The sequence below is a fragment of the Pelodiscus sinensis genome, chromosome 1 (assembly GCF_052426305.1).
Source record: "Pelodiscus sinensis isolate ZL-2025 chromosome 1, ASM5242630v1, whole genome shotgun sequence".
In the NCBI taxonomy this organism is placed as follows: Eukaryota; Metazoa; Chordata; order Testudines; family Trionychidae; genus Pelodiscus; species Pelodiscus sinensis.
In genome coordinates, this window is record NC_143052.1 from 74,658,736 (window position 1) to 74,802,914 (window position 144,179).

The window sequence follows — 144,179 nt, forward strand, 5'->3', positions numbered from 1 at the left end:
TGGACAACTGTAAACATAGATAAGAGGGTGGCCAAGCCGATCGCTGACCAAGAGGCTGCAAAGAAACTGCCCTTGACTGGCACCTATGTTGATACGATTACACAACTGTCCCGGGAGAGGAATCTCTCGCTGAGCAAAGAATGTCCAGTACTCCCAATTTAGTTCTCTCTCTCTCTCTTACAAGTGTAAATTACGTTGAAACTCCCTTGTAAGAACTGGTGTCACAAAGTCAAACCAGCACAATTTGACGCCTTAGAAAGAATACGTGACCCCATGGGTATACAGATGGGCCCAGCAGCACACTCACTCTGAGTGTCAATCTACCATCTACCTGTTGATCGGGTCAGATGATTGCCTCCCGAGGTCCACACAGGGATGCCCAGCCTTGTATTCGTCTTTCCGAGGAATTGAGGGACCGATCCTGGCCTGACACGCTGGAATCAACAGAAGACCATTATATTGACTCACCATTATGGAGCATGTTCCCAATGGAGGCCATGTTCAAAGGATCCCACCCGCAGATTGTGTGTAGAGCCCTACGTAAACCCAAACTGTACCACAGGCCGCAAAAAAACATGCCATGGGCCTAATGCGGCCCACAGGCTGCATGTTGAGTAGCCCTGTCCTAATGACTTAAAAAAACAAACAATGGGTACTTAAGAACAATTTGCACCTTCTCTGTCAGCTTCATGTAGCATGAACACTCTAATTGACTGTTTTCCCCCCTTTCCCCTTCCTTCTCCCCCCCCCCCCATCACCTATTTATTTTGGAACTGGACCTTTACTAATTCCATTCACCTGAAGAAGTGGATTGTGCCCATGAAAGCTCATCATGCAAGTTGCTGCTAGACTATTCGGTTTTTTTAAGTTACACCAATAGTAGTTTGTTCAATAAAAGAAATTCTCTTGTGTATCTTGTCCCTAGATTAGCTTAACATTTTTACAGATGATAACCCAGAAAAGTACTTATGCCACAACTAGCATGAAAATGCCTTTCTTTTCTCATTGTGAGCATTTAATTAATAGTTTCTTAAGATTAATGAAAGGTATATGTTGACTTAAAAGATAGCAGTCATGATGTTCTGAGGTGCAAGCTCCAAAAAAGGCTGAGCCCAAAGAGAGTTGTGGCTAGCAACAATATACCCAGCACTAATTCATCATCTGGGAGTGTGAAGACAGTCACTGTAAGTGACTGATGTAAATGACAGCAGCTGTCAGACTGGTTTAAATCACACATGCAGTGCTAGTGCACGTGGAACTTCATGAAGTAACATTTCAGAGTGCCAGGATGACTGTGTCTTATTCATTTCTACACTCATTGCGCAAAAGAAACTAGATCAGTGTTTAAAAATGTAAAAATAAATTAAAAATCTTAGCTCTCAATTTAGGATATTATCTTGCAAAAGATATATTTATCCCATTTTACTGCATATTTTAACTCATTTTTAATTTGCAGAGGAAGGAAACTAATCATAAATATTAGCAATGACTGAAGATAAGATGTGAAGGTTTTCACTATAATCTAGCCCTATTCTATCTATATACAGGATTACCATCTTGGTCTCTTTAAGTAGGTCTACACCCGTGGTCACCAACCAGTAGATCGTGATCTACCGGTAGATCTCAGGGGCTCTAAGAGTAGCTCTTGAGCCCTTTCTAAACTGCACGCCTGCACAGTACATTTACATTAGATTTCCTCATTTGAGGAGCAGCTACTCACCGAGCAACAACACAGGTGAGTAGCTGCGAGGAATGGTGGGAGCTGCGAGGTTGGGAGGGCTGAAACACCCGAGCAAGCTGACTGTGGTTTTCAGCTGAAAGAGGCTGCCCCGTGCTCCAGCTGATCGGCGGCTTCTCCTCTGCGCCTGTCCACGTGGAGCTTGGTGCACCCTGGCTGAGCGCCATGGCCAGCTGGCCGGGCAGCCACTTCTCTTCCCTCCAGCCCGGCTGCCCTGTGCTCAGCCCAGGGAGGCTGCGTCTAGCTCCAGCTGTGCTGGAGCAAGCTTCCCAGGCTGAACGCAGGATCACAGATGCCCATCTGATAGACTGTATATGACTAGCAATCTCAGACTACAACCCAGACTTCAAGACACTGGCAGATACTGTTCAGTCACGGGTGTCACACAGACTTTGTTATTGGAAGAAAAATATATATATATCAATACTTGATTTTAGATTTACAAAATAGCAGAGAACAAAATGTATAAATGTAAATGCTTCTTTTGACATTTACATAGCATGAATTAAAAACAGACCATTTATTTCATAACTATAAACATGTGATTTTAATTTTATATATTACATAATTTAAAAATAAACTGTTTAACAGAGTGTATAAGGGCTGGGGATAGCAAGTGATGGACAGGAGAATAGAGAGGGCGGGGCTTCAAGGAAGGAGCAGGGCTTCAAGGAAGGGGCGGGGCAGTAGATCTTCACCTGTTCTGAGACTTAAAAAGTGATCTTGGGTGTAAAAAGGTTGGAGACCACTGGTCTACACCATATTTGAACATGATACAGGCTGGGTATTTATGGTCCTTAAATCTAAAACACACTGTAAATTACAGTATAATTTGTAATCCCCCCATTGCCAAAGAGATGGAGACTGAACCTTTGCTTCATATTGGAGCTCCTTCTACTTTTAGATGAACACAATATATGTGTGTCAGTGATTTCAATGCAAACTATCTTTGTGAGACAAACTGCTTTAATAAAAAGGCTTTAATTAAATTATACAATAAAACCAGCATGGCCAAATTAGCATTCTGTACATCTTAGACATTCTATATACTAATTCTAATGTTACAATATTGTTATCTGATGAAGTATCTAAACCTAAAAAAACGATTAGTAGAAATACCAGGTTTAAAATAATAAAACTATTTCTCTTGTCTTTAAAAACAAATAGGACTGCAAAATGGGCTCCTGAAATTCAGGTCCTGTGTTGAGACTCATAGGACTTCTCATCTTGGCTGAAATGGATTTGTTAACTTACTAATGCAAATTTTGGGGATAATCCTGTTTTTGGCAAACATGCAGGAAGATGAGTGCAAATGAGAAAATGGTAACCCAAACTGCTATTGACAATTAGCTATTGATACCTGTCTATTGATGGTTAGAAAAGTGACAGTAATGTTGATGATGATGTTGTGAAAGTGAGATGTAAATGTACAACTTGAAGGTTCATAAATGCTAGAAATATACCTTGGTGCATTCATACAAGAACTATTAGCAGATCCCTCTGCTTGGAAGATGCTGCGTTTAATAACAATTTTTATGTAATAGTTTTAATTTAATTAATTTATAAGAGGCAGACAATCCTCAGGTCTCCTTTTTGTTGAGGAGGCTTTTTAAAATAGATAAGTAAATAATGATTATTTATTTTTCTCTTGGCATTTGGGTAAAGGGACAGGGAAGCCTGCAAGGAAGAAGGAAATCTCTCTGGGTATGTCTACACTACAGCGCTAATTCGAACTAACTTAGCTCGAATTAGTTAATTCGAACTAAGCTAATTCGAACTAACGCATCCAGACTAAAAAACTAGTTTGAATTAGCATTTTGCTAATTCGAACTAGCATGTCCACATTAAGTGGACCCTGAACCAGGCTTAAGGATGGCCGGAAGCAGTGCCGGCAGGGCATCAGATGAGGACTTAGAGTGTGGAGCTGCTGCCTCAGGCTAGCCAAGGGCTGTGCTTAAAGGGACCCGACCCCCACCCCGGACAGACAGTTCTCAGGGGTGCCCCGCTTGCAAAGCAGTCCTGGCTTGGAGTGCCCTGATTGCCCACACTGGGCACATCACAGCACTCGGCCATCAGACCGGCTGCACTTGCTGCAGGCTGCCATCTGGGGAGAGGGGGCAATTGGGGGGCTGCAGGAGAGCTTCCACCCCCAGAAGCCCGCAGAGCCAGCCCAGTCCTCCCCATCGGGGGCTCGTACCCCATTCCTCCCTCTCCTCCTTCCACTTACCCCTCCATAACCCTCCTTCCTGATGTACAAAATAAAGAAAACGTGTGGTCAAAAATAGAATCTCTCTTTATTGAACAAAACTCGGGGAGACTGGGAAAAGTAGGTGGGAGAGGGGAAGAGAGAGGGTGGGAGAGGGGAGGGCAACTAAAATGATCAGAGGTTTGGAACAAGTCCCATATGAAGAGAGGCTAAAGAGACTGGGACTTTTCAGTTTAAAAAAGAGGAGACTGAGGGGGGATAGGATAAAGGTCTATAAAAGCATGAGTGGGGTGGAGAGGGTGCATCAAGAAAAGTTCTTCATTAGTTCCCATAATAGAAGGACTAGAGGACACCAAAGGAAAGGAATGGGTAGCAGGCTTCAAACTAGTAACAGAAAGTTCTTCTTCACAAAGCAAAGAGTCAACCTGTGGAACTCCTTGCTGCAGGAGGCTGTGAAGGCTAGAACTAGAACAGAGTTTAAAGAGAAGTGAGATCAAGTCATGGAGGTTGGGTCCATGGAGTGGTATTAGCCAGGGGGTAGGAGTGGTGTCCCTGCCCAATGTTCGTGGGAGGCTGGAGAAGGATGGCATGAGACAAATGGCTTGGTCACTGTCTTCAGTCCATCCCCTCCAGGGTCCCTAGGGTTGGCCGCTGTCGGCAGACAGGCTACTGGGCTAGATGGACCTTTGGTCTGATCCAGTACGGCCATTGTAAGCTCAGGGCTCAGGGTTGGGGGTCTCAGTGGACCACCTTGATTTTCTTGCACACCTGCTCCTGGGTGGCCAGGCTGGCAGCTCTCCTGCCCTAGACGGCCACTTTCCTGTGCCTAGTGCGGAGGTCGTGGACGAGGTCCACGATGTCTGCACTAGACCAGGTGGGTGCCCGCCTCTTGCGGTCCCGGGAAGCTCCCGGGAGCCGCCAGCCTGGTCCCGGGAAGAGGGGGAGGGTTGGGGGGCATCGGGTGGCTTACTCGAGCCGTGCCAGGTGCAGGGTCTGCTAGCTGGGTGCTGGCAGGCTTGCAACTGGCACGGGCACCGTAGCCAGCCCGTGTCCCTTTAAAGGGTCTGGGGCCGGGAGGGGGGCAATAGAGTTTCCCTGGTGTTGGCCAGAGTGGCCACCAGAGAAAGCTGGGGAGGGCTAGCCTCCCACTAGTTCGAATTAAGGGGCTACACACCCCTTAATTCGAACTAGTAAGTTCAAACTAGGCTTAGTCCTCGTACAATGAGGTTTACCTAGTTCGAACTAAGCGCTCCGCTAGTTCAAATTAAGTTCCATCTAGTGGAGCGCTAGTGTACGCCTATCAAAGTTAATTCGAACTAACGTCTGTTAGTTCGAATTAACTTTGTAGTGTAGACACACCCTCAGAATAGCCATTTGACTATGCCCCTAAAAATATTTCTCTTGATTATTAAATCCTAATCTTTAGAGGGAAAAAGCTATTAAAGCAATCACTTGAAAGGGGGGAAAGGCATTTTCTTTGAGGATAGAGGATTTATTGAAAGTGCTAAGAGAATGTAATAGCTACATATATAGAATGAGAGATATAGAATGAGAGTAACTTTTTCTTTCTATTGCAAAACAGAAAATAAGATGCCAGCTCTGTATATTGGTAGCAACTGAGAGAGGGAGTTAGCTCTACTTGGAGAGGCTAAGAATATTCTACGTTCCCACCTCCTCCCAGAGTCCACATAAAAGTCTTCCTTTACGTTAAACACATCTTTCTTATATTTTCTCAAACTTATATTTAGCTTCTGGTCCACTAAGACTCCTTGATCCCTTACTGCAGTACTCCTTCCTGAGCAGTCATTTACCATTTTATGTGTGTGCAACTGATTGTTCATTCCTGAGTGGAGTACTTTTCATTTGTCATTACTGAATTTCATCCAGTTTACCTCAGAACATTTTTCCAGTTTGTCTAGATCATTTTGAACTATAATTCTGTCCTCCAAAGCATTTGAAACCCTTCCCAGTTTGTTGTTGTCCTCAAACCTTACAAGTGTATTCCCTATGCCATTATCTAAACCACCGATGAAGATATTGAACAGAACCTGTCCCCAAATTGATCCTCTTGGAACCCCTCTCATTATGCCCTTCCAACGTAACTGTGAACCATTGAAACTACTCTCTGGGAATGGTTATCCAACCATATATGCACATATCTAATAGCAGCTACATCCAGGTTGTATGTCCCTAGTTTCTTAATGAGGTCATGGAAGATTGTATCAAATACCTTACTAATGTCTAGATATGCCATGTCTACTGCTTCCCCTTTATCCTCAAAGTTTGTTACCCTGTCAAAGAAAACTATCAGGTTGGTCTGACAGGGTTTTTCCTTGACAAATCCATGCTGTTACCTACCACCTTATTATCTTCTAGATGTTTGCAAATGAATTCCTTAATTATTTACTCCATTATCTTTCCTGGTACAGAAGTTAAGCCGACAGGTCTGTAATTCCTTATTTCCCTTTTTATAGCCAGGCACTATATTTGCCCCTTTTCAGTTTTCTGGAATTTCTCCTATAGTCCAAGGTTATGTCTAGACCACGATCCTCTTCTGCAAGAGGAAATGCAAATGGAGCGCTCATTTTTGGAGGATGGATGGCTCTTGTGCAAAAGGGTTTTTTGCACAAAAAGAAGCCGTCTACGCAACACTTTTTAGCACAAAAACCTCTTGAGCAAAAGGGATCCGAGGAGGAAATGCAAATGAGAGAGTAACATATGAAAATGAGCGCTCCATTTGCATTTCCTCTTGCAGAAGAGGATTGTAGTCTAGATGTAGCCCAAGATAATATCTAATGGCTCAAATATCTCCTCAGTCAGCCCCTTGAGTACTCTAGTATGCATTTCATCAGGTGACTTGAAACAGCTTACTTGTCTAGGTAATTTTTAATTATTTTCTTATTCTATTTTAGCTTCTGAATATACCCCATTTTCACTGGCATTCACTTTGTTAGGCATTCAATCACCAACAAACTTCTTGATGAAAACTAAAACAAAGTAGTCAAAGAAGTCCATAAAATATGGAAATGGCAGAGGTGCTTATTGTTTTTCCCTCTTCATTTAGTAATGGGCCTACTCTGCCCTTTGTCTGCCTCTTGCTTCCAATATTTTTGTAGAATGTTTTCTTGTTGCCCTTTATATCGCTACAGGTTGTACCTCCAAAACTAGCACACTCTGGTCTAGCAACATCTGTCATCTGGTAGGACCATGGATGCTCCTGGACCAGAGAGCTGGGAGCCTAAGGACAGGAGGGCCAGCCAGGCCGTGGCAACAGGATTGGCAGGCAAGCTGGGGGCAGCTCAAGACCGGGATCAGAGCCCCCTGGCAGCCTCCAACAGCCCACAGCAGCATGGGGCCAAAGTCCCCCGTCAGCATGGTTGGCACTGGGCTGAAGCCCTGTGGCAGCCCCTGTGAGCTTGGGGCTGAGGTTGAAGCCCTGCAGCAGCACAGGACCAGAGTCCTCTAGCAGTTTCTTGGAGTATGGGGGTAGAGCCCCATAGCAGCCCCCTGTAGCACAGGACTAGGGCTGGAGCCCCATGGCTGCCCCAGATGCGTGGGGCTCGAGCCGCATGGCAGGAGTGGGAGCCTCTGCAGCCCAGGGAGCTGACAGCAGTTGGGCAAGCAGCCCAGCCAAGTGTGAGAGAGAGAGAGTGTGTGTGTGAGCGTGTGCGTGCATGCGTGCATGCATGCAAGTGAGACAGGCAGCCTGTAATGGGCTTGGGAGCCAGTGACAGATCTTTCCTGGTCTCACAAATTCTCTCGTTTGGGTCTGGTCAGGTCCCAACTGTGCTGGACAAGGAGGTCCAGTCTAGATCTAGTTGAGCTTATTTTACACTGTATCCTCCTTTCTAATTTTGCCCCTACATACTTGTGTTTGTTTATATTTATCCTTTGTACTTCAACCTAGTTTCCTAGTTCTTAGTTCTAGATGCGTTAGTTCAAATTAGCTTAGTTCGAATTAACTAATTCGAACTAAGTTAGTTCGAATTAGCGCTGTAGTGTAGACATACCCTGAGAAAGTCCAAGTCCCCTCACTGCTAATTATGTATATGGATGTGCAAAAGGGTACCTCCTAGAGTCTAGAGCTTAATTATTTCTGCAGCCTTTCATTTGACAACTGATCAAATGCAAACACTCATCCAAATTTCTGGGACAGTCCTCTTGCTTTTGTGTTTGAATAGTATTTATCAGATATAGACATTCCTTCAACACTATTTCTTGGCTGCCAAATCAAGGGGAGAGAGAAGTTTGACAGGATTGAATTTGTACGTGAAAATCTAAGGAGTGTAGTTACCTTTCATTAATACTCTTATAAAGATCTCCATCCCTCAAAAAAAATAAAAATAAAACTGACTTGCAAAGCAATAGTACAAGATCAAAGAAATAACTTCACATCTTTTTAAGCCTATGAATTAAACCACAAAATACATTTCAAATGAAACTATAAGATCAAATGTTATCAAACTTCATATGAATTAATTCTTCACAATGATCAAAGGCAGGGATGGGCAATAATTTTTGATGGTGGGGGCATGCAAATATTTTGGTTTAGGGCTGCACTGCTGCACTTTTTTATGGAGGGGCTGTGCAGAAGGACACTCGGGATAGGGAACTGGGGTGTAGGAGAGGGTGTGGGGTCTGAGAGGGAATTTGGGTGAAGGAGGAGGTTCTGATCTAGGTTAGGGGATTGGAGTATAGGATCCAGGAGGGAGTATGGGTGCAGGAGAGGATTCTGGCCTGGGGGAGCGGTATAACAGGGGTTGCAGGGTATGGATGTAAGTTACTAGACAAGCAGTCAACTACCTAATAAACTTAGGCTTAGTCAAGTCACTACTTGACTACTTCCCCCAACCTTTCTGCCTCTGTATCAGGAGCTGGTGCTGGGGGAAACAATATTAAAAGCTGGTTCCCCCCAGCCCTATCTCCATGGTACACAGGGAGGAGGGGCAAAGGCACAGCGGTCTGGGACCTGGTGCAAGCCGGGACTACTTGGTCCCAGCTCGCACCAGGTCTCAGACCTACCCCCGCTGTGGCTCTGCATTTTAAACAGAGTAAGAGCCTGAATGCCTGCACATCTGGCTCCTATTACATTTAAACTGCAGAGCCGCTGTGGGGCCGCGTATCTAACTGTGACTAAATGTGTAGTTGATACTAATTGTGTCGGCTAAATGATTAGTCATTTACCTGCTTCTTAATATCCTTATTGCAGGCAGTTGTGACGGGGGCTGGCAGAGGGTTTGGGTGATGACCTGGGGCAGCAGGGGGTGGTGACCTGGGGCAGGGAATTGAGGGGAAAAGAGGGGCTTGGGTGTCAGAGGCATGCTATGGCTGGGAGGCACTTACCTAGACAGCTCCCAGCCAGCAGCCCTGCAGGACTCAGAGGCCATCTGGCCAATGGGAGCTAAGAGGTTTCAATGGAGGGAAGGGAAGCGTGCTAAGCATCCATTTCCCCTGATGCTTGGAGCAGAGAGCCATAGGGAACAGCCAGCCACTTAAAGCGGCATGAGGCTGCTCTGAAATGGCTGGCTGCTCTTTTCCTGAGAGTCCCAATGGGGCAGCTTAGGTGGCCTGTGGGCTAGATCAAGAGGCTTGGCAGGCCGTATCTGCCCTGCTCCTGCTCAAATGCATCCCAAATGCACGTTTTTATTCACACTTCAAAACATGGCATTTTAATATATGGAGGAGTCAGTTAAAAGTTTTATAAATACTTATCACTTATGGACTAAACCTTTGTGAAGTGAGGTTCTTCATTTCGACACTGCACCACTTTATATTAATCATACTATGCTTGTGGCCATTTAAAATTACAACCTTAATAATGATTTTCTGAACATTTCAGATAATGGAGACATGGGAACATAATGTTCCGAAAAAAATCTTCAAATGCTTCTATGGATGCATTGAACCGAAGTGAGGAATAAAGCAAGGAGTGAATTAAAATATATATTGTGAAGGTTCAATATCCCATAATATGCTTAAGTTCACAATTTTCAGACCTATACAAATATTTACAGAACTAATGACTTTCTCCAGCACAATGCTGGACCAGTGATCACAACAAACAAAAACTGTTGCTATATACACTCAAAAAATATATAATTTACAATAAAAAGAACCAGTCACAACATATTTTTAGCAGACTGATTTAATTAATTGAAAAAAGAAGATAAGCTGGTCTATGTTTTTTGTTGTATTTTCTGAAGGAGAAATTCTATTTGTAAATTTAGATTTGGCTGTCCTTTTTTGGTCCTTTTACTTAATATTTTAAATGCTTCCATTTTCTTTTGCTTGTAGAGCCTTTGAGCTTCTTCTCTTTCTTGTTTCCTTTTCTCTGCTGCCTGAAATAAAATCCACAAAAACGTAACTGATAAGAGTAAATCAAAATCAGTACAAACCCAAGATGTGATTTTTAAATAACATAAGCATCCTTGTGAACATTTGGGAAGCTAGGTACCCTACTGCTATTATGGCCACCACCACAATTTAAAAGAAATCTGAGAAGAAAAAAGGTTAGATATTATTGTAACTGAAATAAGTATTACAGTCACCTAAAGCAGTGGTTTTCAAACAAGAAAATGATAGATGCCTGCAACTCAATGGAGCTGAGGATGAAGGATTTAGGTATGGGCAGGGGCACCACAAGGTTGGGGCAGAGAGTTGGACTGCAGGGGTGAGAGCTGTGGGCAGTGTTCCCTGTAAGCTGAGCACTTGTGCAGCTGCTCAGGAAAGATTCAAATGCCACCCAGCTGATTAACAGTGTGCCCACAGGTAGGTTTTCTTCTATGGATACCTCTGTGCACATAAAAAATGCATTCCACATATGGATGGAAAAGATTAGAGGGAACATTGACGGTGAAGTGGGCTAGGAATGAGGGGTTCAGAGTGTAGGAGGGGGCTCGGGTGCGGGACAGGAGAGGGTAAGGTCTCTGGAATGGGGGTGCAGGCTCTGGGGTGGGGACAGGGATGAAAGGTTTGTGGTGTAGGAAGGGACTCTAGGTTTGGGGAGCAGTCCAGGCTGCAGCAAAGGACTGGGATGCAGGCTTATCTCTGGCAGCTCCATCGGGGCTTCCTTCTTGCCTTGGCACCACGAACTGTGCTGTTCCCTCTCACCTGCAGTCTGGTGCTCATGGCAGGGGCAGTGCACAGAACACTGTGAACCCCTCCCCCCCCCCCAGCTTAGGAGCTGGATCTGCTGCTGACCACTTCCAGGGTGTCCTATGGTGTTAGAATGCATAAAGACTAGCCTGGTGGTTTTCAAAGTGCTGGTAGTGACTCAACCTTAGCCACGCAGCACAAACGACCCAGTCAGTGGTACTGACCAGAACTGCAAACGTCCCTGGGTTCCAAGCAAGGCAATCTAGTGCTTTACATTCCTGGGCCATGACCTGGACTTTCAAAAACAGTGGCCTAAGGCATTGTAATGAAGACTGCAGTTGGCAACTTCACATCATGGCACAATGCAACTCACTACAAAGTTATTTTGTCTTCCACAGATCTTTCTAAAGGACTGGTTGAAATTGTACAATGAAATCCCATAGGAACTAAGGACTATCACAAACCTCACTATCTTCTGTTCCAAGAGAAAGGCACTTTTTTTAAAATCTGCTTTTGGTAACAAATACATAGCAACACACAAGTCAAAAAACAAAAAAACCCCTCACCACTGAAACAAGGCATTCCAAGGCACACACTTTTCCCTCTGACGAGGGGAGGAGAAAAAAACGGAACATGTAACAGATATTGTCCAGGTCAAGCAATGCACTACTGGAAGACATTCATCATTGCAGTGACAGGGACAGTATAAAACTATTTATATAATTGTATTCAGCATTAAGGCCAGGATAGGTGCAATCATCAATATTTTGCTTTACTTTGAATAAATTACTGAAGCAAATTATATTTTTAATGAGCATGCTAACTAGTTTGACTCAGTGAAATCATGTCCCATTAAAACGTGAAGCTGTCACTAATCAGACTAAAGGCTTGCTTCAATTTATTTGGATAGCTGCTCTGCTGGGATTTTGTTCTTTGAAATGCAGTACTGTACTGTAAAGGCCTCAAAGACAGAGGTCTTAGCAGCAGTATGCATGTGAAGAGATGTTAGTTTATCAAATGCATATTATATTATTTTCATTGTATAATAAACAACACATGAAAAACAATTTTATGAAACTCAAATATTGCATAGTTTAACAGAGATAGTGCTTTATGCTGAATGAAAATATAAAGTGAGTTAAATAACCCAAGCAAGCACAACAAGACTTCGTCATCCACAGTTTCACTGTTCACGGTGCGCTGCAATGCACCAGCACATGCATATGATGCAGCTTGCTGATGCTATCTCACTAGGTTTTAGTAAAAAAAATTATGATTGCTAAAACAACACCTAACTTTAATTTTGGCACTAAAAATAAAAGCAAGCGATGCAGACAGTGGGCAAGAGACTAAGAAGGAAAAAGGTGATGACTTTAAGTCACAAAGTTAAATTATTAGACAAGCTTGAAAGTGGTCACAGTGCAGGCTTAGTAGCTTTGCTTCTAATGGCACATGCTGCAAATGAGGGATGTTAACAATAGGAATGTCAACGTGTAGACGACTATACCAGGGGTGGCCAACGCGCGGCTCGTGAGCCGCATGTGGCTCTTCAAAGGAAAAATTGCGGCTCCCGCAGCCGTGGCTCTTCTCACAGTCCCCTGCTCTGACCTTTTTACCTTGCTTGGGCAGGAAGCCTGTTGGCAAGATCTGACGCTGCAGCCAACAACAAGTTTTTTCCCTTGGCTCTTTGCACTGTATCCACAACTATTTTGGCTCTTAGTCTGTAATGGGTTGGTCACCAATGGACTATACTATTAACCGATGAACCTGGACTTACTGGTTAAACCTGTCGACTACACACACTCCCCCCACTGCTGCCTCTGTAGTGCACCCTCCAGTCCCTGCGCTGCTTCCTCTGATAGAGGTGTAGCAGTGGTGAAGTGAGAGGGGCAGGCAGGAGCCAATATGTGAGGGGAGCTAGCTTTCAAGCAGACCTCTCCCCTTGCTGCCTCCTACAGATTCGGGGAGCATGCAGAAGCCAGTGTGTGTGTGGGGAGAGTCAGCTTAAAAGCCAGTTCCCCCAGCACTTTTTCTGTAGTACTGCCTGCCCCATCCCGGTGCTGCTGCCTCTGTAAGGAGCAGCAGCCTGGGGGGACAGCAGAGGCAGGGGAGGCTGCCGTGAAGCAGCCTCTGACTTCATGAAGCATTCTGGGTTCGCCGTGAACAGATGCTGTTCCATGGCAGCAGCCCTTGCCCACGGGGGGTCCGAGTTCCCTGCAGACAGGGTCTGCTGCCGGGAAGCAGCCTCTGTCTGGAGGGAGGTTGGACCCCTCACGGACAAGGGCTGCTGCTACCCCATGCTGCTGCCACTGATAGAGAGGCAGTGATGTGGAGTGGCAGGGGGCTCCCTGGGAGTGGGGCTGAGAAAGCACTGGCTGCCGCCCCCCATCTCATGTGGTTACACAACTATTCAATTACACGCTAACATCCCTAGTTAAGAAATGTGATTTTTTTTGTGAACATATAACTGCTTAATTTTTTAAGCAATTACATGTTTACCCGTAGGGGTACAAAAGGGTGCTCCCCACAAGCACTGGCTCACACCTCCCTACTCCTCCCTTCCCCCCACTGTGAATACTGGCTCCCGCAGAGCCTGTTTTTTAAACCTTTCATCATAGGTCAGGTATTCTAATTCACTATCATTTTTATTGCTTTTCTCTGGACTTGTTCCCATTCATCCACATCTTTCCTGAAGCAGTGCAGAAAACAGTGGGACAATTAACTTGCATTTTAACATCCCTAATGGAAAACATGGGTGTAATTTGATAACCGTGTAAACACAGAAAATTTATATGGAGTGGTAGCTGTAGCCAGGGTGCCACTGGCTCCCCACACATACCAGCTCATGCCCACCTATCAGAGGCAGCAGCACAGGGTGGTATATGGCTCCCCAGGATCATCACGTAGCTGTTTGTGTAACTGATAATCAGTTTAAACATTTAAACAGCTACACTCTTACTTCCAGAAGACACTCATGTTAGTACCATCCAGAATGAGATTACCTTTTTTTGGAGCAGGGATGGTGGGGGGGACGGGATGTGTGTGTTTGCAACTGCATTCAACTGTTATTTCATTATGAAGTTTTGAATGACATTGCAGCATCATGAATGGATGGCATGTTAGAGATGTCACAACTTTCACTGAAGGGAAACCAGATCTAAGAGCGAAGGGGCATCAAGTTCTGTGACGCTTGAGCTTAGCCAGATCAGCACATAGTATATTAAAACCCCAAACAGAGGGAACAATACCCAGTGCAATGAAAAACAGCAGGACATGAACTATCGTATTTTAACACTTGTATATCTGCGAGTGGGGTTCAATCAGATTTCAGAGACTGAAAAAATATCATTACCATCCCCCCCTCCAATTTAACATCTGGACACAATTGCTGGCCCAAAAAATCTCAATTTAATATTTATTCACCTCTTTCTTCTTGGCGCGTTCAGCCTTTACTTTCTCATATTCTTCTTTTGCTTTTTGATTTGAAGTTTTCTTTTTAAACTCCCTTTGAGTCCTATCTGACCTGTAATGGACAAGAGTACCTCATATTAGGATTAGCACAATCATAACTGTAGCACAAAGCAAGATTGAGATAGCATAGGAATTAAGTGGCTCTTAGAAGAAACCGTGAATCTTTATTTACTTTGAAAAACAAAAAACCCTCTTTTTCTCCCACGAAGAGAAAAATGCCTTTTTTTGTTAAGTCTGCTTAGTCCTGATATGAGTGCAGGGGACTGGACTAGATCAGTGTTTCTCAAACACTTGAGAGAAGTCTGGGAGGGGGGGGAAGATATGTCAACACAACTGAAATTTGGAGAAAACTGAATTTTGGTTTTAAGTTTTACAGAGCTTTACTATTTTTGTACGTTTTACACCCAAAAATGTCATTGCCCACCCAGCTTTAAATTGTGTAAACAAATGTGTTGCAATGGTAGAAAAAAAATTGTGTGTCTGAAAACTGTAGGTATTGCAGGTACTTTTTTTTTTTTTTAAAGGGGTACTTTATAAAAAAAGGTTGAGGAACACTGGTCTAGATGACCTCTTGAAGTCCCTTCCAGTCCTACGATTCTATAATGCTTATCTGAACCAAACTCTATGTGGCTTATCTATCACAATCATGATGGGAATCAAGGATGATAATACAACAAATCCAAGTTTCTTAATAAATTCTTAATGTTCCATGGGCTGAACTACGTGGGGCTCTGTACACAAAGAGGTAGGCCAGGGAGTTGTTGGAAGTAGTATAGTGCCTCTTGCGCCCAGCACATATGGCTCACATTAGGAATAATTTTGCTTCCCACACCACCATCCTCTTCAGATTTCAGAGAATTTCTTGTAGTAATCTGGCAGAATACAATGCAGCTTAGAGTGGGTAGAAGTGGGTAGAAGTTTCCTACCACCACACTTCTTCAGGAGGGGTTTTTTCTATGCAATAGAATCTAGCTACCCAGTTCTGTTTGAATTCCCAATTACTACATTATTGAAATAGTGGTTTGAGCCCTTTCTTAACTATCATGCTAACAAAAAATAAAAATAAAAAAATAAAAAAACAAGCCAAACACAACCCAAATGATCAGATACTATGTCTTAGAATTCATGCTGACATTTAAAAATATCACATTTATTTTCTGCAGTGGTCTTTAGTTTATTTTCAGCTCCATCATGTGGCAAGACTATGTACTAACTCCTAAAATTGGCAGTATACTATTTTAAAATAGTAATGCAATATACAAAGACAAATGCTAAAAATAAATAGAATTGACATATCATAGACAAGATCCTTTTTGATATATTCTACCTTTTTAGCTAGCTCCCTGTGAACACTAGCTCCCACCTGACTGCTCTGATATAGAGGCAGCAGTATGGGGGGCACACTGCTGTAAGGGAGCTGGCTTCCCACATGTATTGGCTCCCACCTCCCCCCCGGACTGCTGCCTGTGATAGAGGGAGGTGGTCCAGTTGGTGCATGAGGAGCTGGCTCAAAAGCTGGCTCCCTGATGGTATCGTCTTCTGTCTCCTCCCTCCTCTGTGCTTCTGCCTCTACATCAGAGGCAGCAGTGGGGAGGGAGGGGGAAGGTTGGGGGAGAGGCAGCTGCAGGGGAGCTGGTACACCTAGGTGAGCAGCTCAAAAGGTGCTTCCCCACGTGCACCGACTCCCACTTAAGAAGCAGTATGGTGAGTGTGGGTGTGTGTGATTTAACTAATAAGACCAACATTCCTAATCTCCACAAGCACATTATTCCCCCCATCATACTAGTGCCTGGACTGAGAACATTACCACCTAATTACCTGTAACATAAAAAAGGGGGTTTTGTGAAAAAACATTTCCTCCCTATTAGATTAAAAATATGACTAGTTCCCCAAAAGAAAAAAAAAGATTTTAAAATAATTTTAACATTAACACACATCAATTGTTTTTCATTTTTCCAATAGAAGTTCAAAGCTATTTATTCCATTAAGACTATCATATTACTGTTAACACAAAAGGAGGAAAATAGGGACGTAAAAGGTTAACCAGTTACCTGGTAAGCCAGGGTTACTCAACGTGTGGCCCGTTTGTTTGCAGCCCACAGAGTGATTTGAGTTTACACGGGGCTCAACACATGGCCTGTGAGTAGGAGCCAAAACAAAAATGTAGTATATATAATGGTCTTCTATTGATATTCATTTTAGTACGGGCAGTCCCCGAGTTACGCGGATCCGACTTATGTCAGATCTGCAGTTACGAATGGGGATTTTCTCGCCCCGGAGGATGGGAGCGGCGGGATGCCCGGTTCCGCCGACCCCGTCCTCCAGGGCGAGAAAAGCTGCTCTGCGTCTCCCTGGTCTGCTGGGGGGGGAAGGAGAGGAGCCAGATCAGCGCCGCGGTCCCCCCGGGTCCTCCTCTGCTTTGCTCAGCGTCTCCCTGGTCTGCTGGGGGGGGGACGCAGCTAGTGCGCCTCCCCCCCCCAGCAGACCAGGGAGACGTGGAGCAAAGCCCCGGGCCTGTGGTAGAGCAGGTGGGGCGCTGCCGGTTGGTCCCGCAGCACCGCTCCTTGGCGCTACTGGACCAACCCAGCACCCCAGCTGCTCTGCCCCAGGAGCCCTGATTCAGCCGCTGCTGATCAGTTTCAGCAGCGGCTGAATCAGGACACCTGGGGCAGAGCAGCTGGGGTGCTGCTGGGTTGGTCCAGTAGCGCCGAGGAGCGGCGGTGCTACTGGACCAACCCAGCAGCACCCCAGCTGCTCTGCCCCAGGTGTCCCCACGTCAGCCGCTGCTGAAACTGACCAGGGGCTGACTACAGGAAGCCCCTGCCCCGGGCTTCCTGGAATCAGCCGCTGATCAGTTTCAGCAGCAGGAGACTTGGGGATGCCTGGGGTTCTTAAGTTGAATCTGTATGTAAGTCGGAACTGGCGTCCAGATTCAGCCGCTGCTGAAACTGATCAGTTTCAACAGCGGCTGAATCTGGACGCGAGTTCCGACTTACATACAGATTCAACTTAAGAACAAACCTACAGTCCCTATCTTGTACGTAACCCGGGGACTGCCTGTAGTTAAATTCCTAGACTGTCATTGCTCATTAAAAGTGCTGTCATATAGGTGGAAATTGGGTAAATATTTCCAGGGCTCAACAAATAATGCAATCTACTCGCCTGTGGCAAGTAGATTGCAACCCGGAAGAGCCGGGTTTGGGCGATCCGCGCAGATCGCAGGACAGCGCAGCTGGCGAGCGGGGCTCGCTGCATTTCGGCGAGCCCTGAATATTTCATTTTATTAATATCAGCAGAACTGACTTAAATGAGGCCTTTGTGTTGTGTGGTCTTGCTTTAATCTTTGTGTTCATGCCTGTCAGTGTGAAAGAAGCTATTTGCCTATATATTTGCATGTATAACTTAAGTTGTGGCCCTCAGCATGCGCAGTATCAACATGGCCTCCAGGGCTTCCAAAGTTGAGTAGCCCTGCAGTAAGCCCTAGGATTACCTGGTGCTTACTGGGTAACCGGTTAACCAGAAGGCCCAGCCAGTGAGAGCAGCCTGTCTACCCTCAGTGGCCTGGCTGGCAGGATACCTACCCAACCACATAGCAGCCCCTGCCACCCTCTGCTGGCCCCAGCTGCCAACATCCTCCCCAGCACTAGCTGCTGCCAATCAGTTAAACAAATTGTTTAACCAGTTAACTACTTTAGGCAGTTTTTTCATCCCTAAGGGAAATTAGGACAGAAAAATGTCTTCTGCACTCACAATCAGTATAAAATATAAACGGAAATTTAACTAATATTCTCTTAAGACCAATCAGTGTCGTTTTAATTTAAATTCCTTTATCATTACAAGATCTGTGCAGACATCTTGCTTAGCAAGATTTGAAGATGAAACTAGAAATTATTCTGAAATAATGAAATAATTTGGCCCAGCATCAATATTTCCGCCCTGGGACAAATCCTTCTATTGTAGTCCCATGGAAAAATTCTCATTATTTCAGAACTCAAGCTTTAATTATTGTCAGTTTTGTGCTTTGGTTCTTATAAAATAAATCAAAGCTGTTGTCTTAAGATTTTTAAATTTTTATTCTTTTTCTTAAGGATAACAAACTAACCACAGGACTTAAACTGTGGCATCAGATGACTTAAGAATGATGGGAAGAAAATCAGTTTAAAATGTTTAGAATTATACTTACTTTACTGTTGTTTTGTATTTTTGTCCCAACAAAAGTAGAGCTCTTTTATTTTTTGACTGTTTCTCAAGTAGTTCCTCTTCAGCCAAATAGAGATGCTTCAAGTGGTCTGGGTAAGTATCTGTGTATTTAACTTCCCGTTCAGTATGTGCCTTTCTTTCCTTTTTTAGTAATTTCTTGTATTCCTGTTGGATCTTTTGCTTTCTCCAAAATGCAAATCCTTGTCCTGAAAGAGTGAGTTATATATAAACTACCCAAGAAAGAAACAATAAGAAGCTTTTTCTGTTTCACTGCATTTTTCACTCATTGTCCATAACATGAACTAGGACTTTAACTGATACTATAGACAGGGCTTCGCTGTTTTGAGTTGCAACAAGAAAACAGAGAAAAGCTCCATAATACTTACACTGCTAGCTCTGTTGCACAGCTGCATCACTGCCTAAAAGTAGGTGCAAAACATGGCAGTGGTGGGTGGGTGCAGCCTTGTTGATCACTTAAAATACTTGGATGAATACACCAGATGTTTTAAGGTCTAGAAATCTATTTTTAAACAAGTTTTACTTTTCGCAATTCCTTGGTTTCAGTGCTATGTATGAGATCAAAGGGAATTCATAAAAACAGTCTCAAAAAAGGACTACTAAAAATATTTCTTGGGCATCCAACTTTATGTTACTACACCTGAAACAAAAGTACCTCGGATACAGAAATATAATGATTTAAATCATTTGAAAAGAAAATATTGTCTTGTCTTTTTTCAGTTACCTATTTTTTATAACAATCTAGGGAAGAGCTCTCTCTCAAGCCTGCAAGTATATGGCACACTCAACACATATGTGATTATTATTTGCATTCACTGAGATCACTCAAGGAAAAAATAAATAGTAGCTCCACTTCGTTTAGCTGTTTATCACTTAGATCAGGCCTGGGAAAAATACGACCCGCGGGCTGCATCCAGCCCACCAAGCCACCAGATCTAGCCCACGGAGGCAGCAGGGAGCCCCGAGCAGGCTCCCTGTCATACCCACAGCTTTGCTGCCAGGCTCCCTTTCATTCAAAACTGGAGGAGAGGGGGAGAAACTTCAGGAGCCGCTGCACCTCCAGCACAATTCCACTGGCCAATTTCTGCCCAGAAATCAGCCAATGGGAAAAGCTTGTGTAAATAACAGGCAGCCAAGAAGAACTACGCTCCCTTTCCTTGGCTCAGCAATTCACTGAAGCACATGGCCAACCAAGCATGCAGACTGAGAAACATTTTAAGCTCTGCAAGACTTAGCTATGCTAGCAAGCAGGCTGATTTGGCTGCTGGCTGGTAAGTCTCGTGGGCACAGCCTGCCTCTGGCACCCCAGTCCCTCTCTGACCCCACTTAATATACCCAAACCCTTTGTACACCTCTTGCACCCATAACCCCTCCCAGATCTGGCACCCTATTCCCTTGCCTCAGATCACAATCCTCTTCTACTCTAGGTCACATCCCAAACCATTGCACTAGGTCATAACCGCCTCCTTCACCCAAACTCCCTCCCAGACTCCACTCTCCCTCATGCACCCCAATCCCATACCCCAAGCTACCTTCTGCACCCAATCTACATCCCAGACCCCACATATCCTCCATTAATGCCATGGAAGAGTGCGGCCCTTGACCGTGTTCCAAAATCTTGGAATGACACCCCCCCCCATGACTTAGGTGTATAAATGGGAGTCTTCTTTTCCATCCAGAAAGAATAAACCCATTCTAGCAGCTGGATGACAGCACATGTTTCCATAGAAGCTTTTAGTCCAATAATTCCTTCTCCCCGGCCAAAATTTGAGAGTTGCTTGGCTCACCCTCCAGTATTTTCTCTAAAGCACTTTATCACCAACAAATAGGCATACCTGATGGCTCCTACCAAGAGAGAAGGAATAAGCAATAAGAGGGTGACCAGAGAAAGTGTGGAGCTTTTAGTGGATGAGGGAAGTAATCTAGTGACCGATAATGTGGGAAAAGCTGAAGTACTCAATGCTTTTTTTGCCTGTCTTCAGACAAGGTCAGGTCCCAGACTACTGCACTAGGCAACACAGTATGGGAAGGAGGTGGGAAGCTGTCGGTGGAGAAAGAACAGGTTAAGAACTATTTAGAAAAGTTAGACATACACAAATCCATGGGTCCAGATTTAATGCGTCCAAAGGTACTGATGGAGTTGGCAAATGTCATTGAAGAGCCTTTGGCCATTATCTTTGAAAACTCATGGAGATCAGGAGAGATCCCGGATGATTGGAAAGAGGCAAATGTAGTGCCCATCTTTAAAAAAGGGAAGGACAATTCAGGGAACTACAGACCAATCAGCCTTACCTCAGTCCCCGGAAAAATCATGGAGGGGATCCTCAAGGAATCCATTTTGACGCACTGGGAAAAGGGGAGTGATCAGGAATAGCCAACATGGATTCACAAAGGGCAAGCCATGCCTGACCAATCTGATTCGCTTCTACGATGAGGTAATTGGCTCTGGGGATATGGGAAAGTCGGTGGATGTGATATACCTTGACTTTAGCAAAACTTTTTATATGGTCTCCCACAATATTCTTGTCAGTAAGTTAAGGAAGTATGGATTGGATAAATGGACTAAGACGGGTAGAAAGCAGGCTAGACTGTCAGACCCAACAGGTAGTGATTAATGGCTCAATGTCAGGTTGGAGGTCGGTTTCTAGCAGAGTGCCCCAAGGATTGGTTCACCATCTTTATTAATGACCTGGAGGAGGGGATGGATTGCACCCTCAGCAAGTTTGCAGATGACACTAAGGTAGGGGGATAGGTAGATACGTTGGAGGGCAGAGGTAAGGTCCAGAGTGACCAAGACAAGATTAGAGGATTGGACCAAAAGAAATCTGATGAGGTTCAACAAGGACAAGTGTAGAGTCCTGAACTTGGGACAGAGGAATCCCAAGCATTGTTCCAGGCTAGGGACCGAATGGCTAACTAGCAGTAAAGGACTTGGGGATCACAGTGGATGAAAAGATGGATATGAGTCAACAGTGTGTCATTATAGCCAAGAAAGCTAATGGCATATTAGGTTGCATTAAGAGTGCATTGCCAGCAGATCTAGAGAAGTGATTATTCCCCTTTATTCAGCTCTGGTGAGGCCACATCTGGAGTACTGTGTCCAGTTCTGGGCCCCCAACTACAGGCAGGATGTGAACGCATTGGAGACGGTCCAGCGGAGGGCAATCAAATTGATTAGGGGGCTGGAGCATATGATCTATGAGGAGAGGCTGAGAGATTTGGGTTTGTTTAGTCTGCAGAAAAGAAGAGTGAGGGGGAATTTGATAGCAGTCTTTAACTTCTTGAAGGGAGGTTCCAAAGAGGCTGGAGAAAGGCTGTTCTCAGTAGTGATGGATGGCAGAACAAGAAGCAATGGTCTCAAGTTACAGTGGGAGAGGTCTAGGTTGTATATTAGGAAAAACGATTTCACTAGGAGGGTGGTGAAGCACCGGAATGGGTTACCTAGGGAGGTGGTAGAATCTCCATCCCTAGAGGTTGGACAAAGCCTTAGCTGGGATGATTTATTTGGGGTTGGCCCTCTTTCGGGCAGGAGGCTGAACTTGATGACCTCCGGAGGTCCCTTCCAGCTCTATGATTCTATGAACTAAGATGTATTTGTAACACGTATTTTCTTTACATCAAACTAACCACAGAGCTGCCCTTCTGGACTGTGGGACCTCCAGAACCGACTAGTTACTACCCCAGCACCTCTCCGTTGCAAGGTGAATCACGCGAGATCATGACCAGCCACATGTATTTACAGTTCTCGAGATGGTTAAACCCTGCTCCCCCACGCATGCTAGGGAGGGGGGATAAGTCCCAAATGAGCCAGAGACCCCTCCCACGGGGGAATTTTGTTTCCAGAAAGCGGCCAGGGATGGGGCACAGGAAGCACGTGCCGAGAGCCTCCGCCCCGCCATTGCAATGGCCAGAGAGGCGAGCTCGGCACAAAGGGCCGAAGGGGGAGGGCGCTGCGTGAGCAGAGGCGGCCGTTGGGGGAAGCGCGAGATCCCCTAACGCCGCGCGCTGCCCACAAACGCCGGAGCCCGCGAGACCAGACGGCCGTTATGCGGCAGCGCCCTCCGCCCGCACTCACCCTCCCGGACGTTTCCCAGCAAGTTCTGCCGCGGGTCCGGCCGCCATGGCCGCTTCCGGCGGGGATCCCGGGCCGTCGCGGTGTTTTTCTTCGGGGCTGGCCCGCGCCTCGCAGCCACCGGTGCCATCAGCCTTGCTGCCTCCCCCGTCGCGCTCCGGGTACGTCACCCAACAGCGCCCGCTTCCTAGCGGATGGTTGGCGAAGTCTGCTCGGTGTTCGATTCGCTATCCTGACTGACTGAGTGCAGAGAGGGGCCCCGGCCGCCAGGCATCACAAATCGAGCGCCGAGCCAATTCTCCCCACCGTTGCTGCCATGTCGGGTTCCTTCGGCTCCCTCCCGCCCGAGCCGGCAGCGGAGACGGTGGCCTCCCGCCTGCGGGCCGTGGCGCAGTTTCTCAGGCGGGCGCTGCCGCTGTGCCGGGCCCACACGGTGGAGTTTTACACGCGGGGGCTGTGGGAGCAGCTGGTGGCTCTGTCCCCCGACGCGGTGCTGGAGGCGCTGAGCGAGGCCGGGCTCCTGCGGCGGGAGCAGCGGCAGCGCCCCCTGGAGGAGGCCGCCGACAGCGCCACGGCCGGGCTGTGGGGTAAGTGTCGGAGCCCCTCGGCCCTGGTGGTCTGCGTGACTCCGCCCCTCGTGGCCGTGTGACGGCTGCGTGGCAGCCAGGATGGTGCCGCCCCCTCGCGCCTCTCCTGGGCCTCCCACTGGGTGTTTTCCGGCTCCTGGAGTCATGTGATTGCATCTGGAGCTTAACAATGCAACCTGCCAGCACTAAAGGCTTGGACGCTGGGCAGCAAAGTTAGAGCAACCTCACCAATATTTTTTAAAGGCTCAAGATGTTTAAGCTAGGCTCATGATTTCTGTGGTTGGGTGTGCTCCCTCCACACCATCCTAGGCAGTAGTGCTCAGGGTAAGGCTGCAGAATGGGTGTTGCCAGGCATCCCTGCCCTGTCTCCTGCAGTAAGGAGACAATTTCAATGTGCTGTAATACTTCTGGATAGTTTTTTGATGCCATGTTTAAGGATGTTAAATTGAAGTTACCGAGTTACTTGTATAGTCGATACAGTTTGTATCAACTATACAGGTAGTTGATAGGACCACTCTGCAGAGCTGCAGCGTGAGTAGCTCCAGGAGCCAGCTCAAGCCGGAACTGAGTAGTCCCATTTTGGGCCGGCTCTGGGAGCCACTTGCGCTGCAGCTCTGCATTTTAAATGTAGTAAGAGCTGCCAGGCTCTTGCTATATTTAAAAAGATGAAGCCCTACAGTAGTAACTGGTGTGAGCTCAGACATGATTTCCAAACCCCCAAACAAGGAAAACAATAAACCCTGATGGGCTATCTAAACATTTCCCTACTTCCACATTTTAAGAAGTCCATTCTTGGAGAGAGACGCGTGACCCATCTCCCTCAATTCCTGGGAGAAACTGCTCTGATCTCAAACAAAGAAGAGTGGGGGGGAAACCCCTCATTTTCAGTTTGAAATTCCTCTACTGTATTTGCTATATTCTTGCATGATATTCATATCAATAAACTAGGCAAATACAACTTAGATGGGCTACTATAAGAGAGGTGCATAACTGGCTGGAAAGCATTCTAAGAGAGTAGTTATTAACTGTTCACAATCCTGCTCAAAAGGCATAACAAGTGGGGTTCTGCAGGGGTCTGTTTTGGGACCGGTTCAGTTCAATATCCTAAACAACGATTTAGATATTGGCATAAAGAATACGCTTATTAAGTTTGCAGATCATACCAATCTGGGAGGGGGTTGCAACTGCTTTGGAGGATAGGGGTCTAATTCAAAATGATCTGGACAAACTGGAGAAATGGCCTGAGGTAAACAGGATGAAGTTTGATATGGACAAATGTAAATTACTCCACTTAGGAAGGAACAATCAGTTTCACACATACAGAATAGGAAGCAACTGTCTAGAAAGTAGCACTGCAGAAACAGATCTAGAGGTCGTAGTGAACCACAAGCTAAATATGAGCCAACAGTGTGATGCTGTTGCAAAAAAAGCCATGATTCTGGGATGCATTAACAGGAATACTGTGAGCAAGACACGAGAAGTCATTCTTCTGCTCTACTCTGCACTGATTAGGCCTCAATTGGAGTATTGTGTCCAGTTCTGGGCACCACATTTCAAGAAAGATGTGGAGAAATTGGAGAACGTCCAGAGAAGAGCAACAAAAATGATTAAAGGTCTAGAGAACAGGAGCTATGAGGGAAGACTGGAAGAACTGGGTTTGTTTAATTTGGAAAAGAGAAGACCGAGAGGGGACATGATAGTAGTCTTCAGGTATCTAAAAGTTTGATAGATGGAGAGAGAAAATTGTTCTCCTTGGCCTCTGAGGATAGGACAAGAAGCAATGGGCTTAAACTGCAGCAAGGGAATGTCTTACTTCAGAGGGTGGGCCAGCCAGACTCTGCTCTCAGATATGGAGGGTAACCAAGAAGACACAAATCGCTTAATGCGAATAAATGCAAGGTTTATTAGGTATTACAGGTGGTATAAAAAGAAGAGGCAAAAGAAGGCTTACAGCATTCCTTTGGCTTGCTGACTCAGCAAATGATGGACTTCTGGGCAAGGTCCGAAAGTCACCTTTGTACAGTTCCAGGTCCCTTGGGAAGTCCAAAGGATGTTGGCAACAGTAAACGATATATAGCCTGTACACAGAATTCTAGAAGCGGCAACTAACTACGTGTAAAGGAAGAAAAAAACAAAAATAACCACCTGCCTGTGAGAAGATTCCCACAGACAGGCTTGTTTACCCCAAAGCTTATTTAAACTATGTGGTAAACTCAGTCATGCTAGGCATGTCCTATCTGTTTAACGAGCTAGCTAGTTGGGAATTTTCCTTGCTAACAGCAGGCCAAAGCCTGTTTTCTAGTTTGCAGACATGAGAACTGGGAACATTCACTAACTCCTTGAAATACAATGGTCTTCTGGTTTTCCAACCGCAACAGAGAGGTTTAGGTTGGATATTAGGAAAAACTTCCTAACTGTCAGGGTGGTTAAACACTGGAGTAAGTTGCCTGAAGAGGTTGTGGAGTCTCCATCTCTGGAGATATTTAAGAGCAGGTTGGATAGACATCTATCAGGGATGTTGGGTCCTGCTTTGAGAGCAGGGGACTGGACTAGATGATCTCTCGAGGTTCCTTCCAGTGCTAGTGCTCTATGATTCTAGGATTACTTATCAATCCCCAAACCCATTCAACTCCCCGTTACACGTCAGCCATTAACACAGCAGAGAAACACATCACCCGAACCCTGAGAGCCTGAAGTTTACTGCTTGGCTTCTCCATGTTTCCAGAATTATGAACTTATCTGCTCCCAGAGAGTGAAGCAGACCTTCCTCAGCAGTCGCCGCCCTTCCACAAGGTACACCTATCAAAACAAATGGAAGAAGTTTCAGGAATGGTATAGCCAACACAATCTACAAGTACACACCTCCCCAATACATACCATTTTGGAATACTTGATGGACTTCAGTGATGCTGGACACTTCATTAGCTCCATAAGAATCTGTCAGCCATCACTGTTTTCCACGACCCGGTGAACGATGCCTCGATGTTTGCCCATCCTATCACTTAATGGTTCTTAGCAGGTTTCTCAAAGGCATGACCACATATACATCCATCTGTCCACCTTGTGTTAGACTCCTTAAGAAGACCTCCCTTTGAACCCTTAGCGACGGCTTCAATACAGTACATGTTATGAAAGTATCTTTCCTCATCGTGATCACATAGACATGAATAAGTGAAATCTTTGCCCTGATGGCGGACCCACCATATATGCTCTTCACTAGAGATAAGATCATTCTCACACCCCATCCAAAATTTTTACCAAAGGTTAACTCTGATTTTTACATGAATGAACCCATGTATCTTTCCACCTACTGCCGTAAACTGCATGCTTTCCCGAGGAAGGCGGCATTACATTCCCTCGATGCAAGAATAGCTATCACATTCTATATTAACAGAAGAAAACTCTTTAGAAAATCTAACAGACTTTTTATATCCATGTCTGGTCCCACCCCGGGAACAGCTGTCTCAACACAGCACATATTCAGGTGGATAGCAGCTTGCATAAATAACTTTTATAGACTCAGAAACAAGGAACCACCACAGGCAGTCTCAGCACACTCCACCCGAGTGATGGCTGCATCTACCGCCTTTCTATATAATGTCCCGCAAAGTGACATTTGCAGGGTGGCTACATGGTCTTCCACACATACTTTTGTGCAACATTACACATTACTGCAAGGCTCAGTACCTACCACTGCCATGGGCGACTCAGTCCTTGCCTCTGTCAGTAGATGACTCCAAAATCCCACCTCCACAACAGTGGTTACTGCTTTTTACTCATTTGAGTGGAGTACCCACAAGACATACATCTTGAAGACCCATCATTACTGCAGAGGGTGAGTAACTTCTCACTTCCTCAGATTAAATCCAAATATTTCATCTAATCTTCATCAACAGCTGGTTGGCTGTTAGCAGAAAAAACAAAAATATTTCACTAATGCTTGGTTTAAGATGATAATACAGATGTGTATTAGCCTGTGTAATCTTTCCCATCATACTGTTAAATAAATGCATGCATCAGTAGTTATCAAGGATTTCTTGTTCTCATAGATTCGTTATAATGAAGTATTTTCCAAAACTTTGCTATTATTTGTGTTTTGGGGGGGAGAGAGGAAAGAGTAAAAGTATCATTGTGATGCTGAAGAACATATCTTCCTCAAGCTTTAATGTTATTTATTGATGTTAGAAACCAGTATATTTAAAAGATAAGACTCTCTCAGGAAAATATCTAACTAGCCAGATGTTGAGGAAGGAATCACTCAGAAACCAAAATACGTTTTCAGCATGTGTATGTGAAATATGTGTGTGTATTAAGGATGTTAAGAGGAGGGTAATTGGTTAATCGTGTAGTCGATACAATTTGTACTGAGTATACAATTAGTTGATAACAGAAGGCACTCAGTCCCCCAGGCAACCTGGCTCCTACTATATCTAAAATGCAGGGCTGCAGCGGCCCCGGACCAGGCGCAAGCCAGAACTGCTCAGTCCCAGCTCACACCGAGTCCAGGAGCTACCTGCATTGCACCTCTGCATTTTAAATGTAGTGGACTACTTGACTACTTGCATTTTCCACCCTTGCTGCTTTTGTATCAGAGGCAAAAGCACAGAGTGGGAGGCAGGCGGACACTATGTTGCGGGGAACTGGCTTTTAAGTCCGCCCTCCCCAGCACTGGTAGCAGAGCAGGGGGGAAATGTGCAGATGACTCGACTAGTCCCTTACATTCATTCTCTCTCGGGGGGGGGGGGGGGGGGGGGGGCAGAGAGAGAGAGTGTGTGCGTGTGTGTGTGTGTGTGTTGAACTTTCATAAAAATGACAGTTCCAGAGATTAAAGTTCATTCAAATCTGCTTCTTATTCATTTTACATATACTAACAAGTGTTTTAAAACCAAGCCTGATGACTTGAAAGTCTATATGTTAAAATGTGCTTAGCTAATTTTGCATTATTATATACAAATGAATGGAGAATCACATTGTATTGGAAGAGGGTTTCTTTCATTGCCGTGAGACCAATAAGCTTTTTTTAAAACATAGTAATGGCTTAAAATACTATATTCTTGGAATTCTTGTCTTTATAACTCATGATTGTATATGCCAGGTTTATAAAAATGCTGAAAGGAAATTTACTGGGTCTTGGTTAGTCTGCAAAAAATCTAACTGTGAGATATATATATTAATATTATATTAAATTGGAATTTTCACAAGTTTTACAATAAAAAGGAATAAGAACAATGCTGTGCCACTTAAAACCTCACAATGCCTGTAAAATAAAGTTGGAACACCTCCTCCCCAACAGGAAAATCAGAGTTGTTTCTTTTCTTCATTCTAGCAACACTGATGAACAGCTGGAAAATAGAGAAATCCCTCTGCAGTCTGAGGCTTAATAATCAGGCTGTGTCTAAACTACATCCCTTTTCTCAAAAAAGGGATGTAAATTAGATACTTCAAAATTCCAAATGAAGCTGGGATTTAAATTTCCCGTGCTTCATTTGCATCATGGTGGCCACGTTTTTTTCCCCGACGCGGGGCTTTTCGAAAGAAAAACTGCTGTTTATATGGGGTTTGATCGAAAATAAAACCCTTTTTTGAAAAGGAATGTAGTTTGGACACAGCCCCTGTCTCTGCCATACTCCGAACAATTGCTGGCTTGTAGCCTTCATTGTTGACTTCCCTCCACCTTTAGTCTGTGTCTCTTGCTTAATAGTGAGTTGTCTGTACTGTATCAAACTTAAGGATTTCTATGCAATTTGTATTGCTTTTGTTTATACTTATTTTATAGATTTGTGTGAATTTCATTGAATTCTGCTTGCAGTCCCAGAGAATTAACAATAAGTTAAATGAATAAACAGGTCATTTTAAAAATCAATATTTTTTATTTTTAGTTGGTAGAAAACTTAAATAATAATGTACCTTACTCTGTGCTCAAACACCGTGAGCTGTGAATCAAGGGCAACCTACAGTTGTGCTGCCCCTGGTGTTTACTGGAAGGTAGACTGAAAGTTATACTGTCTTTATCGTAGGGGTCTCCAACCTTTTTACACCCAAGACCACTTTGTAAATGTCAGGGCAAGCCAGGATCTACCCCATCCCTTCCCCAAGACCTCACCCCTTTGTCGAGGTCCTGCCCTCTCCAAATCTTTTTGTGGACTACCCGTTGCTAATGGAAACTCACCGTTAATTACATAATTATACCTGATCCATTTTGCTAGTTCTGGGGAGAATGGTTTAATTTAAATTATTAAACAGATTAAGCGTTTTAACTTTCTCATTTTAGTTGATCAAATTTCACTTTAAATAAAGTAAAACATTACGTCCAACACAAAAGGTTTCAATGTTTTCTTTATTTATGGCAGAGGTAGGGAACCTTTTTTGAGTCAGGGGCCACTGCCCCAGGGAAAAATCAGTTGAGGATCACACAAGTGAGAAGCAAAAAAACTCCTTCCCAAGCCCCTAGTTCTCACTGATGTGGCCTCCAACTGAGACACCTTACTCTCCTGCCACTCCAACCCCCACAGAGTGAGGGGAAGGGGTAGGGAGGACTGAGGTTCAGGGCATCCCAGAGGCCAGATTTACTTTTCTGGTATTCCAGAGTTAGTGGATTTTGTGGACCTTCTTAGACTGGAGTGGGAACAAAAATGAGGGACTCAAAGTGCAGGATAGGGCTGCCAGTGAGTAGGATAGGGATTCAGGATCTGGGTGGGTTGTGGGGTGTAGGATCTGGAAGGGAGTTTAGCGGCTGGAGAAAGTGTGTGGGATGGGAGTACAAGAGGGAGTTTGGGGGAGGAAGGGGATTGGGGTAGTAACGCAGAAAAGGTGAAAGGGTGCGAATGCAGCCAAATACCTAGTTGGGGAAGGAGACAAAGAATTGGGGAGAAAAGGAATGTGCAGTTTCTGCAAAGTAAAATTGTATCTCTCCTCACATCTTCCCTCTGGTCAAGCCTCGCTCTCCTCACCCCATGATTATCCCTGCATTTCCCTATCACCTGCATCACCCCCATGCCTCTCAGTGCAACTCCTGCCCCATCCCATCCTGCCTCTGCAGCCTGATCTCCTGTGTCACCCCATACCCTTCCGTGCAACCTCTGCCCCTCAACTTCCACCCACCCACCCCCTCACATCGCTGTACCCCCAGTGCACTCACCGTCAGGACAGCAGTGCTAGGACTTGCAGCCTTGGGGGAGCAATACTGGGGTGAGGAGGGGAAGGGGGCAGAGTCTCTTCCTTGACCAACCGAGCCCTTTGCCTGCAGGCAGCAGCGCTGGGGCTGGGGCTGGGGCTGGGGCTGGGGTTGGGGCTGGGGCTGGAGCAGGCAGAAACCAGGGCCACCCAGAACTGGTTTCAGCCAGGCCAGGTGCAGCAGGGTGCTGGGGGAGGTGGCTCTCCAACCTACACAAAGCCCGCGGGGAACTGTGCCGCATAGCGCTGTCTCCAGCACACCACGTGTGCCAGCTGTCCAGTCCCCTCCCAAAGCAGAAGGCAAGAGCGGAGATGCGCGTGTGCTTTCCCATCCCAGCTGGCAAGTTAACAAAGAGTGGCAGCCACCTGGGCAGATACCCCTCTTTGATGCAGCCTAGCTGGAGCGCAGCACAGCTTTGTGGGCTGCCACTTTCTGCCTGCCAAGTCTGCACCGCACTCCAGTGAGACTGGATAAAAGAAGAGCAGCTGGCTGTGCAATCAACCCCTAAGGGTGCCGCAATTGACCGGTCAGTGACCACTGCTTTATGACTTCCTCTCCCCTAGGTCTCAGGTAATGCTGGGAGGCAGGTATAGCCCGTAACCTGCTCCACTCGTCTGTACAAGGGAAAGATGTAGCATTTCTACAGAAACCATTCTCTTTATTGAACTGCTACTCACAATCTGTAAGCCCCCTTACTTCCTTGTATGACTACACAAGTAATGCTACAGTTTGATCCACTGAAGGAATTCCATTGATTTCAAGAGTTTTACTCGTGGAGCAAAGTACTCCCAAGACATGAGTACAAGTAGCAATATGTGGTCCTTATAAAAATAAAAATTTTGTCAGGCTATAACCAGATTCTGCATATTTAAATAGTTTCAGTAATTCTTAAAATTTGCATTTTTTATTTTTCTATTTCAAAATTAAAGAGTTCCCCTTGCATGATATAAATTATTTTGCTTGTTTTGCATTACTGAGGTAAATCAGTATTTCAGTAATTTGTAAATAACAAAACTTTATACAAGGTGCTGATATAGTCTGAAACAGGAACACAACTGCAGAAAAATACTGAAACAGAGTAAGGAAGAATGCCAAAGGTTCATTTAAAAAAAAAAGCCAGTGCAAGTTTTTTACAGTAAGAGAAGGGGAAATTAGATTTGTGCATTCTGAAATCACAGAAGGAAAATAATGACTCCTGATAACACCTTCAAATTAAACAACACAGGACAGTCTAACATCATAGGGATGAAATAATCAAACACTTGTTTGTAATGTAATGGATGACTTCTTTGCTTCAAAGGTTGGGGAATTGTAAAGGAATTGGATACCTAAGCTCAGATATTTTTTCTGTTGGGAAGGATCTGCTGAGAGTTCTGCCAAAGAGAAAGTCACAGCTTGAGCTGTTGCAGAACTAATACGTTTATGCATGTAAAATCTGCAACTATTGTGTAATTAACTTTTCCTCCCAGCATGAAAGTACTTTTGCATGGTAACTAGATCAGTTTTGTATTACCTAACAATCCTTTGATTTGGTTCCCTTTTGTTCTATAAATGTCAGTAAATTCTTACTTTAGTTTAATTTTAACTAAATTGGCTTTATTGTTAAAACTGGAGTACAGGCAGTCCCCGGGTTACGTACAAGATAGGGACTGTAGGTTTGTTCTTAAGTTGAATTTGTATGTAAGTCGGAACTGGTACATAATGTAGGGGAAACTCTAGCCAAACATTTCTCCAGAGCTCAGTTTTATTCTCCCACACCTCACTTCCCTCAGTCCTTTATTCTCAAGCTGAGGTGTCTGCTGAGAAAAGCCGCTCTGCGTCTCCTTGGTCTGCTGCGGGGGGGCACTAGCTTCGCATCTCCCTGGTCTGCTGGGGGGAAGCAGCTAGTGCGGGGTTGCCTCACCCCGTTTGTAAGTAGGGATCCGATGTAAGTCGGATCCATGTAACCCGGGGACTGCCTGTAGTTACATTAGCTGCTGGAATAAAATAACAATCTGTACTCAACGGATTCACAGAAAGATGAAAAAGAGATGAGCAAGGACAGAAAGGCTTGGATTTTCCTTCCTAAGCCACGCCACAGAAGGGTTAATGATAACAAAAGTTGGCTCAAGCAGTTCATATGACCAGGAATCATCAAACACTACACTCACAGATAGCCTTAAAAGATCATTGTGATCATTCCTCTGTGATAAGAATGAATATACTCAAATAAAGAGTTTAGCAGTAGGGAGGTAAAGGTTTAACTAGTTAACTGGTAAGCTTCACCCGCAGGATGACTGACAGTCTGAGTCCTATAGCCCCAGTGGTAGTGATAAGAGGGTGTCCTCCTGTGTCAGGAGGGAGGAGTGGTGCAGTGTTGGGGGTGGGGAGGCACAACAGCAGCATGGTGGTAAGGAGGGGGCACAATCCCATCTATAACTGCTAACAGATTAGGGATGTAATAGAGTACTTGATTAGTCAAAAAGCAAAAGTTAATGCTACAGAGTACATTCTCCCCCCCCCCCCCCCCGGTAATTTTTTTAGCAGGCTGGCCAGCAGCCCAGATCAGTCCTGTCTTGCGATGCTACCCCTGCTGTGACTCTGCATTTAAAGTGTATTAGGAGGTAGGAAGGCAGGCAGCCCAGTTCAGTTTTGGCTCACGCTGGATCTGGGAGCTCAGACTATTCCCCCCCCCCCCCAAGAGAGGGGCTTCTGGACACCCTGTGCTGCTGCCTCTGATACAGCACAGGGCGACAAGCAGCTGGTCCGTAAGGGGAACCGATTTTTAAATTGACTCCCTTCACAGACCAGCTCCTGCCTGGCACCCCGCGCTGCTGCCTCTGATACAGAGGCAGCCGTGTGGAATGGCAGAGGGCTCCTTGGAAGTGGGGCTGGTGCACACCGACTGTCAGCCCTGCCCCCAGGTACTATAGAATAGTCGCGTAATCGATAAGAATTCATGAGGTTCCTCAACTATTCAATTAACCGATATTTAACATCCCTATGACAGCTGAAGTCAAAGTCATAGAAGTCCAATAAAGTCACAGAATCTGTGACTTCTGTGATCTCCTTAAGTAAATTGTATCCTTTTATGGTATAGTTCTTAATTTCATGATTTTTTTCCCTCAGAAACTCTACATCATTTAGTGCAGATTGTATGGTACCCACTGAATGAGCAGATGTCAGTTTGTTTGTTTGTTTGTTTCTTCGTATTGTTTGGTATGGCAACATCCCTTGTTTTCTACACACCATTCAGACTTTACTTTGCAGACAGAATTATTAATTTCCTCCTAGGATTTTCTTTGATGCTCATCACTGTGTAGTCTGTAGTGTGTGAGTTCTTCACAAATAGTTTTTCTTCACAACAACTCTGGGAGAGGCCTTTAAAAAGGAAGTTCTTCTGAGCACCCAAAACCCTGGAATGAAGCATGCTGTTGCTCTATATGGAGATCACACATTCAGAGTCCGATCAGAATTAAGAGCTATCAGAGGCGGGAACATGCACAGCGTAAATGGAATTTTAGGAGATTGTATCAGTTAAGCTGCAGGAAATCACTACTGAGCATTGCACATTGCAGTTTTTGTCATAGGTTTGTAACTCAACCACATTTTTGTTGGCACCGGTAAAGACACATATCTGACACAAAGGCTGTCTAAAATGTGTAGTCCATAATTCAAAGAATGAGTATTTACACCATTTAAAAAAAAAAAGTTTCCAGAATTTTTTAACATGGGCATATCTATGCATTTTCCCAACCTCTGGTCTTGGATTGCTGAACTTTTTCCAGCAGAAATGAAACTATATCCACCTGAGGTAGATACTTGACACAGAAAATTTCAGTTGAAAAGGTTAAAGTTTGTCAGAAGTTGTAAGGAACAGAAAATAGGGTCTTAAAATGAGAAGTCTCATGTAATCTTAATAACATAGTTCTTGTCTATACTAGGGAGTTATTTTGTAATAACCCCCTGTGACGGGGTGAGACAGAATTCATGAGGTTACTCAACTATTTAATTAACTGATATTTAACATCCCTATGACAGTACATCTGTCTCCGCGCTTAGCAGCACGAATGCCGGGGGCAGAGCGGGAGACGCAGCCCAAGCGGCGCCGGCGTACAGGGCAGGCGGGAAGGCGGTGACGCATCTCAACGCACCCGCCAGCGTCGCTGACGTCAGCGACGCGACCATGGCAAGGGGGGCGGAGCACCCGGAAGTGAGGGGAGGAGAAATGGACGTGGGGAAGGATAAGAGGGGCAATGGACGGGGCAAGGGGGAAGAAGAGCGCCAGTCAGGAGGGGGAGGCAAGAAGGAGGAAGGGGGAACGGAGGACGTGAACGGGAGGGGAGAGGTAACCCGCACTTACCCCCCCCCCCCCCAGCTGACATACAGGGGCAGGGCAGGCGATTAGCCTCAGTGGCGGTGTTGGAATCGGCCCAGGGAGGGCCGTGTAACCCGTGAGCAGGCGAGTTTAGGGGTAACCCCCCACCTGCTACCACCAGGAGCCCCAGCTCCTGGTGTTAGGGCCCTGGGTCAGGGTCCGGAGGGAGGGAGGGCCCGGACCCCCAACCCCGCCACTGACGAAGAAATTCGAGTGCTAGACTGTGTTGGGTACGACAAATCAAGGGGCCCACAGCGGGCTGGCGTGACACCCCCCTTATTTCAAAATAACAAGTGGAGTGTCCACACTGTCAGGCTTGTTATTTTGAAATAAGGGACTAGTTATTTTGAAATGTGTAATCCTGCTTTCCTTGGGGAATAACCCCTATTTCAAAATTGCTATTTCAAAATAGCGTTAGTGTGGATGATCGGATGCTGCTAATTCAAAATAAGTGGTCTACAGAGGTCTCTCACAGCTGCATTTGTGACTGTTCTGGCCACACCTGCTAGCTCCTCTGCTCCCCTTCTCCTGCAGATCTTAAAGTAGCAGGCTTCAGGAAAAGGGCTTGTGGCATGGGGAGAGCTTTGCCAGCTCCATGCCATACAGCCTCAGCAGATGGAGCCATGGCGGACCCTAGTGCTCCCTCTGAGTCCCCCACAGCTGCCAGCACTCTTGCAGCACCCTCAGCAGTGACTGGCCAGGGATGTAGGAGAGCAGTGGCCTGGACTGGTGTGGAGATTCTGGGCAAGGAGACCAACCTCCAGCATCTTCATACCAGAAAGCACAGTGCTGATGTGTATGGTCAGACGGATGCCTACCTGGCCAACAAAGGCCATACCCAGACCCTTGACCAGGTCTGGATGAAAATCAAGGACCTCCGGCAAGCCTACAACAAGGCCAGGGAGAAGAGTGGACTCTCCGGGACAGCACCTCACACTATGCCACTACTATGAGCAGCTTGATGCCATCGTGGGAAGGGGGCCGATCACCTCCTATCCCCCCGTCGTCCTCGAGTTTGGCCAGGACTTGCCCTTGCGTAAGCCTCCAGGAGTGTGGGGTTGTAGAGGAGGAGGCCAGTCAGGTGACCATGCCTACAAACAAGACCTGCTTCTCACCCTGGAGCCAATCCCCCTTCTCCCCCCCAGGATGTCTCCCAGGTACTGTACGAACATGGGGAAGGCACTTTGTGTGAGTTCTATCACTTTCCCTATATGCATGCGGGGATAGATGATAGGTTGCGAGGGGCTGCGCGCTCCACACTTGGCCTTCTCGGCTTGGTTTCCACACAATAGTCTGTGTACATGTGTGCACATGGAGCACCAGTTTGGGCACTCAGCTTCATGAGACACTCACACAGGAACCCCTCGGTCCTTGTCACAATGTTCTTGTACCAGACTCTGCAGTGGGACACCTTCCCACAACAAGCCACTGGTACGAAGGCTGGAGTCATGGAACCACACGGCAGTGCCACACATGGCACAGTGTCATGCTCACACTCAGTCAGTATCCGCTCCTGGCCAAGCACAGCAATGTAGAGGAGACTGATCCCCTACATGGGAACCTGCTGGGGGGAGGAAGAGAAGGGGACCCCAGTAGCACTTTCTCCAACAAGTGGCCTCTGCCTCTCACACACGCCTGCTCCTATAGCCCCCCAGCCCCCTCCAATGGGCAGGGATAGAAGTTCTCTATCTGCGGGACACCGTGAGTGCAAAACCCAGTGTATGCCCAACATAGAAGGAAGCCGAACCACCCCATTCCCCCCTCCTACCTGCAGGCTCCTGGCCTGGCTGGCACCTTCCCATGCCTGCTTATCCCTGGGTCATGGGTATAGCGATGCTCCCCTGGCACATCCATGCCCGGCAGGAAAGTGCCCACTGTCAAGGCAACATATGGCCTTGCTCGAAACACAGCACCATCATCTGAACTGAGACCTTTGGTGTCGGCTCAGAGATTAGTGCTCAGCTTCATACACAGTGTCTCCTGGCATGACTGCCCCTGTAACTTCTCTTCAGATGTGGGCCAGCTGTGAGTGTGGTGTGTCCACCACCTCCCATGCCATCTTCTCAGCTCCATGGAATCTTCTGGAGGAAATGCACCCAGAAAGACTTCATGTATGAATAGATGGCCTGCCTCCAGTCCCTCATCCAGAGATTCAGTGAGAAGTACTAGGAGCAGGTCGTTGACCAGGAGGAGCACCGGGCTGAATTGGAGCAGAGGAAGACCACTTGGGACCACCTGGCATGCCAGCACGAGACCGTATATGGGTGATAGAGCAAATGGCCTCGTGTATGGAGTGGACCACCAGTCACCTCCTTGCCCTCCCACAACCCATGGTTTCCCCTTTTAGTCCCCTCCAGGAGCTGCTGGGGCCCCAAAACACAGGGCAGTGAGACCTCTCAGGCAGCCAAATCTCATGATCTGATTGAGGGAGACACCAGTCCCAGCCCCATGTCTGAGCCTCCCTTCTTCCAGGTTCTTTCCCCAGTCTCTCCCCTGTTGTATATCCCCCGAATAAACAGACTTGGTTTTTCAAACCAAAAAGGCTTTTTATTTGCTCTGCAAGAGATAGAATCATAGAATCATAGAATAATAGGACTGGAAGGGACCTCAAGAGGTCATCGAGTCCAGCCCCCCGCCCTCAAGGCAGGACCAAGCTCCGTCTACACCATCCCTGACAGATGTCTATCTAACCTGTTCTTAAATATCTCCAGAGAGGGAGATTCCACCACCTCCCTTGGCAATTTATTCCAATATTTGACCACCCTGACAGTTAGGAATTTTTTCCTAATGTCCAATCTAAACCTCCCCTGCTGCACTTTAAGCCCATTACTCCTTGTCCTGTCCTCAGAAACCAAGAGGAACAAATTTTCTCCTTCCTCCTTGTGACACCCTTTTAGATATTTGAAAACCGCTATCATGTCCCCCCTTAATCTTCTTTTTGGGGAAGGGAGAGGTGGGGAAGGAAAGGAACACAGGGAGAATGCAGAGGCCCCTTGTGGGGAGATTTGAGGGAGAGTCTCACAACTGGCCTTGGCTGAAACTCTCCCCTAAGGCCTCCCTGATGAGCACAGCCCCTACATGTGATCATCAAATGGCACTAGTGTCTGGCTGTTCCTAAGCCCTGGCCAGCGTTCAGCCTCTGTCTCACACTCTGGCAGGAAAGTCTCCCCCTTGCTCTCTCAGAAGTTGTGGAGCACACAGCAGGCCGCCACCACAAAGGGGATGTTGCATTCGCTGAGGTCCAGGTGAGTGAGAAGACCCCTGAATCTCCCATTTAAGTGTCCCAATGCACATTCAACGACCATGCAGCACCTCCTCAGCCTGGCATTGAAATGCTCCTTGCTGCCCATGTAGGACTTCATAAGCCAGGGGATCAAAGGGTAGGCTGCATCGCCTAGGATTACAATGGACATGTCCATCACCCCGACTCAGATGGTGCGGGGGGGACGGAAAGTGCCAGCATGCATCTTTTGGAAGAAGCAGGAGTGCCGGAAGATGCAGGCATCATGCGCCTTCGCCAACCAGCCGATGTTGATTCTAATTTTCTAATTCAGTGTCAGTTATTATTTCCAGGTTGTGTTTTAAAATCATTTGAAAATTTGCCACCTTTTTAGTCCTCATCTTAATGAGTTAGATATTGCCAGCAAACAGAACACTTTGTTCAGGATCATTGACAATTGGGGAACTAAGTTACAGTCAGACCTAGATTTTGGGGTGAATGCATTTCTTACTGGAAATTCAGCTATCTAGAGTAACTGAGAGAGATTATAAATGTACTATCTGTAAGTTAGTAGAGTCTGTATATTTAATGATTGTATTTTTTTACTGATACTAAAATATGTTGTCTCTAGGAATCACCTTGGGAAGAAAAATTTTAATTAAGGGTTAAGAGTCCAGTAATACATAGTGCTGAGAGAGAGAGAGGGCATTCACAGCAGGCAAGAAGTTAAACGAGAAGGGATGGAACTTTAGCCAAAATCTGCTGCTGTTTAAGTAGCTCTGTTGACGTGAATGGAGTGAATGGATTTACCTCAGATTTATATTAGTGTAACTGAGTGCAGAATTTGTCCTAAATTCTATAAAGAAAAATAAAATATGAAGAAATATAATGACTTGTCCAGTTCTAAAGGGCAAAATATTAATAATCTATTGTATTTCTTATTTGTTGTATATTCTCCAGTTCAGAGTAGAATAGCAATATAATTGTTAATTATTGTTAACATAACTTTTCCCTTCACTTTCCACACAGATAACTGCAAGTTTTCCAATGTGTTTTGTGAAAATTCTCAGAAGCTGGTCAATGTGCAGTTCTTTGCACTCGCTGCTAAATACCATTCCTTGCCAAGCCTTGATGTGTGTACTCCATTAGAACAGATGCTTGGAGCACTGAGTGGAAAGCAACAAGAGAGATATGGTATATTGGAATTTATTTATCTTACAAAAATCTCAGCAAGTACTATGGTGGCTAAGGTTAGATGAGTCTCTCACTTTTACTGCTCAATTTACTTTTATTATTAGCTACTTAGTCCAGTACACAGATTTATAGGATTTTCCCCCCCTGAAATGTGAGTAAAAGGAATCATTGCACTCCTATGGCTGTAGATGTTTCTAAGACTCAGCCTTAGATGGGGCTAGCTAGGAAGGCAGACTGAGAGACTTTGACATGGTTCAATACTTAGGAAAACATCTAGCTCTATTCCCGTTATTGTTAGTACCCTGCATAGATACAAATGTCTACCCATAGATATCGATATCTGCGGATAGAAATCCATGCAGCTGTACTGCCTCCAGCCCCAACACCAATGGGGTTGTATGACCCTCAGATAAGAGACATCTTCATGGCTGGGAGGAGCTGCTGTCACGGGGCACTGGCTCCTGGGAGTGGCAGCACCATGCAGCTTTCCTTTAGCTGCAGCATCTCCTGGGAGTAGAGCCCTGGGATCAGCGGATACTGATTTCTATCAGCTGATTTTCAGCGATCCATGGCCCACAAGAGCCAGGATCGCCTGATACCTGCAGAAGCACAGGTAAACATAGCAACAGCAGCCTGCCAGGGATTAGCGGGCTGCCCACCCCTGCTCTAGTTATTGTTTCTCCATGAGCAGAGTGAGTTTTGATTGGTATTTTTGGTTGTGTTAAAAGCTTCATTAAGATGTCTTGCAGCAGGCTCACCTCAAGCTGTTATCTCCTATCTGAAGCATCAGATAAGGGCCTTGAATTTTCCTGAAATCAATGGGATTCCGCATGGGTACAGGGATTCACTTCAGCAGATGCTGATAGGTCACAGTTAGATAAGAGACCTCCACAGAAAACCCAGAAGGTGGAGACAATGATGCATATGATTGTTGTGGGTATTTTTGTGGCTGGAACTGGGTCGTCTTATGTGTTTATGTGAATAAAAACAAGAAACATGAGTGATTTAAGATTGCTTTTCAGCATGCCCAGTAGGCATCTGCTAAGACTTCAGCACTTCTCAATATAATGTAGGAAGGGGGGGCATGCTGGATAAATGGCTGCAGAGGCATCATTTTACCCTCCACAAATTAAGGCTGCCAAGTCAGTATACATTTACCTATTTTTGTGCTCCATTCTTTGAACTTCACAAAACTCTTCCTTAGAAGAGGATCTGGTTCATAGAATCATAGAATACTAGAACTGGAAGGGACCACGAGAGGTCATCGAGTCCAGTCCCCTGCCCCCATGGCAGGACCAAATACTGTCTAGACCATCCCTGATAGATGTCTATCCAGCCAGCACAGCTGGAATTCCCCCATCAATTTGGCTCCTGCAAAAGCTATACTGACCAAGAGAAGATGGTAGGCTCTTGGCCTCTGTGTAGATGCCTGGAGAAGCCCCATCCACCAAGGACAAGGCTGGAAAAAACCTCTACCCATGGTGGGCTGGCTGGCAGTGTCCTGGCCACGGGACCCCGCTGTTTGGAGCAGTCCCAGCTGAGGGACCCTAGCTATTCAGCACCAGCTCTCCATGCTTAATTAGTTAAATGATTAACATTAAAATTATATAATTTAACCCGTTAACTTTTTAATGGGTATCCACATCCATAGGAAGATCTTGAGGAGCAGCACAATACACTGCAAAAGTGTTTAACAAAATAAAAGCCTCTTTTTAAAACTGGAAAATTCCCTGCCAATTTTCTCAAACTGCACTTTTCCCCTATAGCATTTCACTGGCTTAAAGCTGTATGGTTTTTCATTATACTGCAGTATATCATTTATTATCACAGCACGTCTGAAAAGTGGAAAAAGTCTTTTAGACACTAAAAGTCCCTACACAAACAATAATATTTAATCTAATAATTTTACATCCTTCCTCTTTCCCTCCCCCATTCTGAGTCCTATTTTGATGAATGAGCACAGGACCAGACTGGGAAAAGCTGGGAAGAATGAACATAAAGACATTTATGTACCATTAGTAATATAACGATAAACACTTTTTATATGCAGGTAAATGTGTAGGTAGAAAGAGACACTAATTTTGTATTGGAACCTCAGCTGGTGTAAATCAGCCTAACTGCAGGATTTGTCTTTTTGCTTCTACTCAGTTTAAGCATTGGGATCTCAGACTTTGCTCACTTAATATTTTAAACATCCTCTTCTGGGCGTTGACCTTCACATTGAAACTCAAGGGAAAGTATATAGCATATATTTTATAACAATATTGCTGATTTGGGACCAAGATTTGCCCAGTAGTTCCCTTGAGCAAAATTTACATTTTTTTCAACAAAAGTTTTATCTGAACAGAAAAACAGAATATTTATTATTTGGGAAATATTATCTTTGAAATGAAAAAAGTTGTAAAAAACACGGAAATGAAGATCCTTATATTTTGGTATCTGTGATACTCTGTGCCTCTTCTTCCCTGCCCCCTCCTGATTTAGATCTAACCATTGGTCAGCAGCCTTTTCAAACCAAAGAGCCAAACTACATCAAAATTTAGAACAAGTGGTAAACAAAAAGCCATATAAGAATGCCTATTTGCATGACTGAAAACATACAACTTAATATTATTGATAATTGACACAATGATTAATAATAGCATAAATGAAATATACTAATAGACTACTTGATGGGACTTCTGTTGCTGCATCTTTTTGCACATTGCTTTTAAGTTTACATCATAACTGGTCAAATTCAGCTTCATGCACTTATTTAGGCTATCTTCTTTCATCTTATAGCAGGAGGCTGGGGATGTGAGGGTGCATGAGTTTTGGGATGTGAATGTATGAGGGGCTCAGGGCAGGGGTGGGGAACCTTTTTTGAGTCAGGGACCACACAAGTGAGAAGCAAAAAAAAAACCCTCCAGAAACCTCAACCCTCATTGATGTGGCCCCCAACTGAAACACCTCATTTCCTGGTGCTCAAGCCTCATGTGGGGAAGCAGGAAGGACTGAGGTTCAAGACCTCAGGCCAGATTAACTCTTCTGCAGTTCCAGGGTTTATGGATTTTGTGGGCCCTCCCTAGGCTCTGGAGTGGGGCCAAAAATGAGAGGTCCAGTGTGCAGGACAGAGTGGCTGCTGAGTGGTTTAGGGATGGGGGTGCAGGATCTGGGTGGGAAGTAGGGTGCAGGAGCAGGCTGGGAGTAGGGTGTCTGTCCATGGGGAGGGGACAGCAGTGGTCTGTGGGTAGGTGTCTGGCCGGGGGGAGGAGACAGGAGTGGGCTGAGGGGTTCAGGGTCTTGGCACAGCTGGGGGTACAGGCTCTGGGTGGCATTTACTTTTTTCCCCAGTGTCTGCAATATTGTAACAATCATTCCCATATTGCAGCCAGACGCTGCTCCACATGGGTCACAGAATAAGTTAGGGGCCCAAGGACCGAGTCTGGAATGGAGGTGGGAGTTTGGCCGGCAGGTCCAGGCACAGATGGGAACTGGCCCACTCAGTTGCACTTTTGGTACCTCTTCAGGTTGGCCAGGATTGGCCATGGGGCTCTCTGGCGGGTGCAAGTTCACAGCGTACGTGGACTACATGAAGTGGGGGAGGAGCAGTGCATGGAGCAGTAGGCCCTTTGGGGACACGATGGCAGCTGGGTTTGCTTTTGTCCCAGGTCTGGCTTCCTGCTACTCCATTGGCTGGATTGTGGCCAATGGAGCAGCGGGAAAAGCCTGCAGGCAAAGCACCTGTGTTCTATGTTGTTCCTCCAGCCAGGGGACAGGGAAAGGGAGTGCATGCATGCACAGAATTGTTTTATGTCTCTGGCTTTTTCCCTGATTGTGCAGCGAGGCTCAGGGCTTCCTCCAGCACCCCACCCCTGCAGGAAGCTGGCACTGGCTCCAATTTTGTAAGGGGTGTGAGGCTGCAGCACTAGTATGGGTTCCCTTTTGTGTGGGGGTGGGAGCAAGGGGAGGACTGAGCTCAAGCTGTGACCCATATTTGACTCCTAAGTGAGCCATATATGACTTACGAGCCATAGGTTGCCAATCCCATCCTAACCTATCTGAAGATCTAGAAAAGCTGTCAGATCTCATCTCTTGGAATAAGATTGCATCAGCACCATATTCTTGTGTGGGAGGAACCCTAAACTTCTCAACTGGAATGGTTACAATTTTGTTTTTTTAAGAGAATCTTGGGGGTCTTTAAGGATTTTTACATTTAATGAGAACCTTCAGAAGTCCTCAATAAATAGTAAAAATTAAATTACAGACATTGGTTTCTCCCATATGCTTTCATTTGTTAGTTTTAAAGTTTATTATTTTCTTTTTGTTTGTTCATAACTTATATATTAGATTCAAAATATTGGCATAATAGTTTGTTATACAGTACCAGATGTTTAAAAAGTGCAGAGATCCTATAGATCTTGGAGAAAAGTAGGGAAACTCTGTGATTCTCATGAACTCAGTTCAACCTTCTACTCTCTTTTAAATAAATAATGCTCTGGGCATTCTTCCCAGAATGATCTGATTAAGGAGTGAATGCGGTTATTGTCTGATTATCAGTTTCTGGATAAATTAAGATAGTAATACAAGAAAGAGGAAAGTGAATTAATTGAGTGGTTATGCAGAAGCGTGTCTTTAATTGTTCTGTTTTCTGTTCCATAACTGAGCTTTTGGGGTTCAGTTTTACACATCTTACTTCACAAGTATTTTTTGTCTCTGTCTGTGTGACCCCACACATACAAGTATAATTTCCTTCCCTCTATACACACAGCTATCTCCTGCGAAATCTCTTAGGCTTTGTCTACAGCAGTGATTCCCAAACTTTTTGGCATCACGCCCCCCTTTTTGATTTTTAAGAAACTCTCACCCCCCCGCCCAAAAAATAGTAGCAAAACTTTGGGTGGGATTGACGGGGGAGAGGGGTGGCTGGGTCACCTCGCGCCGCCCCTGGAATTTCTTCACACACCCCTACGGGGGCATGCCCCACAGTTTGGGAACCCATGGTCTACAGCAGTGGTCTCCAACCTTTTTACACCCAAGATCACTTTTTAAATCTCAGAACAGGCGAAGATCTACCGCCCCGCCCCTTCCTTGAAGCCCTGCCCCCTCCTTGAAGTCCCGCCCTCTCTATTCTTCTGTCCATCACTTGCTATCCCCAGCCCTTACTTACACACTCTGATAAACAGTTTATTTTTAAATTATGCGATATATAAAATTAAAATCATGTGTTTATAGTTATGAAATAAATGGTCTGTTTTTTATTCATATTTAAATCTAAAATGAAGCATTTATAATTATACATTTTGTGGGGACAGAGTTCTGCGGCTGGGAGCAGGGGAGAGGGAACAGAGTGTCAGGAGGTCAGAGGACAGGGTTCTGCAGCAGGGGACAGGGTGCCGGGGGGACAGGTTTCTGCAGCTGGGGACAGGGTGCTAGTGGGGACAGAGTTCGGGGAGTGGGGATGGGAATGGGAACAGAGTTCTGTAGCTGGGAACAGGGAAGTGGGGACAGCGTTCTGTGGCTGGGGATAGGGGAATCCCCTATCCCCCTCCTCATCCTCCTTGATTGGATCCACCTCGTCATCTCCAGCCTGATTCTGGCCTGCATATTTATATCTGCCTCTGGAAATTTCCACTACATGCATCTGACGAAGTGGGTCTTTGCCCACGAAAGCTTATGCTCCTACACTTCAGTTAGTCTATAAGGTGCCACAGGACTCATCGCCGCTTTTGCAGATTCAGACTAACACGGCAACCCCTCTGATAATTGTGTGTTTGGTTAGTATTGCTCCCAGTATTACTGGTTTTGCTCCTGTGTTGTTCAGTTTCACTAATTCATCTTTGATTCAGAAATGTAATCAGAAGAGCATTCTTACAACTTCTTAGAAAACAAAACTGCAACAGTCCAAAACCACTGATATATATTAAGATGTAAACTTTAAAATATATATGTTTATAGATAGATGCTGATTTCATTTGAAGACTATGAAGGCCAGACAATCCAATTGTATTAATATTTCTGTTTTTCTGATCTTTCAGAAATCAAAACAGATGAGTTTATGAATAATAAGAAATCTCATGAAGTGCAGGTGATGTCAGAATTGATAGACAGCATTGCAAATTTTTGTGGTGTAAAGCAGGTAAGAATGTACTTGTTTCAGTGTGTATTAATATATAATTTACAAAGCTGTACTGCATGTTGTCACAAATTTTGTGTTCATTGTACCATAGTGATAATACTAGAACAGTAACTGATAAGGAAGCAGAACTTTATTCTCCACATTCCATTAGATTCACAAATAACAAATACAACAGGATACAGCATCTAACAAGTTTTAAATGTCAATTTTTTATTTTTGCACTAAATAATTGGAATTTCACTCCTCTTTAGATACATCCACTTTTGGCAGATACATACAAAACACACATTAAGTGAGTGAGCCTTGTTGGTTCAACCACTACTGACTCCAGATTCATAAGCAAGAGGTTACAGTAAGTTTAACCACTCCACTACTCCTTAGTGGCAGTCTGGTTGTGGATACTTTGATCTCTACAATTTCATATAGATGTTAAATAGTATGCAACATGTGTGTCTGTACGACTCAGTAGATGAGGCAAAGGAGAAGTTGCCCATCACAGTTTTCTGAATACATTCTGTGGGTATCCAAAGGTTAGCTGTGTTAGTCTGTAACTAATTATTTATTTACATATTTGTTAGTCTCTACGGTGCTACAGGACCAGTTGTGTGTGTGTGTGTGTGTGTGTGTGTGTGTGTGTGTGTGTGTGTGTGTGTGTGTGTGATATTTGTTAGCCTCTATGGTGCTAGAGGACCAGGTGTGTGTGTGTGTGTGTGTAAAAATAATGAGTTCATGGGCACATTCTATGGGTTTGTCTACACTTTGAACTGGAGGTATAAATTCCAGCTTGAAGATACATACTCATGCTACCTCAATGGGAGCTAGCATGCTAAAAATAAAGCTGTGAGGGATGGGCTTGCCACCTGAAGTACCTATCCTTATGAAACGCTAGAAATGTACTTGGGCAGCTAATGCTTCCCATAGTTTGCATTCCCATTTACTACATTCTAATTTTAGTATGCTGTGTCAACCAGAGCTAGAGCAGGTATGTTTCATTGAGCTTGAAATGTACACATATCCTGAGAAAAAAGATTGGAGTCACCTTAATATGCTTACTCTGATTCCTGCTACAGTTGGTGCAACTACCAACTCTGTCTTTATTTATTTGACAATTGACAATGCATATTTTTGAAACAGCGAGCATGTATATTTGTTGGTTCTTCATCGAGTGGTCGCCGTGGGTGCTCCACTCTAGGTGTTGGGCTTGTCCCGGCGCCGCTGATCGGTGGCTTTTCGTAGCTGTAGTTGGCGAGACCGCGTATGCGCAGCAGCCGCCACGCCCCGTTTGAGCCGTTTCTCCCGTTGAAAAGCCTCCAATCAGAGGTGCCAGGACGAGCCCGATACCTAGAGTGGAGCACCCACAGGGACACATCTCGAAGAACGATCGTTACTACACAAGGTGAGTAACTTCCCCTTTCAAGCATCTTTGGCCAAATAATTGATTCTTTGGTAGTTGTTTTGTAAATAAAACTTATGGCCATTGATTTTAATGAAAAATACTGCTGTTCAGTGTCTCACTAAATATGAAATGCAGATGACTTTATGTTAACTTTATTCTATCATTCAGTCACATACTGTAACAGAATTTATTTGTTCAGTTACAAATCCTTAATATATAAAAAGAGCTTTTCTGTTTGTAACATTTTTAAAGAATCGCCCTTTTAGTTATTACAAAGCAGCCTCTTTTGTTTTAGTTACCTTTAAAAAACAATATGAATTGTAAAGTTTTAGGAGAATTTTTTCCTTATTGATTTCTTTCAATCCTGCTTACAGAACAAAATATATATAACGTTTAATTAAATAATATAGAGCAATGAAAACCCAACACATGTTTTTCAGCAGCACAGATGTCCCCTCAGGGTGTTTCTTTCAGAAATTACAGATCACTGAAAGACTGAAAAATGCCCTTAACTTCACCTCCATACCTATGAAGTAGAATGGGTGGTAGAGGATATTGTTCTCGTATGGTGTTTTATTATGCATTATAACAAATAATAAAATAGGTATAAGGGCAGAAATGTTATGCTTATTGTAATCACTTTAAACATAACTTAGTTAAAACATTTTTTAAAATATTAAAATTTTAAAATAAGTTTTCTACTCCATTTTAGATTGTTCCTAATACCCACTGTTACTGAAACAATAGCATACAAATTGAACTTTATATTAATGATCTTTGTTTCATTCTGAATATGAGCTAGTCTAATTCTTGGGTTTTTTTCTCCTTTTCTCTTAAGTTTTATTTGGAAGGTGCAGTATGCACAACAAATTCAGTCAATGTATGAAACAAATAAGGTTTAATTCCTTATTCATTATATTTAATTCTTGTCTTGGTGCTGGGAAGTGCTCACAGTCTTCCGGAAAATTATGTCCATGCTTGTATTGGGCCAGGAACTATGTTTAAACATAGTATCCAGCCCAATATGAACAGGGCTGTTGTAGTTTTATTATGCCATCGAATTTCATTATAAAAGTTCATACTTGGTGTGTATATCATAGTATATTGAATATCTTTCCTTATATGGAGTTACAGCAGCTGGGATTAATTTAATCTAGTATGTTTGTTTCAGCATATAATTACTGTCTATTTTTAAATCTTTTCATTTTACAAAGACTGCAAATGTTAAAAGTGTATGGTGTTTATTTGTATTGTTTTTTCACTATATAACAGAAGAAAATATCTTGCCAAAACAGTTGTACAGCTTTACATCCACTAGAGGTCATGATAATAGGTTTTAGAACAGTTCACAATCTGAATGTATGTCCACTTAGTTCCTTTCACAGGAACAATAATCCAAATGCTATGTGGAGGTAGGGGTGTTAGTTTAAGCATGACACATTCTACATTACAATAATATCTATCTTAGAATTCCATCCTGTCATAATTTCTTTACTAACTGGCAAAAAACGTTCCACATGTCCTTTTCTTGTCTTCTTTTAGATCTTGGTGGGAGGCATCTGGTGTCATGGTGATGAGGGTGGCAAGTAAATTATTTTTACAAAAGTTACAGCCAAAATCTGTCTCATTCCTCTTCCACCAAAGGTGTGTGTATATACATGTCACCCAAAGAATTTAAGGATTCTAGTGTAACTAGATGAATAACATAGAGAAAACTGACAAAAAGAAAGCAACAGTTAAAAAAACTCTTGTTTTTAATCCTGGTATAATATCTCTGGATCATAAATTCAGTGCATAATTAGTTTTTACCCCAAATAATAAATACTCTCTGATCTGTGTAGTCCCTTTTTTTACTTTTGATCCAAAAATATCTTGGTTACTAATTCACTGTCAGATTTCTTGACTTGCACAGAAATTATAGCATCCTCAAGACTTACAAAAATAAATTGATCCTTTTTTGTTCCAGCCTTGCTGAATTCAAAGGTACTGCTTGGTTACTCAGTATGTGCAGTTCATCCTAAGTCTGGGTCAAATCTTTTATATCTGTCCACATGGTTTGGCATAAAATCAGAGCAGATGTTCAAATGAGATATGTTAGAATCTAAGAATCCTTGGATCAGGCTATTCAGGAGCATATACCTAACAAACAAGGTCCTTATAATTCTTAGCAGACACTGGCTCAGAGGAAATTTTTGTGACAGTCTCCATTGTGTTGAGAAGTGGCTCTCTGTGACCTACTCAAAAATCTTACAAAGCATTGGGCTGAGTACTCATGTAAAATCAAAATTCACATACTGCAAGATGGGATTGTGCAATGTCCTAATGTAGACATGCCCTCCGATATCTGCAATATACCTCTGCAAAATCACCCTTACATTGAAGTGATCTTCCTTGGGTTGGTTACACAGAATTGGCTTCCCAATTCTACCAACAGTAGCTCAAAGTGGCTACATTTGGGTGTCTACACTACAGCACTAATTAGAATTAGTGCATCTAGACTTAAAAACTAGTTCGAATTAGCGTTTTGCTAATTCGAACTAGCATGTCCACACTGAATGGACCCTGAACTGAGGTTAAGGATGGCTGGAAGCAGTGCCGGCAGGGCATCAGAGTAGGACTTAGAGCGTGGAGCTGCTGCCTCAGGCTAGCCGAGGGCTGTGCTTAAAGGGACCCGACCCCCACCCCGGACAGACAGTTCTCAGGGGTGCCCCGCTTGTAAAGCAGTCCTGGGTTGGATTGCCCGGAGTACCCACACTGGGCACATCACAGCACTCGGCCGTCAGCCCGGCTGCACTTGCCTCAGGCTGCCATCCGGAGGGGGGGGTAAATCAAGGGGCTTCAGGAGAGTTTCCACCCCGAGGAGCCCGCAGAGCCAGCCCAGTCCTCCCCATCGGGGGCTCGTACCCCATTCCTCCCTCACCTCCTTCCACTTACCCCTCCCTAGCCCCCCTTCCTGATGTTCAAAATAAAGGACACGTGTGTTCAAAAATAGAAACTCTCTTTATTGAACAAAACTGGGGGAGACTGGGAAAAGAAGGTGGGAGAGGGGAAGAGAGAAGGTGGGAGAGGGGAGGGCAACTAAAATGATCAGGGGTTTGTAACAGGTCCCATATGAAGAGAGGCTAAAGAGACTGGGACTTCTCAGCTTAGAAAAGAGGAGACTGAGGGGGGATATGATAGAAGTCTATAAAAGCACGAGTGGTGTGGAGAGGGTGCATAAAGAAAAGTTCTTCATTAGTTCCCATAATAGAAGGACTAGAGGACACCAAATGAAATGAATGGGTAGCAGGCTTCAAACTAACAACAGAAAGTTCTTCTTCACAAAGCAAATAGTCAACCTGTGGAACTCCTTGCTGCAGGAGGCTGTGAAGGCTAGAACTAGAACAGAGATTAAAGAGAAGTGAGATAAAGTCATGGAGGTTGGGTCCATGGAGTGCTATTAGCCAAGGGGTAGGAATGGTATGATATTCTTATTGAATATCGCATGATATTCTTATTGATAAACTAGGCAAATATAACTTAGATAGGGCCACGATAAGGTGGGTGCATAATTGGCTGGATAACCGTAGTCAGAGAGTTATTGTTAACGGTGCTAAATCCTGCTGGAAGGGGATAACAAGTGGAGTTCCGCAAGGGTCTGTTTTGGACCCGTACTGTTCAATATCTTCATCAATGATGTAGATATTGAGATAGAGAGTATGCTTATTAAGTTTGCAGATGATACCAAACTGGGTGGGGTTGCAACTTCTTTGGAGGATAGGGACATAATTCAAAATGACCTTAGCAAGTTAGAGAAATGGTCAGAGGTAAATAGGATGAGGTTTAATAAAGAGAAATGCAAAGTGCTCCACTTAGGAAGGAACAATCAGTTCCATACATACAAGATGGGAAGCGACTGTCTAGGAAGCAGCATGGCGGAAAGGGATCTAGGGGTCATAGTGGACCACAAGTTGAATATGAGTCAACAGTGTGATGCTGTTGCAAAAAAAGCAAATATGGTTCTAGGTTGTATCAACAGGTGTGTTGTAAGCAAAACTCGTGAAGTCATTCTGCCGCTCTACTCTGCACTAGTTAGGCCTCAGCTGGAGTACTGTGTCCAGTTCTGGGCGCCACATTTCAAGAAAGATGTGGAGAAATTGGAAAGGGTACAGAGAAGAGCGACAAGAATGATTAAAGGTTTAGAGAACATGACCTATGAAGCCAGGCTTCATGAACTGGGCTTGTTTAGTTTGGAAAAAAGAAGATTAAGGGGGGACATGATAGCGGTTTTCAAATATCTAAAAGGGTGTCACAAGGAGGAAGGAGAAAATTTGTTCCTCTTGGTTTCTGAGGACAGGACAAGGAGTAATGGGCTTAAAGTGCAGCAGGGGAGGTTTAGATTGGACATTAGGAAAAAATTCCTAACTGTCAGGGTGGTCAAATATTGGAATAAATTGCCAAGGGAGGTGGTGGAATCTCCCTCTCTGGAGATATTTAAGAACAGGTTAGATAGACATCTGTCAGGGATGGTGTAGACGGAGCTTGGTCCTGCCTTGAGGGCGGGGGGCTGGACTCGATGACCTCTCGAGGTCCCTTCCAGTCCTATTATTCTATGATTCTATAATGGTGTCCCTGGCCTCTGTTTGTGGAAGGCTGGAGATGGATGGCAGGAGACAAATGGCTTGGTCATTGTCTTCGGTCCATCCCCTCCAGGGTATCTAGTGTTGGCCGCTGTTGGCAGACAGGCTACTGGGCTAGATGGACCTTTGGTCTGTCCCAGTACGGCCATTCTAAGCTCAGGGCTCAGGATCGGGGGTCTCAGTGGACCACCTTGATTTTCATGCACACCTGCTCCTGGGTGGCCAGGATGGCAGCTCTCCTGCCCTAGACGGCCACTTTCCTGTGCCTAGTGCGGAGGTCATAGATGAGGTCCACGATGTCTGCACTAGACCAGGCAGGTGCCCGCCTCTTGCGGACCTGGGCATGCTCCCAGGAGCCTCCAGCCTGGTCCCGGGAAGAGACCGAGGGCTGGGTGGCAGCGGGTGACCAGCTCAAGCCGTGCCAGTTGCAGGGTCTGCTGGCTGGGTGCTGGCAGACTTGCACCTGGCACAGGCACCGTAGCCAGCCCGTGCCCCTTTAAGGGCTCCAGGGCCAGGAGGGGGGCAGAAGAGTTTCCCTGGTGGTGCCCAGAGTGGCCACCAGGGCAGCCTGGGGAGGGCTAGCCTCCCACTAGTTCGAATTAAGTGGCTACACAGCCCTTAATTCAAACTAGTTAATTCGAACTAGGCGTTAGTCCTCGTAGAATGAGGTTTACCTAGTTCGAATTAAGCGCACCGCTAGTTCGAATTAAGTTCGAACTAGCGGTTTGCATGTGTAGCACCTATCAAAGTTAATTCGAACTAACGTCTGTTAGTTCTAATTAACTTTGTAGTGTAGACATACCCTTTGAGACTATGGTCTGTTCATTTTTATTCTACTTTTTTTTTTAACTAAAGGAAATTGCACGCACAAAAGTACATTAAAAGACTTAGAAAAGTCAGGACACTGAAAGTCATAATTAGTTCATTGACTGAATTTCTGTGGTAGAACTAAACCAGTTTTAACATATTTGGTATTTTAAAAACAGAAGCTGAGTAGAATAAGAATTAAGTAAATATAGAACCTGTGCTTCTTATTTGTAGGAGACTGTTTGTTTATTATCAGCATGTGTTTGATACATGTCTTCTTTTTTTGTTAATTAATGTGGTACATGCTATTTTTTTATTTATTCTATTATCCTTACTCTAGGTGATTGACCTGGGCTCTGGAAAAGGCTACCTAAGCTCATTTCTATCCATGCAATATAAACTAAAGGTTTATGGAATTGATTCCTCAAATACCAACACTCATGGAGCTAATGAAAGGAACAGGAAATTGAAGAAACACTGGAGAGCTTATCAAAGTCGGGCAAGAGCAAATGTAAGAGGCCAAGTGTTGGAAGAGTCAATGGAAAGGGCAGTGCAAGGTGAAATGAAATGTAGAGCAAATAGCAACGAAAAGCTTTTAAGTACTAACAGTCTTTTAAGTCAAGACCAGGTGAATACTTCTGATTCAGTTCCTTTGGAAATTTCTGGTGCTTTCACAGACTCGGCTATGTTGAAAACCAATAAACAAACTGAACCTCATTTGTTGACTCAGCCACAGTCTGATGGGAACAAAACATGTGAGAATGCTTTTTCTCTTCTAAATATTCTACCTGCTGATGCTGTAGAAGCTGTTTCTTCATCCAAATATAATATGGAGCTCTGTGAAGAGGAAAAAGAGCAAAGAAAAATGTCTTCCATAAAGGCCAAAGCAAGCAAGTCAAGTGACTCAAGCATTTATTTGCCATTGACCTCATACATCACTGCAGAAACAGAACTCCATGATATCATTACAGATCTGGAGGTTATTTAATTTATTAACATTATTTTTGAAATACAAGTGTCTGATTTTCAGTTGCTTTTGCCCCTTGTGTACACATTTTCACCTGTGCAAAGTAGATTGCTGTCAACAATGTGAGTGGAGTATTCTGAGTGTAAAGCTTCATAGCCACTTTGTATACGCATTTTTCACTGGTGCATTTTTTTCTTATTTCAGTACATATGCTGAACTACTTTTGGCTAAATGAATTCAGCACTACTTAGGGTTGGGGGGACTTTTGGGATGTTGGGGACTGCTGACTCACAGAAAAATCAGTCAGGAGCCACACACAAGTGAGAAGCAAAAAAAGAAGAACCCTCACTGACGTGGCCCCTGACTGAGAAGCCGAAAAACACTCCCTCACATATCCTGTGGGATGGAAGGAAATTCTGCTGCTGCTCGCCAGGTCCTGGAAGTGCCCGGGCTGCTCTTCCCCCCTCCCCAAACATCCAGTGCAGTACATAAAACACCGATCTGTTGCATGCTGGGGACTTTCTTCCCCTGCTGGTTTCCCGTGCACGGGGGAGGGAGTGAGGCGGAAGTGGGATTCCGGGGCTGTGCCAGCTCCAACTGCTCAGGCAGCGCATGCTGCCGTGGGGAGCAGAGGAGCAAGGCGCGTGCTGCCCGAGCAGTTGGATCTGGCGTGGTCCGGGATTCCCACTCCCTTCCTTTCCCCCGTGTAGGAAGGCAGCAAGGGAAGAAAGTCCTCGGAGTGTGACAGACCAGTGTTTCAGGTACCGTGCCACTGTTTGGGGGACGGGGAAGCAGCCCGAGCACTTCCTGGGCATTGGCACGCAGCTGCAGGATCCCCGGGTACTGGTCCCTGTCCCCTCCCACCACCCAGACCCAGACAAATACCCTGTCCCTTGCCCTGGCACCCTGCCCCAGAATCCCTGTCCCTTGCCCCAGCACCCTGTCCCGTACCTCGGCACCCACTGGCATCCTGTCCCCTGCCACTACACCCTGTCCCCTGCCCCCACCAGCACAGTTGGGGTCATGTTAGTGAGGCTTGTATGTGTTTTTGTATGTCACTTGTGTGGCCCCGACTGACTTTTCTGTGGGTCAGTGACCCCTGATTCAAAACAGGTTTCCTGCCCCTCTCATAAATAAAGACAGCGCTGAAATATTGTGTTTAACATAATATTTTATTTAAAAATAAAGCCTGGCCAACAAGCCCCCAATTGGGGCCAAGCTCTCATCGGGCCACAGCATCATAACACTCCTGTACCCCCCACCCCAACTCAAAATCTGAGCCTATCGTACAGTGGAACCCCCTGTCCTGAGCCTCTCACATCACCAAACTCCTGCACCCCCACATCCTCAGTCTTCTGCCACAACACTCCTGAACCATCCACACACTGCAAATCTGACCTGAGCCCATCACGTTCCCAACCACCCTGCTCTGAGCCCCTCACACACCCCAACCCAAACTCCTGCACCCTCACATCCACAAGTCTGTGGCTTGCTCAACACCCCAACCCTCCACCTGAGCCCAACACTCCCCAGCCTGGAGCCCCCTCCCTGAGCCAGCATCCCCTTCTCCACATCCTCCTGCATTCAGATTCCCTCCCAGAGCTTTCACCTCTTACCCTTTCCCACACCAAGATCTCTCACCCTAGAGCTTTCACCTCCTGTCTCAACCCAGTGAGGGTACAGCTAGGCTGCAGGAGTTTTTCTGGCAAACACGCTCTTTTGGCAACCCCTGTATTCCTCGTTCAACGAGGAGTAAGGGGGCTTCCAAAAGAAGGGGTGTTTCCAACATTTGGCCCAATATAGACAGGCCAAATGTCGGAAAAATCTCTTGCAACAGAAGGATCGAAAAAAAATGGGGAGGGGTAGCCGTACCCTGAGAGTGTGTAAGGGTCGGATATAGCAAGTGATGGAGAGAAGGAGAACAGAGAGGGTGGGGCCTCAAGGAACGGGTGGGATCTTGGGGAAGCGATGGAGTAGATCTTGGCTTATCCTGACATTTAAAAAGTGATCTTGGGTGTGAAAAGGTTGGAGACCACTGGCCTAGGGGGACCCAGGCCAACAGATTTTGTGTGCTTCAGCCCCAGGGTAGGGCAGCAGGGGGGCTGGAGCACTGGCACTGGCTCCCCAGTAGTAGAGGGGAGCCCTGAGCCTCAGGAGCCAGATACAGGCAAGCCAGGGACAGCATCCGGCCCCTGGGCCTTAGATTCCCCACTCCTGACTTAGAGCTTTATGAAGTGGCTGAAATTACCACTTAAAACAAAGTTAACAGTGACTTTACAATAGCATTCATCAACTACCCTGTAACTTTATTATTCTAGTTACATATAAACCCATTAAATTATAAGGAGAGTAATTTATATTTACAAGTTATTCTGAAGAATATATTTTGCATTAATACAACTTTTATGAAATTATTGCTCTTTGGTCATTAAAATGTATGTAACCTGAAATTGATCTTTAGACCTGAAATACTTTATATGGTATAGCATAATAACCCCTCTGAAGGAATTAGAAAATAATTTTAATCAATAAGCATCATTAAAGTTTGGATTTTCAGACTTAAAAATAATGACAGTTTAATAATCAACTAAACAACTGGGGCCTGATCTCAGTTTCCCTTTACCTTATGAAATAATTTGCATGGTTACAAAGTGAGCACAAAGTAAATTCTACCAAGAAAGAATGGTTATGTTTTACATCCACTAAGTGCTTTCTTTGCACTGATGTAAATGAATGCACAAGGTGGAGGTGAACAGAGATCAGGCCTTTACACTCATTTTTAGAAGGAATGTCACACTATTGTTGCTACAAATAATAAACGGTATGGTCTGGCAAGATATGTGATAAATTGTACCAGAAAAAGGCCTTTTAAAGCTTTATGACAAATGGTTAACATTTTGTTTTAAAACAATCAACTGATTTTGTAGTATTCCTGAACACTGAGAAAGTTTGGAGAAAAACTGCAGTGTAGATCGATTCATTTAGCAAAATTTCAAAATTATTTTGACTCGCTAAAACAGTATCAGGGTTTGAAGATATGCTTGTGTGAAGCCCAGAGCTAATGCTGAATTAGTTAATTGTGTTGGATATATCCATTGTATAATTCAAGGCATCAGAATGTGCTTTCGGTGATACAAATACAATCCCACTGAAGTCAATGGGGTTTACAAAAGTGGAATAGTAGGTAGATCACAACAGTGTAGCTCAGAACAAAATCTGTCCTTTGGACTGTTTTAACAGAATCTTATCTGATGACCATCTTTCACCACCTTTCTTTTGGGAGAATTTGTTCAACTTCCCTTACCAGGTTTAATGCTGTTCTTTCATGAGTGTGAATTTCCATCTCATACTAGGCCCTATTTCCTTTCTAAGACTCTTTCACATTACCATTAGGAGAGAAAGTAATGCAGACTGCTGACCTCACTATAGGGTTAGTTAGAAGAAAAGGATTGCATAGGTGACAATTCCTACAGACTGAAAATTCCAGACAAAACTGTAATGGAGTAAAAGGATAACAGGGAGAAAAGTGAAGGTAAAAGAGAGGAGAAAAAGAGTAATGGACAGTATATTGGTGGAAGGAAGCAGAGAAGATTCATAGTAGGAAGTGAAACAAAGGATAACAGGAATGGAGAAATAAAAGGGACAAAAAGAGAAAGCGCGAGAAAAAAAAGAACACAGGATATGGAAAGCTAGAAGAGTATGCTATTCATAACTAAAACTCTGATCATGCTTCTGTTGAAATAATTGACAAAACTCTTGTTTACTTCAAGGACTCTTGGAGGACAGATACTGAGACATAGCAAACAAAACAGATGCAGAAAATTCATCGTCTCGAACAACATTTACTTTCAGTATTGCCAATGTCTGTTGAGGCATTGAGAAATAGCAGAAGGGTCAGGGATACATTTGGTTATATAGTTTAAGGTAGGAAATTTTAAAGGAAAAAACAAAAAAAGTAAAGAAAGAAAAAGCTCAAAAGAGAATGGCTGGTCATATGGTGGTAGGTCTTTGTATTGCCCTGCAGGTGGTTCAGCTTCAGTTATTGGTTGGGGCCTTCTGCTTTCTCTTTGCCAAAGAAAGCAATGAATAATAAGGAAAATTGAGAATAGCCTACAGTTTCAACAAGACACAGAGAGCTCCTCCCCCACCCCCCCGCCATATTTGTTTATAGGTAAGGGGCTCCTAATTTGTTGGTATTGAAATGCTTTCGGTGTTCTTCAATACATTTCCAGAACAGGAACCAGAAATCTCCAGGAGCTTGCGTATTCAAATCTCACAACAAATTAACCATTTATAGCTTGTCTGCATTTATTGTTCTTGTCTTTTCTTTAGTTGAAAAGAAATGTGTTTGTTGCTGTTTATTTTTAGGACTGTATAATGGTGGGACTACATACATGTGGGGATCTTGCTCCGAATACACTGCGAATCTTTACTGCTAAGCCTGAAATCAAGGCAGTTTGCAGTGTGGGCTGCTGTTATCACCTGTTGACAGAAGAGTTTGAAAACCAAAAAGGTACAGAAATTTTGCTAAACTCGAATTAGATATGCCGGCCTGAAAGATGAGACTATAGTTGCCTTTCAACTAATAGTGACCGTTTCTCTGATCTTTTTTCAGTGGCTTATTAAGAACTGGTTTTAATTACATTCTGTAGGACATTCAATCCCGGATGCCTTGTAGCTTTCCTGTTTTGCCAGCATTTCCAATATTCTTACTCAAATTAGGTACATTAATGCAGAAGGTTTTTATGTGGTTAAATATACAGCTGTTTTTAATCCACAACTTCAGTCATAAAATGTGGATTCTTTTGGTCAATATGTTTTTATGTTTTAAAATATTTTATGCCAGATTTTGCCATGGGCTGTGTGCACCCAACTTCCATTTACTTTGGGTTGTGCATGTGTAACTAAGAGCAGAATTTGGCCCTTTTACTTATATAATTTTAAAAGTGTCCATCAGAGTGTAGCACTGGGTTGTTGCCAGCATAATTTGTAAAACAGTATATATATAACAGGTTTTCCTGAGATACAAAACTGCAAGTTGTCTGAAGATATCTTCACACTGAATTAAAAACTTTTCTTCGTGGGTTAGTTTTTTTCATTTCTGAGAAAAGGTTGATATTTTAAGTTGTAAAGTATCACCTTCAGAGAAGAAAAAGCTGAAGATTGTAATTGCACATTTTATCAGTGTATACTATAGTATGTGAAACTGATGAACTGTTGTGTTATCACAAAAAACTGATTAGATTTAATGGCTGCCATTTAACTCTTGAAATGGTAGACTCATTTTTCACAGTTAAAAATACAGTGATGAATTACAGACTGAAGTGAATTTAAAAATTCAGCAAAGCACAGCAAATAACATGGTGCTGGATAATATTAACAAATAAATAGGTAGGCCTCTAAAACTGTCATTGGTAACAATTTAGCCAAAGTGTTAGAACTTTTGTCACAAATACAGATTGCATGCCTCAGTAAGCAAATAACTGTAAGATTTTGCATTTCAATGAGACAGCTGGAACGCATCAGAGTGCAACTCTGTTACATAGCATACATGCTTTTTGTGAAATTCAGAAAGGAGAGGAATCTCTCTTTTCCCATGCCAGTAATCTGTGACAAGAACTATAGTAATTGCCTGCTGTACTTCACCCTAGTGTCTTCTATTACATTTAGAAATGACAAATGCTAATTGGATATGCTGTGACGTAGTTAATGCTAATACTTAAATTGTCATCCAGCTTGAATGTTAATACTACGTTAAATGAAATGAAGGGGGTAGTTTATATCTCTCTGTGTCAATGTTTCAGGCTCTCTGCAGACTTAGGCATATATCCGTTCCTCTATTTACAACTACTATTTACTTTAATAATGACATGAGTGATTACTCAGCAATTTTAAAGAGTCTGTGATAAATCAGTGTAAATGTCTTCATGCTTGTATTATATATGAGGTCCTTTCTACAGGAAATAAAAGAACAAAAAGTAAAGTAAAACCAGGAGGGGAAAGAAAATATTAGAAAATCTATCCATATTTTTAGATGTAAAAAAATGATGGACAGCAATTTTGCTCTAGTAATTAAGCATGGCCCTCAGGCTAGTAGTCATCAAATGAATTTGATGAGCCCTAATATCAAGTTTTCTTTTCCACGTATTAGTTAATTTTTGTTATTGCAAAGAGAGCAAAACATCCTGACCTTTCTATAGGTGTGCTTCTTTTTCCAGAACAGCTCTTGAAGCCTTAAGAAACTAATACTACACTGCCACTATAAGAACAAGTGTGATATTTATTGTAAGTTGAAACATAAAATTATGCAGGTGCACAGTGACAGGGGGTGTTGCTCTTTTATAGCTTTCTTTAACTATAGAAATGAAGCTAGATTAAATCTCAGAATTTCTAGTTTAATTTCTTGCAGCTTGAAGGATGTAAATTACTCTAATGAAGAGCTTCTTCTGAAAAGAAAAGAAAAAAGGGGGGGCACTATTTTTCTTTTCCTGAAAGACAACACTGAAGCTATTTCAGGCATGCTAAAAAAAATAACATATTCAAATTTTTACTGCAGATATACTTATTGTAGCATCTAAAACTATGGTTATCCACACACACAAAAAACAACAAAAAAACCAAAGTTGTCCCTTTCTCTGTCATAGAGGAGAAGCAAGAGCACAAGGACCAGCATTAGGACCTGATGCAGTCCTTACTTTCAAGGGAATGTAGGGAAATCCTGCTCATACAGTCCTAGGAAAACAAATTACCTCAAAGGGAGTGGAAAGGAAATGAGACCCTGCTATAGACTAATCTCTGGAACTGGCCAGATGTGTCAGACACTGCATCTTCAAGGTACAGGTGTGCCAGGTACACTGCACTTTCAAGAGACTGTGACCTTTCTACACCAGGGTTAAAGCATAAACCCTGCCACAGCTCTCCCTTAGCTAGAGCCATTTGGCTTTGCCTTTCAAATTGATCAAATTATAATTTGTCTAAAAGCTTTTTTCTAAAGAGGAGTAATATTCCATTTAAAAAGTTTAAAGGGGGTTAGATAAGATCCAGGGGTACTTTATAGTGCCTTACTAGGTCATGGCTGAGAATACCAGGTTCTGGAGAAACTGCTGGCAAATGGGGCAGACTCACCCCAAATTGGCATATATTCTATAATTAGACATACCAAGCCAATAATAAAAGTAAGATTCTGTTTCAACACACTAGGTAAAAAAGAAGCAAAAAAAAATCAGTCGTCTTAGACATTCCAACCCTTATTTCACCATTTATGATGAGTGGTTACTGAAAGCCATTTTAATCAAACAAAGTGTTCTCATCTCAAGAGCTCAGCCACCTAGCCAGGTCAATATTTAGCTCAGATCTTACCTAGTAATCACACTGCTGCCAGTCCATTAAATGAAATCTAAAGGTTTATTTATAAGAGAAAAGAAGAAACGTGTTAAAATGGTTAAGATCATATACATAATAATCATTGCAATGTTCTTATATCAAGTTTGTAGCAGTGATGGAATAAACTGCTGGCTTGTAAAATCTCTGGTATATTCCAAAAGATTGGAAGGTCCTCAGTCCATAATTCAAAGATGGTCTTCTTAGTTGTAAGTCTAGAGAATCAGAGTAGGAAAGAGGCAAAATGCTTTCATTCCAGGGGGACTCTTAAACCCTTTTTTCCATGTTCCTGGAAATGTTTGTGTTTCAAAAAAGTTCACAGCCTCAGTTTTATGGAAAGTCCTTAGCCCAAGATGTAGTTCAGGGTCACATAAGCATATCATGTATATTTACATGGCTTACTGACTCACCAGAGTAGCCATTGGCCATATCCATGTTTTGTTCATTTGGTAAGGCCAGGCTTGACAAAGCTCTGGCTGGAATGATTTAGTTAGGGTTGGTCCTGCTTTGAGCAGGAGTTTGGACTAGATGACATCCTGAGGTCTCTTCCAGCCCCAATATTCTGTGATTCTAACATGTCCACAGGAAGACTTACTAGGTGGGTTGAGTTTTCTTTTATGGCCCTTTATGAGAATTAAGTGTCTTTAATGTGCCGTAAACACCTACTTGTCTGGCTTCCTGGTGGGTTTTAACCCAGGAACAAACAATTTAGAATACAAACCTATAGCCAGTATTCATAATTTCAGATACAACAATGATACATAAATTTAAACAGGGTAGTCTTGTTCAGCAAATCATAATTTTTCCATTGACCCCATATATGTTATATTTTGTACAAGGTTTGTTGCAATTGTCTAGCAGTGGCAATATCAATGATTCACATAGTCATATTTCAATCATAGATCATCAGAGGGAAAATGTATATTTTTCATATCCATTACTTGGCTTACTATTTCAAAATGTGCCTTTCCCCCAATCTAGAGATACCCTTGTGGACCCCAGGAGGATAGTTTCAGGGAGAGGAAAAATAATTTTGTAAAACAGACAGCCTGCTCTTATAGAAACTTGTGTCTGATAGCCCTGATAAATTGGATCCAGTGTGAGTTTGTCATGCCACTGTACTAATCATAGGCTACACAGGCTGGAGAACCAATTGGGACTGACATTTAAAAACTGCTGGTCTTGTAGATTAGCTCTCACAGCCACATTGGAGAGCATAAAAGCTGCATATTCCTTCTGCCAGTTGCAACACATTTTCCTACCCCATGGTCCCTCATACAAATGCCAGCTAGGTATTGATTGAAATAGATGTCCTACCCCTCACAAAAGATGCGTTTGGGAGGGAGGGGACAGTTGTCCAGATTGAGAGGCTTGTGCATCATCTGGAACATGTTTTCTATCTAATGCCAATAAGTTATTGTTCCTTCACGTGATATTGATTGTGGTTTTTGGTGATAAAACATGCAGTATTTAGTGGGCCTGGCTAGTGGATTCAGGAATAGGTATAACTATACAGTGATTACTGAACCATCATGATTTTTGCAAGTTTCAGAATTCCATGTGGGAATTCTGATGACAAGCAGTAATTGCATATATTTTTCTTAAATTGGAAGATAAATAGTTGTTTTCTCACAGCTTTGCCTGGTTATATTTACCTTTTCCCAATGTTTGAGGATTTAGGAGTGAGTGGAGTCAAAGTATATGGCAGAGTTGGATATAGTCTTGTGTCCTGTGATTTGTAAATGTATGCCCTATTCATCTGTCACCTGTAAGAGTGCTTAATCCTCCTGGAAAAAAGTTCGGGCAAGAATTATAGGAAAGGGACTTCATCTCCAGTTATTTTGGGAAAGAGTTTTGGGTCAATTGTACTGAGAGAGCCTTCACTTTGATTACTAGGGGGAAGGTACTGAATAATTTGAGCTCTTGTTCAGTTAACACCTTTCTGTGAATCAGAAGTAGCACCAACAAGTATGTTTTAGTTAATAAGGAATATTTTGACAACTGTTGAAATAATCTTATGTTGGCATAATCATTTAAGTAGAAAGATTTATTTATACAGAGATTTAGTTGAGGATAAATGTACTTCATAATTAGAATAACTGATTCTTTGGGGGTTTTCCTTCTGTTACAGAGTCTATTTTGTGCTTTATATTCACCCTGTTGCACAGCAATTGCTGGCAAAATGTATTGTTTTAATATTTTTAGTTATTACATGTTTCCAAAATTAACTTTGGAAGGTGATTGAGTTGGTTACTCTTAGAATACACGATAAGTGCTCTGTAGCAGAATTTTTGCTATTAAAAGTCATTATGGCAATTCTGTTTCCTGTTGGTCATTAGGCTGAAATAATCTCCATAGGTCAGTTTTGCATCAGTTTTGGATCTGAGGCTTTTGGGGAGCTTTCCTACACCTCTTAAGTGAATGGGCCAGACAGTGAACACTTGATTACGACCTAAGAGAGGTGAAAAAATGAAGGGAAATGTGAATTAAATATAATTGTAAGGAACATACATTTGACTTCCTTTTGCCTGCCTGTCAAAAATTAAAACTTTACTGGCTGGTTACAAAGAGAGTTGAAGTTTTCAAATACTGTATGCGTTATTCGGAGAGCAGATGCACCAGAATTGCCATAGCTAAAGAATATTTACTGATTGTGTGCAACAGACGTTCTGCAAAAGAACAAGAGCCTTGAGACTGCATATCTGAATGAGTATACATTTCCTGATTATGTGTGCAACAGACGTTCTGCAAAAGAACAAGAGCCTTGAGACTCTTAATTCAGGTAAATATAAACTTTGGCTATACTTGTTATCATATAACTTTAGAAACTTGTAAACATAATTAAAGGAAATGAAAAAGATGCAAAAGAAGGCATACTTTATATAATATTAAAATTTTCAGTAAATTTGGTAAGCTAACTTAAAAAGGTATACAGGGCATCCCCACTATACATTGCCCAGGTATACGTCGGTTCCTCACTAGCGTCGTTGATGATTGTACGAACTGTTGCGTTATAAGTCCTCCTGTTCCCCACTCTTATATCGCGCGTGAAAAAAAACAAAACAAAACTAATCTGTGCAAATGGAAGTAAGCCATGAGGGGAAAAATGCCTGCTTTACATCATTTTACTATACTTCCATGGTTTTTGGAACATATCTTGGATGTATAGTGGGGACGCCCTGTAAAATAAATTGAATGTAGGAAATAAAAAAGACCCTAATAGCAAGTTGCACCTTAAATGAATACACTACAGAGCAGACACATAATGGCTACTTCTTATCGCATTTTTTTTGAAATGTAGAAGGATTAATCACTGCTATAGAAGTAATATATGACAGGAACATTGTATTTTGCTTGGCTGCCTTTTAAATATTACAGATATCTGCTTGCATTTTCAAAAATATTCCATGGTCACTGTCTTAAAACAACCGTCATTGAGACCATGGCAACACATGAAAACTATTCCAAGCAAAAGATCAAAGAGTCTGATTTTCTTTCCAGACCATCTCTGGATATTGCTGCACAGAGTGTGTTTGCAATATTTCATTGAATTTGAGAGAAGCCTAGTATATGACTGTAAAGAAAATACAGATTTTTTAATCAAAATGTGTATATAATATTTTGAAACAATCTCCCTCATGAAGTGAATAGTTTAAAATAAAGTGTTTTTATAATTTTTTTCATGAATGAACAGAACAAAAAGGATTTCAAATCTTGGATTTAATCTGTACTTGTAAATCTTTCTGTCAAGTATGGAATGGAGTATATCTGGGGAAAGCCAGCTTTTCCACAATAAATGATGACTCATATGGTGCCTAGTTTGAATGGAAATTATTAGGAAAATGCAAACAGTTTAAATAGGGAGGGAGATCTATTTTCATATAAACTTTTTTCAGTAAAAGAATACTTATAGTTTTTGAGATTTTGAAGATGAACATACTACCGGCTCAAAGAATCTGTTTGAACTTTCAAGTGTAGCTGTTGCTAGAGAGAGTGCTAGTTTAAGTGGTCCTCCCTTCTCTGCAGAGCCTTAGGATTTGGCTTGTTGCCAGATGCCATAAAAGTTAGGCAAAACTGGATCTGGTTATTTGTTTTTCAGTGTCCAAAATGTGCCAGGCATCATGTGTGCACAAAGAGACGGACACACAAAGACAGACTGTCCCAAACATCTTTCAACCTAAAAATGAAATAAAATATTTTCTGCTGAAACTTGAAATTACTTCAGCAAGAGAAAACAAAGATTAAATGAGCTGATTGTTTGTTTAATTGCAAACCGAAGAAGCAACATTAAATGGCTTATCAAACAACTGCAGTTTACAGCTGAGTAGTCTTTTTAAATAATTGGTTTTACATTTAATTAAAATTGTTCTAGGAATCTGATTTTCCTAACTTGGGGAAAGAATGTATGTGAAAAAGTATTTCAAATGACCAAATCTTGCACACAGTTTTGAATTCATATCTTCCGATTGCATAGATTATACAATTTTAAAAGCAGGGTATTACTGTACATTGTTTTTAGTTTGGGACCTACAGCACACAAAGTTCTGATATCTTTTTTACAATATGTAATATCTAGGATTTCAGGGCTACATAAAATAAATACTTAACTGCTTTTTTGGTGTTGATCCACATTTAAGTCTATTTGTTACAGGTTTGCTGTAGTATTGGAGAAAGTTATTTAAATGAATGAAAAAGATGGAGCAACTTAAATGCACTGTTTCTGTGGTTGAAGTACATTATCAACTAGATACTTTGTGTAAATCATTGTAGCACCATTGGCATTCATCTTAAACTTGGAACAAGTTCTTACTCCAGACTGTGCAACTTTAAACATTCCTGATAAATCTGCTACACTAATTTTCTTTTAAACTTGGCTTGTTTGTGTATCTCACTAATACTTAAAAAATTAAACTGCAACTAAAGTCTTGTAATATCCTTGCTAGATGTAATGTATCTTACTGGATGTAAGACTAGATAGAAATTCTACTTTGTATTAAATGTATGTTTGTACATCTAACCAAGAGGACAACAATTGCTAGGGTTGCCAGATATTTTCACAAAAAATCCCAAACATGGCAGAAAAAAAATTGGTTGAGCAAAAAAAAGCAAACAAAAAAAATGGGGAGCCACAGTTGTTGAGCAAAAAATAAATAAATAAAAGGTTGCTGCACCGTTAAATATCCCCTCGCTCCTCCTGCTGTCGCCAGACATGTCAGGGGAAGAATGTCCCTGCTGGTCTTCCATCCAAGAGAAACAGAAAATACTTGACATTTTACAGGGGCCAGAAATAACGGACTGTCCGGGCAAAAACTGGATACCTGGCAACCTAACAATTGCCCAATAGCGTCCTTGGGGACTCTGCAAGAAGAAAGACTGAAGTCACTTGAACAGTCCCAGGTGTTTCATCCAGGATTCATAGACATGTAAACAAAACAACTTCTCAGTAGTTTCAAAGGCAATTGATTGCTCTAAAAGAATTGCTTTCGATACCTTGACATGGTTTATTACAGAAATATTTTTGACGAAGACTGGCATAGTTCCAATGACATGGTTAGATGAATAAAAATCAGGTTGAAAGTATTTATATAAATTATTGAATAAACTTTAAAAACAATGATTAGTCCTGCAGCACCTTAGAGACTAACAAAAAATGTAAATGGTATCATGAGCTTTCATGGGCACAACCACCATGGTCTCAGCATAGCAGCAACACTGTATTTGTCCCCTAATGCTCCTCCTACCTCTAATTTCCCCTGCAGCATGTCACCATCTTCCCCAACCCACCACCCCCTTTCAATATCTCTACAGGATTCTGTCCTAGATCCACTTCTCCTTTCTCTTTACATGCTACCTCTGAGTAATCTCATCCATAAATCAAATTCAGCTATTATGTGCATGCTGTTGACTCACATATCCATCTCTCTACTCCATATCTGTCTCCTTCTGTACAAACTAAAATATTGGCCTGTCTCTCTGACATCTCCTCGTGGGTGTCTAGCCATAAGATCAATGTCAACATAACTTAAACAGAGCTCTTAATCTCCCAAATCCTCTTTGTTACCATCCTCTTTGTTACCTCTTTTCTGTGGACACCAACATCCTGCCTGTCACTCAGACTTGGTAACTTGAGTGTCATCTTCAAATCTAAATAAAAAACAGATTCTCACATCTAGACTATGTGTAAACTTGACATTTCTTTTTGCATACCTGTCTAAAATACAGTCTTTCCTTTCAATCCACACGGCTTCCAACCTTGTCTAGTCTGTCAACTCCTGTCTCATTTACAGCAGTATCCTTTTCTCTGTCCTTGACAAATACAGTGTTGTCCTTCTCAGATCCATTTGACTGCTGCTACAATGATCATTTCCCTAGCCTGACACTTTGACCATGATACTCCTGCTGATTCCCATTGCCTTCCCCTTTCCACCTTACCAATTATTTCTCATTTAGTATCTAGCGGTAAACTCTGATGCCAGCCTCCATTGCCCACTTATCAAATTTTCAAACATATATCTTCATGCTTTCGCCCTTGCTGCTCCTGATGCTTAGAAAAGCTTGCCATAAACATCCACAGCTACCTCGTTATCCTTCTTCAAATTCCTCCTCAAAACTCTCCTTTGTAATACTACTTCTAAAAACTGTGACAGTAGGCTGCTGGTATGCTGAGACCACAGCCTTTTGTGCTGACCTATATTGTCTCATTGTTTCCTTGAATTCCCCTTGGATCCATGTGTTGTCTCTTGTCTTATAGATAGATTGTAAGCTCTTTGGAGAAGGGATCATAAGGGGCTCCTGGTCACTGTGGGTATGTCTAGACTACAGGGTTTTGTCGACAGAAGTTTTGTCGACAGATACTGTCGACAAAGCTTCTGTCGACAAAGAGCGTCTAGACTACATCCAGTTCTGTTGACAAAGCAAGCCGCTTTGTCGACATAACAGTGTGGACGCAAAGGACAGTGTAGATGCAATAATGCCTTCTATCGACAGAACTCTGTCGATAAAAGGCGTTATTCCTCGTAGAATGAGGTTTACATACGTCGACAAAACTTCTGAGTTTTGTCGATGTTATGTCGACATAACTCAAAGGCAGTGTGGACACAGGTATAGTTTTGTCGACAAAAGTCCACTTTTGTCGACAAAATCCTGTACTCTAGACACGCCCTGTGGTAATACATGTAATAATAAACTACTTTGAGTTACATAAACTAAAATTAAGGTAGTCTGGATTCACAGCATTGTACCGTACTTGAAACTGGTAATTTTATTGCAGACAAACTTTCTTGTCTCCTTCACAGCTACATTAAACAGTTTCCACTGTTCTTTATTTTACCTCAGTCAGATTCAGGTGATTTTGTTGTTGTTGTTGTTGGCTTTTTTTATACTATGCACCAGTCTCTTTTCAAGCTTCATTAGTATATCATGTCATTTGTATATCAAGATCACCTGTAAGTGTGCTCAAAGGGTAGGGACATTTATGGAAGGATTTACACAAAGCTCACAGAGAAATTATGCTACAGCAAAACAATTTCTAACAAACATGTCTGCAAAAGTTAGAAAGGATTTCAGATCGTACTCAAAGAAAAATGTAGACTTGTGCGGATCATTATCCAAAAAAAAAAAAAATCCAAACCAAACCTTCTGAAGGACCAAAAATGTTACAGACTTAGATGTGTCCAGAAATGAAAATGGATCACTATCTATCATGTTTCATTTTTCTATGCCAGTTCAGCTAACAGCCTAAGAACATTATCTGTCCACAGCGCTTTGTTCTCTGTTAAGCACATCCAGCAATGTCAAACACTTTGCTCTCCTGAAGGAGCCTCAAAAGAATCTTTAACGATCCATTTTCTGAAATGAAACAGATATTGGAAGAGTCATAACTGTTTAGTCTGAGAATACTGACTGAAAATTAAGTAAACGATACAAATATTCTAAATTAGAAGTGAAAGTATTCTAAAAAAACAAAAATTACAAGCACAGATGAAATACACTCAGCATATATATTAAAATAATGTCTGGTTTTGAAGTCATTTGTAGTGAAATATATAATATAGGAGATGGGAAGGTTACCAAGACTGGCATTATTTTATGATCAGGGTCATTTATCTTGAGAGTAGTTAGTATATTACACAACATTATTCAGGCAAACTGTCACTATATCTTTTTATCAAACTGTAAATCCTCCCTAAGAAATAGAATATGTGCACTCTGATAGCCATTGGGTTTGTCAAAAGCACAGGGTATATGATTTTTGAATTAATGTCTGTTTTTCCAGCAGTAGTAAAGAATTATAACAGTAAGCTCCATGGAAACCTTAAATATTATAAAAATGATTAATTGCTCATACTCAGATTTTTTTTTACACTAGGTCATTGTTGATTTATTATATTTTGGAAATAAGTTTAATCAAATTATTGCCTTCCAGTTTTTAAAACAGAATTTAGTTGTCCAAAAATAAAAACGATCTTAAACTCAATTTTTGCCCCTGTTATTTTACATTCTTCTTATCCCAAATGAGCCAAATGGATATTTTTGTTATATTTGGCCAGGGAAAACAAACAAAATATTTAGCTTTCATACAAACACCAACTTTCTGCTATTTGTTTCTGGAGACCTTTTTTTACCATGACAGAGATGGAAAATTTACCAATTAATAACAGCAAACTTGATGAGAGACTGGAGATCATCTATACATTGAATATTATTTATTAGAAAAAAGTGTTGTTATAAATATGGTCATTCTTAGCCTTGAACGCTTCTTGTGTTGTATTTCTTTCCCCTTCCTTTCATATGTTTGTCTATTCTAGTGTATGTTTTTCAGGCAGGGACAATACATTCTTTCCCAGTCAATTATGAGTGCTGCCAGAAACATATTACCAACATACCCCGCCCAGAAAAAAGCAATTAGCTTCTTAAGTAGGAGTTCTGTCATAATAAAAACAGCTGGCTCTGTTCTGAGATACAGGAGTCACGTCTGACATTGAAATTCACCCATCTCTGGTTTGGCAGCATCCTTTGGTTAATGACAACATATCTGCACTTTGTAACTTTTTAGGAAGTAAGAGAAGAAAAATCCCATATCCTGCTGAAAGTGCACATCTTTACAGACTAGACATATGGTTTGTTACTATGAGTCAAGATAATGTGACAGTGCTCCTTTGTAAAATTAAAGATAAATAATTGAGTTAAATGGTATTCTTCCTGTTGGATGACTTTATATACAAATGATTATCCTAAATGTTTTCTTTAAATCATAGTATTCCAAATGTATAAAATATTTTTATTACCATTAAATGATTGATAAGTTATTTTACATTTTAACCAACTGTAGATATTTAGCCAAAATGTATTGTTATAATGGAGCTAACCTACATCTGAAATACAGAATTGTTACCTAGAAAACATTCAGTGACTGGGGCTTGATAGATATTTCAACAGATAGTTTAAAAATGGATGACAGTTATGAGCTTTTGGTTCTAATTTTATCTCTGTCCCAGGTTTTGCACATTGCATTAGGCAAGTTACATATCCCCATGCACAGCATTTTGTTCTGAGAGGCTTAACTCATTAACATATGTAAATATTTTGAGAAGAAAATCATTTTATAAATTAGTATTTAAAAAAATATATTACCCTGTAAGAATGCCGTATAAAATATTGTGTAGCATAGTCAAACTTTTATGTATTTTATGACAATTACTGTTTTGTATTCTTTATTTCCAATTTGCTTTACAATTAAGATAATTATTCTGTCCATTATTCATGAGAATGGAGATCTGGAATGATATAACTGCTCTCTCTCTCTCTCGCTCTCTCTCTCTCTGAAGTAGGGAAATTATTGTGTCATTGACTCTTGTTAAAGCTAATGAATTGTTAAATACTGATCATTCTCTTTATTTTTTACTACTTGATTTGCAATTTGAGATTTCAGAGTACAATGCTGTCTTTACTCATGAATGTTTTTGCATTCAATACATTTATAACTAGTCTAGCATTTAATAAATCTTCATATAAGTAAGACTTTTTTTAATACTCAGTATATTGTCACTATGTCAGAACCAATAGTTGTAGATGTTTCCAGTTAATGTTAATAAATGGCACAGTTTTTGGAGTTATAACAATGTACACGAGGATTAGGAAGTGTTGGTTTTAGGTAAAATCAGACTTGTAATAATTTCCTAAAATTAATTCTCAATTGTAAAAGAAATGTTTTTAAATAGTTATAGCAAAGAATTTGAGTTCTCACCTAATTAATCTCTCTTAATACAAATATTTAATCCCCTTTCCTTTCGGTAACACTTCCCGTATCTGTTCATGGGTTGATAACTTTGATTTATTACACTGGTTGGTTTGAAGATTAAAGAAATGAGAGAATGTTGTCCCTGATCATCTCTGGACCTATGTAACTAGAATACGCAGTGTAGTAAGATCATCCATTTCTACAGTGTCATGTATGCAAGACATAAATCAAGTTTCTTCTCTGGTAATACTAGGTGATAAGTACAAATTTAAGAATGCTTGTTGGTTGCTGCAATGCTAGCTGGTGAGGAATCATGTTTCTGTGGCCAGGACACTGGCTGGAATCAGAAGCACAGGTTTCTAGTCCCTTGACTATCATTGACCTCCACACAATTCTGGGCAAGTCACTTTATTTTTCATTGACTTTGTTTCTCCTCCCACCCTTTCTCTGTCTTGTCTATTTACATTGTAAAGTTCTGAGTCAGGGACTATATTTCAAAATATGTTTTTACAGAGTCTAGGGCAGGGGTGGGCAATAATTTTTGGTGGCCACTCCAAGATTTTGTAAAGTGATCAAGGGCCACACTTTTCTGTGGAGGGAATGTGGGGTCTAGGATGGAGGTTGGATACAGAAAGATGCATGGTGTAAGAGACTGGGGTGCAGGAGATGGTGTAAGGTCTGAGAGGGAGTTTGGGTAAAGGAGGGAGTTGTGACCTGGCCAGGAGATTGGGGTGCAGGGTCTGTGAGGGTGTTTGGGTGTAGGAGAGTATTCTGGTTTGGGGAAGGGGTGTGAGAGGGGATACAGAGCCTGGGAGTTGTGACCTGGGGCAGAGGAGTGCAGAGGGTTTGGGTGGTGATGATGGGGAGGGAGTTGAGGTGCGGAAGGTGCTGAGGTGCCAGAGGCAGACTCTGACTGGGAGGCACTTACCTACGTGTCTCCTGGCTAGCACCCCTAAGGCAGCCTGGGGAAGAGGTTTGTGCTGCCCCCATGCCCCTGGCCAATCTCTCAGCTCCTATTGGCTGGTTGTTTTGAGCCAATAGGAGCTGAGAGTTTGGCTGGGGTCAATTCCTATTGACCAGTTTCTGGCCAATAGGAGCTGAAGATTGGGCTGGGGCAAGGAGATCATATGAAGCCTCCCTCTCCCTCTAGAGAAGAGAGCCACAGGACTGTGCTTTAAACCCACGGCAGCTGTATGCCAGAGGGTCCTGGCAGACTGGTCGGCAGGCTGGATCCTGTGGCTTTGCAGCCCGGATCTGGCCCCCAGGCCATATTTTGCCCAGCCCTGGTCTAGGGCAACAAGGTCCCATTCTTAATTGGGGCCTGTATATATGTCACAGTAGGGTCTTTATATATGTATGTGTACACATATATATATAAAATAAAAATTGATGATTTTGTGTTATCACAACTTCACTTCTCAGGTTTCAAAGGACATTCTCAAGACTCTTTAGATCACACTGTTACATGGTTGTAATGAAATTTGTTATTTGCTGTATACTTACGCTGTTTTTCTAACAACTTTAAAAATCAAAATAGGAATTGGGGAATAACATTTTTAATTTTTACCTATTAGCCATGTCTGGTTTTATCCTAACCACTAATGTGTCATGAGCCACCCAACCTTGAAAATGATTTTTATAGTTGTAACCTCCCTGGTATTGGTCCTTCTAATTAAATAGTTGATGAGCAGATCTTGGTGCCAGTTTTGTGGATTCAGCTGTGTACAAGCATTAGGTGCTATATCATATTACTCTTCACTGTGTCACTTTGGCCAAAATCCCAAAGCCATCTTTGCCAATAAGTATGTGATTAATATGGAGTTTTTTTCGATATGTTTGGCAGTCCTGGTACAATTACCTCACACTGACAGCTGAATCTGATCTTCAGTCAGTTGTGTGTTTTCTGTAGACTTTCAACTGATTTTATTTTTGCCTTGGGGTATTTTGTAGCTACCCAGAAGTGGTTAGAAATAGAGCATTAAATGTTCTTGCTGCTGCTACTTTTTTTACTGCTTTTATTTGCACCTCATTATTTTTTGTGGCCAAATAAATGGATTGTAAATGTTCATATACATGGGATTTATGTAGTACAAAAATGCAATTGAAGTGTAAACAAAATGAATAAGAACCCAAATTCAAGGTTCTGTACACTTTGAACATGAGAAAATGAAAACATCCATTTCAAAGAATCCTTTGAAATATCTCTCCCTTTCCCCTGATCATCTAAAAAATAATACATAAACAATAGTAGAGATCTCTGTCTCGCAAGATGAGTCCAACTCTGTCAGTCTCTACTGTCTTTTGACAAAAACAAAACAATACCTGATTATTTTTGGGTAGGACTTTCTGTTTTAATATCCAGACCCAGTGTATAGATTGGTCAGTAAGTTCAATAGCAGTTTTCTCTGTCAATATCTGCTGCATATTTTTTATTATTATTAATATTTACTTATAGAGCATAGTGGTTTTAGTCAGAATTTCATATCATAACTTAATTTATTATTTCACTTTGACTTTTTAGTTATATAATAAGACCAGAGGTTTAGACAGACACTGGGAGAGACACTGGCTAATAATTAGAGTTCTGTTTGATGCCTCAAAAATAATGCCAGTATTTAGGTTCTTGTTTAAAGGGACATTAACTAAAAAAAAATCACATTCTGTCTGAAAATCATATGCCCAATATTATTACCAATAACCGCTCTGGAGCTAGAACCTCAGCTGATATAAATGTGAGTAGTTCCATTAATTTAAAAGGATCTTATCAAAGTGTTTGTATGTTTTCAGCTTCTGCACTGGGTCCTAGACTGAGGAATTAGGAGTAAGTTAGGGTATGTCTACACTAGTCCCCTAGTTCGAACTAGGGAGGCTAATGTAGGCATTCAAAGTTGCAAATCAAGGCCGGGATTTAAATATCCCATGCTTGATTTGCATCTTCCTGGCCGGTTGCCATTTTTTGAAATTTACAAGTCCGGACTAACTGCCCGTGTCTACACGCGGCAGGGACCCGGTATTTCGAATTAAAGCCCCTAAATCGAACTACCTGTTAAACCTCCTTGCAGGAGGAATAACAGGTAGTTTGGTTTAGGGCTTTAATTCGAAATACTGGGTCCCTGCCGCGTGTAGACGCGGGCAGTTAGTCCGGACTTGTAAATTTCAAAAAATGGCGACCGGCCGGGAAGATGCAAATCAAGCATGGGATATTTAAATCCCGGGGTTGATTTGCAACTTCGAATGCCTACATTATCCTCCCTAGTACGAACTAGGAGTTTAGTGTAGACATGCCCTTTGGGTTTTAGACTTAGTAACTGGGAATTAGAAATTGAATTTGGACTTTGAGATAGACGGAATTGGCAAAAATTGAGATATTAGAAGGAAATGCGCAGGAGTTCAGCTTCAACAGCAAAAAAAAAAGGTATGAGGAATAGGTTATATAATGTATGTATAACATCAAAATATAAAAAGAAAATATGCCACTTTTCAAGAATAACAATGAATGCATATAGAATATTATATATAAGTAACATTGTGCATTGGTTAATATTTGTTGCATTGTACATTTATAAAGGTACAACAGCTATTCAGTTTCAGCAAATGCTGTTTCTTATGTGGTGGATGGGGAAAAGTGTCCATAAGCAGAACACACTAGATGATGTCACCATGTTGGTCACGTGAATTAGATAGTACTAAGAGGTGTATCAACAATACTAACTCGATTACAGCAAAGCTAGTATAAAAACAAATGGCAAAAACTGGCGAATGATAAATCTAATTTGGAATCAGATTTCAGTTTTATTATTTTCAATGGCAATCTTGGTAAGAAAGCCAAGTTTAAAGTGTCAGTGTCACTTTAAAAGCTATTAAAATGCTTTCAGACTATATGTTTCTAGCTTTAGTAATATTATAGTTGTGACAGCGCAAAATTAGAATGAGTTTTCTTCCTCTTCAACTTATACTCATGCTAAAACACTTTAAGAGACTGATATTTCACAACACTTCAGTTACAAATTGCCTCAGCCAAGGTAAAGGTTAAAAATGATATAAATGACAGTTGTTTTCCTTTGGAGAGTATAATTTCTGAAACAAAATGCAATCCCGAGTAAAGTTGGCAGTTCAGTCTGTACATTAAAAGGTTATTTTTTCCTTCTGCTTGCCACATACTGTATACAAACTGAGGAACTTGATCACTAGAAAATAAATCAAGATTCACTGCCATCCATTTTTAGTTATGTATGTATTGGAATAGCTTAATGCCTTAAAATAAGATGAGAAGAGAAAGGCCATCAGCCATTTGTAGGAGAAAAACATACTCTATAGTATTTTGCATAGTGTAATAAGTGTGATTTGTGTTGATTATCTATTGTAGATCTGAAGAAAAATATTGTGTTCCAAATCAGAATTTATAAATCAGGTACATGTTTTTTAAAACAATAAAACACGAAATCCAGTTTGTATTCTTAAAAATAAACCATTGGTGTCTTGAATAGACATTTTTTTGCCACCCAGCATGAATTGTGTTTGCTATTATGAGTAATAATTAGAGTTAAATAAGTTAGAATGAGTCTAAGAAAAATGTTTTAAACATTTGTCTGCATTAGAGACTATTTGCTTGGTAATAAACCATTCTGTTTCACAAGTAGCAAAGGGAAACTTATTATGTTTCTATGCATAACATTTGAGAATCACTGTAAACTAAAAAGAAATGCAAATGAGTCTTCAAAAACACTGGGACAGGAAATAAATAAGAAATGACAGTACACTGTGGAATGTTCTGGGCTAAAAAAATAAAACATGTTGGCCTTGATCCTTCACTGCTTTGCACATTTATGCATTTAAGTCATTTATGCATGTGCAAAGTTAATTTAAAATGTTACCAGACTGGAAGGGTGGTATTTTATATTCATTCTGCACTGGTATAAAAACCTACACAAGGTACAATACAGAAGAATGATGCCACTGTTTTTTCCTACACTGAGCCAAACTAAACCCTGAACTGAGTAAAATCAATGACATTAAAGAAGAGAGGTACTAAACTTTTTTGTGTGGCCTATTCCTCACATATGAATGAAGTAACAAATACAAGAAAAGGCTACTCCCAATACAAGAAAAGGCTACTCCCAAAACCGAAAAAGTTCTTTGCTCTCACATGCATTGCCAAATATTTTTTTTCTATAAGCACTAAAATTTGTAAATAGGTATGTTTAGTGTTCCATATCCTATCCATGTACTATTTTCTATCCACATTAGTTGTTCTGGTTAGCTATACAACTGTCGTTTAGGCACAAAATGCTGACCAAACAGACCTATGCAGTGAAATGGAGAGGTTGACAAGGGTGAATGTGAAGCTTCTCCTCCTCCCTCCATTACAGCATGCTGAAAGAATTAAAATTTATTATGAGGGAGGGGGGAGTTGATAAAATTCCAAAAATATTTTTTTTCTGGATAATTCTTCTCGCTTAATCGAATCATCAATGACATATAAATCCAACATCCAGTTGTATCTTCCCTTTTTCCCACTGGGAACCGTTAAGTAAAGGAAAAGAATTCCATCAACTACAAATGAAGTTGACATAGAATATAAAATGAACATTCCAAATGTAAGTGCTAAGTTAGTTGCAATGGTATAAAAATGTAGGCAGAATAGTTGGAGTTAAAATTTCTCTACAAAACCTTACAGAATAGTAGTTGAAACCAGATTGCCAGCCTCTGGAAGACCATAAAACTAGGATTACAAAATCAAGATCAGATAACAGTAAACACATAACCTTCCTGAGAAAATTAATGGATTATAAAATAATCCAGATGCAGTAATATTGAAGAACATAACTAGTAATTGGTTTCCCAGAAGAGATGGAAACATTCAATACATTTTGAACAAATTCATTCATACAGAACTATTAAAGACTTCTTTCTATGTTCAGTTTGTTCAGTTGACAATAGTTTTTTCCCTTTGTATGTGTAACTAGTTAGCTCATTGGAATAAACAGAATGGAGAATTAGCTACGTGCTTTAAAATGTACTCCACAAACCCACCAATGTTACCTCCATTTTGTCTTACTTTAGGCAAATAGGACTTGTGGTCTTGGGCTATAGGAAGGGGTTGTTTTCATCATACTTGTTTGCTAAAGCACTGATTTGGATGTTAGCTCATTTACATCTGTGTGTCCCTTGAGCATTGCACAGTCTGTAACACAATCTGTAAAGTGACAAGCATTCTGGAATGAGTCACACATACTCAACTTTATTTGTTTAGGTAATGATTTATCAAATTGTTCTATTCAGTAGTGGGTACATACAAAAGAATCACTAAGATCAGTTGGATTTAAAGCACATGCTCAGGGACTTGACAGATTTGGGGGCCTATGAAGGATGGCATAGCTTTAATTTTGTCATGTCTTATATGATCCATTCCTCTGTGTGTGTGTGTGTGTGTGTATATATATATATATTGAGTAGTATTAGGAATGCATAGTGGCCTATGAAGAGCATATAAACCTCAATGGAATAGAATAACATCGAGCCTGAATGTGAAATGTTAGTACTTTTGACACAAGCTCCTTTTTGTATGCTCTTTGTGGCTATTCCTTCTGCTACACATGTGCTGTTGGATTTTTATAAGTTGTTAACCTACATGTCAGGCTATATTTGCTTCATTTAACAATGAATAAGGTTACACTCCCCTTCAGCTCTTATTCAGTGCTTCCTCCCGTTATCTAGAATTTATGTGAAGTTGTACGGAGAGAAGAGTTCTGTTTGATTGACATCACTATAATGAATTGTAAGATGTCTTGTTAGTTGCATCATATACTTTTTCACAATTATGTATTGTGCAATGATTTGGTATACAATCTCTCACAACATATCCATAAAATATTCCTAAATGTTTTCAGTGTTTATTGAATTCCCAATTCAGTTTTGTGTTAGAGCAGTTTCTGAGATCCAAGTTTGAGGGTTTTTTCATAGTGCCTGAACATACTGATTCAAGTTATAATTATCTTTGTTGTAAAGGATATTTCACTGCAAAATATTTGAAAGAAACCAAATATGACTTTTAAAATAACTGTAAACATGACTCTCTTTTGAGACATGCTGGCTAGAGATCTCATTTGTGAACAATCAGGTAATCTTACTAGTGCTTACAAATAATGGCAGGTACAAAAAGGGTGTTCAGATTTTAAAAATGTAGCTCATAAAAATTGATGCGTTCTGCAGACTTATCTAGCTGCTGAATTGTTATTTTAAATATCCATAGCATGCTTTGGAGTATATGAGACATGGAAGAAGATATGTAAAACCTATCCAGGAAGCTTATATTTTAAATACATTGGTAAAATAAATCACATTGGAAAATCCAGAACACAGTTTAATATCAGAGCGTTGTTTTTCTTCACTTCTGTTTCAGTATCACGAGTGGATGACAACACTTTTACTAAATATTTTGTTCAGAGAAAATAGAAATGATTCAGATTAATCTATCAGTGGTTTGGTACATAAATGTTAGCCTAAGTACAGTTGTAGCATTTTTAACTTGTATGGGTATTGGGTGTCCTTGGAAGTGGAATAATGGGGGTGAAATTTAGGGTTGTCTACACTGCATTCCTCTTTTAAATGCAGAGGAACGAAATTGCAAATGAAGCACGGATTTACATTTCCCACACGTCATTTGCATAATTGCATCTGGGCGCTATTTTGAAATACCCTATTTCGAAAAAAGAAATGCCGTCTAGCCGTGGTTATTTCAAAAGAAAACTCTTCTTTCAAAATTACCCTTACTCCTTATAAAATGAGGTTTAAGGGTAATTTTGAAAGAAGTTTTCTTTCAAAATAACCGTGTCTAGACATCTTTTCTTTTTTCGAAATAGAGGGTACTTCGAAATAGTGCCCAGATGTGATTATGCAAATGAAGCATGGGAAATTCAAATCCGCGCTTCATTTGCAATTTTGCTCAGCTGCATTTGCATTTATCTCTCGAAAGAGGAATGCAGTGTAGACATACCCTTACAGAGGAGAGGAGAGAATAAAACTTCCATGATTAAACTTGCTATTTGTTTTCAGAGTTTGCTAATTTTTGTGTGAAATATTTATAATGCATGCATATAGAAAGTCTTATAATTGCAAACCAAAAATAAAACCATAACAGTCATTTTATTTGCATAAATGTTTTTCATGTAATTTTATTAACGATTACTTTAGCATAAGTAATCTGCCCAATTTTTCTCTGTTAAAGAAATTAACAGAAATTAATTATATTATTTTATAGATAATATTGTCATGAAACTTTTTTTGTGAATACTTTTTTTTGTGATCCCAGTGGGATCTTAAAGACATAGTCTCAGATATGAACCTTCATTTTAAATAGTAAACCCAGTTAGGCCATAACCAAGCAAACCTTTCCACAAGGTATTGGCTGTTACTGACATAAACAGAATGTAGTTTCTTTCTTTCTTTCTTTCTTTCTTTCTTTCTTTCTTTCTTTCTTTCTTTCTTTCTTTCTTTCTTTCTTTCTTTCTTTCTTTCTTTCTTTCTTTCTTTCTTTCTTTCTTTCTTTCTTTCTTTCTTTCTCCCTAAATGTGTTAATAGTTTTTGATATTATGCTAGTAATTATATTTTTATGATATAATTGATCAGACAGTTTCTAAGTATGGTATTTACATTTTTTAATTAAGTCTTAGAGCTCTTTTGTGTGGTAGGTTAATAATATTATCTCTGTATTATAGATTCATATATTCCAAGACCAAAAGGGACTATTATGATAATCTGTTCTGACTTCCTATATAACACAGATCATAGATCTTCCCCAAAATAGTTCTTAGAGCAGATCTTTTAGAAAAACATCCAACCTTTGTTTGAAAACTATCAGCAATGGACAGTCCACCACAACTCTTAGTAAATTGTTCCAGTGATAATTACTCTCACTGTTAAAAAATTGTGCCTCATTTCCAGCCTGAATTTCAATATTCAGCTCTTGGATCATGATCTACCATTGTCTGCTAGACTGAAGAGCCCATTATTAAATATTTGTTCCCCATACAAGTATTTGCAGACTATAATCAATCACCCCTTAACCTTCTCTTTTGTTATGCTAAATTGATTGAGTTCCTTGAATCTACATTACAATATGACAGGTTTTCTAATCCTTTAATCATTTTCATGATTCTTCTCTGGACCATTTCCAGTTTATCCATGTCCTCCTTAAATTGTGGACTCCATCCCTGGACATTATTTCAGCAGTAGTGCACATGCCAAATACAGACATAAAATAGCTTCTCTACTCTTACTTGAAATTCCCCTGTTTTATGCAGCAGAGGATTTCATTAATTCTTTCATTGACAACATCATACTGGAAGCTCATGTTCAGCAGATTATCCACCTCCATTTCTTTAGTTAAATGGCTCAGTCAGTCTTGTGACACTGTTGAGAGTAGAACCTTGATCTTGATTCAGATCAACCCTCTCAATTCACAGAATCACTATTCATGGGCCGGGTCTCCTGACCCGGCCTGGAGGAGTGGCAAAGCCTGGGAGTTGTGGGAAACTCACCGCGACTTCTAACCACTGGTTCCTCACAGCTGCCCAGAATCACGGTGAGTTCCCTATGGATGCCCGAAACTGCAGGGATATCACCACAGCTACCAGGTTCAGGATGAGTTCCCCATGGCTCCCAACCCCCACGGTGAGTTCCCTACAGCTGCCAGCCCTTTGCAATGAGTTTGGGAGCTTAATATTTTAGAGAGCTCCTCTTTTTCATCTTCTGATTGCCCTCCAATAGCTCCTTTTTCCAGTTCTTAGAGCATCCACTGTTATTCCACTGGTTTGGAGGTCTTTTTATTCTTTATCATTTTGGACCCCTTTTTCTGTCTGGTAGTTCTTTATATGCAGCTTTTTATCCCATTCTTTGAATGTGTGTTACTTTTCTAAATCTGGAAACTTTCGTATTACCACTGTCCTTTTTTTAACCTCTTCTGCTTGATTACTCTTAAAATATTTCAGAGCCATCTTTCTCAGTTGAAATGCCAAGATTCCATCCAACTAGTTTTCATTTTTAAATATTAAAATCACATTCAGAATGATTTAAACAGCCAGCTGACATCGAAGTGTTTTTTAAAGAAAACCTAGAAGAGCTTTTCATATACACAGCTAGTATGACCATTTATAATGTTGCCAATTTAGCTGTCCCAATGTTGTATTGGGATTAAGCGTTAATTTAGGAATTTAGTTGCCACTTGAAATATTAATGAGACTGAACCAAACTCTGTCATAGTCTGTGATGTAAATGCTTTTAAGTTTAGTGTTTTGAAGAAGCAGCAAGAGCCTTTGCAGCTGGTCCCTTCTGGAAAACAAACATAATGGTTAACAACAAAACAGACCATCAGCACTTCAGTAAACAGGCACACATTCTGTAATGACTTGCCAAAATACTGTTTAAAAATTGTTTGCTGTAAAAGAAAATCCTAGCAGAAAGTGATGCATACGTCCTGTTATATTGACAGGCTGCCCAGCTCAGCATCTTGGGATGACTGTCAATGTGTTGTTGCCAAAATTAATTACAAACTCTTTTGTTGTGAAAAAGAAAGAAAGAAAGATTTTTTCAGATAATTAATTTGGTTAGCGTGTTAGAGGAATAGTTTTAGAAAATGTGAAGATTTCGAAAATGGAGCCTAAAGCAAAAACATCTGTTGTTGAGAAAATGCCTTTTTTCATAATACTAATATGCTTTCTGTTACTGGATAGCAATAACAGTTACACAGCTCTGCTCCTATGCTCCAACTACTGTTTGTCTTTCTCAATAGATGATTTACTTTAAGAGAAGAAAAATTTAATAAAGTAACACACCATTTTTCTCTCATCTACAGATTGCTCTCCAGGATTGTGGGGGTTTCCCATGTGTCGGTATTTAAAGGAAGAGAGCTGGTGCTGTGGTCGCAATGCCAGAATGTCAGCATGCTTAGTATGGTTCTTTTTTCTTTTTCTTCTTTTTTCCTCACTGGAAGCTATATCCAGATGTTATAGAATTCATTGTTTTTGGCTTGTAATCCTAGAGCTATGACTTAAATCCCAGACTCTATGGAATAACATAATTAATGTTGTATGCATGATAAATTATAGGTAAAAAAAATTGTATTAACCTTCCAACTTTGCACTTTTTATATTTGCTGAGGGCAGGAAACAATGAGGATGGACAAAAAAATATTTTTAAAATGGCAAAAAAGGCCACAGTTTCTTGACTTGCATTTGAACAAAGCAATCTCTCAGTGCAATAGGTCACAGCCGTAATTTAAAGGAGATAACATTCCTTCTTCCATCACTGACTTCCCCAACAAGAATGAGGAGTCTTGTGGCACCTTAGGCTACGTCTACACTCTGAGATTATTTCGAAATAAGTTATTTCAGAATAATAATTTCCAGAATAACTATTTCAAAATAAGCTTATTCCCCAAGGAAAAAGGAGTTGTTATTTTAAATAACCAACCCCTTATTTCGAAATAACAGGCTTGGCATTGTGGACACCTTGCCAAGATACATCTACACAGCGGGGTTATTTCAAAATAAAAACTCCAAGATAGCTTATTTCAAAATAGTGCATCTACACTACAAATGTCGATCGAAATAGCGTTGAGCTATTTCAAAAAAGAGTATCCACATTGATTGGAGCCTCAATCGTATTTAAGATCCACTTTGGAAGTACTTCGGGCCGGGCATCAGGACAGCGCTCACTTCCTAGAGCTGCTTCCTGAGGCTATCTGAGGCTCGTGCTTAAAGGGATCTTCTGTACAGTCAACATCTCAGGCTCCTCTCCTTTGCCTACCTCCTTGCAATACAGAAAACCCATTTCACTGTGTGCTCTAGTTGCCATTGTGAACACCACAGCACTTCTGCCAAAGCAGTCTCCAGCTCCTAGACCTCATGCTACATCCACTGGTGCAGTTTTCGTAGGCTGCCCTCATGGCACTGCAGAACCAGAACCCGCAGCTCCCTGCGGGGAACCTCCTTATCTCTCTCCCTGTGCTACTCATGCATCACAGCCCCTCCCACCCTCTTCTGCACACCGTGCGCCACCACTTCTGGCAATGGAACACCAGTTTGGACTAGTGGGACCACATTTTCATGGAGCGGTGGGACGACCAGCAGTGGCTCCTGAATTTCTGCATGTCTAAGGACACCTTCCTGGAGCTCTGCGAGTGGCTTGCCCCTGTCCTCCGGCGATGGGACACCTGCATGAGACTCTCCATCCTCCTGCAGAAGTGGCTCGCCATCGCTATTTGGAAGCTTGCCATGCTGGACAGCTACCACTCCGCTGGGAACCGGTTCATCATGTATGACTCTCTTACTATGTTATTGGGAGGGTATTGAACTGATGGAATGAGGTTCCCTAGGAAAAGGGTGGTGGTGGTGGAAGCTCCCTCACCGGGAGGTTTTCCAGTCCTAGCTTCACAAAGTCCTGCCGGGGGGTAAAGTTAATTGGGGTTCGGCCTCATGTGTAGGGTAAAGGGGATTGGGCTCGGTGATCTCCCAAGGGGTCCGACAACCCTGTGATTTTCTCTTTGTCTCCTTCTCCAGGTGGTGAGGGCCTCCTCGGTGACTTGGACACTGGTTTTGCCGCCATGGGCTTCCCAACTGCAGGGGGCCATGGACAGCACCCACATCCCCATAGGGCCCCCGACCACTGGGCATCCTACTACATCAACCAGAAGGGGTACTTTTCCATGGTCCGGCAGGCTGTTGTTAACCACTGCAGCTGCTTCATGGATATTAATGTCGGGTGGACGGGGAAGATGCCCGACGCCCACATCTTTAGGAACTCCAGCCTCTACCAGAAAATGCTTGCCGGCACTTTTATCCCCAGCTTCACCATCAGAATCGGGAACGTGGACATGCTGATGTGCAGGGCTCGCCGAATCATGGCGAGCCCCACTCGGTAGCCGCGCTATCCGGCGATCTGCGCATGTGCAGATCGTTCTGCTCAGGCTCAGATCGCCCGAACCCGGCTCTTCTGGGTTACAATCTACTCGCCCCGGGCAAGTAGATTGTATTATTTGTCGAATCCTGCTGATGTGCATTGTGGGGGATGCAGCCTATTCTCTGCTCCCCTGGCTTATGAAGCCCTGGACACCTGGACCTGGCCAACTAACAGTTTAACGCCAGGCTTAGAAGAGCCCACACTGTGGTGGAGGGAGCCTTTGGTCATCTCAAAGGGAGGTTCTGCTGCCCCCTCACCCACCTGGACCTTGGTGATCAGAATGTCCCCCAGGCATGCTGTGTCCTCCACAAGATTTGTGAGAATAAAGGGGACACATTTATACCAGGGTCAGAGGCAGAGGCCAAGTGGCTCACCAGAGTTTTTGAATAGCCATGCACAGCTGCCATCTGAAAGGACCATCAGGAGGCTGTGCACATCTGGGAGGCCCTGAGGGAGCATTTCAGACAAGAACATTTGTGAGAATGTCCCCTGGGTCTCCCAACAAAGGGCCTCTGCAGTGCTCCAGTGTGCCTTTCTTCTTTCACCCTTCCTTTCACTGCCCTCCTTTTCTTCCCCCTCCCCCCTCCTCCCCACAGCTACAATAAAGCAGACTTTTTGTTTTGGAATAATGAACTATGTGGGTTTTGGGGGTAATGAAAAGTGGGGAGGGACTGGGGAAAGAACCTGGGAGACGGAAGGAGGAGGTGATACTCAGCAATGGAGCTGCGAGTGGCACCTGCCCCGGATGGTCCTATACCTCTTGTGCGAGGGCCCTCAGAAGTCACACTGGGAGCTAGGGGGAGAAGCCAGAGGAGCAGGAGTGGGAGGGCAACTGCTCAATGGCAGCGACCATGCAGTGGACAATGGCCATGTATGCTGCGCTCTTGTGCCACCTCCCACGAGGTGGCATAGCACTGTTTCTAGTCTGCTTCCCACCACTGGTCCTGCCTCTCCAGAGACTGCCAGAGGCCACGCAGGCAGGCCACACGTTTCCACTCCATATCCTCATGTGCACGTCTGCAGCAACAGCTCCCACGGGGTCGGGAGGCTGACATGGGAGGTGTTGTAGGCATCTTACTCGCAGCTGGTCCAGCTGTGAAGAATAAAGAGAAGGGCAGTCATTCCAACAGACAGGGTGCATGAAGCCTAGCCCTCATCTCTGAGGCAACACCCAAAGGTCTCAGGTCAGGCGAAGGCGATGTGCTTTGAGCAAGGCCATCTCTGACCTACACAGCAGGCCCCTTCCTGCAAGGAGGGCACAGGTGTCCCGGGTAGAGTGAGGGGGCTCACTTCCCCTATGTCTCAGGGACGAGCAGGCATGGAAAGGTTCCAGCCAGGCCAGGAGCCTGCAGACACGATGGAGGCAACAGGGCACCTTGGCTTCCTTCCATGCCACGCACACACTAGGTTTGGCAGTGGCAGCACCTCGCAGGGAGAGGACTTATCTCCCTGCCCACTGGAGGAGGGGGGGAGGGTGATGGGGAGGTGTGTGTGAGTGCCAGACACTGCTTGCTGAGGAGGGTGCTACTGGGGTCTCCTCCACTTCCTTCCCCTCCCAGCAGGCTCCCCTTGCAGTTGCTCGGTGTTCTCCACCTCATCACACTTGCCCAAGAGCACAGGCAGCCCTGAGAGAGAGAGAGAGAGAGTGTGTGTGTGTGTGTGTGTGTGTGTGTCACATGACGCCAGCCTCCTTAGTGGTGGCTGGTGGTGGGACAGTGTCCCACCACAGAGTCGGGAAAGAAACCCTGTGAGCAGGAGCACAAGGGTCTGGTGAGGCAGCTTCATTATGGCTGTCTGCTGCAGACTGGTGCTCCACGTGATCCAGGCTGCTACACGATCCCCAGGCCAAGAAGGCCAGGCAATGAGCATACAGTCCCTCGCCGCCCACTGCCTCCCTACACCTGAGTGTAGGGAAAGTAATGGAGCTCACCTGATGGGCTTTCTCTGGCTTTGTCCAATCCCTGGATGATATTCTGGAAGGATAGTACCAGCTCCAGGGAATGGCTGAGCTCCTATCTGACAGGCATTGTGATGTTAGTGGCCTGGTCCTGCTCCCTGTCCTCTTCCTTGGCTACAGACCTGCTCTCCAGGACACTGACAATGGGCATATCCCAACCAGAGTTCACAACAAGGTGGGCGACAGGACTGACCCCTCTCCCCTGACCCCCCAGGATGCGGTGGAGCTGGTCGAAGTAGTGGCAGGTCTGGGGTCTTTGAGTGGGAGCTATGCTTCCTGGGCCTTGGTATAGGCCTGCCTGATCTCCTTTACTTTCATGCGCATCTACTCCTTGGTGCCTCTCTGGTGCAGGCTGTTGACCATCCAGCCATGTATGTTGGCATTCCTGCAGCTGGTGCAGAGATCCTGGAGGTTTGCTTTGTCTCCCCAGACCTCAATAAGATACAGGATCTCCACACCAGTCCAGGATAGGGCCTGCATCCTCGGCCCCCGGGCTGGGGCTTGGAGGCTGCCTGCAGCTATGCTGGCAGCTGTGGGGATCTCAGGTGAGATGCTGGGGTCTGACATGGTAGCAGTAAAGCCAGAACTGGCTGCTGCTGTGTGGCACAGTGCAAGTAGGGCTCACATCATACCACAAACTGTTTCCCCTGAGGCTACGGCTTTAAGGACTGCAAGGGAAGGGGAACTATAGAGTTCTGCCGCTTGTGAACAGAGTGGCCCCCAGGGCATCTATGAGACGCTCTGGAGGCCACTTATTCTGAAATAACCACAGCTCCCCATCTATACATGCTCTATTTCCAAATATCTCTTTCAAACTAGGCATTATTCCTAGTAAAATGAGGGTTACAGAATTCAGAATAAGACTCTGTGTAGACGCTCACCTAATTATTTTAAAATAACACAAGTTATCTTGAAATAACGCTGCTGTGTAGACGTGCCATTAGAGATTAACAGATTTACTATGGCATAAACTTTTGTGGGTAAAATCTACTTCGTGAGATGAATTTGAGTGGAACTTAGAGAAGCAGGGATAGTTGCACATCCATCCACTGACGAGATATATACCTTCAAGTGCCAGCAGTGTTCCTGTGCCATGTACATTGGCCAAACCAGACAATCTCTATGCCAAAGAATAAATGGACACAAATCAGACCTCAGGAAAGGTAACACATATAAACCTGTAGGAGAATACTTTAACCTCCCTGAACATTCAGTAATGGATTTGAAAGTAGCCATCCTTCTATAAGAGAATTTCAAAACTTGATTACAAAGGGAGATGCTGAACTGGAATTCATTTGCAAATTCAGCACTACCGGTTTAGGATTGAATAAAGATCTCAGCTGGTTAATGCTTTACAAAGGCAATGTCCCCTCTCTGCATATTCACATTTCCACCCCAAATGTGAATGAGCCACTTCCACCATGATTTGATTAGCTTCATTAACACAAGCAACTTCTTCCTTGTATATTTACCCCCTGCTTCTGTAACTTCCATTCCAATTCATCTGATAAAGTGGGTCATGAAATCTTATGCCCTAATAAATCTGTTAGGGTATGTCTACACTTGCCCCTTAATTCAAAGTAGGGAGGCAAATGAAGCATACCAAAGTTGCTAATGGTAATGTAGGCAACCGGAGTTGCAAATGAAGCCAGGGATTTGAATTTCCCGGGCTTCATTTGTATAAAGCCAGGCGCCGCCATTTTTAAATGTCCGCTAGTGCGGACTCCGTGCCGCGCGACTACATGCGGCACGGACTAGGTAGTTCGGACTAGGCTTCCTAGTCCGAACTACCATTACTCCTCTGATTTTAGTTCCTAGTCCGAACTACCTAGTCCGTGCCGCGTGTAGCCGCGCGGCACGGAGTCCGCACTAGCGGACATTTAAAAATGGCGGCGCCCGGCTTTATGCAAATGAAGCCCGGGAAATTCAAATCCCTGGCTTCATTTGCAACTCCGGTTGCCTACATTACCACCCTAGTTCGAACTAGGGTGGTAGTGTAGACATACCCTTACAGCATTATTCTCCTTGTAGGGAGGACCTACTAGCATTGCCTGGGACCTTGCATGCAATGATAACAGTCCCCGTATTTTAACTTGCATAGCAATTCCCATTTGCTGAGTAACAGGGGGCCAACAGCACCATAGGGACTGGCTTAGAGTACTGCTTGAGAACTCATATCCACCTCTGTGCAAGCATGATAAAACAGCTGGCTTTAACTGAGCTGTACCTCAGCATCACTTGATTTTACTGTGTTACATTTGCATGAAGAGCAGCCTCTCCCTGGCTGATGCTGGCCAGCAATATTCACCAATATTACAGACTTAGCCAATGGTATCTGCCGCAGTCCCCCTGATCATTTTCATCTGTGTGCAGAATAAATTTTATGTGCACTGAGGCATGTGTGAATGGGCACCAACAGTAAAAAAAAAAACCTACCTGTGAGCGCTCTGCTTAACAGCATTTGAATCTCTCCTGAGTGGCTGTAGAAGCATGCAGTTTATAGGGAGCAGTTGTCAGCAGTGACCACAGGCCAATTGTTCATTAAAAGTAAAGAAGGGAAGTAGCTTTCATGTTGCATAAATCACATCAGCTACTTTGTAAAAATATGGGAAGGGAGAACTGCTATTACTTGGAGTCCATCTTAAGGGAAGTCTTGGGTGCAGGTTGGCAGCATAGGAGAGCTCTGGGACAAGAGAGAGGAGTGATAGAGGAGCTATGCAGAGAATAGGGATGGTCTGAGTACAGGTTGGACTTCTCTGCTCCAGCACCCTCAGGACCTGAGTTGTCCTGAACCACGGAGTTTGCCGGAGCAGGGGAGGTCAAGGCTCCTCTCTGAGCTGTGGGTGTCCCCAAAGCCTGGACTTCCCTTCCCACTGCTGGCCCCATGCTGGGGCTCACAGAGTCAGCCTCCTCAGGCTAGGATTTCCCCCAGCCACTGCCATCCCCTAGGGTTCCTGGCCAGAAGAGGGCTTTCCACTCGCCCTACTACCGCTCGGGTTCTGGACTGGGGCCAGGGATTCCCTCTGGCTGCCACCAGTCTTTCTCCCACCAGGATCCCCCACAGCTGCTGCCAGTCTCACTTCCACCAGGGTTTCAGCTGAGGATTTCCCATTCCCACCACCAGCTCAGCTGCCGCGTGGGTTCCTGGCTGGAACTGGGGATTCCTTTCAGCCGTCACAGCTGCTACTCAGCCTGGGGCTCCCCAGGGCTGGTATCCTCACCCATCACAGGATCAGCCCCTGCCAGCCCAGCTGGGTCTCCCTAGCACCCACAAGACTCCCAGCCAACTTGTACTCCTCTCCTCCAGGGCTCTCTTTACCAGCAACATAGATGGTCCTTCCTTCTGGTCTACAGAAGTTGCCAGACCAGAGAGTCCTAGATTTGGGAGTTTCAATCTGTAGTACACCATGAGCAATTTATTTATTTTATATATTGCTGTAGCACCACAGAACATGTTCACTGTGCATTTATCTTTGGTTATACAGAGAATTTTTCCCTTTGGTGGTAATGCCTTTCCAACTGTAGAAAAATATTCCACCCATTTAATTTTTTCTTAATTCTTTGTCATCTTAGATCATAAAAATCAAATGCTCTTACACCATTAAGATTCATGGGCTAAACAATCTATTTTTAAGGATATGTATGATGGTTTAAACTGCAGTCTCTCTAAAATTTGTACTTTGTTTAACTTTTAAGAACTGAAAGTTGAAAATGAACATTTGTGTAGTCATTAGAGACTTAAAAAGATATTTTAATGTATTGTGCTTTAAATTAAAAGATTATTTAAAATATACAGTATACTATCTAAAGTAAGCTGTTTTATGCTTATATTAGTATAGGAATATAGCTAATACAAATGTTTTTCCTTAGTGCTCTCAAAAATTGAAGAGGATATGCATTCCATTATCATTGCTTGTCCTATAAATAAACCCTAAATAACAGAAGTGAACTGATTAACAACCTCTGGTGGTTTTAACACTCTTAAGTGTACAAGCTCATGTTATATCACATAATTAATCTTGTAAAATGTCATTTCCACTATGCTTTATACAATGTGATTATAAAATGCCCTGATAAAGAATAAACATAGCAGTTTAATTTCTTCACTTTTAAAGGCTTTGGAACGAGTTGTGGTCAGCCAAGTGGTAAGTAATGTTGTTTATTGTAACCCTTCTAATGACAAAACTGTTTTTGAATAATTTTAATACATGACCTTCTCCTGAACTCGTGACTTACTGAGTTCTAAAACATTACAATTAACAGAATATAAATCAAAGTCAGATTGAGATCATGTTTCAGCACCACAGAATTGCAATTTTATTGCCTTGTCTGCACATATTGATGCTAAAATATTTGTTTTCTTCAGACAACTAACAGTCAGCTAACATATTTTAGGGACTATGCAGTTTAATATAGTTTAAAATATCTTATTTTAATGGTAAACTATTTTGTGCTTAATCATGCTGGTTAATATTCTTCACTAAATCTAAAAGTGTGTCTTAAAAAAATTAAAGTGTAAAACTTCCAAACTTTGAATGCTTTCTTATATGGGCTGGTCCAACAGAGGCTCTTGGCTCAGTGCTGCTCATTTTTAGGGGATTCACATATCACTTTACACTTTGGTACCACAGTGTTTTTTGGTACAGTAATGTGGGTCATTAGAAATAAGGAGTTAGTTCAGGTTCTTCCCAACTCATTAACTTTTTGTAATTTTTGCAGATATTGTTCCAGAATTAATGCCCTTGTGGTGTTTTTGAGGCAAAAACTTGTCCACGAGAAAATGATGTGAAACTGCAAAAAGTATTCATAAAATATTACTGGGAACTGTAGCAATAACTATTTTTTTAATTTTTATTAAAATTTATTTTAATAAAGTGGAAGGAGTGGAACTTTAGGTACATCTAACTTTTAAAACAAGTTGAACTGTAGTAAACTAGCATAAGATTGTTCCCTGTATTTTAAGAATTTTTTGTTCATATAGCAAGTAAATTATAAAAGTTCCTAATATTCATGCAAAAGGCCCTTAACACATAACTTTTACTGAAATTAGCAAACACTTACTGACATACTTGGTTCTCTGGGACCATATCCCACACTTAAAATTCAGTAACTAGAGTAATTTAGCAGTTTTGCCACACTGGAAGCCTAGCCTGGTACTGGGTTGTCTTTCTGAATCTGGTACAGCACACTGCAGACAAAACTCCTAAACCATGTTAGCCAGTCATCTTATCCTCCAAGCACATGTAACCCACACACCTAGTGGGTGTGGTTCACTGTCTCATATAGTAGGACTTAGACCACTTACAGTGAGAGATAAGAACAAGTGAGCTCTACAGCCTGAGCTGAGAGCCAGCTGGCTTTATAGCTCAAGCTGTAGAGGTTTGTACACTAAGCTCCAGAGGTGCCAGATTCCAATGTGCCCTGTGGTGATTACACATACATTATTGGGTTCATGTTTTCTCAGAAATCAGATACAAACTCAGTGCAGGAGCATGACTGGTGTGGACCATACCTGCTAGACTGAAACTTCCAAAAGCCTGAGATCGAATTAGCATCATATTTTAAGTTAAACTGTATAGTTATAGTCTGCTGGAAAATTAAAAAAGCAAAAACTAAGATTACCATGAATATTTAGTAGTATTTTAAGTGTAAACTATTTATTTAGAACTGCATTTGAGTATAATTTATGGACAAATATTGGGTAATCTTAAGCCAGAAGCAATGTAATATTTTTTTACTATCGTATAAGTAATTTACTGTTTTGTTACCATAAATACAAAAAGCAAATCCCAGATGTCTTCCTAATCTTGAAGTGACAAGTAAATTTTTGTTTTGTACTACTATTGTAGGTATTAGGAAAGCATTGTGATTGGGAATTTCTGTATAGTTTATTGCAGCAGCTTGCTTCTGGTGGGAATGTCACTCTTGTCTCTCATTTTTTAAATCTCTGTCTGAAGTGTGTTCTCTGCGTACTTTAAATCATTATTGTGTAATTTATCTTTTTTTTTTGTATGCACACTAACTTACAAGTATTTAATAGACTAGATTTACAGGCTAACTTAGCCCCGTTGTAAGCCCATTGACTACAGAGGGCTTACACAGGAGATGCATTTGGCAGTACATTTTTAACTGACAAGCATTAACTTTTCTTAAGTAAACACATCTTTCATACCTAAAGGTATGAAGTTTTAAATGCATTGAACTGTTTTTATAAGTGCAGTGCTTTCTGCATGGATATCAGTTCTTCAGGGAACCAAGTTAAAGTAGATATAAATAAGAGAACATTATGACACAGGTACTGTTTTCCTTTTGCCTCCTTTTTTTATTAATTGGTCCAGTCTCTGCTCTGAAGTTTTGATGGTGCAATTCCATTAATTGCAATACAGTTCTATTGGTTTACAAATGAAGATCAGAATTTGACCTATCTTCCCTTCTTTTTCTCTAATCCTTATCCCTACCCCCACTTCCTCTGTTGTTGTTTTTCTTGTAATTAAGGTTATGCTGTTATCTGAGCCATTTTAATTTGCAAACAGAAAAAGTAGTAAATTATCCTCTCAACTAGGTTAATAAGACTTTTTTGAGAGAATGAAAACCAGAAGTTAGATATAGTAGTCAACACCTTTCCAGTTACTTTTGTCTTGATTTTGATGCCAACTTACATACCTGCTTTTCCTTGATTTTCCTCTTTCAGCTGCCTACGGAATCATTGTTTTATCGAGCTGTTCTACAGGTTATTATAGAGGAATGTTACGGCATGATCACAAGGTATAAGATTCTGAGACTAAGGCCTAATTCTGCCTTCCTAACACTGCAAGTTGTAACTATTAACATGAGAGTTGCAGAAAGAGGCCCAATATTATGTCTGAATATGTTTATATTGTGAATGCAGTCAGTAAATAGTACAGAAGTAGAGCTTACCATCTCTACAGATCTCTTACCTTCCAGCATTGGAGAGGCATTAACTAGATCCTTAGCACTGGACATGTAGAAAATTCTGGCAAATTCACTAAAAAGTTGAGGGCCCCAAACCTAGTGAGGAGTGACTTTGGTGGCTGCCATGATGGGAGAGGTCATAAAGGACAACATGGATTGGATCCTGAAAAATATCTGGCCCTGACGGGACTTTCAGAATTGGCTGGAGGTCTTGCTGGACTTGACATGAGTTCTGGAGCCATAAGAGTAGCCCTGCATTCAGAGCCACTCCACTTACTGTTTCTCAGTTTAACCAGAAGTCAGCAGTCACCCTTTCTCCTTTTTGTAGGTATGGGACCAGGAGGAAGTTTTTCCCCATACCACCAGATTGACTGAGGCTAGTTGAGTTTTTCATCTTCCTCACTGTGAAACCCAGAGGATTTTTGTACAACTGGAGGACTGGGATTCCGCCCCCCATCCCTATCCCTACCACCACACACATGTAGGACACAGTTGGGACTAATGTGAGAGTCGTTTTATTTGTCACAACTTTTGACAGATACCTATTTTAGGTTCCATATTCAAAAAAGAATAGCAACATAATGAGCATCTCCTTACAAGATGGGAGCAATATGTCTAGCCCCTTAGGGAGAAATGCAAACCTGGGGCTAAAATGCTGCCTTGGGGGGATCACCCTTCTAATCCCCTTTGTATTGTTCTTTGCAACGGAGTGGAAGTTAAGATCCATCCTCTTTTGCCTCAGCCCCCAAAAGTGGGAGGGACACTCATGATCAGAGGTGCCCAGAGAACCTCTTAGCGTGATGGTTGGTTCCCGCTGCAGTGAGAGCATCCCAAAAAGTTAGCAAAAGATAAAGGGGATGCAGGTGACTGGACTGGGCTATATCTCAATAGTAACTTTGGAGATAATTTGACTAGTAAAATTGAGGCTTGGTTAAGCCCATACCATTTGTTCTTGCCTTCTGTGTGGTGAGCAAACCAAAATCCTGCTATACGGACTATTTTGCGGTTCTTTTTTTTTTCCATAGGTCTCCGAGTCAGCTACTGACTTGAAGTCTTGTCAGTGCCTGTGGGATTTGGGGTGGAAGCATAGCTTTTTCTGTCAATGGGCAACTACCCAACAGAAGAATTTCTTCCATTGCTCAACAACATGTATAATAAAACTGCACAGAAGATTTAGCCAAACAAACCATGAGAACTTGGTTATAAAAAGTATTGGCTAGACCAGTATATGTTATCTATTAAAGTAAAGGTAATGAGGGGGAGTTATAAAGACTGCACTTTTGAAATAAAAAGAGTTTTAGACCTTTTTAAGCTTTCAAATGTAAGATCGCTACAATGTTGATGAAGTAGCTGGAATTTTCTTTGTCTCAGTGAAACCTTATGGGACCAGTTCAGCAGTTTTTAAGATATCAGGTTCCTTATCCAATAACACTTAAAAAGCAGTTTAAGACAATTAAAAGAATGAATTATGATGCCTTGAGTCATTAAGAGCCCATTCTGACTTTTTAGATCTTTATGTGTTTAGTGTATATCTTTCTTGTTACAACTATGCTGCTTCTGATTTGTAGGACAGATGCACTAAATGTCTGGGTTTTTTTCAAAGAATCTTTTAAATTCATAGCCATTAAGTAGTCTTCAGACTGCATATGTCCAAAGATTTTATTGCATTGGAATAATAAAAAAATTGTCATAGGAATTTCCTTTTCCCCTAAAAATAAAATGAAAAAATGGAAAGCTAATTGAAACAAAGAACTTGGAGCCTGACCCAAATCCAAGTTAAAACAATAGGACTCTTTCTGTCAACTTCAATGGGATTTGAATCAGGCTCCCCCAATTGAAAATAATAGGCTTTCTAAGAGTTTCTAGTACAATAGTTTTTACGAAGATAGAACTGTCAAGTTGTCCTACAGTGACTTAAGAGCATGAACACCAGCCTCTGGACATGTTCTTAAGAGGCAGGATAAAAACCTCACATTAACTTTAAATTCTATACAGAGGGTATGTCTAGACTGCATCCCTGTCGGCAGAGGGATGCAGATTAGGCAGGTCGACATTGCAAATGAGACAGGGATTTAAATATCCCACACCTAATTTGCTTAAAAATGGCTGCCATGTTTTGCTGACTCAGTACTTTGTCGGCATAAAGAGGCAGTCTAGAGGGGAAACTGTCAAGAAAGAAAGACTTTTTCGACAGATCCCTTATGCCTCCTGCAAGGAGGTTTACAGAATCTGTTGAAAAAGGCTCTCTTTCTCGATAGATCACCTTCTAGACTGCCGCTTTTTGTCAACAAAGTGCTGAGTTGGCAAAACACAGCAGCCATTTTTATGCAAATTAGGCACAGGATAGTTAAATCCCTGCCTCATTTGCAATGTCGACCTGCCTAATCTGCATCCCTCTGCCGACAGAGGGATTTAGTCTAGACATACCCTTCGATTTTACCAACCAATCATCAAATGCAAACTCCTTAGATATTATAATAGTCTAACCATGGAGCCACAGACAGTCCATCTGGTACTCTAATGTACTGTGTCACCTAAGCACATTTGCTTTTGTGACACATGGTCCCTTATACCAGAAATCACAACATTCGGGTTGCTCCCAGTCTTAACGGGTCAGTCACTTACCTCAAGACAGTAGCACCTTAGAGCTCATACTACAAACAATGCTTTATAATCAACTATTTAAAGATTTGTTAATTAAGAAAGGAAGTAGGAGAGTCATTTACAAGGTTAAAGCAGGTAAACGTACATACACAAATGAGTTACAGTCTTAAGTTTTAAAAATTAACTTGCTTCTATAATAAGCAAGCTCTATTTGTCCCTTGACGTAACCCAGTCTAAACACTGGGGACCTCTTGATTATGCCTAGAAAACCTTGCCCTTGTAAGTCTAAGCAGCACAAAGATACAGTTTCCCTTTGTCAGGGATTTTTATTTATCTTTCCCCTTGAAGCAAAGACAGTAGCTAATGTCTTTGAGAATATGATTCTTACAGTATGAGATTAACAAGGTCAGTGAGAGGACTGACCAAATATATTCATACCTTTTTTCTAAGATATTTCAAACAGAGAAGAGATGGCATGTAATTTGCTAATGTGAATGCAACCTGTATATGCCTTCTGGTACTGGTACTTTTTGTGCCTCACTTTATCACTTTGACACTGAAGAAATTCTGCTTTCATAAACACTGAACTCTTGCTAAACGAGCAGATAATGCATTGAAAATTGATACTGTGTAATTGATCCAATAAAAGAAAGACCCTGTTAAGAGAGGAATTGAAGTAACAAATATCACCTTCACCTTATTCATTATTTGAGGTATCCATGAGTAATAGTATTTTTGGTCTAAAAGCTTCTCTTTGGCATTGGTTAGCTTGTTTTATGTATTTTTAGATAAAAGAAAAGCTAAATGTTAAATAAAGTATTATCCTAAATTCTGACATCTTATTGTATATGTTTATAATAGATCCAAGATTTGTGAAACAATAATATGGAACTTTTGTGTTTTTGTAAAATTGAAAGAATAACCTCAATATTACATTTGCAGTGATCAACATGTTGGTAAGATTTTCTCCAAGTCGTCTTCTTTTGTGGATTATGTCAGAAAGTCTCTGAAGAAGCTTGAACTTGATGAGTCAAAGGTAAGAAGCTGATGTCATATTGCATACAGTTAACATAAAGTGTAGACCCTAGAAGTGGCCAGCATTATGTGAGCAGCTCTTACTACTGGAATATACATCCACGTCTTCGTTTCTTTGTGAGTTAAACACTATTTATCCATGACTCATTATATCAGTTTATATATTCCATTTGGAGATTAACTTCCTATTTCATTTTCTTTAAAATACTTTCATTTTTATTTTAAAACTTACAAAATTCCTTTTTTATTTTTAGTTTTGCATGATTACTAATAGTCTGAATAATTTTTTGAAAACTCCCAGAAAATACAATCTCAAGCCAGTTATGTATAATTCATGAACATGTCTTTATTCAGATGAGTTTACAATATCTTTTTCCTTGGTCTTCCAAGACTTAAGTAGAGGACATAACTCTTGCATCCTCTTTGTAGCCTTAAAATTATGGATACTGGACTGTAGATACAGCAGCAAAGCCAGGAACAAGGTTTACCTGAGACCTTTACTCATATGGGCTGATAATGCTTTCTGGAACGTTCAATTTTCCTTCTAATATTACCATGCTGTGATAGTGTGAAAAGAATGAGTATAGCATTTGGCAGAGCTAGGATTAAAACATCTAAATACCTTTGTAATCTAGGGAAGATAGGTGGCTTAATCTGATGCTGAAAAGATGGTGGATACAGACCAGCAGATAAAAACATAAGAATGGCCTTAAAGGGTAAGACCAGAGGTCTATCTTCTCACAGTGACCAGTGCCAGAAGGGTAATGACTTCAATGGTAGTGTCTATAGGAAAATCGGAATAATTCCCTTGCTTTCCCTTTAGCCATGTTGTCTAAATCTTAGATGGCTTACTATAAATCAGCTCTTTACTTTTTTTATGTAGACACTTCAAAATGGCCTCCATGACCATAGTAACTGAACGCCTCATTAGTGTTTATAGATTTATACTCATAAAACCCATGTGAGACAGGGAACTAATATAATACCCATTTTACACGTTTTCATCCAAAGTTAATAAACACACCTCCCGCATACTTGCATTTGGATTCTTTTGCCTCTGCTGAAACTATGCTGGTAGGTTTGTTACAACTTTCTTATTTCATCTGCACGTATAATAAGCATGTCTCCCGTATCTTCACTATAAATTAGAATGAACCACTATTCTGTACAAATATGGAGATACAGGTTGAATCTCTTTGGTCCAGGACGCTCTGGTCCAGCAACATACGTGGTCCAGCAGGACCAGAGAGCCTCTGGACCAGAGAGAGCACTGGCTCGGGACAGCAGAGTCAGTAGCCCTGCAGCTGGCCATGGCGTTCCGGTGGCTCCAAAGCAACTGAGCTCCAGCAGCCCCAGAGCAGCTGAGCCCTGGTGGCCCTGGAGCAGCAGAGCTCTGGTGGCCCCGGGGCTGCGACGTCTGGCAGCCTTGGGGCAGTGGAGCCCCAACAGCCCCTGGGCTAGCCGAGGAGCTGAGAGGTCAGGGGCAGGGGAGCCTAGTGATTTGCTGTCAGATCCCAGGAGAGCTGGAGTCTATCAGTAGAGGAGTTGATCTCCCTTGATCCGGCAAACTCCTTTGTCCTGAAGGTGCCAGACCAGGGAGGTCCAACCTGTACATCACCTTTATTATTTAAAGTTATGTAGATGAGAAAACTGAATAGTGTGGCAGAGATAACAGAATAAATGGCTTTTGCTTAATAAATTAACCCCTCATCATTGTCAGTTTCCTGCACTCTTATTTTGTTATGCTTCTTGTTTTGGGGAGTCTTTGCCCAATTGGAATATGTAGTGGCCTAGCAGTGTGAAATTTTCCTTTTGATGAAGGAATGAGTGTGTTATACCCTCAGTCTTTCTATCTGGTCATGATATGAAAGTATAGACATAAACTTATGCTCTGAATTCATGTTAACATATGGACTATCATGTTTTTTCAGTATTAAAATTAATAAATATTTTAGCCATAGTATAAAATACTAGATGAAGAGATCCAGTTCTGGCTATACTTTAATTCATTATATAACCAGATTAATGTTTGTGTAAAAGTTCTAATAATAAAGAGGCAGTAAAAGAGCTAATGGGGATATTAAATAATGCACAAAATCTACAGTTTTAGATTAATTCTGTGTTATATACATTTTCAAACTTACATTTAAACAAATCTGTGTATGGAGAATAAATATATACTAATGTGTTTCTGATTTCTTTAATGACCATCTGTTAATCTTCAAAATTGTGTAAACAAGTGAAGTGTCTAGCTAATATAACATGCTTCTGGAGTCTCTGTCTTAAGAAATTAGTGTGAGAGATGTGGAATAAAAAAGAGAATATTTTAATTCTAATCGTTGTCATTAAAAAGCAGGAAGAGCTACATATGAGAGATTTATAGAGGCTGAAGTCCAAAGCTGATCAAGAATAGCATATCCCTAGAAGTCACTTAAAAAAAGATGTTGAATATGTTTCCATTTTCTCACATTAGTAGTGATATTTGTATGACTAGATAGTTTGAAATGTCAGAAAATCATTATAAATTCTTGTTTTTATTTGAGGTACATTTTAGGATAAAAATATATCCTATTAGCATTGTAAAGATTCTCAGTTACTATTTCTGCCTTGAATGTGGCTGCATTAGATTAATTTAATCCTTAGATTGACAGTCAAACCTACCAAAGGGGCCCATGGAGTGCAAATCAGGCAATTCGAGGAGCTCTGAAAGTGCTGGGAGGAGGATGAAGAAGTAGGAAGTATGGGGCTTCAGTGCTTCGGTTCATGAGAGACATGTGGGGGAGGAGGGTAGATGGGGGGTCTTCGGGCTGCAAGTGGAACCCAGGTGGATCATGGGCTGCTGCGACCCACTGAGATGAAGTAGGGCCAGTCAGCTGGCCCTCTCACTGTTCTTGGTTGCCCATCGCTGCTCTTGATAGTAATGTAATGGTATTTACCCCCATATTATTTATATAAACCAATGGAAAATATTTGTTTAGTTGTTTTATATCAATATAGTAACATTTTGATTAAACCTTCTTTAAATCCACATTTTGGCCTTCTTTGTATCCAGTGTCTTAGTACCATTGCTATTTTTTATACTTTTCAGGGCTGCTTTATTGCAGCCTGAACTCCTGAAAGGTTTAGTCATTCAAGTGTGAATTCTATATGGAGATAGCTGTCAATTGATATTCCACATACAGAGAAAAGATATTAAATAATCACCTTCAATCCATCTTCTCACCACATCCAAGCATACAAGCTTCTGTATTAGTTATAGCTTACTTTTTCACTGGCTAATGATGGTTATTTTGTCTAGAAGTCAAAATATTTCACACAATTGAAGAACACATCCATAAACATCTGGCTAAATATAGATGCAGTAGCAATTCCATAGTTTACTCTAAGTTACCTTAAGACTGTGTGTGTTTGTATATGTATGTGTTTGATTTTCTAAAATAGAGGTTCCCAAACTTTTTGATACTGGGGACCAGTAAATACATTCACAAGCTTTTAGCAGACTGGTAACACTTATTTGCATATTTGCATATTCATTAAGCAAATGATGAATATACAAATACATTGTTTCTGGTCCTCCCAAAGCCCCTAGTGCCAACTTTAGCACAGCTTTTGATACGGTCTCCCACAATATTCTTGCCAGCAAGTTAATGGACTATGGATTGGATAAATGGACTGTAAGATGGATAGAAAGCTGGCTAGACCAGGGTTTCCCAAACTTTTTACTTCAGTTGGAACCTGGTTTTTTCAGTACCTTTTTTTCAGCCCAAAAATATAAACGCATATAAAAAAAAAGAATGAAAAATGAATAAATTTTCACTGTTTATTATTTATTCACAATAATAATAGTACATAATAATATAAATCTTGATATAAAATACTTACGTGCCTAACTTATTGTTATTACCTTAATTACAATTTAACCAGTAGAATTTTAACCAGTTGTAAAGTTTGTTTATTTATAATTGAATGAGTTGAATATAAGTCATTTATTATGTGTGCATTTTAATAGCTTTTAAATAACTAAACGGAGAACTAATGGGAAGGGTGATGTTGTTCTGCATCACATAGCAACTTTATGTCAGGAGCAAAAGAAGAACGTTTTATCCTCAAATCTAGTTCACCATTCAATCTATTTCTATGTTTATATTTGAAGAAAACCAAAGACGAGAAACTAGTTTCACACTGATATGTCGTGATGAAAGGCATTAAGAATTTGACTGCTTTCTCAGATAAATGTGAATATTCATTTCTACAGCTCAACCATAAATCAATAAAGAGTTTATCAAAATTCTCTTTTAAGGCAGAGTCACAGGAAAGTTTAATTAATGAATCCACTTCTGATGCATTCAATTGTAATATTTCTTCATTTCCGGTGTCAACAGGTTCTTAATCCACATTTTACTGATGCCAATTGGATGAAAATATTCATTTAAGCTTGATGTTAGCCCCAAGAGATGTGGGGGTCTAGAGTGGTGGGAGGAGACAGAGACTGATACCTGGGGATCCTGTAGCTGCATGCCAAGGCCCAGGAAGTGCGTTGGCTGCTCCCCCATCCCCCAAACAGCGGCGCAGTATCTGAAACGCTGGTCTGTTGCGCACCTGATGCCTTCCTGCATGGAGGGTTGGGGGACTCTCGGATCGCGCCAGCAACAAATGCTCAGCAGCGCACGCCTTGCTCCTCCACTCCCCATGGCAGTGCGCGCTGCCCGAGCAGCAGGAACCGGCGCAGTCCCGGACTCTCACACCCTCCCCCGCATGCAGGGAAATAAAGTCCCCAGAGCATGATGGACTGGCGTTTTAGGTACCATGCTGGCTGTTGGGGCAGGGGGGAGAACAGCCCGCACACTTTCGGGACCTGGCACGCAGCTTCAGAACTGCCCCCCAACCCCGCAGGAAACCTGCGCTGGCCCTACCTGTCCGGCGGGTTGTTCCACCTGCTCACCTTCCCCCCCCCAGCTCCAATTTTGGCTGCTTTATTGGCCAGCACTGGGTGTTCTGCATCAGTGCTCATGGCGCATGGCCTTCTCCCTGGATCCTAGCACCCGCCGGACGTAGCCCCTCTGCCTGGGAACATGCTCAACAGAGACGCCACAGCACTCTCTGCCAAGAATTTTTCTGATGACCGGTATTTTTTTAAGGACCAATACCGGGCCATGGACCACACTTTTGGAAATGCTGTTCTAAACTATAGTGTTGCATCAAAAAGTTGACTACTTAAAATTTTTCATTTTCAGTTTTGCACACTATAATGTTAGTGATATTTAAAGTAATGGCACAGGAGTAAATTGCATACATAGAAACTAACCTTGTAGCAAAGACATTATCCACTCTTGAAAATAATTTAAACAACTCTGATATATGGCATGTTGCATTTAGAAGTCAGAACGAAAAAATATTCTGAATCTCCTGATATAGGTTTTTTTATGCGGCACATAAAGAGAAATGCTTATCATTATATAAACCTACTGACTTTTATTATTCTTATGATGTGGGCTGCTTTTTATTGGTGCAACCCTTCATTTGTACAATATATAGAACAGTAATACTTTTAATCTGTGCAGTAAAACAAGCTTGTTGCTTTTATTGTTTTAACATTCTTTGAAGTAAATGGATGCCGTTTATTTTTAAAAGATTGCCTATACCGTAATAATTTCACTTGTGCATTTCCTTTACAATCATTAATTTTAGTCAGATTATGGTTGCTTTCAAGGGGACTTACTTGATGTACATTGGACTTGCAGTGAATATCTAAGCTAGTTAGTCTTACTTAAAATGCGTGTCAAAAGGAAGAAATAGTTTCATTTCAGTGTACTCAGTTTCTTATAGTATTAAGTACAGATTCACGTTAAGGCCATTGCAAGGCCAAGTATTTACGACTGGGAATCTCAAAGAAGCCAAAGGAAGTTAGGTGCCCAAATCCAATAAAGCTCCTTTGAAACTCCCACCCTTAGGTTTACTAGACCAGATAATGTCTCAATAAGGAAATGCTTGCATAGAGGCTGGGAACTATGTGAGGCTCTCTTCATGGACTTCCCTCTGAATTCATGCATTTGTCCCCTTGTAGAAGACCCCAGCCCATAGATCCAGTAGATCGTGTGGTCCTGTGGATGCTGGGTTCCCATGGAGAGCATCCAGATGGAGGCCTATTATCTTAATAATTCTATGCTGAGCTGTGGCTTGTAGGTGCTCTACCCATATACTAGTATTAATGTCATGTTAAATAATTGTAAGGCAACTGACTACATTAATTTCCATATGGCATTTCAACCAGTTGCACTAGAGCATGGGTGAGCAATAATTTTTAATGTGGGGCCACTCTAAGTTTTTGGTAAGTGGTCAAGGGCTGCATTTCGGTGGCGGGGAGGGGAGGGTCTGGGATGGAGGTTGGGTGCAAAAGGGATCTTAGGGTGGGGGACTGGAGTGCAGGAAAGGGTGTGAGGTCTGCGAGGGAGTTTGGGTAAAGAAGGGGGTTGTGATCTGGAGCAGGAGAATAGGGTGTAGGGTCCAGGAGAGGTATGGGTACAAGAGAGGATTCTGACCTGTGGGAGGGATGTAGAATGAAGTTCAGGATCAGGAAGGAAGTTGTAGGAGGAAGTACTGGCTGGTGTTCCCTCTAAGATTTTCCATCCATGAGTGGAGAGAGTTTTGTCTTGTACACCAACATTGAGGTCATGTGCGCTATTTCGGATGTGTGCCACCATTGCACCCACAAAATATATATGTGTGTATGTTATGGAAGAAAGGATACTAAAACAACCCTTTCCCAGTCATAATGAATAAAATGAGCTGTTAAATCAGCACTTTCACCCATGCAACTTTATTATGATGGCTGACCCTAAGTGCCAATTTGCTGTCTTTGTCCCACAGTCTGTTTATTGACCACCCCTGCACTATGTGATTTGTCACCACACACAACACGGGAGGTCTTACAGTCAGCCTGAAGGAAATGGGTGTTTCCTAACAAATGAACCTGTAAATAATGAATTGTGATGGTTGCAGCTGGTACATGAACAATCCCATTTAAAGTGTTTAACTATAACATTTTTTGTTAAGATCAGATTCAGAAATATGGAAGGAAAAGATGGAACTAAACATTGCTAAAATACAAAAGTTATCAAAGCCTAGGAGAAAAGATCTCAGCTCAGAAAAAAAAAACCTTGGTCAAAGCTTAAATATAAAAATTAATAGCAGTTTAGAAATGTAAGCAACTTAAATGAGACATTTGTTCATAACTTGCAATTTGCACACATGCCCCCAAAGCTCTTTGAAAGTCTAAAATCATTTTTAAAACAAAAAAATTAAGAATTTCAGCTAGTAAAAGGTAAGCCAAGAAAGTTTAAAATATTTTTATTTTAAGCCTCGTACCCCCAAGGCTGGGAGGTCTGCTGCCACCACTGTGAACAGGAAACGTAGGGTAGTGGTGGTTGGAGACTCTCTTCTGAGGGAGACGGAGGCGTCCATCTATCGCCCTGACATTTCATCTCTGGAGGTATGCTGTCTGCCGGGGGTCCATATCAGAGATGTTACGGAGGCATTGTCAAGGATTATCTGGCTCTCTGATTACTACCCCATGCTACTCATCCATGTGGGCACAAATGATACTGCTAGGTGTGACACTGAGCGTATCAAGAGTGACTACAGGGCTCTGGAAGTACGTGTGAAGGAGTTTGTAGCGCAGGTGGTATTCTTTTCGATCCTTCCTGTCAAAGGTAGGGGCCCAGGCAGAGACAGGTGCATCCTGGAGGTGAATGCCTGGCTGCGAAGATGGTGTCGCCAGGAGGGCTTTGGCTTCCTCGACCACGGGATGCTATTCCAAGAAGGACTGCTAGGCAGAGATGGCGTTCACCTTTTGAGGAGGGGGAAGACCCTATTTGGACACAGATTGGCTAACCTAGTGAGAAAGGCTTTAAACTAGGTTTGACGAGGACAAGTGAGCAAAGCCCACCGGTAAGTGGAGACCATGGAGACCTGGGAGATGGGTCGGAAATGGGAGAGAGCGTGGGCTATAATGGCAGAGAGAAAGGAGGGTCAGGGAAAAATGGGAGGCAAGGTCAAATCAGTATCTTAGATGCCTATATACAAATGTGAGAAGTATAGGTAATAAGCAGGAAGAACTGGAAGTGCTAATAAATAAGTACAATTATGACATTGTTGGCATAACAGAAACTTGGTGGGATAATACACATGATTGGAATGTTTGTATGGAAGGGTACAGCTTGCTCAGGAAGGATAGACAGGGAAAAAAGGGAGGATGTGTTGCCTTATATTAAAAATGAACACAGTTGGAGTGAGGTGGAGATGGACATAGGAGACGGAAGTGTTGAGAGTCTCTGGGTTAGGCTAAAAGGGGTTAAAAACAAGGGTGATGTCATGTTAGGGGTCTACTACAGGCCACCTATCCAGGTGGAAGAAGTGGATGAGGTTTATTTTAAACAACTAACAATATCATCCAAAGCCCAAGATTTGATGGTGATGGGGGACTTCAACTATCCAGATATATGTTGGGAAAATAACACAGCGGGGCACAGACTATCCAATAAGTTCTTGGACTTCATGGAGACAACTTTTTATTTCAGAAGGTCGAAAAAGCTACCGGGGGGAAGCTGTTCTAGATCTGATCCTAACAAATAGGGAGGAACTGGTTGAGAATTTGAAAGTGGAAGGCAGCTTGGGTGAAAGTGATCATGAAATCATAGAGTTCACAATTCTAAAGAAGGGTAGAAGGGAGAACAGCAAAATAGAGACCATGGATTTCAGGAAGGCGGATTTTGGTAAGCTCAGAGAGCTGATAGGTAAGGTCCCATTGGAATCAAGACTGAGGGGAAAAACAACTGAGGAGAGTTGGCAGTTTTTCAAAGGGACATTGTTAAGGGCCCAAAAGCAAGCTATTCCGCTGCGTCGGAAAGATAGAAAATAGGGCAAAAGACCACCTTGGCTTAACCATGAGATCTTGCATGATCTAAAAATAAAAAAGGAGTTCTATAAAAAATGGAAAGTAGGACAAATTACAAAGGATGAATATAGGCAAACAACACAGGAATACAGGGGCAAGATTAGAAAGACAAAGGCACAAAATGAGCTCAAACTAGCTACGGGAATAAAGGGAAACAAGAAGACTTTTTATAACTACATTAGAAGCAAGAGGAAGACCAAGGACAGGGTAGGCCCACTGGTCAGTGAGGAGGGAGAAACGGTAACAGGAAACTTGGAAATGGCAGAGATGCTTAATGACTTCGTTTCGGTCTTCACCGAGAAGTCTGAAGGAATGCCTAACATAGTGAATGCTAGTGGCAAGCGGGTAGGTTTAGAACATAAAATAAAAAAAGAACAAGCTAAAAATCACCTACAAAAGTTAGATGCCTGCAAGTCACCAGGGCCTGATGAAATGCATCCTAGAATACTCAAGGAGCTGAGGGTATGTCTACACTACCCTCCTAGTTCGAACTAGGAGGGTAATGTAGGCATACCGCACTTGCAAATGAAGCCCGGGATTTGAATTTCCCGGGCTTCATTTGCATAAGCGGGGAGCCGCCATTTTTAAAACCCCGCTGGTTCGAACCCTGTGCAGCGCGGCTACACGGGGCTCGAACTAGGTAGTTCGAACTAGGCTTCCTATTCCGAACTACCGGTACACCTCGTTCCACAGTGTAGACATACCCTGATAGAGGAGGTATCTGAGCCTCGAGCTATCATCTTTGGAAAATCATGGGAGACTGGAGAGATTCCAGAAGACTGGAAAAGGGCAAATATAGTGCCCATCTATAAAAAGGGAAATAAGAACAACCCAGGAAACTACAGACCAGTTAGTTTAACTTCTGTGCCAGGGAAGATAATGGAGCAAGTAATTAAGGAAATTATCTGTAAACACTTGGAAGGTGGTAAGGTGATAGCGAACAGCCAGCATGGATTTGTAGAGAACAAATTATGTCAAACCAATCTGATAGCTTTCTTTGATAGGATAACGAGTCTTGTGGATAAGGGAGAAGCGGTGGATGTAGTATATACCTAGACTTTAGTAAGGCATTTGATATGGTCTTGCATGATATTCTTATCAATAAACTAGGCAAATACAACTTAGATGGGGCTTCTATAAGGTGAGTGCATAACTAGCTGGATAACCGTACTCAGAGGCTACGTCTAGACTACATCCCTTTTTGATAAAAGGGATGTAAACTAGACGTATCGCAATTGCTAATGAAGTGGGGATTTAAATCTCCCCGCTTCATTAGCATAAAAATGGCTGCCACTTTTTTTCCGCACAGAGCTTTGTTGGAAAAAAGCGCCAGTCTAGACGCTGATCTTGCGGAAAATAAAGCCTTTTCCGAAAGATCCCTTATCCCTTATTTCATGGGGGGCGGGATTTAAATCCCCGCTTCATTAGCAATTGCGATACATCTAATTTACATCCAGCCAGCCCCACTTGAGTCCCTCGCTGGTCCCATGCTCCCCGCACGTGCTTTGCTTTTGAAATGTACAAGAGTCCCCTCTGGGGCTCTTGTACATTTCAAAAGCAGGGAGTGAGGGACCAGCAGGGCACTGCTTGAGCCGGCAGGGCTCTTGCTACATTTCAAAGACAGAGGTGCCCTTATCAACTATTCAATTAGTTGATTAATTTAAATTCAACATCCTTAAACCACCTAGTCTTATATGTCATGAGATGCTATTGCATATCTAGTTATGACTACTCTTCTGCTTCCCAACTTTCACTTTAAACCTGCCACCATTTCAGCACCTGCCTTTGTTCTTTGTTTTTGTGTTTCACCAGATTAGATTCTAGTGATGAAGAAATCGATGAAATTGATCACAACCTTACATTTTTAAAGAAAGATAAGACAGGCTTTGCTGACCACTGCTATCCACATATTATTTGCTGACCACTGCTATCCACATAGCCAAAATATTGTCAGTTGTCATGCATTCATTTACAAGCATCACTGGTCTTGGAATTTAGCTGCAGAGTGTCTGTTTTTATATTGGTTTGTTTCATTTTATAAAGATGTAGTGCAGCGTATGGAGTAATCAGATTAGACAAATGGTGGTTGCTGAGCATTTGCTGGTAGTCCATGGAGAACTGGTTCTCCTTTTTGTTGTCAGCTGCTAAATTGCATTAAAAGATTCTAAACTATTTTCCTACTATTATGTTGATAAGTAAGTAATGGCTAGAGTGGCTACATGATTGTGAATGGGACGGTAGGTGGACCACACTGAAAGGGGAAGCGTCCCTGACTTCTATTAAAGTGTGGTCCATGGTACAAACATGTGAAGCCTATGAGATTATTAATATATGTTCTCCATTCTGCCAACAGCATGAGTCCGTAAGCCTGCTTTTTGTCTTCTCACATAGATTGCCTTCTACAGTGTCCAGCACATGTGAAATACTCACCTTGAGCTAATATGTAATGCTCGTACCCATTCCTTTAAATCTTTCATCAAGACCACAATGCTGATAAGAAATCTTTCACTCAGCTAGACTGAGTGGAATAAAGATGATGCTAGTTCGCAATGTATCCATCTATAACTGCAAGATTCGGGGGGCAAATGCATATGTATGTATAGGAAATATACAAAGGGTTGTATCATTGTTCTGTGTCACTTATCTGCCAGATCAGGATTGTATCTTCATAGGCATTTATACAGTACCTGGCACAGTGGGGCCATAGCCCTGCTAGAGCTGCTTAGTACTAATACAGTATAAGAAAATATCAAGCGGTACTAAAGGGCACATCATGTTACATTGTGTCAAGAGGAAAAGAAAAGGGAATCATGTGTTTGGTACAGATATTTCTGCACAGTGGGCCATTCTCGCACTTGAAAATTAAGCCTTTGTATTCTGGGCAATAAAATAAGAAAGCACATCTCTGTTTATCTAAAATCCCCTGCTCATTCTCCCACCACTGAGCCATACTGAATGTGTCTCCTTGGCAACAGCTGTTCCAGAGAAATTGTGGAGTATTACATAATGGTGTTGACAGACTAAGGGGAAATTAAAGGAAAAATCATGATCTGTGGCTTTCTTTTTTCAGAAGAGGGGTGCAAGAATCACATGTACAAAATCCCATTAATTTCAATAGTGCGTTAAAACTTAAGGTAACTTGAAGATGTCCTAAAACCAACTAAAAATGTGTTAATTTGTGGAGAGAGAGGGGATAAGAGACTTTGGCCGCAGTGCACACTCCCAGTATTACCTGAGCGTGTTCACTGCAGAACTGAAAACTTTAGGAGGATTTGGCAAAGCATCAGGCATGCTCTTTGTTTCCTTTAGTGATTTGCATTCTAAGTATAATGTCCAAATATCCCAGAATAATGTGGTCTCTGCATTTGTATAAGGGTATGTCTACACTTGCAGCCTAATTCTAACTAGGGCTGCAAATATAGGCATTCGGAATTGCAAATCAAGCCTGGGATTTAAATATCCCATGCTTGATTTGCATTGTCCCGGCCGGGCGCCATTTTTTTTTTAAATTTACAAGCCCGAAGTAACTGCCCGTGTCTACACGCGGCAGTGAAACGGGCGTTTGAAATAAAGCCCTAGTTCAAACTACCTGTTATTCCTCCTGCAATGAGGTTTAACAGGTTGTTTGAACTAGGGCTTTATTTCAAATGCCCGTTTTACTGCCGCGTGTAGACGCGGGCAGTTATTTCGGGATTGTAAATTTGAAAAATGGCGCCCAGCCGGGAAGATGCAAATCAAGCGCGGGATATTTAAATCCAGGGCTTGATTTGCAATTGCAAATGCCTACATTAGCAGCCCTAGTTCGAATTAGGCTGCAAGTGTAGACATACCCTAAGAGTTTTCACATTTTAAACACACACTTGCAGTTCTGAGAACCATATGTAGAATAAATACAGGTGTGCACAAATCAAGTACAGGCAGTCCCCGGGTTACGTACAAGATAGGGACTATAGGTTTGTTCTTAAGTTGAATTTGTATGTAAGTTGGAACTGGCTCCAGATTCAGCCGCTGCTGCTGAAACTGACCAGGGGCTGACTACAGGAAGCTGGAGGCAGAATTGCTCTGCCCCCAGCTTCCTGGAATCAGCCACTGATCAGTTTCAACAGCGTCTGAATCTCGAGCCTGGGACAGAATAGCTGGGCTGCCAGGTAGGTCCCTGCAGGACCAACCCGGCAGCACCCCAGCTGCTCTACCCCAGGGTCCACAACAAAAGCCTGGTCTGCTGGGGGGGGGCGCACTAGCTGCGCCCTCCCCCCCCCCCCAGCAGACCAGGGACACGGGGAGCAAAGCCGCAGCGGCGGCGAGGCGCGGGACCCGCCGCCGCTGCGGCTTTGCTCCCGGTGCCTCTGGTCTGCTGGGGACCGTCTCCAGCAGACCAGGGACACCGGGAGCAAAGCCACAGCAGCGGCGGGGTGCCACGCCTCTGAGGCTTTGCCATAGCAAAGCCTCAGAGACGCGGAACCCCTCCGCCTCACCGGCTTTGCTCCGGGTGTCCCTGGTCTGCTGGGGACGGTCCCCAGCAGACCAGGGGCACCCAGAGCAGCTTTTCTCGCCCCGGAGGTCGAGGTGGCGGGACCGCTGCTCTCTGAGCGGTCCCGCTGCCTGCGAGCTCCGGGGCGAGAAAGCCCCGTTCGTAAGTACGGATCTGACATAAGTCGGATCCGCGTAACTCGGGGACTGCCTGTAGTTAGAAATACTGCTTGATCTGCCTGTGTAGATCAGACACACTGTGTGTGAAAAACACACATAATAACTTGCTAATGTCTGTGTAACTGTAGATACTGAGTTGAGCTGAGTTTGAGAATTTTGATCAAGATGACCACACTTCCCCCTTTCACTGCCTAGAGCTCTCCTTGGTCCCCACTCCATCCAGGAAGAATCCCCTATTAGGATCCTGCAGACCCCAGTCCCATTCCTCCTCTGCAGAATCCTGCAGCCAACTGCTTTCCCCTTCCTAATGCCATGATATTGTCCAGGAGCTATTTCTCTTTCTCCAGTCTTCTATAGGAGGGCTACCACACAATTCTTACCTTCATTAACTCACTCTACCTGCGCTATGGGGGTGTTAAGCCACTGTTGCCAGACTTGGAGTAGAGGCCAGCACTATTGTGCCACGACTTCCCAATAGCTGCTGCCTCTAACACAAACAGCATAATTATCTCTGCCATTCCAATGGGGAAGCTGCAGGTCATACAGGCAAAATTCTAGAGATGCCTGTGTTGTCTCACCAAAACCAGCCCCAAACTGTAGTACCTGTAATATCACAAGCATTGGCAACACCACACCTGGCAATCTGGTGAACGAGAAGGAAGTTGCAGAGAATTGCAGGCGAGGAAATGTAATATGGAAGTATTATAGTTATTTCACAGAGGAGTAACCTGGAGCACAGAGGAAGGTGAGACTCTCCAGGGCTTGAGAGCAAATAAGTCACAGAACCAGGAATAAAATGCAAGAGTCTTGACTCCTACTTCTTTTGCTATGACACATTGTTCTCCTTCCCTTAGCTCTATAAGGGCACGTCTATACTGCAGCATTATTTCGAAATAACTAATGTTATTTTGAAATAAGGTCAGCATCTACACTTATTTCAAAATAACGGGCTTCTTATACTGGAATAATAAACCCTCATATCACAAGGAATAACACCTATTTTGAAATAGCTATTTCGGGAGTTATTATTCCGAAACAACATATTTCAAAATAAGTACGTAGTATAGACATACCCTAAGTGAGCCCTTTGGCATTTCTTTGTAAAGTTTGAGAGACATTCACTGTAGGACATAGGAATGTTATGTCCATTTCTGTGTATAGTGCTCATTTAAGAATAGCTTCATGCATATTTCATGTTCATGAGAATGCTAAAGTTAATCAAAGAATTCGGGTAATTGAGAACAAAAAATACTCACTTTAACCCTTAGAAAAGTTCAAATATAAAAAATGAACTAATTTTTTTTTACATTATCACTTTTAATTAGAAAGAATAATGTTGTTTCAGAAATTGCCTTGGCCAGGTAACAGGAATGGTTTTAATTGTTGTCATCCTTTTTGTTTTCTCCCCTGTTGCAGCTCCCGGACAGCTGTATAATGGGTTACTATGAAAAATACAAGCATAGAATGAATGAACTGGAAGCATTTAATATGGTAAAAATCTCAGGATTAAAAACATTAACATTTTTTGTTACATCTACTATTAGGCTAAAATAGACCCCTGTCAAATTTTATGTGGTGGTAGACTAGCTTATAGTGTGATATACTGTCTATAGAAAAACAGTTCACATGGAGGATATCCTATTCCAGAGCAATATCAGATGTCAGTAAAATAATAAAAAATACATGAAAGGTTCTTTTTTAAGGGATATTATGAATGTGAAGAAAGAAATGCCAGACTCCTTCTGAATTCAAATTGGTCTCCATTAAAATATTTCACAAAAAATTATTTTAAAATGTTTTCTCTCCTCAAAAGCTTTCTACCACTTATAGTATGATTCACATGTTAGATTATGCCTCAGAGCTAACCAAATAAAATATTTTCTCTGCTTATAACATTCCATTGACCTTGGGTCTTTACTAGAGTTTTCTGAACTTATCAGCTAGGGAAGAACTGGCAAGCTGGCAAATTGTAAAGGTTTTTTTCAATAAATTTATTCACCTTCCTAGAATTGTTTTCTGCGGATAGAGTAGTCTTTTTAGGAGTATGTTGGTTCCCTTTCCAAAAGCTGTGATTATGTTTTACCTTTCTTTCAGTTGAAAGTTGTTCTTGCTCCCTGTATAGAAGTTTTGTTACTTCTGGATCGTCTTTGCTACCTCAAAGAGAAGGTGTGTTTACTTTATATTTTGTGATACCTGAAGTCTGCTTATTTTAAACAAATTATTCACTGAGTACCAGAGAGTTCCTGTTGCAGACTTACTATTCTCATCATAGTTGCAAAATTGTTAAGTATCCATTCCATCTCTGTCTAAACATATGCCCAGCAGATGTTTTTTATTATTATTATTTTAAGCAAAGCTGCACCAGTAAATTTTAATGTTCTTTTAATTGCATGGTAATTACTAGTCAGGAGACAATAAAAAATTTAAACCCCTGACAAATCTGATTCCCTATCAAGTATTGGTATATTAATTATTAAAATTAATACTGGAAGCACTAAGCAAACATTACCCTGTGCATATCACAATGAGGAGTTCTTTGGTTAGTCTTAAAAACTAACAGATTTATTTGGGCATAAGCTTTCATGGGCAAAAACCCACTTCATCAGATGCATGCCTCTGAAATTTCTACTCCATGCATCTGCCGATGTATTTTTTGTCCATGAAGGCTTATGCCCAAATAAATCTGTTAGGGTATGTCTACACAGCACAGTTATTTTGAAACAATGGACGGCTTATTTTGAAATCTGTAAACCTCATTCCATGAGGAATAACGCTTATTCCGAAATAGCTATTTCAGAATAGCAGTAGTGTGGACGCTCCATTGCTGCTATTTCGAAATAACTCCTCCCCAGGGTCAATCAAAGTAATTATTCCCCAGTGCCTCTTGGGGCTCTAAATCGAGGTAGCACATCCAGATTAGGAAAACCTGCCTTGGACTAATTTTAAGGCTTACCTGTAGTGTAGACGTGCTATTTCAATATAAACTATTTCAGGGGGAAAAATTCCAAAATACTTATTTTGAAATAAGAGTGCTTTGTAGACATACCCTTAGTTTTTAAGATGCTATAGGACTCCTCATTTTTGCAGACACAGACTAACAAGGCTATCCCTCTGATAACTATATATACTAACACTTCAAATTGATGATATTTTAACAGTGCATCTTCTGACAATTGATCTGGATGGCAGTCATTGTGGGCTTTGGATCATCTCCAAAATACATGTGGATTATTCTTATACCTACTTAGTGAAGATATGTAATGAAAAAAGTTTTCTTCCAGTATCTAATCAATTGAGTTACACCCGATTAACATATAGCTCTTCTGAATTGGCCACATATAGATCTGGTGCACAGTAAACTGGTGCAACTACACTGGCTTCCACTAAATTACACCCACTTAAGTGCCAGCTTGTCCTAATTAACTCAGAAGTAATTATCATACGTATGTTGTTCCAAAAACACATTTTCCATCCAATCGTAATTTGTTAGAAGGTTACCGTGGTGTCTTTGAAGCTTCTATTGTGGGCTATGGTCAGAATAAAGTTTTGTGACCTTTTCATATTAAACATATTTGGGTGAGTGGGTTTTTTTTTCATTATAAGTTTTTCATTTTAATAGCTCCATTTTATCATAAGGAAAGTTCTTCTTTATTCTCTTCTACAGTGCTCTTGGAACAAATGAGATAATACATATTTGCTTTTGTTCTAACTGGTATTTTTATAGAGAGAGGGGCACTTTTGAAAATATCTAATGATGTATTTTCCCAAATGACAACAAGGTATAAATCACGAAGAGATTGGTATATTTCCCAAACTGGAAGATCAGGCCTTACCCTCTGCACTTGGCACTGGTTTACCTCTCAAAATGTAATACAGCAATTGATTTAATCTTGCCTGGTTACACCTGTTGTGTGCAGAATTCACATTCCCCATATATTTCTTTGCTTCCCTGCATAAAATGAAAGGGAAGCCACAAGAGCATCACATACTTCTCTTCAGCAGCACAGGCATGTCAATTCCAAGAGCAGCCAATGGTGAGGTAAATCACTCTGGTCTGGTGAATGCCAGGGGAATATTTTGCCCCCCCCCCCCCCGCAACCAGAGGCAAGACATGGGGGCAAATATGGAGTCACAGTGCGTGCAACTGTCCTCCCCATTTTCACAGAGCTGTTTGAGGGAGGGAGTGTTCTGCTCTTGCTTGCTGACACCTGCATCCCCCATACTTGGATCCTGCTGGGCTGAGCCTGCCTACCCACACCTGGTGCACCAGTTGGAGAGGGGCCGGGACCCAGGGTATTTCCAGAGCAGGTCCAACCTTTGCACTGGGTCAGGGTCAGGTGAAGCCTCACTGCCAAATCCCTAGCCAAGAAGTGAGGTGATTGCAAGATAATCTCCTACTTCCATGCAACCAATGGTGTGTGCTTCCTACTGCTATGCTGGAGTCTCTTTATTTATTTATTGACAAATATATATTGCAGAATTTTAAAATATTATGTGTAGAATTTTTGGTGAATATTTTTAATTTTTTTGGTGCAGAATTCCCAACTGGTTGACTTCACAAGTTGAATTTTCCTAGACAAGATGCAATAAAAATTATGGAAACTATACAAAGTGTTACAGCCAAATCTAAGTCAACTTACTCATGTAAACAATCACATTAACTTCAGTTGTACAATAGTTGGATCTCCCTGTTCCAGCACCCTTGGGACTTGACTGGTCCTGGTTGAGAGATTTTGCTGTACATGCGATGATCATTTCTGGACATTCTGCCGCCAGTCCCCTCCAGCCTTGGCCTAACTGCTGCCCTCCCAGCTGGCTCCCCCATCTTGTTGGTCCCACTGCCCTGACAGCCCCCATTGCCCTACTGGGCAGCCCCACCACCTCTGTGCATTGGTCTCCTGCTGCAGCTCCCACCTCCTGCTGCCACACTGGGTAGCCCCATTTTCTTCATGCCCCCGGGTTCCCACTTCAAAGCCTGGCTCCTGCTGCCATTCTGGGCATCCCCCATAGCCTCTCCAGCAGGCTGCTCCTGCTGCACATGGGGCTCCCGCAGCCACGCGTGGAGCTCCCACAGCTCTGCCAGGAAGCCCTGCTGGCTTGCGGGACTTCCAGGCGCTAGCCCTCCACTGGGACTCTCTGGTCCTGGAACATCCATGGTCCTCCCAGACCACAGATGTTGCTGGACCAAAGAGTCCCAGTTAAGAGAATTTGCATGAATAAAGTTAGTAGGTTGTGCTTTTAATTTCACTTCCTGTAAGTCATAAGAGACTTGTTTAGTGAGTGGCAAACTCACATGAGAGCATGTAAGAAATAATTTAATGACTTTAAACCACAAATTGCTTTACTTTTCATAAGCATTATTTTGTGAGTTCACAACTGTTTCATGCATTGCATAGAAGTTAGAGTTTTGGTTTTTGGGGTGGTTTTTTTCTGTTTTGTACATCAAAATGTGTCCCATTCCCATATCTTAGCTGTTAAGTCCAACACATTTTTATGTACTTTAATCATATATCATTTTACAGGACAACATTGCCTGGTCTGGACTAGTGAAATTATTTGATCCTGTAAAATCCCCCAGATGCTATGCAGTTGTTGCTCTGAAGAAATAGCAGTGCATTCAAGTTGAAGCAGTTGCAAGATAATTCACAGCTCTACATCTGATACTATTATTACTATTCACTCCCACATTTATTTTGTTATTATTTTAAGTTATGTAAGTACGCTAGTAGTATTATGTAATCATTTTGTTTTTACCTGAAAAAATAAAGAATTTAATAAGTATGAATCATGAGAAATATATTGAAAGTAAAATTGAAGTTGTTTTATATATTTCAACATGTCCTGGTATAATGTATTAAAGTAATGTTAAGCATTTGATTTTCCCAGAAAAATTTAGAGGCCCATATTGTGTGACTATTTTTAAAGCCTTTAATGGCTTAAAAAGTGATATGATGTGATATGTTATAGTTCAGACTGTGACAGGGCGAGGCAGTCCCACACTGAACCCAAAGGGCCCAGCCAGGGTTACCTGGCTGCAGAGGCCCCTCCCCCACAGCCCTACCGAGCTGTAGCTCCACTATAAAAGCCTGGGGAAGGGCTCAGTCTGGGAGGTCAGTCGGAGAAGGACTGGTGAGGGGAGCTCCTGCGCAGCGGTTGCCCGAGACTCCAGGAGAGGCTGGAGGGGGCGCGGAGGCGAGTTGGTGCGACCCAGGGACTGCCTGCCAAGGAGACACCGGCCTGGAGGTAGCAGTGAGCTGGGCGACTACAGGGGAAGAAACCCCAGGGAACCAGGTAGGAAGTGGCCCGGGGCAGGAGCGGGAGCCTCCTCGCCCGCCCAGAGAACCTCGGCATGTTTTGGCCGGATTGCCCCGCCGAGGGAGTGACCCGCTACCCGGTTGCTCACAGGGCCCTGGGCCGGGACCTGGTGGAGTAGGGTGGGCCTGGGTCCTCCTGCTTGGGGTGCGTCCCTGCTACGACCTTAATCTCTGTTCAGGACTCAGGCTGGAGGGCCTTGACCTTGACTTAGAGGGCCAGCTTTAAACTGTGCTTCAGACTCAGGCCAGAAGGCCTTGGCCTTGACTTAGAGGGCCATCTTGAAACTGTGTTCTGGACTTAGGCCGGAGGGCCTTGGCCTTGACTTAAAGGGCCAGCTTTAAACTGTGTTTCGGACTCAGGCCAGAAGGCCTGGACTTGAGAGGGTAGGTGGGAGAGGCCCGCCACAAGACTTATGGGGAAGTGCCCAATGCTCTTAGGATCATAGAACTGAAAGGGACCTTAAGAACTCCTCTAACCCAGTTTTCTGTACTCATTGCTGGAGTAAATCTTGTCTTAGACCATCCCTGACAGGTGTCTGAAAAATCCAAAAATGGAAGATTCCACAACCTCTTCTGGACAATTTATTCTAGCAGTTAACCACCCTGAGCGGAAGTTTTTCCTACTGTCCAATCTAATCCACCCTTGCTGCAATGTAAGTCCATTTCTTCTTGTTCTATCCTCAGAGATGAAGGAGAAAAAAATTCTCTGTGTAACAGCCTTTTATGTACTTGAAAACTCTGATCATGTCTTCCCTCAGTCTTGTCTTTAGACTAAACAAACAGATTTTTTTCCAATTTTTCGCTAATAGGTCATATTTTCTAGACTTTGAATCATTTTTGTTTCTCTTCTCTGGACTCTCTCCAGTTTGTCAACATTTTTCCTGAAATGTGAAGCCCAGAACTGGACACTACTCCAGTTGAGGCCTAATCTGCACAGAATAGAATAGAAGAATTATTTCTTGTGTCATGCTCACAACACAAGCTATTGAACAGAACCAGACTAAGAACTGATCCTTGTAGGACCATACTTGATATGCACTTCCAGCATGACACTGAGGGTACGTCTAAACTACATGGCTCCGTTGCCGGAGCCATGTAGATTTGTTTGTTCGGCAAAGGGAAATGAAGCCGTGATTTAAATAAATAAATAATCACGGCTTCATTTAAATTTAAATGGCTGCCCCGCTCTGCCGATCAGCTGTTTGTCGGCAGATTGGGGCAGTCTGGACACTCCCCTGCCGACATGAAAGCCCTTTATCGACCTCCCCGGTAAATCTCATCCTACGAGGCATAACGGGGAGGTCGATAAAGGGCTTTCAGGTCGGCGCGGGAGCATCCAGACTAGCGCGGTGAGCCGACAAACAGCCAATCAGTTGTTTGTCAGCCCAGCGCAGCAGCCATTTAAATTTAAATGAAGTCGCGATTATTTAAATTTCCCTTTGCACATTTCAGGGTGCAGCTATACTGCCCCCGTAAGTCAAAATAAGATATGCAGTTTGAACTAAGTAATTGCATGTCTTATTTCAATCTAATTTTGAAATAGCTTATTTTGAATTTCGAAATAAACTGCTCTTCTAATACGTCCCTGAACCCTCATGGAACCAGGGTTACAGGGACACCAGAATAACGACCCTGTAATTTCGAAATCTAATTTGAAATAATGGGCTGGTTCAAAATATGTGGAATAGCATTGCAGACAAGATTTCCTTATTTTCTTCTTATGTACCCTTCCAGTCCTCTGGAATCTCTCCTGTCTTCCATGACTTTTTTTTTAAGATAATCGCTGATGGCTCAGATATCTCCTCTGTCAGCTCCTTGAGTATTCTAGGATGCATTTCCTCAGACCAAAGTTATTTGAAGATATCTAATTTATCTTAGTAATTTTTAACTTGTCCTTTCCTAATTTTAGCCTTTGATCTTTCCTCATTTCACTGGCATTTACTGTGTCACATGTCCAATCATTACTAATGTTTTTTGTGAAAACTAAAACAAAAATGTTATTTAGCACCTCTGCCATTTTCACATTTTCTGTTGTTGAATTCCTCCCAAATTAAGAAATGGCCCTTTCCAGTCCTTGGTGGTCTTGCTTTTTTAATTATTTGTAGAATATTTTCTTGTTACCAGTTAATCTAATCTTGTTAATTTAATCTTGTTTTGTGCCTTCATAATTCTATTAACTCATCTCAGTCAGTGAAATCTGAGCTTCTGTAAAGCCAACAGAAGTTTTACTATTGTCTTCTGTAGGATAGGTTAGGTTTTGTGGGAATCTCAGCTTCAATTGGGTAAATCTATGCTGAAATTGAAAGTAAAATTTACTTACTTTGCTTTGGTAATTGTAGACCTCTCACTCTGTTTAATAAAGTAATTGAGTAATTTTAACGTTTTTACTTTCTATTAATAATTTTAAGTGAAATACAAAAAGAAGTAAGGAAAGCTATTGAGTGGGCAGCATATGATACATTCTTGTAATTTGCAGATCCATGATGCTTTGGAGCCATTGGGGTAGTGCATACTATTAAGGAAACTTTTTCTGCATTTTTAGTGCTCTTTTGTATTGTTGCTAATACAGAATGACTACTATATTCCAACCCAGAATCAGCAACAAGTTACAATACTAGGCAGGCCAAAATGTTTTAAGAGCCTTCAAAATTAAGGGCATTATATAAATTTAATGATAGATGTGTTGCAGTTCTGGAGTTAACTGCACCTCTGCTCTTTCACTGGTCTATATGGAGGCACATCTTTATGTCTCAGGCTTCAGCTGCAACCCCCCTATAGGCAGGATCCTCAACCTACCTCCTCCAGACAAAGGAGTTGGTCTTATAGTTTTTCTGCTAGTCTGCTATCCCAGAAGCACTGACCTGAATCCAACATCTGTGTATGGTTTGCTCTGTCTTGGGGACAATGACAGGTTGATGAAACAGCTTTCAGAGCACAGTACATTTATTTTGGGGACAAAAGCATTATAGAGAAAACACATCACAAAACAATATGCAGTCTGCATGCAAGTTACACTTTGCAGATGTCATCCATCTTCCACATGGCTTTCCAGTCCTTCATACACTTCCTCATGGTTACAATCTCATGTCAATGTTTGGATCAAAATCACACAGTCTTGCTGGCCCTTTATACCACAAGCTCTTTGTTTGGTTCCTGGATCTCTTGCACCCAGTATGTAGCAGTATATGGAATTTACCCCAGTGGATTGTACTTCTCTGGATCTGTCCAAGAGTCTGCAGTGATTATCGTCCACTGATGTTAGTCCCTGGAGGAAGCTTGGTAACCCTGACCCATGGAGCTAAACTACAATCCCTAACTTTCAAAGATATAGATATATATAGATATAATTACAACAGTTTACTATTAATACTGGAGTCTATGGCATGTGGCACATCTCAGTGCACTAGTCTTTTGAAGTTTCCATGCTCCCAAGGTTTTGAAAATATTTTACTTTAACTCCTTTCCTTCTTCCTTCACTGGAAAGAAAAATGTGAGTGATCCGTGTATAACGTAAGTAGTATGTGTATTACAGCAAATCTAACAGGTCCCAATCTTGATTGGTACCACATTGTGCTAGGTGCTATATATACACATAATAAGAGAACACACCAACACCCAAAGAATTTGCAATGTAAATAGAAAAGCCAAACGAAGGGAGTATTATCGCTACTTTTGCTGCTAGGAAATTTAGGAATAGAGAGATTAAGTGATTTGCCTTCGATTACATACGGAGTTAGCTGAAGATAGAAGAATTGGTTTCCTGAATCTCAGTTCAGTGCTTTAACCACAAGACTATTCTCTCACTCTAGGATATATGTCTTCTAATCCTACCAGTGGCAGACTTGAGCAGCACTTTAAACTGTGATTCAGACATTATTTACCTAATAAATTGCTTGAATTTCATCGTGTTTACCACAGACCATTTCTCTATCTTGTGCAGATCATTTTGAACTATAATCCCATCCTCCAAAGCACTTGCAATCCCTCCCAAATTGATATCATCTGCCATCATTTTATAAATGTGCTCTCTATGCTATTATCTAAATTGTTGATGAAGATATTGAACAGAAACCGACTCCAAAATGATCTCTGCAGAACCTTACATTATGTGCTTCCAGAATGACTGAACCATTGATAACTACTCTCCGGGAACGGTTATCCAACCAGTTATGCACCCACCTTACAGTAACACCATCTAAATTGTATTTCTCTAGTTTATTAATAAAAAGGTCATGTGAGACTGCATCGAATGCTTTACAAAAGTCTAGGTATAACAAGTCCACCGCTTCTGACTTATCCACAAGGTTTATTATCCTATGAAAGAAGGCTATCAATTTGGTTTGATATGATTTGTTCTTTACAAATCTATGCTGGCTGTTACTTATCACCTTTTTATCTTCTATATATTTGTAAGTGGATACCTTAATTATTTGCTTCGTTATCTTTCCTGATACAGAAGATAAGTTGAGTGGTCTGTACTGTAGAGCTTTTTTTCACCTAATTTTAGATGCCCAAGTGCTGTATTCAATCACTTGGGATCTTCCACCAATACAGTCTAAGGACAGAAAATGGGAAATGAATCATGAGGTCCAGACAAGCTGTGGACACGCACAGGTTTCTGGAGTGGAGGAAAGATGGGCTTTGCACTTCCCTGAGATTGCTGGGGGCAGTTCACATTTGGTGCAATTTAAGCTGCCTTATTACTGCTTTAATGCCAGATGGTAACTTCCCTAAACAGCTATTGAGTTGTGCAGTGTTCTTAACATCCTGTTCCTTCAGGTTATACCTGTCATTCTAAAAGATGATCACAGATGGTTCAGATATGTTGCCTGAACTATACCAAGGTCTTTCCCAGAGATAATTCTCAGCTACCCCCTTAGGCTAAGTGTATATGGCCCCTTTGTTCCCCCAGAGTAGAGTGTATCAGGGCCATGATCTAGTCCTGAATGTGCTATGTATAAACTGTGACTAAGTGGAATCTTCCACGAACTCCCCAGGCAGTTGTACTTGGCTGATGAGACTATTGGCTGCATGTGTGGGAACTTATTTGTTGATGTATTTATCTCTGTGGGTTGTCTCATTAAGCTTGCAGATGTACTGTCAATGTTAAACAAGTGAAAAATTTCTATTTTAAGTCTTGCGTGGCTTTTATTAGAATTTTCCAGTGCACAGCACCATACGACTTTAATATGTTACAGTGCATAAAACACAATTAATTAAATTACCCTTATATAGGAAAAAAGGACAACAAACAAATAACAGACGGTAGTATAATAAGTGAAATGAAAGGGGGAGAAGGAAAGTGGAAAATGGTAGCTAGGCTGGGTAGGAGTGGAAATAAAAGAAAATTTGCCCAATACTAATTGTTTTTGACAATTGAACCAAATTCAGTGCCAGCCATAAGATTGTTTTTAGGGCTAAGAGAAAGTAATCTTAGTTCTGTATATTTCTGCAATCATTGTCTGAGTTGTGAATGAGGTAACCCCAGTAAGCCAGTCAGCAAAAATTAAAATAAGAATTGCCTTTCCGACAAGCTAGGTCTCACTTGTAGTGTATGTTTGGGGGAGACATGAAAGTGATGGTTAGCCTAATATTAGGCTCCTTATCTTTCAACTATAACTCCCAAACCACATGCGATCCTCATTACATTTATGGAGCCAATCTAAGCTCCTCACATTCCTCGACTTTCAATCCTGCAGAGCTGCTGCTGAACACTTGCAATTCCCATGGTAGTTAATAAATGGTAGTTGCTCATAATCTCGTAAGAGCAAGGTAAGGAAGAGAAAAATGGAGCACTCCATGAGTAAGCTTTCATGGGGAGCACTAAGGAACCTCCTGAGCTGGTTGATTCCTTCACCAGAGAGGAGAGATAGAGATGAGAAAACCCTCTCTTCCCCTCCTATCAGCTGGGGTAAGGAAACAATATAATGCCCAGTATAGTTTGCAGTGCTATAAAATAGTTGTGTCATTATGCTGTATTGTGATGCTGCATCAGTATATCTTGACCAGTGACGCTGGTGAAATCTAATTATATTGTCATGATCACATCACAATCTAATAATCTGTTGGAACATAATTATTTTAGTTCTCTATGTGACTCCTTTCAGGGATGGATTGGTTGTCTCTTTTCCAGCCAAATACCAGGAACACCTCAGATATGTACCCAAACGGAGAATCTGCAAGTATTCAATGTCACACACTCAAAATTGATACTAAAAGTATCCCAGCAAGAGAAATGTACATTAGACTCAGGATGCCTAGCCCAATTTTGTGTGAACAGTCAATACTATACAATGCATGCTGCAAATATAATTATTTTTGACCATTTTAACGTGTAAAGTTCTGTCTAAATTCCAAGTATAGTTGGTGATTATATAAAACCCCATTGGAACCAACTCAGAAGAGCAGGCATGATTTGATTAGCCCAAACATTTTTTCCACATATTTTAAAAGGTGTGAATAAATTTTCAGGAGTTCCTTATCAACTTTCCAGGCTCCTTCAGTAATCAGACACTTTGTAATCCATGTAGACAAGGACAGAGGCAAAGTGCTCCTTAGAAAAATAACTTTTTCATAAGAGTCCCGTGGCACCTCAGAGGCTACGTCTAGACTGCAAGCCTCTTTCGAAAGAGGCTTTTTTGAAAGATATTTTTGAAAAAGCCTCTTTAGAAAAAGAGCATCTAGACTACAACCAGTGCTTTCAAAAAAGCAAGCCACTTTTTCGAAAGAGAGCACCCAAGCAGTCTGGATGCTCTCTTTCGAAAAAGCACAGTTTGCATTATATAGCGCCTTTTTTTGAAAGAGCACTTTTGAAAAAAGGTGTACTTCCTCATAAAATGAGGTTTTCCACAGTTGAAAAAAACTGCCGAGTTCTTTCGATTTACTTTCAAAAGAACGCAGCAGCAGTCTAGATGCAGGGGAAGTTTTTTTTTTAAAAAAAGGCCACTTTTTTCAAAAAAAACCTGGAGTGTAGACACATCTAGAGACTCACAATTTATATATATATATATATATATATATATATATATTAACAAAACTCTTTCGTAGGAGTTCTGTCAGATGTTCAGTCAGAGAGGTCATCAGAAGACTGATCTCAACACAACTTTTAAATTTCTGATACCTGAACACCTGAGAAAGAGAAAAAGCTTCATTAAGTCCATCATGGCCATTTTCAGAGATGCTGCCATTAGGAAAACAGTCTCTCATATGTGATGAGTTTTATTTTTGAGCTTTATTACTGGAAAGCTTACAGTGAAAATTATGGCCCTTTTTGGGTATGTCTACACTAGCCCCCTAGTTCAAACTAGGGAGGCTAATGAGGGCGACCGAAATTGCAAATGAAGCGCGGGATTTAAATATCCCACGCTTCATTAGCATGTTCCCGGGCAGTCACCATTTTGAAAATTGACTAACCCAGAAGAACTGCCTGCGTCTACATGTGGCAGAGAAGGGTGATTCTGAAATAAACCCCTAACTTCAAATTACCAGTTAAACCTCATGGAATGAGTTCATTCGAAGTAAGGGGTTTATTTTGGAATCGCCGTTCTCTGCCGCGTGTAGACGCGGGCAGTTCTTCCGGGCTAGTCAATTTCCAAAATAGCGACCACCTGGGAACATGCTAATGAAACGCGGGATATTTAAATCCTGTGCTTCATTTGCAATTTCGGTCACCCTCATTAGCCTCCCTAGTTTGAACTAGGGGGCTAGTGTAGACATACCCTTCCTTTCATTGCCACACAATGTGCCATGTTCATTCAATCATTAGTGGAAATACCGGGTCTTTCTTCCAATACTTTTCTGTATGCATCATGATGCACATATGTAATTTGGCTACAATACATAACTCAAGTGTCTTAAGGAAACTTTATTAACTAAAACAGGATGAAATGCATCAGGAAATTACCTTATTTGTGGCTTACAGAAAAGATATTTTTCACTCAAAAGATTATCTAAGCAGATCAGACAGTGCATGAAAAGGTACCAAGAATTAACAAGCTTGACCCTTCCTTTGGGTGTCACACCCCACTGTCTTAGGGTATGTCTAAACTACATGGCTCCGCCGACGGAGCCATGTAGATTTGTTGTTTTGGCAAGGGGAAATGAAGCGGTGATTTAAATAATCGCCACTTCATTTAAATGTACATGGCTGCCACGCTGAGCCGACAAACAGCGCGCTAGTCTAGACACTCCCCTGCCGACATCAAAGCCCTTTGTCATCAGCCCCGGTAAACCTCATCCCACGAGGAATAACAGGGCTGCCGACAAAGGGTTTTGATGTCGGCAGGGGAGCATCCAGACTAGCGCGCTGAGCGGACAAACAGCTGATCAGCTGTTTGTCAGCTCAGCACGGCAGCCATGTAAATTTAAATGAAGCGGCGATTATTTAAATCGCCGCTTCATTTCCCTTTGCCTATAACCCTAATCTACATGGCTCCATTGACAGAGCCATGTAGTTTAGACACAGCCCTAGAGCACAAGCATCTCCTTCAGCATTCCTGAGGAATGTCCACTTGCTGAAGATTTCTAAAGCAAATACATGAAGCTCAGTGCACACCTTAACAAAACATTATGCCTTGGACTTGCTCTTATGATATACAGCTAACTTGAAGCAAACAGTTGTGCAATGTCTCTTTAGCTAGGATTTCTCAGGCCCCCTTCACTCTATCAGGGAACTACTAGCTCATTGCCCTGAGTGGTTTCACATAAACTAATATAGGTTGGACCTCTCTGGTCTGGCATCATCGGGACCTAACTGCTTCCGAACAAGAGAATTTGCTGAACCAAGGGGGTCCCCTGCCACCGACCCCCAAGACAGCCCCCCCTCACCCCCCCCAACCTGGCTGGGCTGCTTGCCCAGCTACAGCTGGCTCCCTGGGTGGCAGAAGCTCAGACTCTGGCTCCTGCCACAGGTCTCTATTCCTGTGCAGCCGGGAGCAGCGGCAGAGCTGAGGCTCTGCCCCTGTCCCTGTGTAGCCTCAGCCCAGGCCCCGTACAAGTGGGGAAACCACGCTCCTGAGGGCTGCTGGAGGGCTCAGGACCTGATCCTGCGCTGCCCCCAGCTAGACTGCCTACTCTGATGTCTTGCCTGAGTGGCCCTCCTGCCCTTAGGCTCCCGGGATCTTTGCTCCAGTAGCATCCATGAGCCTGCCAGACCACAGATGTTGCCGGACCAGAGAGTCTCAGATTTTGCAGATATTATCTGTATTCAAGGAGCTCAAGAACTGTTCTTGACCTTACAGTCAATGTGTTCTGCGATGTCTGTGTGGATCCTGCAGCCTACCCTCCATTTCACTTCTTTGGAGACTAGCCCTTTGCTGAGACTCTGGAATAGCAAGGGAACTGAAAATGGGGCTGCACAATCCTATATACCTTGACTGAGGGAAGGCGCATAGAGATGTGGAAGGCACAGATATGCCCACATAGATACTGCTGGCCAAAATATTTGGAGCCTGCAGATACAAACACCACGGACAAAATATTTCAAAGCACCCCAACTATCAGAAAGTCATTTTTTATCTATTGTTGAAAAAAAATCTGCTAATTCACTGGAAACACCTGATGGGAAAGTATGGACTGCTTGCAAGTAGCATGGAAGTCAATATTTTTAAATTGCCCAGCAATCTTGAAACCAATTGCAAAAATGAGGAAATCTTTAGGTCTACAATCCAATTTCCTATTAAACCCAGGAAATCCATTTATTTTCCACTTAGTATTTATTATTTTGTAGCGACTATATTTTCTATAGTTTCATCCTTTATTACTGCACTTTTGATTGTTTGGTCTGTTTACATTCAATTACAGACTTTTAGGCTTGTGTCACAGACTAGGAAAGCAAATGCATAATAAGCAAGGGATTTCCATTTTCTTAAGTATGGGGCATGTTCCATCAATTCTAAGGCAGAATTCTCCATTGATTTCAGTGAATAGTTCAGTTTAAACAATGATGGCAGTACTTCTCTCAGCATGTTCAAATGTAATAGTCAACTTTTACATTTAATTCCAGAATAAACTGTTACACATTTCTAAATTAAATGTGTAGGGCAAACTCTTAACTTAATTAGAATCAAACTCTTCTCAGTTTTTAACAAAATCTTTGCACCCAAGCCATGTTTTTCATGATGATAAAGGTATTGTCAGGGCAAAGGTATTGGGTTTCACATGGAATTTATCAAGCAAGTCAAGAAACAGTAAATCTACCAAGCTAACAAATCTGGTTGTTAGACTGAAACTCAAATTGCATTAACACACAAGCCATCAACTCTATCACAAATCAAGGATGAAAAAGGTAGTTGTCTCCTTATTGAATAACTCAGTAGTGCCTGGCATCAAAAGAGGCAATTCCAAATCAGAAGTAGTGATCACCTCTTCTGATGATTTACATCTTCACAAACAATAATTAAAATGTACAGTTATAAATTTAATTGTTTATTGCCTCTACTTTTATTAGAGCCATGAATGAAAACTGACAGTGCAAGCTGCCATGCTGTTTCTCAACTATAAATTCTATATCCAATTGTTAGACTTGAAAAGGCTGAAGTCACCAAGAGGACAACAGATGTTAGAATACATAAAGTACAATAAGAGCTACACATTTCTCAGATGAATGTGTCAGTTGTTATCCATTCAGTTCTCCAGTGCATCACTCAAAGGAGGCACTAAGGAGATGACATATTAACCTAATGTGGTTAATTTCAGGCTCTTGACTTGTTACTGAATGGGTGGTAGGCCAAAAACTTATCATAAAATTATATCACTTAATAAAAATGATGATTTCAGCAAAATTGTTGCAGTATTGTTATGAACAAACCTACATACGTGTACCAAAAAGTTCAGAATGAAAAACTTAAAAATATTGCCTAATGCAGTGTAGTTATAGCTTACAATACATGCTAACCACTTATGCTAAACAATCTGTTCCACCTTTCATTTTGCTGTGATTTGGGGGTTATCCTTTCCCAGGCCTGAAGAAGAGCTGTGTTTCTCAAAATCATGTATTTTCACCAACAGATGTTGGTCTAATAAAATATATAACTTCACCCACCTCATCTCTGTTTAAAAAACTTGTAATTCCTCCCTCATTGTCTAGGTACACTGAAAGAAGGGCAGAAAACACTTGATAAAGGCTTTTAATCAGGCCACAACTTTATTATATAGATATATGAAACTACCCAGTAGACAAAGTATAGTACCGGCAAATCCATGTTCATTCAAATCAGCCTCCCTTCATTTCCATCCTGGTCTCCCAGCCCATCTATGGTTTGGATTTTATCATCCTCCACCCTTGTCAGAGGGTTAAGGTGGGTTATGAGAATGTGGTGGGGTTGGCTCTCTGACGTACCAATAGGAGGAGTCCCCCAACCCCCTCACTCATTCTGTTCCTTTATCCAGTACCTCCTTCTAAGTCCTTTACCAGGCCATTTATTTAGTCCCTGGATACCTTCCCTATGTGTCTGCGCTGGACATCCACCCAACCTTACAAAATAATTGCAATATATGGCCTACCAACTTTTCTTTTTACTGAAAAAAGGTTCCCTGCCTGTGGGAAAGGTGGAAAAAAAAACCTCCCTTCATCAAAACCAATCTGGTAATGTGGGACAAATTCCTTTCCAGCCCCCCTTTAAAAAGAGTGACTAACATAATGCCCACAACAAGTCCCAACCCAACCTGCTCTTTGCCTCTACTCGGGCAGGGATTGTGGGTGCTGGCTTTGCTTGCTGCATGAAACAAAGGCTTCCCCCACTTTGAATTTGCATCTTTATGCCTTTCAGACCTCACATTCCTGGGGGTAAGTCAATGTTGCAAATCTGACTACCCTCCACCTCTTTGCAACAGTCTCTGACCTCATTCGCCCTCCCCCCCAGCCAAAAAGCAGAGCCATCCTCCTTCAGTAAGCCCAAACAACCTCTCCCCCACTTAATTGTGGTGCAGCCATTGTCCCAACCTTAGCTGATTTATTTAAGGTAATGAAAAAACACTTTTTTTTCCAAAGTAGTACACTTAATAGTGCATGTTATTGAGATTATTCACAGACTGGATTGGGTTAATTAATTATTTTCTGGCCAGAAAAATCATTAGAGGATTCATTACTTGTTTTCCATACAGTTGTCCTTTTGCAGGCCTGACAGTACTGTGGTCCCTTATTAAGCAAAATTTCGCTGAATTTCTATTTTAAGCAATGTTTTCAAATGAAAAACTTTTGACAGCTGCAGCATGAATAGACTCATCTTTATAGACAAAGATGTAGAAGTGGGATTTAAGAAGTATGTGAAAGAAATTCTTTTGCATAGATATCTGGGTCAAGCAGGAGAGTTGGCAGGAATACAGCTAACCTCAGTTATTCAAACCTCTGTTATCTAAATTTCAAGTGCTCTGAAAAAAATGCATCTTCTAACTCTGCAGTTCAACTAGAAATTTAAAAAATCAGCTCTCATTAACAGGTTTCTAATGTTTCCCAAGGTTTTTGGATAATTAGGATTTATCTGTAACTGAAAAGTGGAAAATTACAGATTTTCAGCATTATGCAGCATCATACTGTGCAAAAAGCTCATAGGAGAGGCATTACTGAATATTAATCAAGGGCATTTCATTATGGATGGTTATGTAGTATGAGCCTGACTCTCTGCCTTATTTAAATCAATTGAAAAACATTCAGTAATATATATGTGATTAGAATTGGGGTCCTAAATCCTTACTTTTTTTTTTCAAAAAAAAATTATTAATGAACAGTGAAGCACACAGTAAAGTAAAATTTCCATTAGTGAAAAAAGGAAGCTTTAAAAAAAATATTTCTTGATATTTTGAGTTATATGTAATACAAATTTGATGATTATATTCTCTCTACACATCTAGATATATAGCTTAGTGCAGAATTAACAATATTAAGAAATAGATACTGACCATATCTTGTTTTATCATTAGCATTTCCCATTTATTTTTCAGAAATATATAAACAGAACCTTAATATGGATAGGTGGAGAGGTGAGGGGAGAGGCAAGAGACTCAAAAGATAAATGGAAGAGTAAGCATGTAATTCAGTTATTATCCTCTGTGTATCTCCTTCTTGAGTATCCTATAAGTATAGGGTTACCGTATCTATATCAAAGCATCTCCATGATTTCAGCATAGAAGAGAGAATTGTGTACTTTTCTCCTTTCTTCCACATTCAAGCTGAGTGGTAAATGTGTTTCTGTGAGCTGTGGCTTAGTCACTGAAACCTTCTTCAAATAAAAGACAGGACTATGCCACACTTTAAAGACTATAATAAGATGGCTTATTAGGTGATGAGTTTTCATGGGCCAGACCCACTTCCTCAAATCAAACTGAGGAAGTGGGTCTGGCCCACAAAAGCTCATCACCTAATATACCATCTTGTTAGTCTTTAAAGTGCTGCATAGTCAGTCCTTCCTGTCTTTTGTTTCAGCAAGACCAGACTAACACGGCTACATCTCTATTACTTTTTCAAATACACTGTGGAAAGCTTCAGTCAGTATTTTGTTTGTTTGTTTCTTATTACAGGTAGCGTCTTTTTAAAACCTTCAGGCTGTGTCTACACTGGCATGAATTTCCAGAACTGCTTAAAACGGAATATTATTCCGTTTTCAGTTTTTCCGGAAAAGGAGCGTCTACATTGGCAGGCTGCTTTTCCGGAAAAGCCCTTTTTCCAGAAAAGCGTCTGTGACCAATGTAGACGCGCTTTTCCGGAAAAGAGCCCTGATCGCCATTTTCGCGATCGGAGCTTTTTTTCTGGAAAAGACTACTGGGCTGTCTACACTGGCCCTTTTCCGGAACAGTGTTCTGGAATAAGGACTTATGCCCGAGCGGGAGCAGAATAGTTTTTCCGGAATAGCGGCTGATTTTGTACAGTAGAGCATCGTTGCTATTCCGGAAATTCAAGGGCCAGTGTAGACAGCTCGCAGCTTATTCCGGAAAAGCGGCTGATTTTCCGGAATAAGTGGCCCAGTGTAGACACAGCCTCAGAGTATTTTGCTTCTGCTTTTCCCTCAGTCTTTTACCAATAATTAGTAGGATTCAGTGTTCTTAAGAATAACTTAAGTGAAAATATTAAGCTTCATAAGGTGTCCCAGCTTCCACTGAAGGCAACAGCAAAATTCCTGTCAACTTCGGTATGAAAAGTTTCATGAATAAGGCAAGCAGGATTTGATCTGAATTCTTTAAAAAACAACATCTGCTGAGGTGATTTTTCTGCTCAAACATCATCAAACTGAGAATTTAATTCTATCTTGTATAAAGTCCCCATATTTGCCACCTCTGTCAGCACTAAGAAGGCAAATATATCCCTTATTTATGACCTTATATGTTAAAGTGAGAAAATATTGCCTTACAAATATCTATTTTATGCAGAGACCAAGAATTCAATCCAGAATCCATAAACATAGAATATGAGCCATACATTTTCATTGATTTTAAAATTCCATTTAAGATACTACTGCAGGGAAAATATTTTAAAATATTGTTTTATTGAAAATTATTTCCAGGGGGACTTGAAAGTTATATACTTGGAGGTAGGTTTTCAGTGAAAAGACTGAGAAATTAAAATGATATTTCAGGTTGTCAGTATGAAAAAGGTTTGGGATTTTTTCATTATGGTGATGTATTATTTTAGTTTACAATAATCAAACTTAATTGCCACAAATTTATCAGAAATATTAATTTGCTTCTAGTACATTACTGAAATGTTGCTGTTTTATAGGCTGCTCATTTATTTTTCTTTTGTTATACTATACAGAAAGTTCAGCAAAGGTACTTTGTTAGCCCAGAAGCATTAATAGTTTTGCAAACTAATTTTATGGAATGAAATATAAGTATTTTGAAATTTAAATGTTTTCATGACAGCTGTTTCAAATATGGTTAAGCCGAAACAAATCTAACGCATGCAGTAAGAGATTACAATTCACAATATTAATTTAATTCTTATACCAAGCCAGAACTGGGACCTGGTAATAGTTTAATTCACTGCCTTGTACCAAACTAGGGGTAGAACGCAATTTCTGAGTCCTAACTACCCAGTTCTAGAAAGGGAAGATGGTCTTGTGACTGAGATGTTGGACTGGGACTCAGGCAATTTGAGTTTTATTCCATGCTCTACCACAGATTTCTGAGTTTGACCTTAAGCAAGTCATTTAATATCACTGAGCCTCAGTTTATCATGGGACAATCAGGGTGAGTAATTCTTCCTTGCATTGATCTTTTGTTTGCCTTGACTATTCAGACTGCAAGTTCTCTGAGGCAGACGCTGTCTTACTATGTGTATGTTCAACAAAAGGAAGCCCCAGTTTGCTTGGGGCATATAGGCAATACTAGCAAATGAATGATGATAACCAATAATCCATTGGCTAAATTCTGCTTGGCATACTTAGGTGACATTAGAAGGACAACTCGCCTGGGCCTGGTAAAAAGAGTCCGCTCCAATGGCCTAAACAACAAAACACTATTCTAAGCAAATAACTTCCTTTAACTTGTTGAGGAGAGATACTGCATTTTATTATTATTTCTTTTGAATATATATATGTGAGGTCATGGAAACTATACCTGGGTAAACCCTGCCAGCAAAGCCAGTCTCACTAGGAGACTCCATTGTTGCTCTCATTTCTTTGTGTAAGTGGGGGAATGATTCCGCTATTGTGGGGAACTTTCCTGGCTTCTATACTACCCTTATGAAACGGACCACCGAAAGGATCTGAGTTCTCACTCCCACTTCTTTTACCCAAAGGCCTCCCTGATCCTGAGGGCTCCCCTTCCAGTCTCCTGAGTAGAAGAGTCCTCGAAATCCCAACAAGGCTGGGCCCAGGTTTTCTGGGGCTTAATCTGACCTTGTAGTCACTTGGGGCTTACATACAGTTCAAAGCAAATACAATTTATTAAACAGCAACTGATTAAAAAGAAAAGAATAAGGAAAACTGAGAGGTTAAATAAGAACACATAGTCCTGCTCTGTAGCACGGGGACATCACAAACAGCAGCTTGCAGAGTGTAAGGACAGTTCACAGTCTATTCCTTATAGGTCCCAGGCCCTGGCTGTGCTGCAGGGGGGGCCGTAGGTTGCACACACTTGCTCTGGCAGTGACCACACGACTTCAGGCTTTAGGTGGCAGAACCCTTCTCCCAGTTGAAGTTACAATCCCTCTCTAAGTCTGGCCTGCAGGGCCTCTTGGCCGGTGGTGTCTCCCTGCCCAGAGCCTCTCTCCCCACTTTGCTGGTCTCAGCTGCTCACCACACCCAGCTGCAGGCTGTGCTGCTTGCCAGCCTCCAACTCCTTGTGTTGCTTCTCTGACCCTTTTGGCTCTCGGGTCACTGCAGGACTGCCCCTCAGCACAGCTTGCGCTCCTTGGGCTGTATGTGTCTGGCTCTGACACTGCAGGTCTACTACTTAGCACAGGGTCTGCACTCTGTGGGCTGTATGAGCCTCTGGCTCTGACACTAGAGGTCTGTGTCTCAACACAGCTTGCTCTTCTTGCTGCTCTTCTTAGCTCTCTCTCCTTTTCTCAGAGAGACCCAGAAAATCCCAGATCACACGGAGGACGGAACCTGGCCTCCTAATTTCCTAATTGGCCTATCCAACCTGTCAATCAGGCTGAGCTGGAGTGTTGGCCTCTTTCCACTGTCCCTGGGGTCTGTCAGTCTTAGGGCCCTGATTTCTCATGGACCCTTGCCCTTTTGGTACTGGGATCTGGCCAACCAAAAACTTCCACTGAGTTATAGTAAGGGGCTAATAGTCCCCTTACATTTGTGGTACAGGCAGTCCCCAGGTTACGTACAAGATAGGGACTGTAGGTTTGTTCTTAAGTTGAATTTGTATGTAAGTCGGAACTGGTACATATTGTACCCCAGGTGTCCCCGATTCAGCCGCTGCTGAAACTGACCAGCGGCTGACTACAGGAAGCCCAAGGCAGAGCTGCTTTGCCCCAGGCTTCCTGGAATCAGCCGCTGATCAGTTTCAGCAGCAGCTGACTTGGGGACACCCTGGGGTAGAGCAGCTGGGGTACTGCCAGGTTGGTCCCGCCGCACCAAGGGTCGGCGCTACCAGACCAACCCAGCAGCACTCCAGCTGCTCTGCCCCAGGCGTGTCCGATTCAGCCGCTGCTGGTCAGTTTCAACAGTGGCTGAATCTGGACGCCTGGGACAGAGCAGCTGGGGTGCTGTCGGGTTGGTCCCCGCAGCGCCGTACCTCGAAGCTGCGGGGACCAACCCGGCAGCACCCCAGCTGCTCTGTCCCAGGTGTCCAGATTCAGCCACTGTTGAAACTGACCAGCAGCGGCTGAATCGGACACGCCTGGGGCAGAGCAGCTGGAGTGCTGCTGGGTTGGTCTGGTAGCGCCGACCCTTGGCGCGGCGGGACCAACCCAGCAGCACCCCAGCTGCTCTTGGGAACGCCAGGGGCAGAGAAGCTGGGGTGCTGCTGGGTTGGTCCAGTAGCGCCGACCCTTGGCACTAGCTGCATCCCCCTCCCCCCAGAAGACCAGGCTTTTCTCGCCGCGGAGGATGGGGGGCGGCAGGACCGCGGCGCGTCTCGGCGGTCCCGCCGCCCGCGTCCTCTGCGGCTTTGCTCCATGTCTCCTGGTCTGCTGGGGGAGCCCCCCCCAGCAGACCAGGGAGACGCGAAGCAGCTTTTCTCGCTGCGGAAGACGCGGGTGGCGGGACCGCCGCAGCACGTCTCGGAGGTCTGTTGGGGGGGGGGCGCAGCTAGTTCGGGGTGAGGGAACCCCGTTTTTAAGTAGGGTTCCGACATAAGTCGGATCCACGTAACCCGGTGACTGCCTGTACTCCTAAATTTCCTTCCCCCGTGTTGGTTTCTGTTGCACAGCTACAGCCTGGAGAGTTAATCTCTTTGGGTTCTCATGGTACTGCTATGTCTGGAATGGCAATAAAAGCTCAGTGTTTGTAGATGTGAGCATCAGCATAACCTGAATGCAGGCCTCTGAGCTCTGGAGTTACTGCCAGTTTGATAGCGCCATCTGACAGCTGTTGTAGTGACTAGAGAATGAGGAGTCCTAAGGCCTCACACCTCACTAAAGTTAGGACCTGACTGGAGGACCTTCAAAGTTTGGACATGGTACGGTACACTATGTAAGCCTGGAAGAGACAAAGGACGTTGTCTATAGCATCTCACTTGCTGATGTTATGGGTACCCTGCCATCTGCTACCTGACTCCAACCTTATCCATGACCTTGTCCCGGCACTTTTCCCGAGTCCTGTCTTCATCCTCGTTTCACTCTCTGAACCCTGTCACCCTGGTATTTGATTGCTTCAGCTGTAACCATCGGCTTTGGCCCTTTAACTTGCAACTTTGGCTATGATTCCAATTTCCACTCTGATTCTGGCTCCAACTTAAATCTGACACTTAAATCTTGACTGTAGCCCAAGCCATTGATTTCTGGTTTCTGAATACTGTGCTGACAAACATACTAGATTGCTCCCCATTTTCCAGAGACCCAGCTAGTTAAGTAGTTTAACATTTTCAGGAAAAAAAACTCCTGGAAGGTGAGATATTATTTATTCACTAGTAATTTATTATTAACAAGAGATGTGTGGGGATCAGCTGTCACTATGCAAAGATCTGGCTGTGGCTGAAGAGACCATAGCTGCTTTTCCCTTTCAGAAGGTGGACTCTGAGCTGCAGAGGGTAGATCAGGGTGCAGATCCTGTTTTCTATGCTACATAATGGTTGAAATCAAAATAACACAGTTGTTAAATACAAGAGCTCATTATTTTAATCTGCAGAACAACAAACAACAGAATTCCAACTGCTCAGTTAAGGGATATGCAAACCATTAAGAGGCTTGTCAGTCCTCTTCTTCTTTTCATAGTGACCAAAGAAAGTCCTAAAGTCTGGTAATGGATGTTTTCAGTACAAGGAATAGAATGTTTTCCATTTATTCTGTGTCAAGTGGGGTTGTGCAGGGGTCAGTTTTGGTACCAGTTCTGTTCAATATCTTCATTAACAATTTAGATAATTGCATAGAGAGTACATTTATAAAGTTTGCAGATGATATCAATCTGAGAGGGGTTGCAAATGCTTTGGAGGATAGGATCATAATTCAAAATGATCTGGACAAATTGGAGAAATGGTCTGAGGTAAATAGGATGAAGTTTAATAAGGACAAATGCAAAGTACTACACTTAAGAAAGAACAATCAGTTTCACACATACAGAATGGGAAGTGACTGTCTAGGAAGGAGTACTGCAGAAAGGGATCTAGGGGTCTTAGTGGACCACAAGCTAAAGATGAGTCAACAGAATGACACTATTGCAAATAAACCAAACATGATTCTGGAATGTATTGACATAAGCAAGACATGAGAAGTCATTCTTCTGCTCTACTCTGTGCTGATTAGGCCTCAAGTAGAGCATCGTGTCCAGTTCTGGGCACCACATTTCAAGAAAAATGTGGAAAAACTGGAGAGGAGCCAGAGAAGAGCAACAAAAATGATTAAAGGTCTAGAGAACAGGAGCTATGAGGGAAGACTGGAAGAACTGGGTTTGTTTAATTTGGAAAAGAGAAGACTGAGAGGGGACATGATAGCAGTTTTCAAGTACCTTAAGAGATGTTACAAGGAGGAGGGAGAAAATTTGTTCTCCCTAATCTCTGATGACAGGGCAAGAAGCAATGGGCTTAAGCTGCAACAAGGGAGGTTTAGATTGGACATTAGGAAAAACTTCCTTACTGCTAGGGTGGTTAAACACAGGAATAAATTGCCTCGGGAGGTTGTGGGAATATCATTGGAGATATTTAAGAGCTGGTTAGATCAACACCTACCAAGATTGATCTAAATTGGGGTGGGCAATCATTTTTGATGGGGGTGGTTCCCTCCAAGATTTTGGAAAGTGGTCAAAGGCTGCACTCGTTTTGGGGTCTCAGAAGGAGGTTGGGTGCAGAAGGAAGCTTGGGATAAGGGATTCGGGTGCAGGAGGCTCTTGGGTGAAGGAAGCGATTGTGACCTGGGGCATGGGATTGGGGTGCAGGGGTTTGGGTTGTGACATAAGGCAGGGAGGAATTGTGATCTAAGGCAGAGGATTGGGGTGCCGGATCTGACAGGTGACATGGGCTCAGGGGGCAGAGGGTTTGGGTTATGTGCGGTAGTGCGACAGAGGATTGGAGGAGGGAGGGGTTGGAGTGCCAGAGGCAGGCTCCGGCCAGGAGACTTACCTGTGAGACTCCCAGCCAGCAGACAAACACGTTTTTCAGGCAGGAGCCTGCACTGCCCCCGCACAGGTGCAGAACCATGTGCTCTGTGAATAAGAGCCTGAGGGAAGAGGGGATTGATGCTTCACGCACTGACTGTTCTTGAAACAGGCAGTTCCCATTGGCCAGAAACCGCAAATGGGATTGTACTGGGGGTGGGAGCAGCTCATGAAGCACCAGTCCTTCCTCCTCGTGCTAACAGTTGGTGAAAAACAAATGGCCTAGTAGCCACTTTTCTGAGCAACGTGCAGGGGTGGGGCAAGCAGGGGAGTCAGCCTGAGGCTCCTTGCTGCGTCCGTGGGCCGGATCCAGTGGCTTGATGGACCAGATCTGGCCTGCATAGGGTGTTTTGCCAAGGCCTGATCTAGATGGTACCTGGTCTTGCCGTGAGGGCAGGGGACTGGACTTGATGACCTCTCAAGGTCCCTTTCAGTTCTAGTGTTCTATGAGTCTGTGATTCTATTATTTCTTTTTCCTGAAGAAGTCAGTATTAGACAGCACTTTGTCTCCTAGGAAATGTACAGTGAGCTTTGGATCTGGCTCTAATTGCTGTGCTTACTATTCCAGAGTGTACTGACTGGCTTTCCACTGAACTGCAGTGACTGCTCCTTATTCTGATAATCCGTATTACAGTCCCTGAGAGGGCTAGTGAACTCTATAAAGTCGAGGATTCAGAAAGCTGCATTCAGAAAGCTGCCCCCTAGCTATTGTAGGATGTTTGTGTAAAATCATACATATGCCTACCTATTAGTGGAAAAGCCCCTTAGATGTACACTGGCTGTATAATCACTGCATTTGTTTTCTGATATTATACTCAACACCCAGTGTTCTCAAAAATGCTGAGAGGTTGACCTTAACTCTCAAAGTTCTCCTCAGGGGAGCTACTCTATTGTACTAAAAAGATAATCTTTTATCCTTAAAGTTTAATTTTCCATGTACTTGACTTCACTTTACCCCTGGGTTCTCCCCGCCCCCAACTATCAAACTGAACAACAGAGATGAAGGGAGATTGTACTATTTTACAACTGAAATAAAAGTCTTGAGTAACACTTTTATATAAATTAAATAAAGCTACAGGTTGGATCATTTTACAGAGTACTAATTTGTCATCCTTACATGGATACTGGGAATGTTCTTGAATAGCTTTTCATGACTAAAACTCCAAAGACACAATGTTGTTATTCATGCACTGTTGCCTCAGTTCTAGCAGCATGGCCTATGAACAAAAAGGAAATACTGCACAGATTAGGACCATTTGCATGGGTCAACCATGCACTCCTATAGACTGAAGAAAATGACAGTGATTTTATATAAAACAAAAAACCTGTACAGATGCTGGGAAATTTCAATTTAATACTCTGAAGTTATTTTATTTTTACATGTTATCAATGAGTACTTTATTAAAAGTGTGTGCATGCGTGCATACACACATACACATACACACGCGACTTACCCAGCATTGCCCAGGGCCAGGGCCAGCCCGGGGCAACAGGGGATGGCCTGGGATGGGTGGCGAGGAAGGGAAAGAAGGCTGCCTGCTGGCTTCTTTCTGGGGCGGGAGCACAGACCTCCTGCTGGCTTCTCCCTGGGACCAACCTGGTTTGCAGGAGTGACGTGTTCTGCTCCCTGGCTGTTCATTGTTGCCAGACTGGATCAGCACGGTGTGTGGCTGCTTCCCAGGGGGCATGCTGGGGCAGTGGTGGACCATACTTCTGGCTAGTGGCTGTTCCCCAGGGCTGAAATGCTTGCTGTCCCTTTATGGTCATTCATGAGTATAATTATCCCCACTTTTGGATCTCACCCTTTCCATTTGATATGAAACAATCACATTCCAGGCACATCCCATTGTACTGCACAACTAAACCATGACCTTGCTTTAAGTTAGGATAAGAGGAAGCTGCATACTGAATTTAGTGGTCCTAGCTCTTACTGTTTAGAAGGAGTTCTTGAACTCATGGACAGATGGACACACAAATAGATGCACAAATGCTCTAAAGAGAGAGAGAGACAGACAGACAGACAGCCTATATATTTGAGAGAGTCTGTCTGTATGGAGCACGTGAATCTGTCTGTCTGTGCATCTGTCTGTTTAAAAACTCCTCCTAAATGGTAAGAGCTAGGAGCACCAAATTTGGTATGCAGCTTCCTCTTCTCCTGACTTAAAGCCAGGTAAGGGTTTGCTTGTGTGCTGAGGGGGCTGAAGCTTTCCCCCACCCCCGTTCATACGGGGACACACAAACCCATACAGAAAAGAGAGAATCACCAAGCAAGTGAAAGGAGCTGGCTAGGAGATAGGCAGGTGAAAGGCACAGTCCCCTCTCTACTGATTGAGAGAAAGTTGCTGCTTTGTCCTCAGCAGGGAGCTGCTGCTATCGTTGAGGGAGAAGTGCCTCTCCCCTAGCCAGGCAGCTCCATGCACCGCAGCTCTGAGCCCCTGGGCAGGACTCATTCAGCAGCTGTGGGGCCTTGCTGCTGCACAGCTTACAGGGAAGCTTGCCAACCTGCACACTGAACCCTTCACCATTTTCTTTTCCAAAAAACAAAAATTAATTGAGTTTAGGACCGAAGCAACACCTGGTAAATCTTCTAGTAAAAGTCAGTTTTTGCATCTCCGCAATATGTTGCTAAGCAAATGCCCAAGATATGCCCAAGTGCCTGTTATAAAGTAAGCACTGTCATTTGTTGAAGAAAAAAAGATTCTTATTTTTTGTACTGGATGTCATTTCTTCTATCTTTTGTCCAACATTAACATATTATGAGTCAGAAAAATATTATGACAATACATCTATTATGTTGTCATCTTAGTCTGGGTAAAATTAAATACTGTGCAGAGGACACCTATGCCACTTCCTCCAATTTAAGCTTTACTTTGAGGACCTTAGCTGAAGTTAAGTTTGGTTCTAGCTCTTTCCCTAGTGGTAAATTTCATTCTTTCTGAATTATTTCATAACAGATCATGCTTTTTTTTTTTAATGTCTGAGTTCAAAACTCTTCATTAATTTCTTCAAGGGAATATTTCTTGGTTTTCATAGGGTATGTCTACACTACCCCGCTAGTTCGAACTAGCGGGGTAATGTATGCATACCGAACTTGCTAATGAAGCCCGGGATTTGAATTTCCCGGGCTTCATTAGCATAAAGCCGGCGCCGCCATTTTTAAAAGCCGGTTAGTGCGAACCCCGTGCCGCGCAGCTACACGCGGCACGGGCTAGATAGTTTGAACGAGGATAGTGGAACGAGGAGTACAGATAGTTCGGAATGGCTACGTAGTTCGAACTATCTAGCCCGTGCCGCGTGTAGCCGCGCGGCACAGGGTTCGCACTAGCCGGCTTTTAAAAATGGCGGCGCCGGCTTTATGCTAATGAAGCCCGGGAAATTCAAATCCCGGGCTTCATTAGCAAGTTCGGTATGCATACATTACCCCGCTAGTTCGAACTAGCGGGGTAGTGTAGACATACCCGTAGTGATCACAGTTTATAGTGAATACTTAAATTTTCCATTGCTTTGTCTCCTGCCTGGATGATTAATTTAACTGATCGAGGCCCCGGTACTACAAACCCTTATGCATATGCTTACCTTTGCTACTGAGTTGTCCTATTAAGGTTAATGGGACTGTTTAAGATAATAAAAATAAATGCATGTGTATTTGCAGGTTTGGGAAACATTGCAATGTAAAGTGTAAATTGGAAAGGAGGAGTCTGATGGCAGAATGTAATGTATGAAATGTGGTTTTTTTACACATATTCAAGCATTTGATCAAAATTAACTTTTGTAAATATCCTCTAATAAAGCTAATTTTCTAGAATGCATACAGAAAGTAAACACAACAGGCAGAAATGTATAATATTTGCTGCTTTTTCAACATAAATTGATATATGCTAAAATGCAATTAATATTGATATTTGTATCCTGACTGATTTAGTAAGCCATAAACCAAAGACAGAGATGAAGAAAATTGATGCCAACAGTGTATATAAAGCAATACATAAGCTAAGTGTTCAAAAGAACACATACACGAAAAGCAGCCTGAAGTACAGTGGATCAGACATATATCCCACAATGTTTTGGAAACATAGCAACACAACAATGGAAACTTTTTATTCTCTATTTAACTAAAGCAGAAAACAAATTAATTGATGAAAAAAAGATGCTGAATGTTTAAAGCAAAGCATGCTTTGACCACAATAACTGAATAGAATGCAAACAAGAATCACTTTCAGTTAATGTATCTACTTTTACATGCAATATAGTCTACACACAGTGTTTTATAAATAGTTGTCCATAATGGGGTAAGCCAAATTAATGAGTATTAAAGACTGGAGGCAACTTGCTAGACATGCAAGACCTATTACTTATACAAAACCAATCATGGTTGTTCTATCATGGACAATAGATATTAATCTTACTACTGTGTACTTTAATCAGCAGTGAAGTGCTTTTTATTCCCCCCTTTCCTCGCCAGCCCCCATCTTTGGGACCAGATGATATAAATTTTCCATTGAACTTGTCAAAATTTTCCAAAATGTAATTGCATTATGTGTGCTGAACTTTTGGATTTAGATAAATAAAACATTAACAATTTTAATGCATGTTTTAAAATGTTTTAAAATGTTTCCTGACCAGCTATAGCGCTAGTTAAATTAATCCAATTTCAATAATTTTCCCTACGTTTTGATCAATGTTTATTCAAAATTCAAATTGTCACTTCTTTCCATTATTAAATTACTTCTCATTTCAAACTTCATATGAAACCCTGTGACGTATGTACGCCAGGAATAGCCTAGGAATGATACTGTGGTGTTACAATCAATGCTATAGAGCAAAGCATCATTATGCACTAGCTTTGCTTCCACTCCTACCCCCCACCGCACCCCACCCCACACAGTTTTAGCACTGGGAAAGGATGGTTTGAAAACTCACTTGGGGCTAGGTCTCTTGAGTCTGTTGTTGTCCCTTTAGTAAATCACAGGACAGACTCTGAACAACACTGCAAGTGGCTGTGCAGAAGAGACTATATGAGGCTCATTCCATTATGTTTCTCTGGAAAGCCACACACAATCAAAATGTCTATGTGCAGGGACTGCTTGCCTCCACCCCATCTCCTTACCATTGTTAAGTCCAGCTAGTCAACAGTTAAGTGACAAGCTTTAAAAATCGTGGGATTAAAATGATGTTGGGTTCTTTATGAACTTCTCCTCAACCATGAGGGCTAGACATATGTTTGCATGTGCAAGCGGAGTCTCCTCATCACTTGACTCCAGGAGCTGGAACCTTAAGAATAACACCAAGTATTATGAGATGTTTGATAAAATCATGAGGTTTGGAAACACTGCTTTTTGGGGGAGGGTGGAAATCACATGTGCAGGGGTCAGGCACAAATAAGGTTGCTATCTCTGAGACACAGAAAAAACAACTTGGAGTAACCCCTCTCCATGCCCAACAAACAGGTCTTGCTACTGATTAGAGCTAATCATTACCAAAATATTTTAGAGCACTATTTTGTACACACACAATTACTCGCAAAGTGTGTATTTTTGGTTGGTTCTTTTGTTTTGTTTTGGGTTTTTTTACATCCTAACATTTTGCTACAGTCCAGAATACAAAGATGTGAATTGTAGGGCACATTAATGTGTCTAATATGGGACAAAATAAAACAGAATATTAAGTCTTTTAACAAACAAACTAGCTCAAAACCCTGCCAGGGTGGTTGAAATGAAGCTGGATGGCAGCCCTAGAAGTAAGTCATAACCCTATATCCCTCTGCACTTCCATGTGCAACAACCCATGAACAATAGACCGACTAAGTTGCACCTTCCAAATGGCTTGAGCAAAATGCAAACGATTATGCTCTGCCTTGCCCTCTCCCTCCCGCCCCCCCCCCCCCCCAACCAGTCTTTGTGCAAAAATCCACCTTGCTCCAAATGTGTGCTTGTACAGCTGCAAGGGTCTTTCTTATTTCACTGAGAATGCAGATAGCAAGAAAGTTGAATTCCTTAATTCAGTTGCTTCCAATAGTTGGATATTTGCATTCATAGGAGCTTTAAAACCTTGGAAACATTAATTTCTGGTAATTTTTATTATATTCCTTTGAATGCATTCCCTACAGTTCTCTCTAAATATTCTTAGTTTTTCCTGTGTTAAAAGTGAGAAGAACCAACAAGAACAACATACATTGTTCGTCTGTTGTCTGTCTGGGGCTTCTTAGCAGGGCCAAGTCACAAATAAGGAGTACATAAATGATAACACAGTTTTTCTGAGCAGCGACTTTGCTCGCTTCCCTGCTCCCTGGCTTTGATTGACCTGGGGGCAGGGGAGTGCTCAAAGTCTCCTCCCCCCACCAGGGGGAACATTATCTAGAGGGCCTCGCCTCTTCCACCTGAGGCCCCACCCCTTCTGGGGGCCTAGCCCCCGACCACATACTAAAATTAGTCAAGTGGCTCTCCTGAAAAAATATTTCCCACCCTTGCAGTAAGGGTATCAGTGGTGTTTTCTATTATAAACCTGTCTATCAGCAGTCTGGTCTGCGCCTATTGTTTCCAAGAAAGTTAAAATAAAGAGTAACATCATTGCTTGCAAATGTCTTTTCTTTATTGTAATAGTATGTGGAGAATGGTAGAAAAATCACCCCTTTGACACCGTAGACTGTTCCAGCTATAAAAAATGTGGAATGTCAACATATCAGAAGTATCAGATGGAAACCATTGAAGTGGTTACCCCATGTTGAGTATGGTATGTTTCTTTTGTTCTAGAATAGATGCAAGATTCCTACTTCAGCCAAAGCAAAAAAATGTATATTCAGTCTGTAAAGGGGTTGGAGACAGAACATGTGTGCTTGTATGTGTGAATGTGTGTACTATACCTTTTTAAAGTCCTACCTCAACTTTGAAAATATTATTGTAAAAGGAAATTATTGATTAGAAACTGCTGAACTAATATTCCCACTTTGTTCTTTGGAAATGTGATTCAAGTTCAGTCTCAAGAATCATGAAGTCCATTAATACATCCTGGGTTTGCTCCCAGTTCAAAGAACTGTCTATAAATTGCAGTACTCAACACAGATGGGACAGTATTTTATTCCCACCCTTGCCCCTTAGAAAACTCAGATTAAATAAGTCCACAGCAATATCAGATTCTACAACTCTTTCCTTTTCAGTATTATGATGGATACATCATCTTGCTAATCATCTGCCAATCTTTCAGTCTTCCATGTTAGAGACCTTGGGAATCCATTTAGCTCCCTACAGAATATAGATTTTGTATCTGTGGGTGGATTTAGTCCATAATGAGGAAGCTTCCTGTTCACAAAGACAAAAATCCTTTCTCCCACATCCAGCCATTATAACTATGTGGGGGAACTTTGCAGATCTTTGCTGTGATGTTAGAGGAGAAAGATTCCTGCTTCACCACCTCCCTCTGTCATGTTCTGGAGGAAAACCAGAGATGTTATGTGAATGTTAATTGGATCATGACTCACCTGGTGAGGGGGAAAGGAATGAAGGATCTTTGCAATGGTGGCTATTTCAACATGAGTCTCACTCCTTCTCCATCTCACCCCTCCACCTTGTTGGCCCACCCCAGGCATCTCAAAGAGATCTCTCATGGAGCAGCGTATCACATGGCAACCTTTATGCCCCACCGCACGACCTTCTTCTGACCATTTTCACAGAAAAATCTCAGCACCATCATAGTTGAGCACCTCATACACATTAATGAACTGAG

At 42.1% G+C, this 144,179-nt stretch overlaps 2 protein-coding genes across 6 annotated transcripts; one reads left to right on the plus strand and one right to left on the minus strand.

The window, feature by feature from the left end:
- Positions 1-10,071: 10,071 nt before the first annotated feature.
- CCDC59 (coiled-coil domain containing 59) lies at positions 10,072-22,937 on the minus strand. Its single transcript, XM_075932537.2, has 4 exons — positions 22,804-22,937; positions 18,694-18,916; positions 14,463-14,562; positions 10,072-10,282 (listed from the first exon to the last, which is right to left on the minus strand). Exons 1-4 carry the CDS (start codon positions 22,928-22,930, stop codon positions 10,121-10,123), a joined length of 612 nt encoding a protein of 203 aa, XP_075788652.2. The 5' UTR covers positions 22,931-22,937; the 3' UTR covers positions 10,072-10,120.
- A 179-nt stretch (positions 22,938-23,116) lies between these two features.
- On the plus strand, positions 23,117-117,504 carry METTL25 (methyltransferase like 25). Of its 5 annotated transcripts, XM_075932512.2 has the most exons (12): positions 23,117-23,387; positions 39,168-39,332; positions 45,350-45,450; positions 52,613-53,251; positions 57,608-57,752; positions 81,712-81,806; positions 89,889-89,918; positions 92,465-92,538; positions 96,253-96,346; positions 111,365-111,439; positions 112,043-112,114; positions 115,471-117,501. In XM_075932512.2, the coding sequence occupies exons 1-12, from the start codon at positions 23,117-23,119 to the stop codon at positions 115,555-115,557; spliced, it is 1,848 nt and encodes a 615-aa protein (XP_075788627.1). In that variant the 3' UTR covers positions 115,558-117,501. The 5 variants fall into 5 exon arrangements, 3 of the variants coding, with proteins under 3 accessions (XP_075788627.1, XP_075788639.1, XP_075788632.1); XR_012904943.2 differs by lacking the exons at positions 112,043-112,114; positions 115,471-117,501 and adding an exon at positions 93,732-93,955 and having other exon boundaries at positions 111,365-111,382; XM_075932524.2 differs by lacking the exon at positions 39,168-39,332 and having other exon boundaries at positions 115,471-117,504.
- The last annotated feature ends 26,675 nt before the right edge of the window (positions 117,505-144,179 follow it).

Excerpts from the sequence above, each read along its gene's own strand:
- CCDC59 (XM_075932537.2), bottom strand. The coding sequence starts at position 22,930 with ATGGCACCGGTGGCTGCGAGGCGCGGGCCAGCCCCGAAGAAAAACACC. Across the intron at positions 18,917-22,803 it reads GCTGGGAAACGTCCGGGAGG|GACAAGGATTTGCATTTTGG; the intron begins GTGAGTGCGGGC and ends TCACTCTTTCAG. Across the intron at positions 10,283-14,462 it reads AACGCGCCAAGAAGAAAGAG|GCAGCAGAGAAAAGGAAACA; the intron begins GTGAATAAATAT and ends ATTTTATTTCAG.
- METTL25 (XM_075932512.2), top strand. The coding sequence starts at position 23,117 with ATGTCGGGTTCCTTCGGCTCCCTCCCGCCCGAGCCGGCAGCGGAGACG. Across the intron at positions 45,451-52,612 it reads ATTTTTGTGGTGTAAAGCAG|GTGATTGACCTGGGCTCTGG; the intron begins GTAAGAATGTAC and ends TCCTTACTCTAG. Across the intron at positions 92,539-96,252 it reads TGTTACGGCATGATCACAAG|TGATCAACATGTTGGTAAGA; the intron begins GTATAAGATTCT and ends TTACATTTGCAG.